The 114077-nt window shown below is 45.6% G+C and overlaps 6 protein-coding genes across 65 annotated transcripts; 3 read left to right on the top strand and 3 right to left on the bottom strand.

Moving 5' to 3' along the window:
- Positions 1 to 7338: 7338 nt before the first annotated feature.
- On the bottom strand, positions 7339 to 75125 carry CELF1 (CUGBP Elav-like family member 1). 51 transcript variants are annotated; one of them, XM_070228478.1, is made up of 16 exons: positions 74844 to 75007; positions 43649 to 43688; positions 38547 to 38698; positions 28740 to 28927; positions 26672 to 26754; positions 26249 to 26297; positions 23099 to 23230; positions 22473 to 22552; positions 21718 to 21879; positions 19180 to 19243; positions 17554 to 17682; positions 17104 to 17214; positions 16238 to 16423; positions 14217 to 14360; positions 13608 to 13774; positions 7343 to 10291 (listed from the first exon to the last, which is right to left on the bottom strand). In XM_070228478.1, the coding sequence occupies exons 3-15, from the start codon at positions 38615 to 38617 to the stop codon at positions 13647 to 13649; spliced, it is 1527 nt and encodes a 508-aa protein (XP_070084579.1). In that variant the 5' UTR covers positions 38618 to 38698; positions 43649 to 43688; positions 74844 to 75007; the 3' UTR covers positions 7343 to 10291; positions 13608 to 13646.
- A 9871-nt stretch (positions 75126 to 84996) lies between these two features.
- Positions 84997 to 92429, top strand: PTPMT1 (protein tyrosine phosphatase mitochondrial 1). Its single transcript, XM_001491245.4, has 4 exons — positions 84997 to 87101; positions 87183 to 87263; positions 90612 to 90803; positions 92085 to 92429. Exons 1-4 carry the CDS (start codon positions 86739 to 86741, stop codon positions 92241 to 92243), a joined length of 795 nt encoding a protein of 264 aa, XP_001491295.3. The 5' UTR covers positions 84997 to 86738; the 3' UTR covers positions 92244 to 92429.
- Positions 92430 to 92794: 365 nt separating this feature from the next.
- On the bottom strand, positions 92795 to 97283 carry KBTBD4 (kelch repeat and BTB domain containing 4). Of its 7 annotated transcripts, none has more exons than XM_001492428.7 (4): positions 97154 to 97283; positions 95625 to 96242; positions 94865 to 94971; positions 92795 to 94393 (listed from the first exon to the last, which is right to left on the bottom strand). In XM_001492428.7, the coding sequence occupies exons 1-4, from the start codon at positions 97170 to 97172 to the stop codon at positions 93533 to 93535; spliced, it is 1605 nt and encodes a 534-aa protein (XP_001492478.2). In that variant the 5' UTR covers positions 97173 to 97283; the 3' UTR covers positions 92795 to 93532. The 7 variants fall into 7 exon arrangements, with proteins under 7 accessions (XP_001492478.2, XP_005598163.1, XP_003362652.1 ...); XM_005598106.4 differs by having other exon boundaries at positions 95625 to 96303; positions 97154 to 97272; XM_003362604.5 differs by having other exon boundaries at positions 97057 to 97216.
- NDUFS3 (NADH:ubiquinone oxidoreductase core subunit S3) lies at positions 96853 to 102332 on the top strand. The gene is made up of 7 exons (XM_001491272.7): positions 96853 to 97383; positions 97495 to 97560; positions 99151 to 99248; positions 99460 to 99609; positions 100513 to 100638; positions 100773 to 100892; positions 102077 to 102332. Exons 1-7 carry the CDS (start codon positions 97017 to 97019, stop codon positions 102242 to 102244), a joined length of 1095 nt encoding a protein of 364 aa, XP_001491322.3. The 5' UTR covers positions 96853 to 97016; the 3' UTR covers positions 102245 to 102332.
- A 1038-nt stretch (positions 102333 to 103370) lies between these two features.
- Positions 103371 to 105987, top strand: FAM180B (family with sequence similarity 180 member B). 3 transcript variants are annotated; one of them, XM_003362605.5, is made up of 3 exons: positions 103371 to 103826; positions 104655 to 104725; positions 104936 to 105987. In XM_003362605.5, exons 1-3 carry the CDS (start codon positions 103742 to 103744, stop codon positions 105329 to 105331), a joined length of 552 nt encoding a protein of 183 aa, XP_003362653.1. In that variant the 5' UTR covers positions 103371 to 103741; the 3' UTR covers positions 105332 to 105987. The 3 variants fall into 3 exon arrangements, with proteins under 3 accessions (XP_003362653.1, XP_070085586.1, XP_023509783.1); XM_023654015.2 differs by having other exon boundaries at positions 103690 to 103826; positions 104546 to 104725; XM_070229485.1 differs by lacking the exon at positions 104655 to 104725 and having other exon boundaries at positions 103636 to 103826.
- Positions 105988 to 106436: 449 nt separating this feature from the next.
- C1QTNF4 (C1q and TNF related 4) lies at positions 106437 to 110767 on the bottom strand. Of its 2 annotated transcripts, none has more exons than XM_023654012.2 (2): positions 110412 to 110767; positions 106437 to 107554 (listed from the first exon to the last, which is right to left on the bottom strand). In XM_023654012.2, exon 2 carries the CDS (start codon positions 107547 to 107549, stop codon positions 106575 to 106577), a length of 975 nt encoding a protein of 324 aa, XP_023509780.1. In that variant the 5' UTR covers positions 107550 to 107554; positions 110412 to 110767; the 3' UTR covers positions 106437 to 106574. The 2 variants fall into 2 exon arrangements, with proteins under 2 accessions (XP_023509780.1, XP_023509781.1); XM_023654013.2 differs by lacking the exon at positions 110412 to 110767 and adding an exon at positions 110120 to 110363.
- Positions 110768 to 114077: the final 3310 nt, after the last annotated feature.

Consider the following 114077-nt stretch of genomic DNA (forward strand, 5'->3'; position numbering starts at 1 on the left):
AGCCACTGCTGGAGGCTTAGCAGCCCATCTGCCATGTCCTGCCCCTTCCTGGGGAAACTGAGCCCAGGCAGAGATGACTCCTGTTCAGTGTGAGTTAAACAGGTCCAGAGAGGGGCCATCTGGGGGGTGCATAGCCAGCGAGGGGGTCCATGCCCCAGGGTCACGGCTCAGCAGAGGTGGAGGGGGTGTAGAAGTAGGCTCGTGGGACGAGACAAGGCCACTGGACTCGCCAGGGGAAGTGCTCTTGAACCAGGACCACAGGAAGCTGGGAGAGTGGGGAGGGTGGGGGAGTCACTGGCCCAGGAGAGTCGGCTGGATCTTCCTCTCCCCTGGGCAGGTGGGTCCTGGGCTGAAGTGAACGTCCAGACGGTGAGGAAGCTGGGCCCGCAGGGAAGTGCTGAAGAGCCGGCACGCTCTCTCCCACTCAGGGGTCCAGACACCAGTCTGCCGGAGTCTTCAGCAGGAGGGAAAGGAGACGGGCAGCCCGCGTCTGCGTCCCAAGTGAGTCGGGACCACAGCCTTCTTGGGTCCCGGGAACTCACAAGATCTCAAAACTTGAAGACATTGACAGGAGAAAGCCTTCCTCTGCCCCGGAGCCAGCTCTTTGCCGGTGACGGCACACAGTCAGGGCAAGCTCATGTCACTTTAGGGCCGGGGCTACGGTCTCTTTGTACCACGAGCACCTGCACAGCCGCTGGCAAGTAAGAGGCACCCGACCGAAGGAGGTCACCTAACAGCATTTCCTCTAGTTTACAGGGAAGGACACGGAGGCACTGAGAGGTAAAGGGACCTGCCCAAGACCACACTGCCACCCAGAGACAGAGCAGGAGGGGACCCCAGGCAGTGTGACCAGGGGTCCCACTCCTAGAGGAGCAGAGGCGAGATAGTGGAGGAGAACCGGACAGATTTCAGGAATCACAGTGACCTTTACCTGGCACCCAACAAGCTCACCGGGCACGTTACCCAAGGCTCTGGCCTGGGTGGGCAGGAAACACGTGGACAAGGCAGGCTAAGGAGAGGGTGGACAGGGTCAAGCGTGCTCACCCGAGCCCAGCAATGACGGCGGACAAACGGCCCCTGAAGTGGGGAGGACAAGCCACAAAGTGAAATGGTCTTTTATGGGCCACTTAACCTCACAGGGTGGTAGGACAGTGGGGGCCCGGGGGCCTTCACCAAGGGCCTGTCATGTCAGGCACCAGCTACGAGCCTTACATCTTAGATCCTTGTTTTATAATCACAAGCAGAAAACGAAGTTTGGGTCTGAAGCAGGGGTCACAATCCGGCAGGCGAGGGTGGCAGATTTCTGAGTTGGCTGGCTCTATTTGTTATCTGGGAGATTTATACAAAAATCTGCATTTCCTGCTTCTCTTGGTGAATGGGAGCTCAGGCAACCCAGGGCTGGAGATTCTGCATGTCAACCATTCAAGTGGTTGGTGTCTGGCCCTGAGAGACCGAGAATGTCTCCTTTGCAAACAGCCCCTACTGCTCCCTATTCTCGCCTTGACACTGAAGCCAAGTGTCTCTTGTCATTTAGATTGATCTCCTCACATGCCTGGCCCCTGCAGGCCCCTGCATTGGCAGCCCCTGCTCCAGAAGCATGAAAAATATAACCAAGGGGATAGTCCCAGGCCCCCTCTGCTACCATTAGCAGGATAATTAGGAAGTCTGTCCCTCTCGACAAATTCATTTTCCTCATTTGCAAAGGGGGTAACACCTCTTGGGTAAGGTTTCTTGTGAAAACCAAATGAGACGATAAAATAACTTGCTTTGAAAACAAGACATTGACCTAACGCCCCTCTACAGGACCTCCTGAATCTGCCTTGAATTGGCACTTACTGTTTATAACAGTGAAAAAACTAGAAATAAGCTGTGTCCAATAGGAGAGTGGTTGAGAAACCATGAAATGCTACATAGCCTCTAAAACCGAAAGTTGTAGATACCGGTGTACATACGCAGATGGAAGGGTGCCCGCGACACAGTAACTGAAAAACTGCAAGCTACAGAACGTTCTGTGCATTATGGCATGCTCTCATTTTTATTAACAAAAATTATATATGTACATATTTTTGTATATAGAGAGGAAAATTCTGGAAGCATCCTCACCCCATCTGTTTAACAGTTATCAATGGGCCGTGGGATGAGGAAACGCTCCCTTTTAACTTTGAGGTACTTGGGTTGTTAGCAACTTGAAGGAGCACTTGCCAGGGGCGGCACCGGGCCAAGCGTTTGAGGCAAGATCTCCCAGCTCTGCGGGGTGGGAGCTTTCATTTCCCTTCGGCAGATGAGGAATCTGAGGCTGAGAGAACCAAGTCACTTGCCCAAGGTCACATGGTTGGTATTATAACCATTAGGAGACTCTTAAACACAGGTTTTTCCTACCACACTCTAAGCCTCTTCTCTAACTATGAATGTTTCGCGTTAAAAAAAAAACCCCAAAGAACTCAAACCCTTGAAAAAGGTCATTGTGTCATACAGCCTTCAGGCTCTGGGCACACTCCACTCTAGGGATGATGGGGTCAGTGGCATTCTCAGGGCTGGAAAGCCACAGGTAGGTTCCCCTCCCTCAGGGGCCTTCCTGACAGCCAAAGGGACTCTCCCGCAGCACAGGGCCCTGCCAAGCAGGTGCTGGCACCAGCTTCCTTGAGGGGCAGGACCCCTAGTGAGCTGCCTAGGAAATCAGTTGTTAGTAGATTTCTGTGAAGTGGCTCTAAGGGACTTGCCTTTCATTTCTATTTCAAGGCCACTGAGAGACGGCTGAGAATTTGGGTACTGGCCGGTAGCTTTGTCGTCACTGTCGCTGAGTGGATTCCAACTCCTAGTGACGCCAGGTACAGCAGCGTGGAACCCTGCCGCTCTTTTTGTGCCATCCTCTCACCTTCCAGCGCTGTATGAGACAAGGCCTCGAGGCTGTTCACAGGGTTTTTGTGGCCAATTTTTTCAGATGTGGGTGGCCAGGTCCTTTTTCCTAGTCTGTCTTAGTCTGGAAGCTCCGCTGAAGTCTGTCCACCACGGGTGACCCTGCTGGTATTTGAAATCCTGGTGGCAGAGCCTTCAGCATCACAGCAACACGCAGCCTGACAGTCTGACAACTGACGGACAGGTGTATGGTTCCCTAACGGGGAAGCAAACCTGGGCTGCAGTGCTGAGAGCGCTGGATCTTTACCACTAGACCACCAGGGGCTGGCTGCGACTGGTAGCTAGCAATCTAGAAACTAGGTGCGAAGATGTTATTCCCTTTCTTCTGGAGCAGATGGAAATATCTAAATAAAACTCTAACGTAGCTGGCGGGGGGCGGGGGGGGGGGGTACACCAGGAAGCTCTTGGACAAAAGCAATTGTCAATTCATTTGTTCATTTACTCACTCACTAAACGTTTCCTGAATACTCATCATGTGATGGCCCCTGGGGCTCCAGTGAAGAACAAGTCACACGTGGCCCCAGCCTTCACGAAGCTCCATTCTAGCAGCGGAATTTCCACCAGGGCACCCAGGGTCCACCACAGACGCTCCCAAAGGAACATGCTCTGGAGACTTTGGAGTCACGGTGACCTGGGTTAAAACCCAGCTCTCCTGCTTACAGCCACGAGACAGAGAGGAATTACACCTGCTCTGTGCCTCAGTTTCTAACTCCCTCAGCTGCCGGTTGCAGGCTGGACTAGTACAGTAGCTACAATTCATAAACGGTAGTTATTTTGTTTTCTTAAAAGTAAAGTAACTGTCTAGAACAGTCCTGACCCCCATGATTGACCACGATGACGGAAATGTTCTATGTCCTGCACTGTCCAATAGCGTCGCCACTAGCAATACGTGGCTTCATGGTGAAACTGCTGAATGACACTTTGTAATTAAATAGCCACAGTGCTTAGAGGGCAAGCATACTGGGCAATGCAGGCAGGGCTAGATTGCCAGATTCAGGTGAGGCTGATGACACAGCAGGTAGACAGGAGGAGCTGGGGCAAGTGAGGGGGCCAGGGCGCTGCAGAAGCATGGCTGGACTGCGAGGAGACAAACTCAGCAGGGCCGGGAGTGGCAGGAGCAGGTGGTACAAGGCTAGAGCTGTGCGTGGTTTTCAAACGGGGGGAGGAAAGGGGAGCGAACATACCCAGAGGGAGGCTAAATGAAAGGCAGACACAAAAGGCATATATATTGCATGATTGCATTTATATGACATGTCTGCAACAGGCAAATCTAGACAGCAGAAACAGTAGCGGTTGCCAGGGGCTGGGAATGGGGGAGACCGGGGAAGGAGAGTGACCGCTAAGGGTTACGGGCTTTCTTTCGGGGTGATGAAAATGTTCTAAAATCAGGTTGGGGTGATGGTTGCACAATGCTAAAACCCAATGACTTACCTGCTTTAAGTGGGTGAATTGTATAGTATGGGAACTATATCTCAATCAAGTAGTTTAAAAACACCAAAACCTCAGGAGGCCTCAGGTCAGTGGGACCCCCGCAGGGAGGGTGGGGATGGAGGCAGGGATGATGTCTTGTAGACTTGGCTACCGGGGTGTCTGCATGGCCCTTCCCAGTTGAAATGTGTTCAATTTCCCACTCCAAGACTCTCAGATTTAAAAAAACAGAAGCCCTCCCTACAGCTGGAGCCTTTACCAGTAAAGAGAAAGTCAATGTATGCAAAAGAAATTAAATGCCAGATGGTGAGGGCTGGACAGGACTCCTGAGAGAGAAGGAAAATGCTGGAGAAAGGCAGAAGGTGGAGGCCAAAGCCATCAAGGATCCCTCCTGGAAGGGCAATGTCATCAGACGTTAGTCTGACATTCTCAGAGGTGAAGGGACAAACCTCGTCTTTCATTTCCTTCCCAACAGCTTTTCTTCATCAGAAACTGTGATGCTCAGGTGAGCACAGGATGTAAGGTCCCAGGGAGTCAGGGAAGCTGTGTGCTGACCCAGAAAGTCGGTGCAGAGGCTGCCTCTGCGGTAAGCCAGAAACCAGGAGTGTGGCAAAAATGAGGTGCTGAGGAATCTATTCAAAAACAAAAGGTGATTGCATGTGGGTTTTTACAAAGAATACTGTTGAATTAAGACAGCTATATGATTATAAAGATGCACAAACATACATCTTTTAAAAAATAGTACTTTTGGGATATTCCTGCTTTTATAAATTTTAAAGAGAAACAATAGCCTTTAAGTATGATATTAAATTGGAAGATGCCCGAGTTGTACTTAACATTCTATTTTTACATCAAGTTCTATCTGGAACATGGAGGAGGAAGCTGGATCTCCATCCTGGCCCCATTTCCCAGTGTGAAGCACAGACCTCTCTGAGAAGGCACCCAGCGGACAGTTTACATGTATATTGATGGATACGTAGCGTAATGTGTATTTTAAAACACATCATTAGGATATCACATTTGTGATTTCACAAATATTAATGGTGAGAAGGAGATGAAGTTGAAGAAGGTGCATTTCAAGTTGATTTACAACATTCGGGGTTGATGACTGTGCAACACCGTGAACGTAATACTGCCACTGAACTGTCCATCTGAAAACGATTAAAACAGAAAATTTTATGTTAAATGTGTTTTACCACAATGACAAGAACTGAAACCAACATCAGGGAAAGGCTAGTCGTGGTGGCCCCAGATGCAGGAACAACTGTGTGGCAGGAGTGACGCTTAGGAGGCCCTCCAGTCCTCCCTGGAAGTGGCCCCTCAGAGGGCAAGCTGACCAGCTCTTCGGAGCCCTGAGTTACGAGTGCAGCCCTCTGACAGACAGGCGCTCTCAGCGGGGCAAAGCTGCAATGGCTGACCACCCGCAGGTGCCACGAGAGCTGTAGGGGCCCCAGCTTCCCTGCCCCAGAGCCTAGAGGACAGCGTGCAGTCGTGTCCCATGAGGCTGCACAGGGCGGCCGAGGCAAGCCAATCTGCTTTTACCGAGGTGTTTCTCCTCAGGTGGTTGAGAGAAGGGCTCAGGAGTCAGGCAGAGCTGGGCTGATTCTCAGTGTGCACCTCTCTCTAGCAGGCAACTCAGTCTGCTCATTTGCAAAATGGGGACGGGGACAGTAGCTCCCTCCCAGGGATGGTATAAAGACTGGAACACAGAACGTGTATCAGATGTTTCCCACAGCACTTGGATTTTGATAAACAGTCAATGAACATTAGCTAGGATAATTACTACATATTAATACAAATTTCTGATTTTTAATTAAACATTTTTAATGCATACAAATGAGGAAGGAACATCCCCAAATTTATTTGTGCTGCGAAGCCTTACTTCACAGAACGTTTCCTGGGCTGGTACTCAGTGCACCCCCCACTGAGAAATGCTACTCCAGACACATCCCACATAGAGGGGCTGTGATGAGAAGGTTGAGGCCAGGCCCACCCACAGGCCTGTGCTGGCTGCACCCTCCACACAGGCACCTGCTTCCCAAGGGCTGGCCTCCCAGAGCAGAGGGGACGGCAGCAGCAGCCAAGGAGCAGGTAAGGAGCAGACAAGCTCACACTTCGGCCAGGGGGCCTAAGCCTCCCGGCCCAGCGGCCGAGCCTGCAGCTTGCAGAGGTCTGAGGAGGCCCAGGTGTATGGCCCCACTCACCTGGGGAGTGATCTGGAATTACCGACTAGCAAACCCAGGGCATCTTAGAAACGCCCTGCTGTGACCCAGTTCTGAGGCCAGAATGAGGAGGAAAGGAGCTGAATCACTTTACGCCGGCGCGTTGCAGGCCTGGAGAGGAAGAGGCCCACGCTCTGGGGCTCCGGGCCGGTCGGCTGCCTCCCCGGGCACAGGACCTCTGCAGCCCAGGGCAGGGACTTGCACTCACAGGTCTGAGCCCATCCTGCCATGTGGCAGCCACCACTGGGAACAGAAGCAGCACAATTACAGCTGCCCAGGGGCCGGCGCGTGGCCGAGCGGGCAAGTTCGCTCACTCTGCTTCGGCGGCCCAGGGTTTCGCTGGGTCAGATCCTGGGCGAGGACATGGCACCACTCATCAAGCCATGCTGAGACAGCGTCCCACATGCCACAGCTAGAAGGACCCACAACTAAGAATATACAACTATGTGCCGGGGGGCATTGGGGAGAAAAAGGAAATAAATACAATAAAAATCTTTAAAGCTGCCCAGAAAGTCTTAAGGTGCTTCCATACGGGCAGAGGGTGCTTCCATACGGGCAGAGGTGCTGCAGAGGGTCAGAGGACGATGGGGAGGGCAGTTTCCCGGGGGAAATTGTGTTCTGAAGGAGCCTCTGCTGGGTCCAGGTGCACACCAACAGGCACATCAAATGACACCTGACCAGGGCACCCACCCCTTCTTCAGAAATGCCGCCAACCCCACCAGCCCCAAGGTCCCACCGCCCACCCCAACAATGAATAACTCTGAAGACAACATCAGTTCTTCTCAAACAGTTTAATAGCAAATAAACAAAGGAAGGTACCACACTTGGCAGATACAAAATGACTTTTTGTCCGTGTGTCTGTGCAATTAAAACAGATTTAGGTTCCCCATTGGGACAAAAGGAAAAACACACAAAAAAAGGAAGGAGATTCCTTTTAAACACATACTCCCTTGCTCCAAACTTGTAACAATTGTTTTCTTTTTTAATCCACTACACAAACTCTGTGATCAGGTCAGAAAAGCGACAAAGGCTCTTCTTGCCTTTTTTTTTTTTTAAACCATTAAAGTAAAATCCATAATTTTCTACATAGTACAACACAAGTTCACACAAAAAAGACATTTTCTTTTGCAAATCAAAACAGGAAAGAAAGAAAAGCTCAAACAAGGTAAAGGAAAAGCATTTCTACGGCTGAATCACGACTTTTGAGTTGATTGAATCCCGTTGTTGCTGCAGAACAGACTGTGCGTTTGGTCATAGTGGCAATTTTTTTTCTCTTCACATTGTGAAATCACTTTACATTGTTTTCTAGTAGAAAAGGCAAAAAACTGTACAAAACCCCTAGTGTTAAATACAACGTTTGTACCAATAAAAAACTCACACAGGTTTGTCTCCAAAATGTAAAGTTTCTTTTTTTTTTTCTTTTTAAATTATTCACAAAAAGCAGCTGGAAATCAGAAAGGCAGCTGCCGCTCCAGGGTCTCAAATCCATTAAAACCACCACAGAACAATTAAAACAATCAGAGAGAGAAAAGGAAACAACGTCCAACGTTTGGCATTTGGTTTTATCCACAGGTTTTCCCAGAGCTCCTCTTGGAATTGAAAGCAAAATGTATTGGCAAACACGGATTCTGAATACACAGGAAGGGGAGCCTCAGCGCCTTCTGCCCACAGAGGCGGCTCTGTGCAGTCAGACTGTGGCGTGCACGGCAGTCCGCTCAGGCTGGGGTTCCTGGCCTCTTCCCATCCCATCACCCCTTCCAGGAAACTAAGCAGCCTCCCACACACTGGGCCTCCACGTGGCCGCCCTTTCCTCCTAGGAAGAGTGGCCTCGGGTATAATACTAGGCAAGCTGCCGGGTCTCAGAGCAGAAACTCTGCCGGGAGCCCTTCCTTCATCACCCCAGCATGGATGATGCTAACAGTGCTTCTACCTTCCCCGCCCCCCTCCCCCAAGTCCCGCAGCTACCCCTCTCCACCCTTCCCTGGACAATCCTACTTCCCAGCTCTCCCACCCACCGGCAGCTCAGGTCTGGGTGGGGACTATCACAAACTCCTCCTCTGCAACTTCTTACCTCCACAGATCCATCCCGTGACCTCTCACCTCCTCTGGCCTCTCCCTCCACCATTCACATTCTTACTCAAGTCCCTAAGACCCTGAGGCTGATGGTGCCACAAGAGAGGAGAGCAAGTTCCCCTCAGGGAACCAAGGAACTGGCTTGCCTGGCACCCAGGGACAGTAGCTATTCGGCTCTTCACCCAATTTAAAAAAACAAATCCCGCCCTCACCTCCACCCCACTAGCTAAGCAAGAGCAGAGCTGCGGTGAAGAGCCAGTGTGGGGTGGGTGGTGCCCAGGGCTGTAAACAGTGTGAAGACTGTAGTATTGTGCTTGTCACCTAGGAAAAGCGCTGGCAGGTCTGTTGCCACTTAGTGCACAGATGGCCTCCTCCGAGGGTTCCGAGCACCCCCTTCTGGCCGAGGGATGCTCCCTAGCCCTACCGCGCTAAGCCTCCTGCCTACCCGCAGCCACCTTCTGGGGTCTATCTCTGCTCCTCGTGCCTCTCCGGGCCCGCTTCCCACCCATCTCTGAGCAGAGCAGCCAGCCTCCTGGAGGCCCCACTGAGGCCTGGAGGCCACATGAGGTGACAGTCTAAGTGCACAGGCAAACGCTCTAAGGGCAATAGAGGAGAAAGTTGCCACTTCAAAATAAAACAATACAATCTTGAAAAAAATAATCAACCCCACAACAATTTAAAACAGCTTCTTTGAAACCCTTTTAAATCGGTCAGTTTTTGCACAAACTATAGAAAACAGAGAGGTGAAGGTGATATATACGGAGGTGTGAAGAAACAGCAGGAAACATGCAAAACTTGTTTTTTCTGGGCATAATCTTAGTAAGAAAGGAAAAAATTCAAAACAAAAACACAAAAACAATACAAAAACAAAAAAAAATCAAAGCATCACATTTTGCTGTGGAGACTGTAGGAACAAGCATGGAGATGGGCGAGGGGAAGCGGCCAGAGGGAGGTGAAGTCTCCCCCGCAGGGTCGCTACAGGGAGGAACCACAAAAGACAAAGGAAAAGGGCTGGCTGGGGCCCAAGCTGCAGCCTGCGGTCAAAAAAGAAAAGGGGTTCAGGTGTTTTCCGCAGTCGAGAACTCAGAAAAACAAAAACAAGAACACATGCGGCTTCCTCAAGCCCCACAAACTGTATCAGCAAAATGTGCTCAGGAGCCTCAAAGGTTTTAGTGACATCTTTTATTTCATTGTTTACTTCAAAGTTGTCTTTAAAACTAAGCACACAGAGAAACAAAGCCTAGAAACGGACTGGCTATGTGTTCACAGAAATACAAACACCACGCGGTATGTGCTAGTAGGGCTGCTCTGAAGACAATTACAAAGAATTGGAATCACAAAATCAAGTGGTTATCTTATGAAGTTCTAGAAAAATAGATTTTTTTATATTCAAATGCAAGTTTAAATATTTCCCCTTCAGCAGTCGTTCTAGCAAAACCAATTTGGCAGCACAAAAGAAAAAAAAAGGAAAGAAAAAAGAAAAAACAAAGAAAGAACAAACATAATAAAAATACACGTCAGCATCAAAGGTCAACACAAGGTCAAAGGTGAGAGTTCAAGCATCAGAGAAGCTGAAGAGACAGGGATTTGGACGATGTACTTGACGCCACATCGACATGCTTTAGGCACAACGATGAACAAACGGCAGGAATCTAGAAAAAAAAACAAACCAGAAAGAGGGAGACCCACTGAGTTACACAGAGCAATACATCCAAACGAAGAGAGAGAACAGGAACACTCACTGTGTGCAGCCCTGAGACGAGGAGGCGGCAGGGCAGGGGCTGGGGAATGACAGGGAACTTTTGCACATGCTAACAATGGACACAGGGAAAAGTCAAAAAGGACATGGAGGACACCAAGAAAACATCCAACTGCCAGAGACAGAGGGAACCTAAGGCTTGGATTTCCCCTGAAGCGCCAGACACCTCTGAGAAGGTCTCTGGTGGAGCAGAGCCTCAGCCTCTCCCCCACTCCCTGGTCAAGACCCAGGGAGAACAGAAAGGATGCTGGGGGCGGGGGCTGTTACTTTAGGGGAGAGGGCCAGGATTTCTCCTCCATCCTACGGGGACGGTCCTTTGTTCCCAGAAATCCAAGCTCTTAGCTTCCACGCAGGCCCTGGCCACTCATGTGGGACCCAGGAGACAGTGTCTGGCTGCATTCAAGGCAAATCGATTTCATGATGAAACCCAAGTAAGAAACAAAACTACAGCAGAAAACACATTTACGTAAGTGAAACCCCCACACAACAGAAAAGGATTGCTTAAGACTTGACTGCGAGTCTCCACGCTCCAAGCTGAACCCTTTCACACCGTGAGACTCATGGGGGAGCAGCTTCTTCACAACACCATCTTTGGCCTGGGGAGAGAACTGTGCTCAAGGGCAGTGCTGCTGTGCTCACTCACCGGGCAGGGGAGAAGAGAACAGAGAGAAATGCCTGGTCTCACCAGCTGGCCGCTGTGGCAGCCCAGGGCCCTGCTGCGGCATATGCTCTTTTTAGAAAAGAGAACGCACAAGCAGGTACGAAACCTCGGGGTCTGGTATCAAAGGCGGGTTGACTGCACCTCTGCCTTTCATGTCATTCGGAAAGGGGTTTCATAAGGTCCCAGAGCCCAGGACAAATCTGTGGACAAATAATAGTGAAATGGGGAAGGAGGGAGAGAAAGGGGAGAAAGGAGTTCTGGGCTTTGGAAAACCCCATGATGGCCAAGGAGGAAGACAGAACAGAAGGCTAGCGATCCCAGCACCGGCAGCACCTGGGGAGCACAGCTCTCTCCTCTGCCAATTCACAGCATTAACTCCTTCCCCTCCGGCAGATTAGCTGGGCTGCAAACGGGCCACAGAAAGTCAGTAGTTTCAATCATACACAGCACCCTGTGTGTACAACAATCACATTCTGGATTCTACAAAATCCTGGCCTTTTCCAGAGATATAATTTAGGTAATAAATATTCTCCACCCCGGAGCTGTATAAAACTTCTATAAAAATAGAAACGACATTCTTGGTTCCAGCCGGTTGGGATTCAGAACAGCGCCTCCCCAACCTAGCATTTTTTTCTTTTTTTGTTTTCTTTTTTCTTTTTTATTTTTATTTTTTGCGTTTATTTAAAAAATCCCATCATGACCCTGGAAGCCTTTGGAACAGTTTTATCCTTGAAACACAGGACACATTTCTCCCAGTGCGCGGAATTCAAGTTTACGTGGTTCAGCTTAAGAAGTATGTTTCACGTTTCTTAGAGGACAACAGACCCAAATTATCACTATGAGAAGGGAACAGCTGTCCCAGCTTCAATGGGATAATCCAACACCACCAACTACCTGTACAACAGCAAGACGGTCAATCCCTGTCTGTCACCCAAATGGACAGCATGACAAGGAGACAGCCCCCATCCGACTTAATAGCAAACCAACCCCTTCAATCTCCTCTCTGCTGCGAGGGGTCAGGACTGATGTTTGTGAGGTTTAAGATCCCAAGGACCCAGTCCCTGGCCTTGGCTGAGAGTCACATCCTAACAGGGCTTCCTCTGCCCAGGTGCACATTCTCAACAGCATGTCCCTTCTGGCTCTCCACCCCCACAGTGTTTCTTGGAGCAGAGGCAGAGCCCAGACTGTGTGGGTCACAGGCAAGAGCTGGAGTGGGACCTGTGCAAGGCAGCAGGCAGCTCACTGTAAGCACGAGGACAAATATGAACACGGTAATACTGAGGTAAATGAACACTAAATCCATGTGGAGGCTGTAAACGTCCTGCTGTCTCCTCTGTTCCCAAGAGCAGATGGGCTGGAGTGGCTAGAAGAGGGGCCTGCCTCGGTGGGAATACCATGTCTGGGACCCCTCAACCAAGGAGGCAAGCATGGATTTCTCAATCCTTCTAAGTACCAAGTGCCAGGCACTGGCAAATGCAGCACTCTGGCTTGAAGGGAACTTCCGGTTCAGGTACACCACGAAGCAGGCTCCTGCTCCTCCAACTCGATGGCTTTTGATCACTTTGCTCAGGAGGTGCCCCCTTCAGCTACACACTATAAGCCCTTCTTAGATCTACCCTCATGAGAAAACTGTGGCCTGGGATGGAAGGGACATTCCCTGCTGTGGTCAACTACAAGGAAGGAAACCGAGCAGTGCCTTCCCTAGAGGCCTTCTTTAAAGGGACCTGTTAGAAAGGGGCCATGGTCTAATCATTCGGTGTTGAAATAAAATAAAAATGACCTCTTTGACCAGCTGCTGCTTCCTAAAAGCCACCAGCCAGGCAGTGCCAATCCAACACCAATGGCTGGCTGGGAAAGCTGGGAAAGGGTGATGTCTCCCCCTTGCTTTTTGCAAATATCAGGCTTATTTAACAGGTGCTTTATTTCCAGAGAACTATTAGCCCCTTCTTGGGAAAGAGGGGCAGAAATCCTGGACAAGAATCTGGAAAATAGGTGGCAAGAACTCAGCATTTCCAGAGACTGGAGCCGCAGAGGAGCTTCAGCCTTCAGGTCCCAGGGCTGCTGGGGTCAAGCCACTCTCACTCTTCTCCAAAGCCACCTCCACCCGTGCCGCCCCCACAGCTCCTGGACGTCAGTTCTCATCTCACCCACTCTAACATGCGAGAGATTCTGGGGGTCCGTTTTTGGTTTCACTCAGTCCTCTCTGTTGGGGTAGTTCGGGGCAAGTTCTGATTTTTTTAAATGTTTCTGCATTCCCCTCCTCCCCCAGGGTGGTTTGATGTTGGTCCTTCTCAACACACACTGGTTACAAACACAGCAAACTTTAAATAAAGAAAAAAACTCAGGATATGGCACCTAAACTCCAAAGTAAAACACTGGAAACCAAAGCACAAACTCGTCCTCTGTACGAAGCGCAACTCCCACAGAAGGCAGTAGCCGGGTCTTCAGGGCAAGCTGTGCCTGCGAGAGTGGCAGGGATCAGGGTCCAGGGCTGTCAACACACAGCCTTAGGGCTTCGAAACATTAAGGGTGCTCCTCCCTCACTTACCAGAAGACCCTCTCACTCCAGTCTCAGAGGGGAGCACGCTCAGTAGGGCTTGCTGTCATTCTTCGAACGTTTGAGCTGCACTTTAAGCCGCTTCATGCCAATCTGAAAGCCGTTCATGGACTGGATGGCAGCTTGAGCCGAAACAGGATTGTCGTAACTTACAAAACCTGTGTGTCCAAGCAGACACCTAGGTGAGCCACGTAACAAGGCAAAGAGATTCTCAGTCCTCCTTACGCAAGAGCTACCTTATGGGCTTAGCCTCAAATCCCAGTTTTTCTCAGCAGGACAAGAATTCTGGAAATTCTATCACATGAAATAAATTAAGTTCCTAACAGTATCGCTTGACATCTGCATGGTACTTTAAAGTTTTCTGGCCAAGCCATTTTCCATACGTTATTTTTACCTCTGGAACGACACCGTGGGTAGACATTGTCATTCCTACTACAGAAATGAAAATGCTGAGGCTCCCAAAGAGGTCACGTAATCTGCCCAAGGCTGACTTAAAAAATTACCCAAACTCAAACCCAGTTCTTTCTATCGGCCCCTTCTCCTCCTTTCTCAGTGGTAAAAATACTTCAATCCCCGACACCAGAAGAGAAGCCAACATACCAAAACACTTGCTCAGGTTTGTCTGCTTGTCTATAAAAACCTTGGCAGACACGACATTCCCAAAGGGCATAAACATCTGCAGCAGGTCCTGATCTCCAAACTCCTGGGGCAGGTGGTAGATGAACAGGTTGGCTCCCTCGGGACCTTCAAAATATCCATCGATTGAAATAGTATCAGTGTCAAGCACACTAACCTGCCCCACGCCCCACCCCACCAATGGTCTCTCATTTCCACCTGTGTTAAAACTGTCAGCATCCCAACAAAGAGATTCGCCAAACACAAATATAAAGCAGGGATGTGAAGGGCAATCACTGAAAGAGATTCCTTCCCTCCTATTTAGCCACGCTCCATCTCACGGAGGGATGTTAGAATTTGACCTTGTGGGAGAAGGGTGTGATGGGACAATAAATTCTGGGGAAGACCTGGGGGCTGGCCTGGTGGCACTGTGGGAAGTTCACGTGCTCCACTTTGGCAGCCCAGCTTCAGTTCCCAGGCACAGACCTATATCACCCGTCTCTCAGTGGCTACGCTGTGGCGGCAGCTCACATAAAAAACAGGAAGACTGGCAGTGGATGTTAGTTCAGGGCGAACCTTCCTCAGAAAAAAAGTAAAATAAAATGAAAATTGTGCCTGGAAACTATAGGGACAGCAAAGAGATTGGCAGTTGCCAGAGGCAGGAAGTGGGGGCAGGGAATGACTAGAAAGGGACATGAGGGAATTTCTGAAAGTGATGGAAATGCTCCACATCTCTGACGGTGGTTACATGACCGTACATGTTCACCAAAGCTCGAAGAGCTATATTCCAAAAGGGTGAATTTCACCATATGTAAACTGTGCCTCAGTAAAAAGAAATTATATTAAAAAGTGTGCTTACGATTAACACTGAGCTCAAAAAAGGAACATGCTTTCCTCTTCCAACCACTTACACTCAATTTTCTAACCAAAGAATAGTTTTATTACAATTGCAGTCTAGCCATTCTCCAGCCACCCTGGCCTCCCTGCTGTTGTCAAACACCTTACAGAACACTGCTGCCTCAGGGTCTTTGCACTTGCTGGTCCTCTGCCCCATTACTCTTCTTCCTCTAGATAAATGCATGGATTGCTTCCTTACTTCCTTCAGGTCTCTGCTGAAACGTCAACTTAGACCTTCTCTGACCATTCCATATAAAACGCTGTCCCTCTGGCATTCCCTGTCCCTCTTTCTGGGATCATTCTTCAGAGCATAATTTAGAACACCTCATGCTTTGACTGGTTTCTTGTCTGTCTCCATAGTTCCATCAGTTCCCCCACTACTACATCCTGGGGGACATAAGCGTCTGATTCAGACCAGGTGAGGATGCAACAGATGGGGACTCCTTGCTGCCACGGCAAGAGGAGACATTCATCTCTTCCCTACACTAGTGCTTAAAGCTTGCCAGCTCCTGGTTACAAAAACCCAGTCAAACATGAGCACAGAGGTGTCAGCTGGACTTTCTATTCGTACAAACCACCTTCAGGCCTCCTTCTGCCCAGAAAGCCTCTCCTGAATTGAATACCACTTATGTCAAAGCACATACTTCCCACTCCATCAACCCAAGGGCCGTAACTCTTTCTATCCCATCAGCCTTCAGTTTGTCCTTGATTAGGAAAAGCAGATCGGAAAGTGAGAAAAATGCCAAATGATGTGGCTAAAAGGGACACCGAGACGGAAGATATCCTCTGACAGATGCATAATCCATGGAGAAGACCGCCTCACAAAAGCAGAGGCCAAATGGTGTCAGACACAATAAGGTCAGTGTGCTTCGTCTAAAAACTGCAGCCCCATCCCAGGAGGGTGTACAGAGGTTCTGATCGGGGCCACATCCAGAAAACATGGCAAAAGCAGATCACTTTACAGGGTTTCTCAGTCTACCCTTGACAGCGCCAAAGAAAAGCGTTGGTCTGACCCACCTAAATGGTTCTCCTGGCCCTTGCCCTGCCTTTCAGCTATGGGGCAAAGAGAGTAGCACCCCATCCTCACTCCGCTCTCCCTTTGCACTCACCTTCCTTCTGGCTTCCAGCAGCACCAATACTCTGCTGTGTCAACAGATTCTGGTTGTACAGAGTGGGGAGTGCCGCCGCAGCATATTGCTGGATCCCAGAGTAGGCCTGCGTGAGGGCCTCCATGGTGCTCCCAGTGCCGTTGGAAAGGCCACTGCTGCCCAGGCCACCATTTAAAGCAGCCATCCCTTGGTTGGGGCAAAGAGCAGGATTAACAGATTGGAAAGAGTCAATCGATTCCAAAGACAAACTCCGAAGTTCTCCCTTTCATCTCCCTCTCAGCTTCTCCCCGAGCCCAGGAAAATCACCAGGCCTCGCTGCTAACAGGAACATTAAAAAACCGCCACCCCCAGGTGTGGCTCTCCCCATCACCTTCTTCCAACTTGCGCAAGCACTGATACCACTTATACATGGCTTGCCTCATTTCCTCTTTGGCTTTTCTGCCACTTCCTCACACAAAGCTAGAATGTGGTAAAAGAAGAGTCCTGGGATTGGGGACTAAAAGAGGTGCACGTGGTCTATGACAAGACGTGGGTAAATCCTATCATCAAAATAGCAGCTAACTTTTTATACTGTACTAAGCAAGGTGCTCAGCACTTTACCTATGTTCTCATGTAACTCCTTAAGAACCCTCAAAGTACTCTATTCCCACTTCACAGATGAGGAAATGACCTTAGAAAGGTGGGTCAAAGTTACAGCTAGTTAATGGGCAGAGGTGGCATTTAACTCAGGTCTGACTCAAAATCCCACGGTTATTTCTCACTTCACTGGGCTACCCCAATCACTCTAACAGTGCCCCTACCAGGGTTGCTTAAAATGTGCTTCCTGCACAAAGAATGGCCTGATGACATCCAGGGCTGCCCCTCACCTGCCAAAGAGCTGACATTGAGACCTGCTGTTGCTCCAGCTAATGTCTGCAGGGCTCCAAGAGAGGCGATGGGGTTCACAGAGCTGCTGCTGCTGGAGCTTGGTGAGGACCCTGCTATCAGAAATCCACGAGTTAAACTCAAGCCAACACTTGCCTTCTCACGTCAACAGGAACCAAAGCACAAGAGTGACACTACTCAAGTACTCTCCTTGTAAAGATTTTCAGTTAGTGATTCTGATAACTGTCCCTCCAGGACATGGAGTCAAATGATGGTTGCAACAAACTAAAAACTATGAGATTTCTCTTAAATCAGAAGATGGCATTTGAAGAGGTATTGTTCATAATCTGACCCCTTTGGAAATGGATGTTAACTACTCTCCAGAATGACATACCCCTCTCTTGGGATTCTGACCAAGGCACAAGGGCACACTGGCCCTGTTACAGGCTTACCTGAACTGGTGAGTACGCTGAGGGGACTGCTGGATGTAGTGAGAGCATTGGTACCACTTGGTGTGTTCTGAGCTGCGCTAGCTGCAGCAGCTAGTGCAGCCAAATTCTGTAACTGCATTGCATTTAACCCTGTAACATCCAAAGCGAGAGATCAGCCAGGAGATAAGGGTGCCTCGCATCCACTCCAGCAATGACAGCACACACGGCAGAAGGGAGGGCCTCAAGAGGAACTGTCCTGGATAAGCCTGACAAGCGTCACTACAGGGCTCCAAAGAGACTCAGATGTCACTCAGCTCATCAAGAAGCTTGACACCACTTCCTCAGAGAAGAGGCATCTAATCCAACAGCACGCCGCCCCAAGTGAGCGTTGATAAAGGGATGGGCAATTAGGAAACGAGGAAAGAGGGGTAGGTCTGTGGTCTACCATGGGGCCAGGTGTCCAAAAGAATGACAAGGCCAAAACCTGTGGCACAGAATGGGGACTGCAACCAAGCCCCCACTCATACTTTCCAGGGGATTTTCTCCTTGCAATGACATGAACAAGAAGAAAATGTAGCAGAGGTCCAGAAGGCCAAGGGAGGAACAACAGGGGAGAACACACGTGAGAACAGCAATACAAGAAAGCATAAAGAAAAAACCACCACTCGAATAGCAAGCAAATAATCATCACAAGAGAAAAAACAGGAAAAGACTTCTAAGCAGAACAGAATCTAGGCAACAAAGCTAAAAGGAGAGAAAGAAATTTGGACAGCACTGACGTGTTGCAAACCATTCACGAGATGATGGAAAGGCAGACGGGGGGGGGCAGGGGGGAGTGTTAACGAGAATAAAAAACTACAACACAGACAGACAAACAATCTAGCAACTTTCCAAAACCATAGCAAACTCTAAGTCCCTGGGACAAATGGAACCACTATCAAACGTTTTCAAACAGCAAAACGTAGTTCCCCTATGACTACCCGTCTCTCAAATGCACTTGCCTAGCCTCACTGCGCTGCGGAAGGGCAGGGGCAGACAGCCCTGCGAGTGCCCACCTCCCTACCTCTTAACTTTTCTCATGGTCACTGCTTCACGTTTGCCTGCGCAGCCCCATTTTGTTATAATCTCAGGTATCTGTCAATTAAGTTTCCCAGGTATATTAACAATAATAAAAGGTAATTCACCCAAGAAATAACACATATAATAGACAGAGGTAAACTAACTGCCTGGGTTCTAGTGGCTTCAGGGTAAGTCATTTGCACAGAAGCCATCTTAGGCTTTTCTTCACAGAGTCACTGGAAAAGTCACCTTATTGTGGAAGTAAAGAGTTCATGCAATTGTCTCCTTATCAAAATGGCCTAAGAAAGTCCGCAGGTGCTAAAAGCTCTTTTCCATCCTCTTCCTCAACAGAGACACACAGGGGTGGGAAGCAGCAGACAACCCCAGAGCAATCTGGCATCAACAACTAATAGGGCTACTTTCTAGAGGCAAGGCAGTTGGGCCTGGGATGTTGACCTTATGTCATGCTTATGTAATGAATGGAAAAAAAATTTTTTTCTGCACAAATGGTGCAAAACTCTCAGCCTGTTATCAGCTGGGTCTGTTGGCTCAGTTGCTGCTGCTCCTCCGCAGCAGTGAGACACTTACCTCCCATTGGGTGGAGGCTGCTCAGGGTGTTGAGGTTCCCAGAGGAGGCAGTCTGCTGAAGGAGCTGCAAATAAAGCTAGACATTACACCAAAAAACAGAACAAGAGTGAGAGTGAGGGCTGGTTCTGCATCTGGGATAACTCTACAGCACAGCAAAGCGAGAGTGCAGAGGCCCCCAGAGAGAAGAAAGTTGAAGACAAGAACCCAAGCCAACACAAGAGAAACAGGAAGCTTATGACAGCACAGGACAATACAACACAGCTAAGGCCCTAGCCCAGAAGACAGCTATGTTTGTTCAGTACTGAGCCAAGCTCAAGTCTGGGCAACAGAATACAGCACAGCACAAGACAAAAGGAGAGCAGGGAACTAAGCTCAACCCAAGCAGCTATGCAGGCCACTGTGATGAGTGTCTGCATGTGCATGACTGCCTTTCTGGTTCCTCTCTCTCAAGTTCTCCTTAGGCAGGTCCACACATCTTATTCTGCAGATTGTTTCCACCTGGATACCCAATTTCTACTCCACACAACTATTTTAACTACCAAATCTGACCATTTCAGGGTATTTCTTGGAGTCATCCTTTATTGGCCACAACGGACCAATGACTAGATCAGTGTCTGATGCTACACATCCAGCCAGCCCCATTTATCTCATCCCCTCCACATTGGTCTTCACTGTAGCAGATGACCAAATGATTGATGGATCAGTCCATATCAGTTTAGTGTACATTCTTCTTCAATAGCTGTCCCACAGAATAAAACAAGACGACCTGTCCACAAGCTTATGGATCTCCATGACCTTACTCTGTATCTTAGCAAACCGCAGCCTTCATCTAAACCAACCTGCTGAAAACCCTTGCTCCATTCAAACCCAAGCACTGTTCTTTAGGGCTAAGTAGTTTTCTTGTTTCTGGATCCTCTATTCAACCTGCTGCCCATTCCCATAAACATCCGGCCTGGTTCCTCTGTCCTGATGAATCCCTTTAGTCCATATGGATTTCAGGAGGTCCGCAAACCTCCAGAAGTAGAATGAAAAACGCACATACCCACAATTTTTACCAGCTTCTCAAAGGGGTCCACAACCCCACAAAGATTAAGAACCACTACTCTAGCACAAGAGATCAGGTTCAAGTCCACACATTTCAGAAAGAACTTCATAATTAACGATGATATACTATCACTTACACAGGCCATTAGCACCCACGTCTTCATTTTTGTCCTCTTAAATCTCTGGGCAATGTGTTCAGTCCCAACTGGTAGGCTGTGCATACTGTACCTGGCACTTTCATTTCCTCCCTAAATGAGAACAGCTCTTAGGGCGGGAATGACGTCTAACTGAAACAAAGAGACCGTAACTCCCCACATACACCATCATGTGCTTGCTGGATGTGACAGTGACAACAAAACGGGGAGCCTTCTCTACAAAGGGCTTCAAAACCCTCTAAGAAAGGCAAATGAATATCATGGAGATTATTTTCAAAGTATTATCATTTTGGTAGCAGACTAAAATCTCTCTGAATTTTCTGTACTTATAAGCAATGTTCTAGCACTAAGAAACAATTTAATCTGTTGAAATACACCAACCACCTAGATTTTTTGACTTTAGAGAAATACTTGCTAGGAAACTGGGATTTTTCTAAGATTTTAGAAATATGGATACCAGCAGGCATCAAAGTAGCCAAACCTCAGTACTGAGGGACAGAAATCATTGCCTTTCTTCTGTTTCTATATGGAGTAACATTTTAAAGGATGACGAGTGAAAGATTATAATTATTCCTATGTGTATAATTTTGGACTATCCATTCAAATCTAGTGGTTTCACCATTTCTTTTCCTTCACTGGTAGCTTCAAAGATGACCTGTTCTTTCCGATTCACAGATGAGTCAGTTCGAAGTGTCTTGTGCTGTCTGCAATTCTTTTAAGGGGTAAAGCAGTGATAACCCCCTGTAACATATATTACAGACCTAGTAAATCTAGATAACAAATTGGAACCTGCCCCTCTTTTGGACTATATGACTTAAACTCAACAAGAGAGATCAAATTAAAGGAAATCTATTCACGATGTGAGCTCAAATAGACACCTGTAATACTCATTTAATAATGTCCATGTTAATCTCTTGATCTCTCAGTCAGTGACAAGAAATGTTTATCGTACTCTTCGGGGAAGACTCAATGAGGATTTTAACGATGCCCTCTACATCTATTAGAAAGATATAGAGAAAGATATTTGGTAGTTCAGATTCCCTCAAGAATATTCTTGGAGTCAGGGACATGTGAGATGTTTCTAAATTTCTAAATCAGGATTTCACTTTAATTGTAGCAGAAACCTCAAGATATAATCAAAGATGTGTGACCAGGGAAACAGAGAAAGAGACAGAGAGAGACTAACATGATTTGAAGAATATCGCATTGCTTGAATTTTTATGTAAAACTTTGATATGCTAAAAGTTGTAAATGTCATTGTGTCTGCTAGCTAGGGACAGCGAAGAAGAAACAGCTGGGAGCTTGCACAGTCTGCAGAAAGCCAACCACAAAGACTCACTGCTAAATACTGGGGTCCAAGAGTATTTAGACCAGCAAGGTTTCCCCACACAGATGCTGCGCTGATTTGCTGCATCTGCTGCTGGAGCTGCTGGGCCATTCTCTTCTGTTCTTTGTCCTTCTGTGTATCAGCAAATTTCACCACCATAGGGGATGAGCAACCCTAGGAAAACACCAAAACCAAAGGATCAAATTCCTCCTTTTGGGTGAAGGAAAAATCCTTCAGAGTTAACAGGCAGAACTCATTCTAACTTCATCCACTGCCAAATGATTCTCTTCCTGACAGACAAGCGGCAAAAGACAATTTAAAAGGGTAACTACTGGGGCCAGCCTGGTGGCGCAGCGGTTAAGTGGGCATGTTCCGCTTCGGTGGCCCGGGGTTCGCCAGTCCGGATCCCAGGTGCAGACATTGCACCAATTGGCAAAAAGCCATGCTGTGGGAGGCATCCCACATATAAAGTAGAGGAAGATGGGCACGGATATTAGCTCAGGGCCAGTCTTCCTCAATAAAAAGAGGAGGATTGGCAGCAGTTAGCTCAGGGCTAATCTTCCTCAAAAAAAAAAAAAAAAAAAAAAAAGGGTAACTACTTCCCAATATGTTAATTTTAAAGAAAACATCCATTTTCAACTTTAAGATCTTGGGCCTGCTTAACTTTCAGGGCAATCAGATGCTGTATATGTTGTTGGCTTTTGATGGCCAACCGTCTTTGCGCTCTGAGGTTAAGGAAGTCCCCTTCTCACTCATCTGCTCCATACCTCCATGGTCTGTGCTTGGTGCATTGCCTTGATAGCTGTCTGTGCCATGGCTCTTGTAGTAAAAGTCACAAATGCACAACCTGGTGGGAGAAGGGCCAATAACTCATTCACTCATTTGCTTACTTATTTATCTGACAGACATTTGCTGAGCACCCACTATGTGCCAAAGACCATGCTAGTGATAGAGACATTCTTCCTACTTTAGGGGTTCACGATCTAGTAGAGGAGACAGATATGTTACAACAGGGTGATCCGGGCATTAATGGAAAACCAGGGAAGCACCGACAGGAAAGAAGGTGCTTGAGGGAGAAAGGGGAATCATATCTCTAGCTCCTCTTGAGAAGGAAGTGTTTCCATTTTGGTAGCAAGAACCTCTCCAAGCACAAAAGGAGAGAATTTTAATACATGACACAGAAGTGTAGACTGTAGACTCCTTGGGGGGTTGGGAGAATATTAAAGGGATCAACTGGTAAGAACTGAAACGGGACCTAGATATACAACACCAAGGCCACCCTCTCCATCATGACAGGACCACGTTAGGGTAGGGATCACTGGTTTCCACTGGTCCAATTAAAAGAGTCTCCCAAATTAAGACAAGTATCTTTAAAGGCTAAAGATGTACCCACCTCGGCTCAGGCCATCAGGTCCCCGTAATATCCGGCATTCTTCAATCTGTCCAAATGAAGAGAACATGACTCGGATGTCATTTTCAGTGCACTTCTTGGAAATCATACCAATAAACAGCTTCCTGTCTTCCACTGCTAAGAGAGTAAAACACAGAAGGTTTGAACATGATTACTATGAGAGGTAGTGTAGCACAGACTCTGGGTTTGAATACTGGCTCTATGCCTTTATATCATATTTCAGGGATTCTAAGATATACATTTTTTTCATAATTCACCACCTCCTCATAATCAGTGGTATCTTAAAATTATAATTGGAAGTATTCAGATGAAATATAGTGGCTTTGTGATCTTGTGAAAGTTACTTAACCATTCTATGCCTATCTACTCATCTGATTAATAGGGATAATCAGGTTTATCTCAAAGGCAGCTGTAGGTATTAAATGCAAAGTACTGAGCAACTTGCCTAGCACTCAGTAATGTGTGTTTTCACTACCAATACTAAGGAGAACGAGTTTTCACACTCAATATGACAAGACAAACAGAAGACACCTTTCAGTGAGCATAACTGTTCACTTTCCTTTTCTGATTATTCTCTTAGGACTAAGTTCACCTTTCTAACTTGTTCATTTTCTCCCCTTACTCCTGTCCCTAAGAAATATATACTGATAGAGCCAGCCCCGGTGGCCTGGTGGTTAAGTTCAGTGCACTCTGCTTCAGCGGCCTGGGTTTGGATCCTGGGGGCAGACCTACACCACTTGTCTATCAGTGGCCATGCTGTGATGCTGGCTCACATACAAAACAGAGGAAGACTGGTAACAGATGTTAGCTCGGGGTAAATCTTCCTCGGCAAAAAAAAAAAACAAAAAAAACAAAAAAAACACAAAAAACAAAGAAGAAAGAAAGAAATTATACTGATAAAACACATTTCAGTTCACTCTAAAATGTCCTTATAATGTTTCCCTAGAAACTCTATTTAACTCATTTACCATACTTATCTTAAAGAAAAAAACAAACAATTTAGATGACATTACTTAGAGCACTGGACCACTATCTTATACAATACACAAAAATTAACTCAAAATGGATTAAAGATTTGAACGTAAAACCTGAAACCATAAAACTAGAAGAAAACATAGACAGTAAGCTCCTTGTTGTGGGTCTTGGCAATCATTTTTTTGGATTTGACACCGAAAGCAAAGGCAACAAAAGCAAAAATAAACAAGTGCGACTACATCCAACTAAAAAGCTTCTGCACAGCAAAGAAAACCACCAACAACATGAGAAGGCAACTTACTGAATGGAAGAAAATATGTGTAAATCATATACTTGATAAGGAGTTAATATCCAAAATATATAAAGAACTCATACAACTCAATAGGAAAAAAAAGCAATTCGATTAAAAAATGGGCAGAGACTATGTTCATCGCAGCATTATTTACAATAGCCAAGACGTGGAACCAACCTACATGCCCAGAAACTGATGACTGGATAAAGAAGATATGGTATACATACACAATGGAATACTACTCAGGCATAAAAAAGGACAAAATTGGTCCATTCGCAGCAACATGGATGGACCTCGAGGGTATTAGGTTAAGCTAAATAAGCCAGACAGAGAAAGACGAACTCTATATGACTCCACTCATAGGTGGAAGATAACATACAGACAAGGAGAACTGATCGGTGGTTACCAGGGAAAAGGGAGGGTGGGGGGAGGGCACAAAGGGGGAAGTGGTGTACCCACAACAAGACTAACAATAATGTACAACTGAAATCTCACAAGGCTGTAATCTATCATAATCTTAATAAAAAAAAAAAAATGGGCAGAGGGATCTGAATAGACACTTTTCCAAAGAACACATACAGATGGGCAACAGGTACATGAAAAGATGCTCAACATCACCAATCATCAGGGAAATGCAAATCAAAACCACAGTAAGCTATCACCTCACACCTGTTAGGATGGCTATTACCAAAAAGACAAGAAATAACATATGTTGGTGAGGATGAGAAGGAAGAACCCTTGTGTACTGCTGGTGGAAATATATGATGCAGCCACTGTGGAAAACAATACGGAGGGTCTTCAAAAAATTAAAAACTGAACTACCGTATGATCTAGCAATTCCACTCCTGGGTATCTATCTGAAGAAGATGAAAACACTAACTTGAAAAGATATATGTACCCCTATGTTCACTGCAGCACTATTTACAACAGCCAAGACACAGAAACAACCTAAGTGTCCACTGATGGGTGAATGGATACAGAAAATGTGATTTGGGGGTTAACCCCGTGGCCGAGAAGTTAAATTTGCGCGCTCCACTTCAGCGGCCCAGGGTTTCATGGGTTTGGATCCTGGGCACGGACATAGCACCGCTCATCAGGCCATGCTGAGGTGGCATCCCACATGCCACAACCAGAAGGACCTACAACTAAAAATATACAACTGTGTACTGGGGGACTTTGGGGACAAAAAGGAAAAATAAAATCTTAAAAAAAAAAAAAAAGAAAAAATGTGGGTTACATAAAATAGAGTATATTATTCAGCCATAAAAAGAATGAAATCTTGCCAGCTGTGACAACATGGATGGACCTTGAGGGCATTATGCTAAGTGAAATAAGTCAGCCAGAGAAAGACAAATACTATATGATCTCACCTATATGTAGAATCTTAAAAAAAAAAAAAAAAAAAAAATACGAGCTCATCCATAAAGAAAACAGACTGGTGGTTGCCAGAGGCAGGAGTAGGGAGTAGGCAAAACAGGTGAAGGGGGTCAAAAGGTACAAACGTCCAGTTACAAAATAAATAAGTCACGGGAATTTAAGGTACAGCGTGGTGTTATTAACTACAGTTAAGAACACTGTTTTGCATCTTTGAAAGTGGCTAAGAAAGTAGATCTTAAAAGTTCTCATCTCAAGAAAAAAAAATTCTTTTTAACTACGTATGGTGATGGGTGTTTAGACTTACCGTGGTGAGCATTTTGCAATATATACAAACACTGAATCATTATGTTGTACATCTGGAACTAATATGTCAATTACATCTTAATAAAAGAAAAAAGATTACTTAGAGCACAACACAATCCAGATGCCACGAGAACAGCAAACTACAAAGAAACTTTATGAGGGGAGAGTTTCACATGCTTGCTTACCATTGTTCTTCTCACTGTCAGCAGGTTTCATTTGTATAGGATGATGCATCTAAAAAGGAAAACACACGAATATTATCATCATACACATTGAAAGCATTCAGAAATATAAATGAGGACTATAAAGGAAATACCAAAACTAGCGCCTCAAGAGCTCTCTCTGAATTCGCGTCTGCCTCATCATCCTTCCCCGCCAAAATGTCAAAATAGACAGAATGTGAGTCAAGAAGGCAAAATCCTCTTGGCTGAGAGACAGCTATTTTCAGCCTATCTTCTTTGAAATGTTTCCTTTACGTCTTCCTTTACGTCAATTCCCGTGGCAGTCATCTTTCCCCAAAATGGTTTTCAGTGTGTGCCTGAAATGCCTAAGTATGTCCCAGGTGTCAAAACCACCACAGTTCCACTTACTAGTAGGAGCTTTCTTACCCCTGGGAGGACCTTCATGTTGTGAAGAGCATTCTGGGCTTCTAATGCAGCTTTGCGGGTGTAAAATGTAACAAAACAGCACCCTGCAATAAACAAGATTTCATGACATCAAACGAGTCTTTTGAAAGCAGATAATTCCTACGGTGCACTCCCTCCTCCACATACATACTTAAAAGAGAAGGCTGGGCTTATTAAAGTTAGTCCCACCCCCCCCCAAAAAAGAGAGAGAGAATCTAGCAGAAAATCCCACATTATTTTCTATGCATTTTCTTTGTTATAGTCTCCCAGTTCTATTAAAATTCTTTTCGTAGCTGGTCCTATAACTTCTCTGGGAAAGATGATTTCCCTTGCAAAGGTCACAGTACCATGCCACTCAACCCACCCTACTTGGAGCACCAGGTAGCGTGCTGGGGAAGAAGTCTCAGCTACAGACAAGACAGACAGGGGCTTGCACTCTTGCAGCTTCCAGTCTACCGGAACTTTCTTCCTCAGGATAAACTACACCTTACACTGTAGCCAATTTATGCCATATGCCTCAAACATAATTATCATTTATTAAATTACAGAATGACTTACAAGCAAAACCTCTTAATATCTTTTTTTGGACTCCAGGTTCTCATCAAATATAATTAAGCTGCTGCTGCTTCTTTTTTTTTTAAAAGATTTTTTCCTTTTCCAGGGCTGGCCCTGTGGCCGAGTGGTTAAGTTCATGTGCTCAGCTACAGGCGGCCCAGTGTTTCGTTGGTTCGAATCCTGGGCGCAGACATGGCACTGCTCATCTAGCCACGCTGAGGCAGTGTCTCACATGCCACAACTAGGAGGACCCACAACGAAGAATATACAACTATGTACTAGGGGGCTTTGGGGAGAAAAAAAAAGATAAAATCTTAAAAAAAAAAAACAAAAAAGATTTTTTCCTTTTTCTCCCAAATCCCCCCAGTACATAGCTGTGTATTTTTAGTGGTGGGTCCTTCTAGTTGTGGCATGTGGGATGCCGCCTCAGCATGGACTGATCAGTGGCACCATATCCACGCCCAGGATCCGAACTGGTGAAACCCTGGGCCGCCGAAGCAGAGCACGAGAACTTAACCACTCGGCCATGGCGCCGGCCCCCTAATTAAGCTTCTAATAGCCCACGACAGTGACTGAGGAGATCTGCAGGTTCTGTGCTTGTATCTTTACTGGGCACAGGAGGTGGGACGTGAGTCTTGTAAATCTTGCGCCCATAGTCCCGGGAGATGCAATACAGATCTCTTTCAAAATCACTCTGCAATTAAGATCTTAAATTACTGCATGTTACATCGCCAGTCATCTTCAGAAACTACAATACTTCATATTTTTGGCTAACTATGCCACAAAGAGAAAAATAATTCCTCTGCTTCTAGATTAAGGTGGTTTCAAACATGACCATAAGGCTTGCTCACATTTGCAGTGTAGAACAGCTTTCACAGAAAATTACTCTGAAATTCGGCATTTGGAAAAATAAGAGTATGTCTATGTCTGTGTGTGTAGGGGCAAAGTTAATGCCTTGTCTACCATCAGTCCAATAAAACTTGCACTCTGCTGGGTATTTCTGGAAGCAGCTCAGCCTTACTGCTCCCATTCATTTTGTAGATACAACAAACAGGTCACCTAGAAACAAGTCCCCCCTTGTTGCTAAGCCATCCTGCGAGGCCTCTGTAACGCTGACAGAAATCCATGGGTACGCAGACAGTCGTTCTCCTTCAGCTCACCTTAGCCAAAACACTAAAGAAAACCCTATGTGGTTGGTTTACTTCGACTTTATTTTTGTCATTCTATTACAAAGATCAAATGAGACACTCACGTGAGTCTGTCTCTTGAATTTAGAGTTCTCATAAAGGAATGCCCAAGATCCAATTTACAAATTATCCTCATGATGTCACCTTAACTTTTTATTTTTAAGCCATTAAATCTGTTTGGGCTGGAAGACACGGCTACTGAAAAAGAACAGATTTTTTTCCCCCCGCTGTATGACCATAGGAGAATTCTGGCAATGACAGACAGCATGCACGTGACAGAAATTACATATAAAACTCAAAGCCCTTACCTTTGCTCTGAGGAGGGTTTTGGCTCCTATCCCTTAGGACATTGATTTCATAGACAGCACCATACTGTTCAAAGAGTTCCCTCAAGTCCTTCTCAGACCAGGTCCTCGGAACCTGGCCCACAAACATCTTGATAGCATCAAGATCTGGTTGGTCTGGGTGGTCCAGGGTGCCGTTCATTTTCTTTGAGCTACACAAAATAAAGTAAAACTTATATTATGTATTCATATTGCTTTCCAGAGTGAGTTTTTTCCATTAAAGATCTCAACTACTTTCTGAAAAAGTCAGAAAAAAATTCTACTTCCTTTCACTACTTCCATTCAATTTACCAGAGTTGCCTGGTCCTCGCTCACCATAGCCACCCCTCCCATTATATCCCAAACTAAAAACACCATTCAGGATATCCTGGGTTTTAACTAAGGAACAGAGTGTCACTCATTCCTTGTCTAGTATAAGAATCATCAGAAGAACTTTAGAGGTAAAGTTCCTAAAGTTAAGTTTCAATAATTTTTAAGCACAGTCACTGTTTTAATGTCCATAAAATCACAAAGGACTACTGATTACGGATTAAGATTCAGGACTCTCAATGTACAGAATGATGAGTGGAAAGTTTTCTTTCAGCAGATGTTAGAACAGAAGCACCTGATTTCCAAGGCCTAAGCTAAGAACTCACTAGAATGTTGGCCTTTGAATGTTGCTTTCTCATGTGTAATACTGTTGCTCTTGAGTAAGGTCCCCAGACCAAAATAAAGCTTTGTCTCTCAAACTTCCACAAACGATTGTTATATAAACGTAGAGAATAATGCCATCATTCTAGGGGTTTTTGTTTCTAAGTCATCCAGTTTACTGCTATTTCTCCAAGACTCTTATCAGCTGATTCCCTTACCAACTGCAATCATACCGCCCATGAATTCCTCCACTGCGATCACACCAAGCGTGTAACCATCTTACTTTAACACTTTCCTCCCTGCCCCCGCCATCGCCAAGAACCCAGGGGAAGTCCTGCACTACAGGCACAATCAAAGTCCTTCGTCTCTATCACTGTTCCAAGTTCTTCCTCTCAGCATTTATCTAAACCAGGAACAACTTAAATTCCAAATAGCTAGCCTGATTATTTTCACTCAGCGTTTGCTTAATCCAGAAATCACATCATCATATTCAAATTTGCCAAGTTCTAATATTCAATCCTAAATAGAATGCTAGTTTTGTTTAAAGGAAAAACAAGGTTTTCCACCATTGCTATCTTCTGAATAGTACTTGAAAATCTTTGAGAATGCTGAATCTATGAAAGTAGTTCAACTTTTGTTTTTTAATTCCTAAATCTCTTGCAACGAAACACCCACAGGGGCTATTCTCACATCACCTCTGCTGAATGTAGCACTAACTAAATATCAAAAGCTATAAAAAAATGGCATACAGACCAACTCTTGTTGCTATGTCTGTGATGGTTCTCCACGCTCCTCCAGGTTAACTAGTCAGTTTCATCAGGATTCTATGCTAAATTTCCCCCTTCATTATAGTATTTACCACCTTTCAGCACAATATGGTTGTATCTACCTCTTGACTAGACTGAGAGTTCTTTGAAGGCAGAAACTGTTTTCTTTCCTATTCATTCTTATAGCCACACCTGGTTTAGTGCCTGGTTCAAAGTAAGTACTCAGATGTGGGATGGGAGGAATTTCTTATTCTCAGCAATTCCCCCTATTTAAGCAACTAACCCTGATAACAAACGAATGCTGTGCACAAAGAGGGCTCACAGGGCCGGCTTGGTGGCATAGTGGTTAAGCTGGTGTGCTCTGCTTCAGCAGCCAGGGGTTCATGGGTCCGGACCCTGGGCACGGACCTACACATTGCTCATCAAGCCATGCCATGGGTGGCGTCCCACATACAAAATAAGAGGAAGACTGGTACAGATGTTGGCTCAAGGCCAATCTTCCCCATCCCCCCAAATATATATATAAATGAGGGCTCACAAATTAAAGAGCAGCTATTATCTCCAATGAATGACTGTCACAGGATCAACCTGCCTTTTTTTCTTCCTTTTAAGTGTTTTGGAATGCATTATTTTATTGGTCTTCCTTTAGTAATTTAAAACCATGTGTGACAGGGCCAGCCTGGTAGCGTAGCGGTTAAGTGCGCACGTTCTGCTTCGGCAGCCCAAGGTTCGCCGGTTCGGATCCCGGGTGCAGACATGGCACCGCTTGGCATGCCATGCTGTGATAGGCGTCCTACATATAAAGCAGAGGAAGATGGGCATGGATGTTAGCTCAGGGCCAGTCTTCCTCAGAAAAAAGAGGAGGACTGGCAGGACTAATCTTCCAAAAAAAAAAAAAACCAACAAAGGAAAAGCCATGCGTGACAAATCGTTGCAAAAATATAATGCAGTTGCTTTTAGAAGCCTAATCCCAATGTTCCAACAGAAATCATGCTATCATGATATTAAAAAAAGCCCTGTGACTAGTGAAACAATGGGTATCACTCCCAAGAACTTGCCCCCAACAACTTTAACTACTAGTTTTAATATCATCTTACTGAAACGTTGTTAATCTTTAATCATATTTCTATTCTAAGGAGGGCTAACGTAGCACTCAAAAATGGTGCTCAGAATATGTTTTAATGATAAGGAAGCTGACAGCTACTTCTGAAAAGAGGCAGGGGTTTATTGATTTGTATTACACTAGAGGCAACCGTTCTCCATTTATCGCTTCCTTCTGTATCTGTGTACAGTTTCTAAATTTTCTACATCACTGCTGAGTGCAAAACCATAAACACAGTCAATATATGTGGATTATGGTTTATCCAAAAGTTCAGCGGAGACTTGGCATTCCAGACAAATGCCCTTCCTTCCTCTATTTACTCTCCAAACCCTCCATTTCTTCATGTCCACCTACTTCATGAACCACCCTTTATCCCTGTGTATACCAATTCAGTAGCCAGAAGAATCACCCAAAGCAGTGCTATTCAAAGCGCCCAATGACCAGGGGCAATCTTCAAACTTAACCCTTCAGGAACTTTTACAGCAACTGGACCGACTAATTTTATATATGCTCAATCTAATAATAATAAAAATATACACAAAATGCAAGCTTACATCTTATTATTTTGTTTTTCTACCAAATTGTTTTTATCATACTTTACAAGTTGGGTGGTGAGGGGTGGGACGTGGTCCTTCACCAGTTTGAGAAGCACTTCCAGAGCATAAGAACTTATCAGGCCAGGCTCAAGATGCTGTGGACATCATGCAATTGAAGTTATGCACTGACTTATTCTTTCCTCCAATAAATATTGGGCACTGACTTATACAGGCTAGGTACTGTGTCAGGTGTGGTATACACTGGTGAAGAAGGAAAACATGGGGTATTTCTTCAGAGCACATGAAGACACAGAAATAAAAATGGCACTATCAGCTAGAGACAAAGAAGAGAGAAGCAATCATATATACACCCACATATACGTAATATGCAATTACAAACTTTCTCATCAACTGTTACTGCGTCTGAAGAGATGAGCAACAATGCTCTTCCATCCTCAGCCTTCCACACATACTTCCAGTATGCATACTGTCATTAGTTACAAGTAACCACTGCATAGAAATCACCTGGGGACAAGACTCCCACTGTAAAATGGCAAGGAGTCCACATCATCCAAGTATGGCATTTACTGTAAAGATCACTAAATACATTCTCAAATGTGTGCCTGACCTTCCCATTGACAGAGAGCTGCTCAGAGTCAATGATATGACAGAGGAGTTATGTATATTTATTACATCCACTCAAGAACCAAGGAAGTCAGCAGCCCCCTAGAGAAGTTATCCTGTCCCTCTCAATCCTAAGAGTCAAGTCTGTGGAAATCCTCATCTTCTGCAGAAGTACAGACCTGGGAGTAGGATGGAGAGAGGAAAGCAGGGCCTACAGTGTTGAGGGAAGGGACATGAGAAGGCCCCAAGTGTTTTAGAAAACAGGCATGGCACCGACCCACCTCTTTTTTATGTTTCTGCTTCTGGCAGCAACTGGCAAATCATTAAGAATGAGAAACTATGGAAAATCAAGATGAGAGGCTGCCTTGTCTGTCTTGATTCTCGATGGGACGCACCATAAAGAAAACAAAACAGAGAACCGATTTGGAAGAGAGACGGGGAAGGAAATCAAAGAGCTTACTTTCAAAGCATACATTTGTTCAAAAGTCTTAAACCCTCTCTTCTCTTCCCCCTAGCTTTCTCTCCCTCAAAACTTTACAGCCCCAGGCCCAGCTGAGAAGACAGAGCAGATGTTCTGTCTCCCTTCTTTCCCATCCCCAAGGCCCAGCTGACTAGACCAGGGGGTGGATCTGTGGATCTTAACCCTATAAGCTGATCCACTGGCTGACCTCTTAGAAACCTAAGACCATGACCTATGCTCAAAACAGAAAAACAGGCCTGGCCAAACAAATTCCCCTAGAGCTGCACTGAGCAAAACCAATAGCCACTAACCATATGTGGCTATTTAAATTTAATTTTAAAAACCGAGCTCTCCGGTTGTACTAGCCATATATGACTAGTGGCTACCGCATGCGACAGAAGAGATGTAGAATATTTTATCATCACAGAAAGTTCTGTTGCATAGCACTGCTCTACAGAATCTGGAACTACTTAACACAAACAGGCAGTTAGGGGTGAAGTCAGAAGTGGAAAGGTGAAAGTAGAGTTAGTATAAGCTGACAAGATGAAAGGGCAGTGGCAAGAGATAACAGCAGTCATGCTACAACATAGGTGAAACTTGAAAATATTATGCTAAGTGAAAGGAGCCAATCACAAAAGGCTACATATTGTGTGATTCCATTTATATGAATGTATGGAATAAGCAAATATGTAGAGACAGGAAGTAGCTTAGTGGTTGCCTAGAAATAGGGATTGGGGGAGGGGAGGGAATGATTGCTAATGGGTACAGGGTTTTTTTTGGGGGTGATGAAACGTTCTGGAATTAGACAGTGTTGATAGTTGCACAACTTTGTGGATATAGCAAAAATCACTGAATTATGTACTTTAAAAGGGTAAGCTTTGTGTTAAGTGAATTACAGTTCAATTGGAGAAAGAAGAGTGAGAAGACAGGCTGGAAGGGAAGTGGCAAGGCAAAGCCACGCTGCAACCAAAGTTGTAAGGCAGATGAAGAGCAGAAGCAACAGCAGCACATGCAGGGCGAGTAGAACATGTGTCCTACATCAGAGAGACGGACTTTCCAGCTCTCCCAGCTTGGAGTCCCTCACTACATGATAGTCCAGGCCGCATGCGATCTTACAGGAAAACTCTTTCATATATGTTAGCTTGAGTAGGTATCTGTTCCTTGCAGCCAAACAGGCTGGCAAATACTACCTTCACATCTGTTTAAAGATCATTTCCAGGGCCAGTCCAGTGGTGCAGCAGTGAAGTGCGCATGTTCTGCTTCGGCAGCCCGGGGTTTACCGGTTCGGATCCCAGGTGCGGACATGGCACCACTTGGCAAGCCATGCTGTTGTAGGTGTCCCACATATAAAGCAGAGGAAGATGGGCACAGATGTTAGCTCAGGGCTAGTCTTCCTCGGCAAGAAGGAGAGGATTGGCAGCAGCAGTTAGGTCAGGGCTAATCTTCCTCAAAAAAAAAGATCATTTCCAGGGGCCAGCCCCATTGCTGAATAGTCAAGCTTGCACTCTCTGCTTTGGCGACCCAGGGTGTGCCGGTTAGGATTCTGGGCGCAGACCTATGCACCACTCATCAAGCCATGCGGTGGAGGCATCCCATTTGGAGGAACTAGAAGGATCTGCAACTAGGATATACAACTGTGTACTGGGGCTTTCGGGAGGAAAAAAAAAAACGAGGAAGATTGGCAAGAGATGTTAGCTCAGGGCTAGTCTTCCTCACCAAAAAACGTCATTTCTGAAACCTTTCCTTACTCATTTTTTTTCCCTCTCCCCTTCTCATTATCTATTGACCTCCATTTGTTCATTATACAAACAGGAAAATCTCAGATACTTACCCATCCCTCCACCCCCGCAGCAGGCATAAATATTTGTTGCATCCCAATCTCCAGCTACCACCCACCCCGACCAGCTTCCTCTGGCTCACATACTGTGCTGTGGAAAAACGGGCACAGAAGGACATCAAAATAAAAAGGACCAAGAAACACTGGCCTGAGTTATTTAACAGCTGTTCTTTAGTGAGAACAAGACAGGGTGAGTCTATGCTAGAAGGAAGTAATTTTCATTTGGATTAAGGGAAATCTTCCTTTAGGTGGGGTGTTAGGTACTCAGAAAAAGCTATCAATAAAGGTTTTTGTTTTTGTTTTTTTGAGGAAGATTAGCCCTGAGCTAACATCCGCTGCCAATCCTGCTCTTTTTGCTGAGGAAGACTGGCCCTGAGCTAACATCCCTGCCCATCTTCCTGTACTTTGTATGTGGGACGCCTACCACAGCATGGCTTGCCAAGCGGTTCCATGTCTGCACCCAGGATCCGAACCAGCGAACCCCGGGCCGCTGAAGCAGAACGTGCGAACTTAACCGCTGCGCCACCAGACTGGCCCCACAATAAAGGTTTTTAAGTCACCATTCAACAAGAAAACAGCTAGCAACCTGCGTGTGAAGGTTTTCAGCCGTCTTCCCTGAGGAACGAAGATAGTGTATGGAGAGATCTTAAATCTCAGTAATTGTCTCTAATTATATATATAAAAAAAAACCTCACAGGACTTGTCACTCACTCAACCGTATTGCCCAAGCACCTACTATGTGACAGATACTACACACTATAGGGGCTATACAAGTGGACTCAGCAACACCTGCCCTGGAGGCACCAGCACTGAACAAGTGGAAGGACACACTATAATCCCCTACACATGCTTTCACAGAGGTATGCAGGTTCTGTGACAAAGTGGGAGGAGGGGAGGGAGGGCAGGAATTTACGCCAAGTGGACTAAGCAGCTGGGAGAAGTGCTACACAGCATGGAGGAAGGAAAGCCTAAGGGCCAAGAAGGAAATGCAAGGACTCAGAAGGGAGAGAAGAGTGAGGTAACATGAGAAAGGCAGAAAAAAAGACTTGAGAGGGTTAGGGGAGAGTATAAAAACATTTTAAAAGATTAGGGAAAAAAGGGATAATAGTAGGAAATCAATGGGAATAGAGAGAGAAGCTGGAGGGACCCAGCGAAGGGCTTCGATGTTATACTGGCAGGCTTGGACTGTATTCCAAGATTTTTAAACAAGGGAGTGATCAGATTTGTCTTCAGAAGACATCTGGCAATAATCTCGCGGATGAGATACAGTGAGGAAACGTGGAGACCAGGAGGCTCTTGCACAACTAGCTCCTCAGGTCAGGGCCCAGTCTCAGGCAATGCTGAGAAACTGGGGGAGCAGGGTCACTAGGCCTTGGGGATCACGTGATAAAGGGGACAAGGAAAAGGAAGAAGTTCCTGATCACTCCCGGGCTCTAGAACAGACAATCTCGGGAACTGTTTTTACACGAGGAAGCCTCCAGATGGAGGTATCCAACGGGAAGTACTTAGAACAAAGTTACAGAGCTCGGAGGACAATAGGGGATAGACATAGAGATCTGAGAATCAGAGAAGCACATCACAGCCTCCTTAAGCAATGGGAAAGCTGAGAGAAAAACGCCTGAGATAGGACTTTTGGAGAACACTCATGTACTAGGCTGCAAACACACTAAGAGGAACCAGTGGAAGCTGAAGGGTGTCAGAGTGGAATCAGGGACAACGGTCACAAGTAAGAAGAGGAACCAGGGCTCAGGCCCCCTGGCCCTTCCACAGCTCCTCCACCAATTCTCTCCAGTAAAGAAATCTGGACATAAGGTACATTGCTAGATCACATTCCCAGGCAGTATCACTTCAGAGAGGAAACCACCGATGTGAAGCCTCCTGCTAAAATCCTATCAGTGAAAAAGGCTGAGAATCCAAGAAAGAGATCACAAGCACACACCATTCTCAAGAACTTTCTTCTTCCCAACTCTGTGGTGTTTTGCAGTATGGTGCCCCTGGGGAGTGGGTCCAAGGACTTGCAATAATGAGAGAGTTGATGGGTAACTGCTCAATGACACCTGAGCCAGCCTGGTCTAGTGGGCAAAAACAAGAAGAGAATGTCATTAAACTTACATTTTAGGCCCAAAGTTGACACCAAGTGTCCTCAGACAAGTCAGTTATAGCTTCTCTAAACTGAATTTCTCATCTGTAAAATAGGGCCAATAGCCCATGCCCAATTAACTTCGCAAAGCTTTTGTCAAGATGGATGACTAAAACAAACTCAATGTACTTGGGAAAATATTATGTAATAGTCTACTCTCTGATTAGCTCTACTCAGAATGACCTGTATTCAGTCTATTCGTTCTCAACTTTAGTGTGCATGAAAAAACCCACACGGAATGTTGTTAAAATACAGATTCTTAGGTCCTATTCTAGCATAAGAATATCTGGGCATGGGCCCAGGGAATCTGCATTTATATGTTCCAGGTGACTTTCTTGCAGTGGTCCATGGTCCAGACTCCATGGGAATCTGAATTAGTCCAAACTCTTAAAAGATGAGAAAACAGGCTGAGGAAAACTTCGGTGTCCAAGGGCTGAATACTAGGCAGTGGCACAGCAGAGAGAGAAAGTGCTACAATGAAAGATAATCCGAGCCACAAAATCCTATTTCTAGGAGTTACATATCTGGTACTTGGGAAGATTTTCATTATGTACTAAGTCTTCAAGATGGCATTCATTGTGATTTCATCTGTCATCTACTCTCATAAAAAGACACATCTAAACAACCATCATTTTGGAGACTACAGAGAAGACATGGGATTCATTTGAAATGAGCAAGCCAGCTAACTTTGAGGCCCCCCCACACTATTCCACAAAGAACTGCTCAGAATCTGCTATTATCCACACCTATTACACCTAATCCCAGGGTAGACTGATTTGCACATGGAGGCCTAAACTCAAAGATCTGCACTACCGCATGTTATCTAGGGGAGTATTCTATCATCTAATATTCTTGGCTTTGAATAACCTAAGGCTCATTTACTTGAGGTTCCAAGATACTCTGAAGCCTGGATAAAGAAACTGAAATCAGGAGTTAAGATATGTGTTCTCTGGCTACAGCTCGGAACCAGGTTAGCATTTTAGCTGTGTACAATGGTGTTGTCACTTATTGAACAGTGGTACAAACTGATGGAGTTTCTCATTCTCATGTTCAAAATTTATCTGGGCAAACTACCAAGCAAGACTGATCCAGTTTTGCATTTTTGGGGGAAGGCAGGTATCTGATGTCCCCGAAATCACATACTGTTGCATTTTCAATTAGACTGGGGAAGAAAATCAAGGTCCAGAATTATAGTTTACATGTCAATACAGCATTCTGCACACACTACTGAATACACCCTAGCTACCAGGCGCCTCTGTGACAGGATCTAAAAATTCGATCACTGAATGTAAATAAATAAATAACTTACCCAAAGATGACCTGAAATTGCATACCCAACCCAAAGCAATAAAGCTACGGTTAAAACAAAATACTCTGGACTCTATCATATGGGAAAACACTACAGCTTGAAGGGATTGGAGCCAGCACTCTTGAGCTGATGTTGCTGATCATATATCAAACGCACCCTTATGTACAGAACTTAGTGATAGCTCTGAGGAAATCAGCAGTAATGGGATAAAATCAGACTATAATAGAATATAACAGCAGTGTGGACTCGGACTTCCTCACCCAATTTTTTCTTCCCTCTTTTAAGGAAAGGGATCAGTTTCATCAAATAGCAAAGAAAACAACCCAATTCTTCTGCTTATGATAAAAATTAGATGAAAATACTTACACGGGACTGGAATTCAAAGAGCAATGATCCACCATCATTTCTGGAAGGAAATCCAACTTAAACGCAGCCATCACCTCACTCTCCCCTTCAGAAGCCAATGATATTAACTTGCTGCACTTGTCTGATCCACAAATACACACAGCTTTAGCTTCCTGGGCTCCACAAAAAACACAAAGTGGAAACAGGAGCTCAGGGAAACCAGCAATAAGTGCCACAGAAACAGGCAGGACTGGGGAAGGGAAAGGGAGTACTGGATTAAAAGGGGGATGTGACCATGTGAAGGGAGGCTCAGCCCGGCACACAATGAAAGTGCTGATGCGCCAGGCTTGTTTTGTGTGATTTTCCCTGGCGAAGCAGTACTAAGTGCACTGTCAGATAAATAGTGTCAGATCCATGAAGATAGCAGTGGCTAACAGAGCAGAAGAGACACAAACTTGTTTCACATCTTCCAAACTCCTCCCTGCAAATCAGTTTGTGAGGGCCCCCAAAGCCTGAAACCACCTGAAGCAAAAAAGCTCACTTCACAGGGTCTGACAATGTTTTTGGAAAGAACTGGGTTGCTGGCCTTGGTCTGAACTTAGTTTCCATGTGCCAAAGGCAGCAGTGAGCACAGTGCTTGGGTCCAAACTAACCTCAGAATAGATGCCTAAGGAGGAGCAGTTCAGGCATCAGAAGCAGGCCAGGGGCCAGGAGCGGAAGAACTGGCCACCAGAAACGTCCTGCTCACATACTACCACTAGCACTGGACCCACCTTGCTCACTTGATGGTGTTGAGAGCAACGTGTGAGATCTAATGAAGGACTTTAAAAAGTGCTGCTTCGGTGACACATTCATTAGGTGACACAAGGCAAAAACTTCTTTACTAACAATCTTTTTTTGCCAGAAAAAAAAAGATGGAATAGTAATATTCTGCCTCTTTATAGGGTACCAAGAAATAGTCTTTTCAGCATTTGATCTTTCTAAAGAAATGAAAGACAAAGAAAAAAACAAAAGCCACCAAAGTGGTAATAATGAGACAGGACCAGGGCCCACCAGGGACAAACACTCCAACATGTCAGGAAGGACACAGGAACGCAGACGAAGTCTCTGCATCCTCTGCCCTCCTTTAAACTGTTGCTAAAATCGAGACTGAGCGCACACACGAAAAGTCTACTGTGGGTGAGCAGTAGAGATGGATATACTTAGCAGTCAAGGCAGATGTGCGCTCCTGTGCTCCATTTAGCTCCACATCCCTCCAAACAACAAATGGTGGCATTTCAATATTTAGGCAGTGACGCTAAAACTGTATCTCTGCAGGCGCCCAAATTTCACAGGCCCTCTTTCCATTTTTACCATGAGGGTTGCCTTACCTCAAAGATTTTGCTGCACTCAAGCTCAGTTCACAACACAGGGAACTTTGAAAAAAAACAAGTTATGTCCAGCCTGTAAAGAGGTAAACGAATGAACTCCTAAATGCATATAGTTACTTTTAAGAAAATAATGAAGGGCACCATGTCACAGAATAGGCCTAGATGTTGTAGTCTGTGTAACGATGGCTGGCACCTGTCTGCATTTGACTGAGGAAGGTAGAAACCATGTCTTCTGTCCAAAATCCAGACACAACCATCCAAAATTTAGAAGTATAATAGCAGCTAACTGTTCTTCTATTTTGTCAGAGACTCTGGCTCATTTCATCTACTACTTGAGAGACGGAAGTGGCAGGAGTTCTCTTCCACACTACGAAAGGAGGAAGCAAAAGCAGGCTGCAAGCGAGAGGAGGCTGTGCAACTGGCACACAGGGCACAGCTCACCGAGCCCTGACTGCCAGACAGGCAGAAGATGGTAACCTAAGCTGGGGTTGGTTAAGTTACTGGGTAGGTTTGTCCTAGTTTCTCCTATGTCCACTCGAGTTGATCACATGCCTCTTCCTACAGAAAGTTACCTGGACCAGGGAGTAAATTTGTGAGGTCAATTAACAACCAAATTAGATTTTTAGTTCAAAGATTCCTTTATAAAAGAATCAACAAGTTCAAAGGAACTCCACTGGTTATTATGTTTCTACTAAGTCACTAAAAATACACTACACCTCTAATCAGAACCACATCTGTTAATGAGAGTTTAAATGTGGGAGTCTTTACTAAGCAGCCAGGCACTGCTCAGTGTATGAAAAGATGTGTACTCCTCACAGTAAAGTTTATCAAGCTAAAGGTTGGGAAGCACTGATTTAGAGTAACATTTTAAAATCCATTTTACGGGGCTGGCCTGGTTGTGCAGCGGTTAAGTTCAGACATTCCACTTCAGCAGCCCGGGGTTCTCTGGTTCGGGTCCCGGGTGTGGACCTACACACTGCTTGGCAAGCCATGCTGTGGCAGGCATCCCACATATAAAGGAGAGGAAGATGGGCACAGATGTTACCTCAGGGCCAGCATAAAGAGGAGGATTGGCAGCAGATGGTAGCTCAGAACTAATCTTCCTCAAAAAAAGAAAAAAATAAGTAAAATTCATTTTACAACTTGTAAGGCAACATGGCTTTAAAAATCGATAAGATGGAAAGGTTATGACATGAAGGAGGGCACTTCTCTTTAGGCAGGTCACAAGAGTTATCTCAGTATAATTAAATTCAACATGCTTGTGGGAAAAGAAAACACAGAAATTAATCACAAGTCACTCAATTTTAGAAAAAGGTTACCAAGCTAAGTGACGATAAAAACAATTATGGGAATACAAAAATGCAGATATTAAGGAGAAACGAAAAAGTAGAATTAAAAGTTATTCACAGAAAACTGCCCATGACTTGTTTTTAAATTTCTTAATCAGAAAAACATTCCAGGCTTTTCCCACCAAGGAAAAGCTAATGCTTTATTGCATGAGCAATAAAGAAACGGCAGACAGGGTTCTAACTATGGGACCGCTGCAAAAGAAGGCCTTAACTTTCCCTCAGTCCCTTTTCACCACCTGTCCTCTAACTATGAATTTATATTCATGGTTTCCTGTCTTTTCCTGGTTGTCTGTCTGTCTCAGTTTTCTTTGCCTTGAATATTCTTTAATTCTTTTCTAAGGGCAACAATTCAAAGTGTGATTATGTGAGGGTAGGGGCAATCAGCCTGTTGTAACATTAAGAACCCAAATCACTAAAAGTGATCAGTAAATAAGGGAAACCCTCAAAATAGCACACCCCGCATTTAGAGTGTCAGAATGGAATAAACTGTTTAAAAACTGGATTAGAAGAGAGAAATGCTAGAAATCACAGCATTTGTTTTGTCTAAAGAGTGGAAGAGCCAAAAAAAGCATAGTGGAGCAGGAAAGCCCAGGGGGCACGTGCAAACTTCAGGCTGCCTTACCCTGACTGCTGTAATGAGGGAGCTCAATGACAGGTGAAGGGACCTTACCCTTCCACCTCAATAATCTAAATGTGCTGCAGAGGGCAAAAGTGTGAAGTCTGGCTATATGAGCATAGAGGAAGTTAGAGCCTGCTACTAATTTATATAAGAGAACTTATGTCATTAAAAATCACCATGAGGGGCTGGTCCCATGGCCGAGTGGTTAAGTTCATGCGCTCCGCTTCAGTGGCCTGGGGTTTTACCAGTTCGGATCCTGGGCATGGACATGGCACCGCTCATCAAGCCATGCTGAGGCGGCATCCCACATGCCACAACTAGAAGGACCCACAACTAAAAAATACAACTATGTACCAAGGGGCTTTTGGGAGAAGAAGGAGGAAAAAAAAGATTGGCAACAGATGTTAGCTCAGGCGCCAATCTTTAAAAGAAAAACAAAACAAAAAACACCATACGTCTATATAAGGAAAAGTGCAAAAATCCAGCGAAAAGTCATAACCTCAGACAGTTAAGCGAACTGGGTATTTTTTCCCCCAGAGCTTCTAGCAGTTAGATGATATAAGGGATGTAGAAAAGAATATCACTTGATACCACTTGAAAACAACCAATCAGAGAATAACACAAAATTTTAGCTTAAAACGTTATGGACTTGAATTTTACTTCAAAAATTGAGTACTTCTGGGGCTGGCCCAGTGGCATAGCAGTTAAGTTTGCAAACTCGGCTTCAGTGGCCCGGGGTTCACAGGTTCGGATCCTGGGCGCGGACCTAGCACCACTCATCAAGCTATGCTCTCATGACATCCCACATAAAAGAGAGGAAGATGGGCACAGATGTTAGCTCAGTGACAATTTTCCTCAAGCAAAAGGAGGAAGATTGGCAACAGATGTTAGCTCAAGGCCAATCTTCCTCACACACAAAAAAATCACTATACGATAAAAAGCACTAAGTTTAGTGATTGTTGTATGCAAACTGGTCTGCCTGTAAGATTATCATATAAGGTTACTGAGAGGATGTGACACAGGTGAAAGGAAGCAAACTACCACCTTTCCTGAAATCTAGAAAGTTTTCCATTCCTTCCTCCTATCCTTAATCACTACTATCTCCTCTCCCAATCAGTGTCAAAGATCAGACCAGCAGAAAGACCCTCTTCTGTGCTTACTGCTGTCAGCAAAAGTGTAAGCTCAGAGCCTCCCTTGGAGTTTCTGGGATGAAACCTGATCTAACAGACTGTCCTGTCAAACCGTGACCACCCTTCAAATCAAGTCTTTTTTTCAGATCTCAAACTAGTTGTGGAAGTTAAGTGTAATTCTTTATTTACACTCCAGTGCTGATTAAAAAATCAGTATGTCGAAAAAATTCTGGTTCCAGGAGAGTAATATTATCTGTGTGGAATCCACTAAGTTCTGTCCTCATCCTTGTGCTAGTTTACTTGGGATCTTCCAGCTACGAAGTGGAATGGGGAAAGAAACTGAGCTGGGTAGCTGCTGTGTGTAGACTAGTGCTCCCAACTTTCTCTCCTCCCCCATCCCCACCCCCACCCATTAGAACCTGGCAGCAGCTAGCTCAAGTGGGAGATAAGCCTGCCTTGGGAAATAGCTAAGGAGAGTTGGTTAACAGCAAGAAAGTATTTCCAGCTTCCTAGGAACGGGAAATTATATCCCACAATGTAGGAAAAAACCCATCACCTTTCTGAAGGCAATTTTTTCCTATCTGCACGTCAGGCCTCATGCAAGAAGGTTAAGGAGATGGCCAGGGAGCACACCCATCCAGCAGTGAGCCCATACCTGTAGCTTTACACCTCCCTCTCTGGACTACGTCTTCACTCTAAAAAACCAAGGAAAGAAAAATAAGTGGGCCATGCCTACACTTCTCATAATTCCAGATATGCAGCTCTTTCCAAAGAAAAGCCCCCTTTGTCACCATGGCTGAAGATATCAAAAACCAAACCAAACCAAACCTCCCTCTCCCATTGTGTTTTCTTCTTCTTCTTCTCCCCAAAGCCTCCCAGTTCACAGTGGTATATTCTAGCTGTAGGTCCCTCCGATGTGTTATGTGGGACGCCACCTCAGCATGGCTTGATGAGCGGTGCTAGGACTGCACCCAGGATCCGAAGCAGTGAAACCCTGGGCCACCAAAGTGGAGTGCGTGAACTTAACCACTTGGCAATGGGGCTGGCCTCGTCTACCATTTTTCAACTACACAATATCTTTTTTTGTTGTTGTTTTTTTTTAAGGATTGGTACCTGGGCTAACAACTGATGCCAATCTTTTTTTTTTTTCTGCTTTATCTCCCTAAACCCCACCTGTACACACTTGTGTATCCTAGTTGCAGGTCCTTCCAGTTGTGGGATGTGGGACGCTGCCTCAACGTAGCCCCATGAGCGATGCCATGTCCGCGCCCAGGATCTGAACCCTGGGCCGCTGCAGCGGAGCGCACGAACTTAACCACTCGGCCACGGAGCCGGCCCCACTACACAGTATCTTAAAGATAAATTACATTTAATATTTCAAAGCTAATTTTAAAACACCATCAACTTAAAAGATGGGGAACTAAAGTACTAAAAGGCTTAGAAGAGGTTTGCCCCAAAACGTACAACAAATAGCAAAACAATGACTAGGATTTATGAGGTTGAATTTAGTTCATCTAGGTCACCAAAACAATCATTTTTACCATCTGCTTTTGGATGGGAAACTACAATAAAGTTAAAGGCTATGAAATTCTTTCAGCAATTAAGGATGGTGTTATTAATATGGAAAGGCCACACTTTCCTCAAAGCAACCTTCCTGAATAGGTAGGTGCCAGGCATAAACCTCTTCAAATGCAACCCAGTTCCTGCCTGTGTAAATGCATCTCAGCAGCCCTAGGGCAGTGGTGAACCACTGAAACCAAAAAAAATCAAAAGACGGGGGAGTTAATTGAAGGTAAAAGCAGACAGAGGAACCACAAAACCAATTTGTTTTATTTTTAAACATTATCGAACAATCCTGCAAGTAACGATGGATTCTATAAAGCTGCCCAAATTCCTCCAAACTTCATGTACAACTCCTGCCAGCTGTACTTCTGTCTGGTCCTGATCACAGACAGAGAACTGCTGAAAGTCACCAAGGACGACGTCTACGTTGGAAAGTATAAGAAGAATTCTGAAAGACAAAGCCAGACCCAGAACTAACTATGAGACTCTACACTCTACCTACCCAACCTGAAGACAAAGATGTTTCTTGACTGGCATAAAATAGGTGCTTAAGTAGTTAATTTGACTTTTCATATGGACCTAACTGGTTTCCAATTTTGCTAATGAAGCAGCGATGCTTCCAAAGGCAAAGTCTATTCTAACAACAAAAAACTTCTAAAAGCATCTACCTGGACCTGCCTACAACATCAAAAATTATTAAGAGGAGCAGGCTGGCCTGTGGCCTAGAGATGGAGCTCGGTGCACTCCACTTTGGTGACCCAGGGTCGGTTCTCAGCACAAACCTACATCACTCGGCAGTGACCATGCTGTGGCAGCAACTCACATACAAAATGGAGGAAGATTGGCACAGACATTAACTCAGGGCGAATCTTCCTCAAGCAAAAAGAGGAAAATTGGGGGGCTGGCCTGGTGGCATAGTGGTTATGTTCATGTGTTCCACTTCAGCAGCCTGGGGTTCACCGGTTCGGATCCCAGGTGTGGACGTGTGCACCACTTATCAAGCTATGCTGTGGCAGGCATCCCACATATAAAATAGAGGAAGATGGGCACAGATGTCAGCTCAGAGAGAATCTTCCCCAGCAAAAAAAGAAAAAAAAGTTATTAAGAGGAAAGGTAGTTACATTTACTTCGTTCACACTATCTCATTCAATCTTGTATTATCATCACCACTTAAGGTGGGGACTACTCTAAGGATTTATGTGCTAAAATAATCTGCGGGAGGGATTCTAACCCCAGAACCCATGGTGTGTGCCTCTCGAGAAACATGACCATCATCTAGGAGATACAAACTTTTATTAAGACAGTGTGTCTTCAGAGGGCTCTGGAGTAGTTACTACCTTGGAAGATAGAGACAAGTTAAATCTCTACTTGTTAGTTTTATTCTGGAAGACGTAAAGGGCAAAGAAAAGACCAGGGAGTCATGTCTCCTTCCCACAATGTTGCATGGAACAGTTGAAAAACACTGCTGTCGTGTGACCCTGTGAGACCAGACTCAGACTGCACGCTAGTTGAGGAATCTCCAGGATACAGAGAGCAAAGGAAGGCCTGGGGTTGTTAAGAAGGGCCAGTGTACGAAGGGGTGAGGGACACATATCTAGGTCCCAGAGAACACGCAGCCCTACGGGAGCTGAGGAACATCCTAATTGCCCAGCCAAGAGAAAGAGAAAAATGAAGTCTTAAAACAAACCAATAAACAAAACCCACATAACCAGGATATTAATCACCCAACTCCTAAGTCACTCAAAGACTTTTTAAAGGAAAACTCAAACACAGAAAAAAAGGATCAACACTGTCTTCCTCCACATAGGCCCTTGTCACTTGAAGGAGGACAGTGGGAAGCCTAATACAAGAAGGTATTTTCTGGGGCCTGCCCGGTGGCACAGCGGTTAAGTGCGCACGTTCCGCTTCTTGGTGGCCCAGGGTTTGCCGGTTCGGATCCTGGGTGCGGACATGGCACCGCTTGGCAAAGCCATGCTGTGGTAGGCGACCCACGTATAAAGTAGAGGAAGATGGGCACGGATGTTAGCTCAGGGCCAATCTTCCTCAGAAAAAGGAGGATTGGCAGTAGTTAGCTGAGGGCTAATCTTCGTCAAAAAAAAAAAAAAAAAGGTATTTTCTTTAAAAGCTTTATCTTCCCAGTTTTGCTTTTTCGACATTCTATTGCCTAGTCTGTAAGAAAACAGAAATGCTCTGGGGAGAGAGGAAAGGTGAATGGAAACTAAAAGCTTCAGGTCTGAGTATTTTACATCTTTCATTTCTGCGGGGAACCAAACAAAACGCGTAAGCTGTGGGGAAGCCTGAGCTACGTCTGCCCTGTACTTCCCTGAAGTTCCACAGAAGGCTGCTTCTATTAACATTATCTTCATCTTTCTCAACCACCGTGTGTGTGTGTGGGGGGGGGGGGGGTGCAAAAACGTAGTTCCAAAGAGGGGTGAGAAGAGTCAAGGGGGAAAAGGAGCACCAAAAAGGTGAGTAGGGTGGGGTGGAGGGCAAGAAGAGAAAAGGATGAAGGGTAAGCTGCCTCTGAAGAAACAAGAAGTATTATCTGCTCGTGATATGTTAAAATGTGCAAAATATGACCTCTTGTAAAATTTTAAAGTTGTACTTAACAAGTCAATGGTACAGGGGACTCTAAAAGGCAAACTGCCTATCCCACAATTTCTCCGAGGGAAGATAATCAGGGACGATTTTTATATTAGGTTCTGGAGGATATCTTGGAACTTATATATGATCTTGACATGTTTCAAGAATACAAGAGCAAATGAACAGCATCACCTCTCAGGACTGACATAAAAGCTCTCAGATCTTGGAGCTGGCCCCGTGGCCAAGGGTTAAGTTCACGCTCTGCTTCGGCGGCCCAGGGTTTCACTGGTTCTGACCCTGGGTGCAGACATGGCACCGCTCATCAAACCATGCTGAGGCGGCATCCCATATGCCACAACTAGAAGGACCCACAACTAAAAATATACAACTACGTACCAGGGGGGCTTTGGGGAGAAAAAGGAAAAATAAAACTTAAAAAACAAAAACTCTCAGATCTCCTACTCGCCCTCCTTAGTGCAAGGCAAGGTAATGAACCTTTTTTATTTCTCAGGGTCTTCTGCTGGCCATTGGAGCCTGTATGTTGAATAAATGACAAAATCTCCTCCTTCCCAGAAAGACGGCCCCTGACTCACTCACCATCAGCAGCTCTCACATAGTATGCCTTGAATCACAAACTCCAGATAGAGGAGCTCCTAGCAGGCACGGTAATGCTCAACGACTTATATAAGGCCTGAACCCATGACCTTGGCCTCACTGGCAAGACTCGCTCTTAGTAACAATTGTTACTTAAGTGCCCCCAATACCCTGACAATTTTTTTAGATATAAAGCAGAGAGCTAATGAAGAACTGCACAACTATCCATATTAGAGGTTTTCAAATGTTCTTAAAAGCAGAAGGTGTTTTCTCCCTCAACATAAAGGTGAAGCTGTTCAGGCTGAAGACAGAGGAGGGCAGGGCAGGCCCCACCTGTTCGTCTCTTGCGGCCCGCAGGGTAACCCCAGGTGTCTCCTGGGAAATAGGAAAACAGGCCTGGATAATTCAAAACAATAGATAAATCACTGATTTTACATCCAGCCTTGAGATTAATAGTTTTTAAAGAATTTTTCTATCTTTAAAATCTAATAGGTTACCACAAACAAAGGAATTATAAAAGATTGTATCAATGGTAACGAATGTGTGCATCCTTGAATTGATGGAATACAGGATTTAAAATTCGTAAACCTTATCATCTGAAAGTAGGGGGAAATGTCCAGACATTTACAGAGCAGCAATAATTATAAATATTATAACAGAAATGACCTGGGAAGGTTGTGCTCTTTTTAAAAATGTCTGTTACCTTTTAGACTGCTCTCAATGCCCTCACTTTAATTTTTCTACCTCCTCAATTAAAAATTTTATCTATTTATTCATTTTTAGATAAAACCAATTTTGGTTTATTTCCTACAAGGCCCTTTTCTATGCATGCATTAAGATGCACATACACTCAAATACACACATTTATCATCAATTAAATATTGTACTGTATATACTATCACATAACCTACTTTTTTCACTTAACAATTAAAAACATTTTCTTGTGAGCACCCCATATTTAAGAACCAGAGTCAGAATTGGCCTAAAGCCTGATTTTGCCAATAGCATCCTTACCTATATGTCACAACCAATAAATATAACACCTACTTCACAAGGTCAATGTAATTACTAGATCCTCTGAAACTGCTACAAAGAAGTGGTAAAGTGACTGGGAGTGTGTGAGCTGGGCTCTTTGTTCTCCTGTTTAGTTATACGATCTTTCTATATGACTACACATGCACCTAAATAAGAGGTCATCGCACATATGAGAGGCATCCCATTTTGGAGGTACTCAGGTAAGGCAGGCAGGGAATGCAAAATACCTTTTTAAAAATCTCTTTTCCTACTTCCTCCCAAAATGCCGACATTCTCAAATCCCCATTAAGTCTTCCCTCTCTCCTCCCCATACAGCTCTGTATTTTTGGGGGGTAGGAATCTCACTCTGTCTTTAGCTCCTCCTGTTTCCTTGGCAGCACTGTCAGTACCGGGCAACAAATTGCTGGATACAGCAGTAGCAATTTACATATGGTAGCTAAGCTAATATGCAGCTTTCTCTGGGCAGAATTGCTAACTCTTCTATGTATCTTTCTAGTTTGAACCCAATGTTCCAGGCATATCAATGTTAAATATCTGCCTAGTGGCTTCCACCTTCAGAGACACAGGGAACTACGCACAGAAGTCAGAGGCAGCAAAGGTTCGTCACTGTGTGAAAGAAGTGGGGTCTCTAAAGACACAGAAGGGGCTTAGTTACAGGGACTGAGACACCGGACAAAACACCTAAATCCAAACTCGAGGGCTCAGTCGTTCTACTTTCCCATAATATGCACATATCACTTGCTCAAAGTTGGCAAGTTCTAAGACCACCAGTTCCGCCGTAGTCTCACTGCCCTGCCATAAGGCCAAATCTGGCGCGTGCAGTGAGTCACTCCTGCTCCTCTCTCCAACTGCATTTTGATTTCAGCCCACTTGTGCAGCTCATCAGGGCTGCACCATATGTTAGGACCATGTAGGCAGAATGTGACTAATTTTTTTCTAAAACACTGTCAGAGTTACTTTTAAAATTACCTTATAATCTTGATGTCTCTGAAGAGTCGTCATTTCTATAATACATAACTACCTGGAAATGACTTTATAATTATTTTTCTGAGTGCTCAAAGGAGATTCTTCAGCATTTTCACTCCCATTTTTCAGATGAGGGAACTAAAGTGAAGAGAATGAATTAAGTGGCCTAGGTTCCACAACCAGCCAGGGAGTACTTTCTGGAGTCACAGCACTCTATTGGTAAAATAAATCAGTTGTAAAACGCTTTTTTGGGGGGGTGGGGGGTGGGGGGAGACTCAAAATATTACTTTGCTGTTATTTTCTGAGGTGATTATTAAACTTTAGATGTAACAATTACTTGGAATTTACAGGCTAATGCTGACGACTAAATGGTCTCACGATATCCATGTGAGTAGTTTTAAGAGACAAGGACTGAACGAGGCATGGACCACAGATGTTTTTCTAATTGGTAAAGATCATAAATGGCTGAAACTAAATTTTGAGAGTAAAAGAGATAAATCTGACCTGCAGATTAAGCTACCATCACTAAAATCCCTAAAAATAAAAAAAAGGAGGGGCTGCTCCTGCCTACTCCAGGCAACCCACCTCTTCTCCAGCAATAATGGTTGCTAGGTTTGATAATTAAGCTTATCTCAAGAAAGTTTCTTAAAGCTTCCATTTCAGGTCAAATGTTCATTCCAGTAACTGTTTGGGGTGGTAGTCTGACTGCCACTTCATTAAGATCTTTCTGTCCACTAATAGTATTCTTCAATGGATAATATGACTTGCAAAATATAAAAAAAATCTTAAGTATCTCATCAATATGAAAAACTGCACAAACCCTTTGAATCTAGCAATTCCAGTTCTAGAAATACAGCCTTCAGACAAAGTATGCAAAGGGGCATTCAAAGAACACTGTTTATAATAGCAAAAACTGGAAACATATATGCCAATCAGTTGGGTGCTGGTGAAATAAAGTATAGCAATACAACAGAACACTCAGCAGCTACTAAAGAGAAGGAGGCAGTTCCAATGCACTATTAAGGACTTGATCAGGAGGATATCTTTATATAATAAGGAATTATGCATGGCTTGTATATAAACAGAATATCTCTGGTAGGATAAAGAAAAAACTGCTAACAAGCTTTCAGAGGTAGAATGCTGGCTAAATTGTTTACATATGGATATGTTACCTATTTTACAGGATTTTATTTTATTACTGTGTTTTGGTGAGGAAGATTGGCCTTTAGCTAACATCTGTTGCCAATTTTCCTCTATTTTGTATGTGAGATGCCACTACAGCATGATTGATGAGTGGTGCATAGGTGTGCGCCCAGGATCCAAACCTGTGAACCCCAGGATGCTGAAGCAGAGCACACAAACTTAACCACTATGCCACTGGGCACACCCCAAATACAGAAATTTTTCTTTCTTTTTTTTTGAGGAAGATTAGCCCTTAGCTAAGATCTGCTGCCAATCTTCCTCTTTTTTGCTGAGGAACACTGGCCCTGGGCTAACATCCATGCCTATCTTCCTCTACTTTTTTATATGTGGGATGCTGCCACAGCATGGCATGAGGAGCAGTGCACCTAGGAGGTCTACACCCAGGATCCAAACCGGTGAACCCTGAGCTGCCAAAGCAGAACATGCGAACTTAACCACTGCGCCACTGGGCCAGGCCCTACAGAAATATTTTTAAAGAAAATTCTTGAAACTATGAGGAACAAAGTAAAGAAAAATCCCAACTCATGCTCTATTCCAAAACAAGCACTTTGTTTTTGTATTTTTTTTCCTGCTTTGCCAGAAAGTTTTCTATGGAAACAGCCATTGTCCAGGTGAACCACATGTGAGCTGGGTAATTATATTACACCACTGGAAATTATCTGAGCAACTCAACTGATGTTCATGCAGCTTGGCCTGCAAACCTTATGGCTGGCCTATTTACAAAGTCTGGAGCTATTTTCAATCACTCAGCTGTATGTCTATGTGTACATTTTCTTCAATCAACCTTTCTTGCCAGGCAGAGTGCAACATTAGCTGGATCCCAGTAAGGAAGGCAAGGGACAGGGTGAGATAATATGTCAAAACAAGTTCTATAAATACAACTTTTGGCCTAGTATCTCAAAAAGGAATCAAAACAGCTTCAAGCTTAAATAGAAAAATTCTACCGTCCTGCAACATCTTACTTGAAGGCTCTAGGGAACAGAAGAGGCCAGGGATCTGGACTCTCGATTCTCACACCCTATCCTGTCTCCCTCTCCCTAATCTCAGAGGGAGGTTAAGATTGAATTGCAGGTATCATTCCAAGTCAGCATCTCCCCACCTCTTCCCTTATCTTACCCCCACGCTAGTGAACATATCAATATCCTTTCACTGAGCTCACTCCACCTCTTAGGCAGACATGCCCAGCACACACAACATACAGCAGCCCTTACACAGCACCTAGCATCTAACTTCTATCTCCAAAACCCTTGACCAAGCAGCCAAGAACCCTGCCTGTACCATCTGCCCCAACCTCACCCCAAACACATGGGCACTCAAGCAGGATGCTTCCATATGGTCTTGTCTCAGGAGGTTTATCCTGTTCTGTTGAAAAGCAGGAAACTTTATTCAATCTCTCTCTGTTCTTAATGTCGTCATCCTACAAAACCAGAAAAATCTTCTTTCTGTGGAGATGCTTCCTGAGATAGGTTATATGCCAGAAAGGACAAATATTACACCTTTGCTCAGTCAATCAGGGAGTACGTTTGGCATAGCCTGATTCATCCCAAAGGATGCACATTCTAAATATCACTTTAATATTGTCACTTTTTTAAAAAAGTGACTTCAATTATCATGCCTTCATCACTCTCGAATTGCGCTCCTAAAAGCGCTTCTCACATTTAAATACCCATTTATATGATCTCTGTCACCTCCTTCAAATCACTCCTTAAAAAAAAAATCCCACTGTTCCACAAAATTAAACTTGTCAGTGCTTTGATTTCATTTTTACAAAAACAAGCTTTTTATAAAATGGGAGCTCCATCAATCAAAAATGCATGTCGAGAACACGCGCTATACGCCCAGAACTAGAGAGGGCACAGAGAAGGCCCGATGCCTGTCCTCAATGAGTTTACAGTCTCGTTCAGAAGACAGAACTTACACTGGAATCAAAACGCGCAGGACAGCATACAGCCAAGGAAAACATATGCCAGGGAAAACGTGCCATCAATGTGAGAGAGACTAAAACATCTCAGGAGAGCTGATTCTTATTTTCCTGTCTAAACCAAACTTTTGCACTATTCAATTATATTGTCTAAGACAGAATAACATTTTTGCTACCTTCCACTGAAATCACTCAGCCTACCAACAATTCTCCCATCCTCATTTCTTTTGAGCAGATCTCCCTGTTATCCTGTTACACTCACAAAGATCAGAGTTAACGGAATAGGCAAAACTTGCTGGTCCTTCCTTCCCCTGCTCTCCCTGTGAAGGCATCTCCTGACGTGTAGTGCAGGGAAAAAGGGTTAAAGAAACTAAAACTAACTCTGCTTTCAGTATCTTCAGTAAACAGTCTGACACCAGCAGAGAGAAACTGGTAATGTGGGGGATGCTCCACGGACTTGCTATTTGCTCTGCAGCTCTTGATCATCAATAAATGAATTAGTTGACAGTGACCTGCAAAGCCAGTCACAGTCATTTTTATAAGAAAATTCTACAATGAAACTCAGTTAGACTCAGACGATTCATGATTCAATAATCCCAAATAATATTCTGCATGAGTTAATAAAATTAAGAGACAAATACTTACTGTAAGCCTACAATATACCCTGCACTCCGACTATGGAGTCACACCCCTTCCTAATCCCAGTTTTGCTGCTTACTAGCCAGGTAACTTTGGCCAAATTGTTTAACTTCTTTATACCTGTTCCCTCATCTGGAAAATGGTTACAGTAATCTACCTTTCATGATGTTTCTGAGAACTAAAGGATTTATATACCCAAAGCCTTTAGAACAGTGCCTGGCACACAGAAAGTGCTCAGTAAACATTCGCTATCATTATTATTCCAGGCACTAAGGTTGGTGCCTATGGTGGGAGAGGATGAGTCCCAAAAAGTTTTATTCTTTGACAAGATGATTATATCTCTTCCAAATGGAGTTCCTAAGATTATTCAGAAATACGTCCTATTAGAAGGAGGGGAAGAGGGGTGGATAAGAAAGCACTAACTGGCTGACAGAGCTTCAGCCTCCAACTGGGCCCGCCAGCGTTAAGTGTAGCCTTCATTATGACATACTGAACCACTCGTTCTAAGAGCACTTACTTATTTACAAACATTGATTTATTACCCTCACCATACCAAAAAGGATTTGTGGAAGCTTTCACAATGCATACAGGGAAAAAAAATAAACTAATAAAGTGAGACCAAGGAAATTATAATTTTTTTAAAAAGATCAAGAACAAAAGGGAAGCTGGAACAGAGATGTGCTAGCCAGTGTCCTTTACTAAGGCTGAGCTATAAAATCAAAGAGCTGCCACCGATTTTAGTCTCCCATGACAGCCCCTACAGAGGGCGTATAGTGATTTGCAGTAAAAATGGGAAAACATTAGAAGGATGGTGAAACGAGATGGGCACTAAGAGTTGCCAAGAAGGAGAAGGTGAAGCCAATTTAATGCCACACTCACAGAATTTTAGAAAGTCATTAAGTATGCAGGACCCATCCTAGGACTCAGCACCAGGTCCTAGGCCCTCAACAAACACATACACCAAAGCCAACAATGGACAAGTCACAGAACAGATTTCTAAGTGACTCAGAGCCAGAATACATCAGCAAATGGTCGCATAGGAGTCTCCAACCATACAACACAGCCATAGTAAGAAGCCACCTCAGTGAAGGTGTTTCTCCAGCACTTCAAGCCCTTTTCTCTCCTCACCAGCCAGTTACAAATATGTGCAGAGAACTGTCTCATCCCTACTCAGCTGACAAGTTCTATTCCCAACTCTGCATGCTTGTGACTCAGGAGGATGGGGGAGGGGAGTATAGGGGAGTGTAATACAAAGAAACAAACTTGAACTTAGACTTAAGTTCATCAAGAGTGAGGAATTCATTTCTAATTAGAATATCTCCTAACAAACCAACAAAGCGTCCTTTAAAAATACAGTAACAAACCCAATACTCTTTGGAAATAGCCTGAAATCAGTCTACATGTCATGTCCCCTACTATTCCTTAAATAGACATGACACCAAGAAGCATTACAAGCCTTCTGTAAGGCCAAACTCTACAAAGCACTCTGAATCAGCGCAAACAGCATGGGTTGCAAAGCCCAAAGCAACAGGGCATTTCCCACAGTTCTGTTCCCAGCCAACGCCAAGTCAAGTGGCTAACCCCTACTGCACCCTCTCCCAAAAAGAAGTGTATGAAATCATTAAAGGGGTAGAAGTGTCTCAGTCTTCTTAATAAAATCTTACATCGGGAAACGTGTGCCAGGAAAAGAACTCATTTCCAACCCTAGGACTGATCTTCGTGACCAGAAAAAACAAAGGAGAAAAAAGACTACTACTTTAATAAGATACATTTCTAAAAGAACCTAAAAACCATTTGTGACACATTTGCCAGTCTGGGATCCTATTCTTAAAACATATTTTGTTAAAATAATATAAATCTTGCCTCCTCACCCCATCCCTGAGATTCTGAAACTTTCTCTACAATTTATAATTGACAAAACAAAACAAAAAAGACAAACAGGTGACCTCTTTAACTTGAAAACCTCAGACCTCCACAGAAATGCACACAGACAGACAGATGGACCCATGTAAGAACACAGAGTGGGCCCTGGCTGCACCCCGAGCAGGCCTGAGCCTGTCTGGGGACACAGGGCAGCCACACGGCCTTGCTAGTGGGCTGCTCCTGCTGCTGCTGTACAAATAGAGAAAGTGGAAACGTGGAACAGCAGCTTCTGCAGAACAGATCCTGCTCCGTGCTCAGAGAGGGAGGAGCAGGCGCCTAAACAGCTTTACCCATACATGGCTGCTGAAACGGGACCATTAGTGAAAGCCCAATTATCTCACACACATGCATTCTGTTCGCATGCTGCAGACAAAAAACAGAAACACACAGGTTGGTACTTGAAGAAAAGTTTCAGAGATTCTATTTCAGTCAAGGAACTTCCCAATAATTTCAGTCACTCACACCAAGAATCCCTCATCTACAGGGAACAGAAAAGACAGGGTGAGAACTTCACTAGGTCAGATTCTTACCAGATCACCAGCAGCCATGAGGCTAACATCATTTAAATTATGGAATTTAACACTCAAAAAACATTATTCCCCATTTGTGTGAACAATCCTAACCTTCACTGGCCCTTTGCTGTTTTCAGAATGAAGGTCTCATTCCAACTCTCAGACTATGTTTTGAGGTCTCTTTTTTTCTAGTTGGCACAAGTTAAAATAAATTGGTATAATTTTTAAAATGTATTTCCCAGGATGCTGGCTTACATAATCAGAGGCCAAGTATTTAAGTTCCAAAAATTACTTTGTTTTAGAACAATTCATTCAAATTCACCTCAATGTGAAGAACATGAAAAGTTTAATTTCTGGCTAGAGTGAACTCTCCAAAGATAAGAAATGCAAGGTTGATTGGCTCAAATGATTCTGTACTTTAGCTCTTAATGAATCCAATGAGTACTCACTGCGCACTGTCTACGTACTTACTCAGAAGTGTAGGGACTGCAGCATAAACATAAGCCATACTATCACTGACCTCCAATACTTACAATCTAGTTCTTGGAAAAGATTAACACATGAGATAGTAAAGGCTGATAGTATATGACTACTGCTAAAGGATGAGGTACAAACTACAAATGCCATGCAAATTACGAGAGGCTGAGGACAGACAGAATTAGGTCTTCCATGGGTCCCACCTACCAGCACTCTCACTAAGGGCTCCTGCAATTATCTTAAATGTGAGGACACAAGATTTCTGAGGTCGCTCTCCATTTCTGAAATTCTTTGAGTCTACAATTTAAAAATATAAAGTAATTTAAACGTAAAATGTTTCACACTAGTATGAGATTAATACCACACTGCTTACAGAAGCAAAATTATAGTTTTTGCCCACTTTAGAGAAAATATATTCTAAAGAAAGATAAAAATGAATTCAGACCATAACTCAGCATCCACTCTAACAGCTCTCACATAACACTTCTGGGAAAACGTTCTTCCATCTCAGAAATCTCTGCCTAGCCTTTTGAGGAAATTTTACACCACCATGAAAAGAAAGGAAAAAAACACCTGCCGTAGGGAAACAAAATGGTAGGACTAGAAATGCTGATGCTGATATACTCTGAGATCCTTGATTACAAACATTGCTAAGTCATCTACTCATAAAGGAGAGCGCCAGAGAAAAGAGCACTGCCCAGCTCCATTCCATCAGGGAACTGTCTGGTGTATATCTTTACACAACTCTAAACTTATACAGCATAAATACACCGATATACTAGGTAACCTCCTAGCAACACACTTTCCCTAAAACTTAGAAGAAAATCCTTCTAATTCCTAAGATATAACCAGTCCAGCATACTTACTTACTTTAACATATTTTATCAGCAAATTAACTACCTGAAATTTTGAAATTTTCTCTTTACCCCGTATAGGCAATGCAATAATGATGAGCAAAGGATACTAAATGATGGCAAACAAGCTCTCAATCCCACTACCTAAATCTCCCAGTGCAAGACAGAGCCTTGTCCACACCATAGGATATACAGTCATGTGTCGCTTCACAACCGGGATGTGTCGTCAGGTGATTTTCTCTGTAGGAACATCAGAGTGTACCTACACAAACCTAGGTGGTATAGCCTACACCTAGGCTATATGGTACTAATCTTAACTGGACCACTCAGGTATATGTGATCTGTCATTGAGTGAAACACATCATGATGCGGCACATGACTGTACCAGACACAACAGGATTCCAGCAGAAGAGGCATTTTCATGTTCCACAAAAGACAGACATGCAACTGTTCGACATTTTATTAAAAACCTCTTACCTTTGTATAGTGGCTTATATATTTTTCTGAGCAGCCTTGTTATAGCAATTTTGATTTCCCAAACAGCAGTTTATCATGTATTAATATGTACTTTTTGGGTGAGATCACAGCTTTAATTACCTAATATGTACTTTAGTAAGATTACTTATGTGAGGGCAACCAAGTAAAAATAAAGAACACAACACAAAAGACCACAATTGTATACACGAAGGATTGAAGTATAACCTCAAAAGCAAAATGGTTATAAATACCTAAAGTATGGCCTTTGGCAACTCCTGTCTTTCCCATTTCCCATTTCCTCAAGGGAAAAATGGTACTGGACCAGATCAGGAATCCATATCTAGGGACCACAGACCTAGAGAATTCATGGATATTTCATGGATTCTGGCAAACTCCCTTATGTTGTGTGCAAAATTTTACATATACATGTAAAATGTATTTATGTACTTATTTATTTATATTTATAGGGAAATGGGTCCACAGGTTTTTAGCAGATTTTCAAAGGGGAGTCCATGATCCAAAATAGGTTTAAGAAGCCAAGAGTAAACAATAAATAGTTTGTTCCATCTCTAACATCCTGTCATCTCCTCTTGTACTTCCTGGTTCAAAAAGGGAATCTTCATAACTAAACGCAGTCAAGAACAAACAAGTCACCCTGGTCAGGAAAATATTCAAAATAATGGATTCCAATTCAAACTGAACCGGAATTGTTTTTAGATGACAGACTAACATCAAGAAGCTTTTCTAAACAAGGTTTTCAAGCAAATTTTACCACTACAGCTCATCTCAGAGGGCTACCATGAGACCAGAATTCCTTAGGTGTGCTTGGGGATACCCCACTAGATAGTTCCTCTCTTACCAAGTGCACTTTTTAAACAAGGTAAAGCTTCCAGTTTCCTACTTCTAATTCTATCCTGTGGCAAAGAAAGTAACAGGAGACAGGTACAGAGGGAAAAACTAGAGCATGGAAGACTGGAACGAAGGGGACTGATAAGAGGCAAACAAAGAAGTTAGCCATCCTGTTAGCAAGAGGTGACACATGAGAATGGCCACTCCCTATTATCTCAATTTATAAAAAGTATATTAAATAAAACAAAAAACTAGCCTTCCTCTAAGACAATAAAAGAAAAAAATGTGTCTGTTACCGAACCACTTAAGCTTAAAATTTTTAGGTTCTCATGGCAACCTAAGTCATCACACGGCACATACTGGATATAAAGCGCATATTTAGAGGCTTAACTAGTAAACTGAAAATGTGACATATGTGCAATGTGGGCGACAACATTATTCTGGGAGCTTTAACTTTAAAATCTTCCAACTTTTTTTTGCAGCCCCAAAGATGATATAATAGAGTCAACTTTGCAGAAGGTGCAAGCTCAAGGAAGAGGTACAAAGAACATAAATAGAAGCAAAGAGATCAAAGACAAGAAAATTCAGGCTATCAGAAGAAGTTTCTGAACATGGCTCTCCCCCACTGTGAATCAACCTGTAAATGGAGGCTTAAAAAACAAGACTGCTAGTGAGGACATATATCAAGATAGCATTTGGGACACACTTTAATGCAGGCCCAATCGAAAGAGGGCATGGTCACAGAGCAGACCATTTGGTAAATGTGACACTGACTGCAAGGCAGCCTGGAGAGGTTGGCGTTCTTTCTCTCTTTTCTAGGAGTTCATAGAACATGGCTGTTTAGAATTAAGAAGCAGTATCAAAGCCGAAAGGATGGCTGTGGGGCATGGGAGTTGAGAGAGGGGGACCAGACTTTAAGAAGGGGGGCAGGGGGACATGGAGACAGAGACAGCAGTCTTTTATGTCATGTCTCACCAGGGAACCAAACAAAGATGTAACATTCAGTTTTATCATCTACTAAATGACCCATGGGAGGGATACCTCCACCTGTCCGCCCACAGGAACTCCATTATAATTCATGCATTTCTTCTGAAAGCCTTGAAGATGCTATGAATGCTACGTACCTTAAAACCACATTTCCATGCCACGTCTTTTAGGGTTAAATTACTCCTACTTTTCAATAAAAAAACACGTAAACAGTTTAGGTAAGGTGCACAAACAATATCTTAATCAGGGCAGTTAAACAGATATGCCTATTTTCCTAATTCTCTCAAAGATAAGAACTTCTAGAATGAATCACTGAATTTACATTACTGATTAATAGCTAAAAATTGTACTACCATATGAAAGGGAACAGTCACAAAAATAAATTATTTCATTATTGTTACAAGACTGGGCCTCAATAAGCAAGAAAAGTACAGGAAAACAGCACAGCATTTGGACCGTGGACTGGTAGCTCAGCCCTGTCCTACCACTTGAAAGCTGGATGCCACAAATAAGTTACTATCCTCACTGAGGTTCCTGACCTCAAGGTTCCGTCTACAAAATGGTGAGGAAGCAACCATCTCTCTCTCCCTCCTTCCCCACCTCTGTCTGTCTGTCTGTCTCTTCCCCCACTGTCAATGCAAAGTCTAATTTCTAGTTTCTTTCATTACGATGTAATCTGGCAGACTTTCTTATCAAGGAAAACTCTGTACAATGAACTTTTATGCAAAAGTTCACTAGTCAAATTAAGAAGCAGAATAACAACTAAAAAATAAACGTTTTATAAATAAATATAAAAAATAAATAGCACTGTGGATGAAGCTAGGATGAGAGATTTCTTTCAGAGCCAGGCCACACCTGCTAATGACTACAATATCTGATTACCTTAATTACCTTGGCTGCACAACAAGAAGTGCTGGTGGTCATGAAATTCCAGAATATTAAAAACTCAGCCACATTTTCATTATAGCATTCTCTACTGTGTTGAAGTCAAGACAGCAAAAGCCTGCCAACAGCATTTTCACTTTAATTTTCTGGTAAGACAAAAAGAAAAATTAATATTGGAGCCAAATTCTCCATTTTTAGGTATGGTAAGTTCTTCGAGGAAAAAAAATCTCTATTATAAGAAGCTGAAAACATTTCTGTATATCTTATTAGAAAATATGCATTTGTGCTTTGCTCAAGAGGCATAAAAAATCTCAAGCTAATAATCTTACATGTCTACTATTACTACCTTTCAAGCAGTGTGGAAAGGGGAGAAGGGTAAGGAGAGTGAAGCACTTACTGACAAGGGCATGAAAGGACTGGCATACTGAGCGACAGGGCCATCCCAACAATGGATCTAAAAATCCCTTTTTTGGTATATGTAATTAATACTCACCAAAATAATCTTGGCTTTGAACTGAAAGCGCACTTTTGTGTAAATGAACCTACTCTAAACAATGACAAAAGCATTCGCACGCACACTACAAAAAATACAAAACCACTTGCCTGTTTGGCTTTTAAACTATTTTGAGGCCTCTTTTGATACTCTTTACCTCAGTCATCTCATCCATTAAATACTCTTTAAAGTACTTTAAGCTGAATACAGCATTTATCATCTCTTCCCTCCCACCTCTTAGAGGACTAGCTTGTTCTAAATAGGGCATTATCTTTTCAAAGCTCTAGGGTTTAGGTATGACATAATTCTTTTAACAAATTACTGTCTTGTCATGACTGACAAGGATGACTTAAATGGAGATAAACAGGCTAATGAAAAACACTGGGGTCTGATTTTCAATTGCTATTTTGTAAGGGGAGAAAAACAAAGCATATAGCTTTAAAATGGGAAATCCATGTAAAACTCTCTTCTCTCTGAACTCAGGCAGTGGGGCTTTTGCTAACTAGGTAAGTAACCCCCAACTGAAGGCAGAGGGAAGCGGCGAAGCCGCCTGCCCAGGCTGCTGTAGAAGGACTCCTTCACTGGGTACAAAGTTCCCCTGCGTGACCTCTAAGGTTCTTTCCTGACCTCAGAAACTTCATTTATGAAAAGTAGAGGCGTGGTAAATCCAACATGTGGGTGGAGACAGCAGAAAAGTGTGCTAGAAAATGACAAGCCTGGGCTAGAATCCTGCTTCTGCTTCTATGTGAACTTAAGTAAGGCATTTCACTTTCCTCATCTGCAAAATGAAAGGATTACAGAAGAAAAATCTCAGATTCTAACACTCTGAGCCTATGGCTTCCTCCTATGCCTGCCACTGCCACCCACCACCTTCCCACTGCTGCACCTTACCATAATTAGGCAGCTGTTTTAAGTATCTAATTAATGAAACAGAAATTAAAACCTTTAACTTTCTATTTCTGGCTCGTTGCAAATGTGCAACAGCATTTTATCAAGGAGTAGTTAATGCCACACAGTTCTTGATATACTGGCTTTTCTTTGAACCCCAGTGACAGTTACACAGTGACAAGTTGTAAGCAAGGAGGTTGTTACCATGGGGACCCACTGGGATTCCTGGGGGTGGATCTAGCAGGCTTGCTTTTTTTTTTTGGTCACAGCATTTTTTTGATGGGCTGGATCTGGCAACTCAGAAAGCCTAATCGAATTCTTCTTCGGCAAACTGCCTTCAAGAAATATTACCACGTCATATAGAATTCTGAAGAAATATTAACAACTGTTTTAGTGACTCTCTCCTGCAAAAGAAGAGTTAAACATATTCAAGTCTTAATCTTTCCCCTCCCTATTCATGAAAACAAATAAATACAAAGTCTATGAAGTTTCAGTGACCTATGTATGCTGCCATTTCTTTCCAAATCATCACATTTCATAAATTATATTATTTAGTATTTTTCCTATCAAGACTTCAAAGTTCTCCAAAGCAAGTTTCTACTCAAGAAACTTCAGCTTCCCTATAAGATTGTTAGAAATGTATCAGACACACAAAATATAATTATAATAAATAGAACTGACTATAAAATAAATCAAAGTGGACCAGAACAGAGGACCGTACGTGTAAATTCCAAGTCTGCCTCCAAAATTGCTGCGTGTGGACAAAGGGGATATATTCAGGGAGATGACTACAACTCCCAGCTAAATGTGTGCCGCCACTCAGCTCCCCCGAGACCCATTCTGTTAGAAGATACCTTAAGAAAACAGATCATTTCTAAGTCCCATCCATGGATCTGGTTTGTTCAGAGAAGTGGAGCAGTCAGAATTCAAAAGAAAACATTTTTCTAAGTTGTATGCTTCCCGGAACAGAGTGGAGTCTTTCTCTAGGTCTCACTTAGCCCAGAGCAAAGTTACACCAGTCAAATGAACATGAATAAATAAAAATAGCACTTGATTTCATAATAATACTCTAGAAGTTCAGCTATCCTAGGCCTGATCCACAATAACTTGAGAGCTAGAAGGTACCTGGAACAAAGCTCAAGAGTGTCCCTGTGCTCATAAGTCTTTGACTGACTTCAAACTAATACTTAATTATTGAAAAGATAAATGCCACTAAGATAAAATGTGTTGAAACCAAATTCACAAGCATATTAGGGGCCGGCTGGTGGTGTAGTGATTAAGTTTACGAGCTCCATTTCATTGGCCCAGGGTTCACAGGTTCAGATCTACACACCGCTCATCAAGCCATGCTATGGTGGCATACCACAGACAAAATAGAGGAAGACTGGCACAGATGTTAGCTCAAGGCCAATCTTCCTCACCTAAAAAAGAAAGAAAGAAAGAAAGAAAGAAAAAGAGTAAAACAGCAATCTCAAATTCCATAAGTCTAAAGAAAAAAACAAAATGGATCGAAGGAGACACGATATAGTCAGCTAAAAGTAAACAACAGGCATCAAGGTATTCCATAGAAATATCCTATTTGATTCTGATATATTTACTCACCTAAGCTTTCCTGGAGCAGGTCCAAAGGGTTATTTTTAAATAACTTCCCAATCGCATCACCACAATCTATAACCCAAATTAGTTTAGTAAAGAAGTCTGCGAGTATATTTTTTGCACTTGTAAATGTATCCAGAGGTTATTAGACAGAAACAGCATACAAAAACAAGAAATACATAACAAACATGGTGTCTTTCTATGATTAGTTCCCATAAACCTGAGGAGGAAATGTGAAGGAGAAGCCCAGAGCACAGTTTTGCCACATTAGCTTAATATCAGACAGTCTAAAGACAGAAAGGAGAGACTAAGGCCACAGGGCGTGAGAGGAGGCAAACTCCTGGGTGCTTTATGCATTTTTACTGCTGGTTTACAGTTTCCTTGATTTCATTTTTAAATGCATGTGTTGGCCCAGAAAAGCAGGAGAACATAGACTGCCAGCAGTATCAAATTTTCCTTTTCTTATTCTCTGGAGCTACAGAGAACAGAGCTAGAATCAGGGTTGTCCAGGAGCCTTCTCATTTTGTCCAGGCAATATACAATATGAGGTTTCAAGATCAGAGCTACACAAAAGCTTTTATAGTACAAATCTTAGCCAACTTAACGTCTTTCTATGGAAAGCTGCTTACGTTTTTTCCGAAAACCCTTTGGAGTTTTCAAGTACTGATTATCTTCAAAAAACAATGATTTGAACAAACAAGAAATTCACGGAACTTCCATTTTAAAAGTTTTTTTCCTATTACTAGTCCTTAGTATTGAACTGTCTCAAAACATACAACTAAAGTGCCATTCGATCAAACAAAGATTTATGGAGCATCACTTTGTGGAAGGGCCCCACACAAGGAAGTGCTGCGGACTGCAAGATGTCCTCTCTGCACGGCACTCGCTTCAGTGCTCCGCACACACCACAGGAAGGCATGACACGGCTTAGGTACATACTTGCAAGAATTTGGCCTCCAACATCAAAGAACGGCTTCCAGCTTTTCCCATCCTGCAAATCTATTCCTTTCTAGTTGCATACAAATCCACATTTCAAAGCTGGCTCTCGTCTCTTTTTAATTCTTGCTCATTAATATTATAGGAAATTTCTCTTTATTTCTCTGAAATAAAGTCTTTCAACTTAACAGAAACCAAATGATCACAGGAAGAAAAAAACCAAATTAGAAGCATTAAACTGTCTCTCTCAAAGCTTCCCTCACTCCCTCATTAACATTGCTCAGAGAGAAAAACACCACTGTGATGCTCCTATCACAGACCATTCATGGAGTTACTAACTGAGCCGGGACCAGACAGACTTCATCAACTGGGCACAGAGCCACTCACCATTACCCTTTGTTTAAAGTCTCAACTGCTGTTCAACCCACATTATTGTGTTCCACTCAAGTCCATCAACTTTTTTTTTAAACAATCAGTGTGTTACTTAACAAACGTGTTACTTAACTAGAAATGAAGAAAGGACTTAATCCAAATGCCTCACAAAAAATGCTTTAAAAATGACAGCTCACTTTAAGTTTCCTATCTGAAACAGCACTATTATTTTATTATCTGTCTTACATCTCTAAAAGAACTAGTTATAAGCAAATAATCATTAAAAACTTGTAAAAAACAAAATAAAACCTCAATCTTGATCTGGCAAAGCACCAGAGAAAAGCACTCTACACACCAAAAGCAACAATATAGGTGAATGTCTACACTATGGACAAAGGAGCCAAGAGCCCAAAGGAGCCAAGACCCCCACAGCCTAAGGCTGGGGGTGGGGAGGCTGTTAAGGGAAAAAGGGCAATCTTCCAAAGAGCCAGGATCCTCAGTCGACTACTGTAAAATTCAAATGAATTTTAGGCGGAGCTCTGTACTCTGTGTCTTTTTCAAAGCCCTCCTGGTTGTAATTAAGAGAAATCTCCTTCAAACTAGCTTAAGCAAAAAACGGAATTAATTGAAAGGATACTGGAGTATCTCAGGAAACCCAAAGGCAGAAAGTACAACAGGGGGATCGGCCCGGTGGCCGAGTGGTCAGGTTTGCACGCTCTGCTTCAGTGGCCCAGAGTTTCACCAATTCGAATGCTGGGCGCAGACATGGCACCGCTCATCAAACCACGCTGAGGTGGCATCCCACATGCCACAGCTGGAAGGACCCACAACTAAAAAATGCACAACTATGTACTGGGGGCTTTGGGAGAAAATAAAAAAATAAAGTCTTTAAAAAAAAAGGACAACAGGGCCACACCTGGAAAGCCTTTATGCACCCAGGCTGCTCTTCTGCAGGTGGATGTCCACCTCTCTCTCCAGAGCTGCACTTTTCATCTATGCTTCCTTCTGGATGAATCTACTCAATTCTCCCTCCCTGCAGACTAGGCCTTTGCTGCTTCCACATGCATGAGCCTGAACTTGGCTGCGCCACAGCATCTGAGTTTATATGTTTTAAGTTCTCTGAATTCAGATACACTGTTTGTTCCCTAAAGACGCGATTCTCAGTTCCAATCTCCAATTCCGAGAAGAAACTGATTTGCCCAGCTTGGGTTAGTGTCCAATCCCGGATCAATAAACTGTTACAAGAAAGATAAGTCACGGAGTATAATTAGGGTAGGGACTGTGTCTGACTCCTCAAAAAGCTTAAAATCTTGGGGCAGGCCGGTGGCACAGCAGTTAAGTGCCCACATTCCACTTCGGTGGCCTGGGATTCGCCAGTTCAGATCCCGGGTGCGGACATGGCACCACTTGGCAAATCATGCTGTGGTAGGCATCCCACATATAAAGTAGAGGAAGATGGGCACAGATGTGAGCTCAGGGCCAGTCTTCCTCAGCAAAAAGAGGAGGATTGGCAGCAGTTAGCTCAGGGCTAATCTTCCTCAAAAAAAAAAAAAAAAAAAACAAACTTGCTGAAATGAAAAATACGTATCATCAATAAAATACTAAATAATATCCTATGATAAAGTACTGGAATGAACAAGAAAAGCTTCATGATGAAGGTCAGCTGTGCACTATATGACAAACAGAAACTGAACCACGAGCTGGGAAGGGCTGAAGAACACAAAAGTGAAGCCTGCTCCTCCTGCTCTAGCCATCTAAGAAATATGGACTGAAGGAATAAATAATCGTTTACCACCTAAACAGCTTCCAGCGAGATATCCTTGTTGAAAGCCTGCTGTAAGGTTTAAAATGACTATGACCCCAAAGCAGTACTGCTTCAACGTACAGTAATAACGAGCTAGCTGATGAATCTCAGTTATACATGTGCAAGTTGCTTGTCACCACCACCCTGACTTCCTTTCACTCCCTGGACCCCCTAAGACTCTCACTCAGACAGCAGGCAGCCAACAGGATGGCACCAGTGTTGCTCACTGGTAGTATCCCACCCAACCTGGCAAGGTAAGTTAGCAGCATCATGCAGACAGAATACATGCAGGAGAGAAAGAAACACTAGCCAAGCTATGTGACGGTAGTGTGAGGGGAGGGGATCAGGGCAGAAAAGACGACTGTTTCCCACACACAAAAGCTACAAGCACAAAGAAACTGAGAAGAGCCTACAGTAAATTATCTGTACAGAACAGAAAGCAGCAAAAACTTAACAGATGTCCAAATAATTGCGTTAAAAAAGATAGTCTACTCACAATAGACTATTAGTTACCCAACATTATCACCAAAATATCACACATTCCCACAGACTCTGCAAGAGTTTGCTTCAATCTCACAGGAAACAAAAAGGTAAAAGAACAATGAGAAAGTGGTGACAGACTCTAATTTAACGATTCTTTTGCTGAAGAGTAGCAATGTTATGTAAATGAAAACTACTGACCTTTCAAAATTAAAAGCATAGCACTATAAAATTAAACAGCTTTGGAACCAAAAGACTTCATTTTGCATAATCCCCAAACTAAAGACATCTCCTAACTCGAAAATAAAGTTTTAAGGGAGTTTCAACATGGCGAAAAAGTGATATTCAGCTTCATCTTGTCAAAGCTGAACACTGCTGTAAAAAGAAGAGTTGGCCGTCCATGCAGGTCAGAAAGTTAGCGGACAGTTCTTTCTAAAGCCACACTCTGCACCTACGAACAGATCCCAAAAGGCATATTAAAATCAACTAAGTGAGACCCATCAGATGGCACCGCAGCTCTAAACTCAGAACCACTATTCCTCTCTCTGTTTGCTGCCATACTTTCTAAGTGAGGAAGAGAAACATCACAGTATTACAATCCAAAAGCTGTTCTGAAAGTGAGTCCGTTTCTTGTAAAGTGGGGGAAAGGTCAGCTGATTGAGGGTCACATCAGAACTGCACAAAGCTCTAAGAGTTAAAAAGCTTTAAATCATTCAAGATGATGAAATACATTATACTCAGTCTCCTCTAACTAACCTTTCTTATCCCTTGAGGAAAAAAGCCTAACTTTAATGTAACTTTTCATATTCACGAAATTCATGTTCTCTGTATAAAAATTTAAAAACAATGGTAAGTATGAAGAACAAAAAACCACTCATGTCCCAATGCCCAGAGAAAATGTTGGTATTTATCCTTCTAGCCTATGAGATAAAGTTTTTAGGAGAATTAAAGATTTCCTTAGCAGAAAGAATATGGTAAGTCAATATGGAGGTTTATGATGGATACAAAATATTCCTTAAAAATTTTCCAGGTCTAGAACTCAAAGAACTTTAAAATAAACAACTATATGCCCATGGCCTCCATAGAATAGCGGAGGTTAAAAAATAACTATAGAACAGTTCTCATTAATTCTGTAAGGAAACCCCTACTTTAAGGAGATTCTAACAGTCAATTTCATGACAAAGGCAAAGTTACAATTACAAAGATCTCATCAAGAAAACCGTCTTTAACAAATTACAAAGCTCAGATAAGGATTCTTGATACAAAACAGTTTATAAAGCAAATAGTTAAATCTAACTCATTCAGCTACATTATAACTCTAAATATTAGAGCCCTCCCTCCCCTCCCTCCACTCCTATTACAAATCCAATAACATACTAATCTGCATTTTTCAGTTTTCTAGGAATGTAAAAGACTCCAAACAACAGACTCTCACGTGAAGCAAAGACAGTGAAGATGAGTCTAGGAAACCATATTACCCAAGCATTCCAGAGGAAACAACGAGCTCAAAAGTTCTATGGGGAAGAATGCCCTGCGTAGCAAAACATTACAGATGCCCAAATTGGACTTTAGGACACCATCTCATACCTTAAGCATGAGCATACAACAGAAAAAGGAAAATGCAAAACAAAATACACCCCAAAGGGGAAATGAAAGGAACATTGACTGAGTAGTCACTGCCTGTCTAGGTACCGCACTGCTAGGCATTTTAACTGTGTCATTTTATTTGGCTTAACTGCATTACTGATCCATGAGTTAAGTAATACTTAACTTGCCCATTTTTACAGATGAAAAAAGGAAATAGCATTATCAACACTGTACCAGGCACTGTTCAGTGCCTAGCATAAGTTATCTCAATTAATTCTCAAATTACCATTCCATGTTGGTATCTCCATTTTAAAGATCAGAAAACAGACCCAGAAATGTTTAGGTCACTTAGTGATGGTCCCAAATTTTAAGCTCATTAGCCAGAGCTGTCACACCTATTCCTTCCAAGCTATGCTTATAAACGCCATTCAAGTCAGATCCTTCTTTCAAATCACAAGTTTCCATTTTAAGGACTCAAAAACCAAGGAATTAACTGTCAACTGTAGGAAGACTAATTCTCCTGGTTTTGCTAAAAATTTCTTGTTTGTATTTTACTTGCCCTTTGACCATTTCATCATGCCACAGTACCTCTAAGGAAGGAGTGCGCAGGTAAATACACAATTATATTAATAGCAATCAACTCTGACATTTGTTAGAAATTCCACTCAAAAAGGCTACATAGAAAGTCAATTTCTGGTTCAAACTATATTTCTGAAATACTTCAACTTCCATGATACATTCTATTTCTATTATCAAAAATAATCAAGAATCAAGGAATAGTTCTGAACAAAAGAATGGTTCATGTTTTTTGGAAAAAAAGGTATATATCTCTCCTCCCTGACACTAACATAAAGTCCCACGTGTTAAGGACTGTGAGGGCTGTAATACCTCTTTGGGACAACAGGGTTGGCTGAATAAAACTTCCAGTTCATCCCATGCCCCAAGGATTAATACCAAATGCCCTTTATTACTAGAGAGAAGGAAAATGGAGTGGGAGACTATGTCCAAAAAGGAAGAAGAGGAAAACGAGACAATCAAGCAGATCAAAAGCAGTTATGAACCTCCAAAAAAGGGAGCAGCAGCTCCTCTTAAGAAGAAAGCCTTTCATGCATGAGAATAATCTGAATAGCTTTGTTCATACTGAAACAAACTGGGAGGCCTATGATTACCTTCGAAATGCTCTTACCCTGAAAGTATCATTTATTCTAACCAGGCCATGAAATACCAGGTTTATAAACTTCTCTCTACACAATATGGAATACCTGGAGATCAGTCTACCTTCTCTAACAAAAACCACTCATATATTATAGTCAGTTATAAAGCAAAGCGGAAATTTGCCTATTCTCATTCTCCTCATGTGACACTTTTTCCATATACAAACCATGTTTTGAAAATGCTGTACCTTCAAAGATTGGAAAATATAATCAGATTAGAAATTAGAAACGATGCTATTAACTGTTATTTGGATTACTGCTATACACTTTTATGCCCACTGATATGTTGGAATTTTCAAGAGATTTGAGCATATCAGCGGACATACCTCTGTGATTGGCAATCCACATGAAAAGCATGAATTCTAATCAATTCAACATCCTTTGTGGAGTTCCAAGAAAGGGCAAGATATCAAGATGAAAAAGACATCCCTGGCCTCAAAAAAACAGAGGAATTCCGCCTCAAAAAGGAATGAAATCCTGATATATCCAACAACATGGATGAATCTTGAAAACATCATGCTAAGTGAAAGAAGACAGACACAAAAGGGCAAATATTGCATGATTCCAGTTATATCAACTATCCAGAATAGGCAAAATCACAGAGACAGAAAGTAGACTAGAGGTTATTAGTGGCTGAGAGGAGGGAGAATGGGGAGCTATTGCTTAATGGTTCGAGTTTCTGTTTCAGGTGAAGAAAACATTATGGAAATAAATAGTGGTGATGATTGCACAACACTGTGAATGTACTTAATAGTCAATGAATTATACTCTTAAAAATGGTTAAAATGACCTAAACCTAAAACTATAAAACTCCTAGAAGAAAACATAGGGCATAAGCTTCATGGCACTGGACTTGGCAGTGATTTCTTGGATAAGACACCAAAAGCACAAACAATGAAAGCAAAAACAGACAAACAGGACTACACCAAACTTGAAAACTTCTGTGTTATCAAAGGACACAATCAACAGAGTGAAAAGGCAAGGGAGAAAGTATCTCCAAATCATATATCTGATAAAGGCTTAACATTGAGAATATATAAAGAACTATATAACTCAACAAAAAAGTCTAATAAACTGATTTAAAAAATGGGCAAAGGACTCGAATAGACATTTCTGCAAATATAATATACAAATGGCCAAGCATATGAAAAGAGGTTCAACATCATTAATCAGAGAAATGCACATCAAAATCACAATGAGATAGCACCTCACACCCATTAGGATAGCTACTATTTAAATTGGAGGAAAAAAAAAGAAAATAACGAATGTTGGTGAGGATGTGGAGACTGGAACTCTTGAGCACTATTGGTGGGTCTGTAAACTGGTATAACCACTACGGAAAACAGTATGGAGGTTTCTCAAAAAATTAAAACGAGAACTACCATATAATCCAGCAATCCCATTTCTGTGTGTTATGGAAAAGAACTGAAAGAAGGTTCTCAAAGAGATATCTGCACACCCATGTTCATAGCAGCACTAATCACAATGGCCAAAAGGTAGAAACAACTCATGTCCGTCAACAGATGAACGGATAAACAAAACGTGGTAGACACACACAACAGAATATAACTCCGCCTTTAAAAACAGGAAATCCAGTCACATGCTACAACATGGATGAACCTTAAAGATATTATGGTAAGTGAAATAAGCCAGTCACAAAAAGCCAAATACTGTCTAACTCCACTTATATGAGGTATCTGAAAGTAGCCAAATTCACAGAAACAGAAGGCAGAATGGTGGTTACCAGAAGCTAGGATGGGGAGAAAAGAGGAGTTGTTGAATGTATAAAGTTTCAGATTTGCAAGATGAAAAAGTTCTGGAGATCTGTTTCCCAATAATGGGAATGCACTTAATGCTACAGAACTGCACACCCCAAAAATAGTTAAGATGGTAAACTTTATGTTGTGTTTTCACCACGTTAAAAAAATGTAAATATTAAAAAATTGGTTAAAATGGCAAATTTTCTAACATATATTTAACAATTTTTTAAATTAATAACCTAATACACCAAAAACCAATGACTAGTATAGCATGTGAATTAATCTCAATGAAGCTGTTAAAGAAAAAAAAAAGGCAGAGGAAACAGCTTAACAAATCCTATCATTCACAGGTTCAAAGAAAACAGAGCAATTTGCTGGAAGTACCCAAAGCCTTGAGCAGAGGAGTCTAGGCTCCTACTTCCTCCAACTTCTTCACCCTGGCCTTCAGGTGACAGCTCTTCTCTTTCCCTTTCCAAGGCCCCACCACCTTCTAACCTCCCACTTCCTTATTACGTCCAGCCTCACAGGAAAATTAAGTTAAAGAAGCTGCAGTGGTAGTCACAGGAAGGGACATGGAATTCAGGACTCACGCTCTACATTTAGTAGCAGAGCCCAAACCTCTTTTAAAGAAAATACCACAGTAGACACACAATAAACATTAGATCTCTGCCCTTTCTTTCCTCCTCTTCTTGCAGCCCAGCATAAATTTAAAAGGGCAACTTCTCTGCTCCCGTGCTTGGATATCCACTGGCCTACTTCATATGTGCTGGAGCTATTAAAAATATGGCACCAGGGCCGGCCGGTGGCGCAGCACGTGTTCTGCTTCTCGGTGGCCCGGGGTTTGCCAGTTAGGACCCCAGGTGCGGACATGCCACTGCTTGGCAAAAGCCATGCTGTGGTAGGCGTCCTATATATAAAGTAGAGGAAGATGGGGATGGATGTCAGTTCAGGGCCAGTCTTCCTCAGCAAAAGAGGAAGATTGGCAATAGTTAACTCAGGGCTAATCTTCCTCAAAAAAAAATAAAAGATACGGCACCATTTAAAACGTGGTCTTTAAACTGTGCCTACTATATATCATTAAATCTTAAAAACATAACAAAATAATAAACATTTCTGTAGCATATAAAAAGGATGATAAAGATCAAAGATTAACAATCACCTCTGAGTGGTGGGACTGAGGGTGAGTTTCCTCCTTTCTGGTTTATCTGTATTTTTTATAATGAATCTGTAACTTCTGTAACAAGAAAAATAAGTGGAAATCTTTAGGAAAATAAACATCCTTCTGGCTCCAGATTTCACTGTCTGCCTCCTCTACCACCAGCATTGTCACAAGTTACTACACTGAAGCTGAATTAGCACCATGTAAGACAGACACTACTCCCTCCATTTCGCAGGTGAGAACGAACTGAGGCTCAGAACGGCTGAGTGACTCGGGCCACCGTAGTATAGCTAGTAACCGACAGAGCAAGGATTACAATCCAGGCCTTTGAACGTCAAGCCTAGGGCTCTTTCCATTTCCTCACCCCTTAAAGGGCACTTTGCAATAGAGTTCATAGAATTGTTAAAAAAAAAAAAAAAAAAGTCTGTTTTGAGACTGCTTTAGGAGCACTTGGTATGTACCCTTGGGCAAGTAAGTCACTTAACCTCTGGGGGCCCTCAGTTTTCCTCACCAGAAAAGGGGCTGGAAAAGATAAGTCTATCTCCAACAGCCCCGCCTGCTAATGGGTTTTAAGTCTAGATACTGTCGTAGGAGCAGAAAGCCCCATGGGCAAGAATGAATGGTTGGAGAGAAGTTGAGACCGATGCTCTGGGCCAAGCGCCATTCTTAATGGAAACAGGTGGTGGACAGTGGAGAGGAAAGAACCACTGGGGGAACCATAAACCCTGGTTAAAGCAACAGCTGAAAGCTCCAGCTTTGCTTTACCAACAGCAATGCTTCAGTCCTGGCTAACTCAGGAGCAGAAACCACACACCGTAAGTAAAGCCAGGAGAACATAAAACCCGGCATGGGGTGGGGGGGGGGGGGGGAGCTCTAGCAAGACTTGATGCACGCCGTGGTAACGCCACGATCTTCCAAGGGGACACATTAATGTTAAAACAGAAAGAACCCTGGGTGATTCTAAGTGGAGACGCCTTCTCCCTCACAAAAGATTTAAGGAGAAACAAACTTGCATAGCACTCGGAGGGATGCCACACTGGTGGAAAAAGAGCCCACCCGACACTTGAGGAAAAGGGCAAAGAATGCAGTGAAAGCCGCTCCAATCCAGAGAATCAAAGGCGGCGAAAAGACCTTTAAAAGGTGAAGCTCCTATAAAGGACTCATCGGGTATCTGTAACCTCTTTACGCTGCAGACACTATGAAGCAGTCTCGCTACTTAAAACTGTTGGACAGCCTTTCTACTCCAGGGTAGTAACAGCACAGGATTAACTCCGCTGATGAGAAAAAAGATTCCATTTTGCTTAAACAGGCTCCGACCTAAATCTCACCACCTTCCCCTCAACTATGGGGATGAGCCTAAACCAACGAGAAGCTCCTTGGAGCCTGTGCAATCATCTCAGAGAATTAAAACAACATCCTGTCCCAAGGACCACAACCGAGAAACCACCGGCTTTCAAGGCAAAGCCAGGTCCCCTGCGAAGAGAGCTCGTCAATGTGCTCTCGGGGCGAGTTTCCAGCCCAGCTACTAGGCCACGACTGGGTGAGCACCTGATGCGGGGGGAGGGCGAGCCAAGGCCAGAGCGGATCTGGGGCGAGGGACTGGGGGCTCTCGAGGCTCCCGCGGGGAAGCGCTGCCCTCCAGAAGCGGGGGTCCTGGGCGCCCCCCGGGGTGGGCGCTGGAAACACGTGGGGCGATAGGAGCAGGGAAGGGGTGTCCGGGGAGGGCAGGCTGGGTCTGGCACGGAGCTACCCCGGGGCAGGAAACGAAGCCCTCTGAGCCCGGAGACAGAAGGCAAAGGGCGCGGGCAGAGGGGGCAAGGCCACGCGGAGGGCGGGTCTCCCCGGGCGCGGGGGCACGCGCCGGGCGAGCGCGGCGGGACCCGGAGAGCGGGGGACCCCGACACGAGGGAGGAGGTCGCGGAGCTGCCCCGGGGGCGCGGGGAATGGGGAGCGGCCGCGCCCGGAGGGCCCTGTGACCCGCGGCCGCCCGGACCGGACCCGCCCCGCGGCGCCTCCCTCCTGCCTCCCTTCCCTCCCTCGCTCCCGCCCGCCCGTCCGCCCGCGGCCCGTTATCCCGCGGCCGCCGCACTCACCAGCGGCTGCACCTGAGCCCGCCGCTGCCTCAGCTGCTGCCTGCGCCTCCGCAGCCGCCGCCGCCGCCGCCTCGCTGCTGAGGCCGAGTCCCGGGGGAGCCTCCGCGTCCCACCGCCGCCGCCGCCGCTGCCGCCAGAGCAGAACACCCCAAAATGGCGGCACTTCCGGCACCTACCACCGGCGGGGAGGGCCGAGGAGGAGGGGGAGGTGGCGAGGGGGAACGTACCACCGCGGGGCCGCCCGCAGCGCCGAGTGGAGCGGAGCGCCGCGCAGGGGCGGGCGGAGCGCGCGGCGCTGCAGCGCCCCCTCGGGCTGGGGAGTGGAGAAGCAGCCGCGCCGAAGCCCCCGGGGCGGCGGGCGGAACCCTCAGCCCAGGGAGCGGCAGGGACGCCTCTCTTTGTCTCGGCGCTCCACTGGAGGGAAGGGTGGGAAGACCTCAGTCTGCAAATCTGAAGTTCTGGGCCCTGCGGAGCGCAGCCACGGGAGTTCTGAATGACCTCGTGCTCAAGGACCTCTGCTTGGCACGGAATATGCGCATAATAAAATATTTGAGGAATGAATGAAGGAGTGAATGCGATGGTGCTTGGCTAGCGCTGGGCACATGACACACCCTCCTTTCTGCCCCAGCAGACAAGCAACAGGATCTAGGCCTTCTTCCTTCTTTGCTGAAACGCCGAATGTGGGTGCATTGCCCGCTTTCAGAGTTAAGGGAGTGCTTTCTGGTAGGACGATGCGCTGTGTGAACGCACAACCTTGCAAAAATCCCTGCAATGCTTAGGGAGCTCATAAGGGTTAAGACCTGCTTGCCCAGCCCTGCTTCTCCCAGAAAAAAAAATTTTAAACAACCCAGGTTAGGTCCCTAAAGACCTCCTTCAGAGCGACTCAGGAATCCCAGCATCCAGGTGGAATGCAAACAGTATAGTAGTTTGTTTGTTTTTTAAATAGGCCAACGTCGTTTATTGGGCAGGTTCTACACTTTGTGGGACAGTGAAATGCAGACAGAGGAAAAAAACCTAGTTCTGGGAACTTTTGGCCCCAGCAACATGCAAATAACTCATGGGTTTGCAAATGATTTCTCTGTAACATCATCTGGCTTCCCAGAGCAAATAATTCTTATACCCGCAAATACTGATTATACCCTCCCTTACCGCAGAAAAATAAGTGGACTCCCAAGCAGAAGCCTCAAGGGTTTTCCCATGTGTTGGAAGCACTTCTTTCCCCCTTGGGGGGAAAAAAAACTAACCGCAGTTTTTCTGGTCCCATATAGATCAGAACAATTAACCCCTAAATTGTACACTATCATCTTCCCTAATTGTACTGCATAGTTTATCATTTTATATACATTTATAATGTTGATATATGATCCTGTTCTTGTTAATAGTTTCATGTGTAATTTACTGAAAACATCCTATTTTTATAGATCATTATAGCTTATAGAATGTTGTCACCTACATTACCACAATTAATTTTATATTTGTCTCTCAGCTGCCATAGGTTGTGGAAACTTTTTAAACAGAGAATCTGCCTCATTCTTTTGTATGCCATAGAAGCTTCCAGATACATATGTGGCTGGCTTCCTCATCTCCTTCTGGTCTTTACTCAAATGTCACCTTCTCAGTTGGGCCTTTCCTGACCACTCTATTTAAAATTACACATACATACACTCATGCTTCCAATTCCCCTTTCCCGCTTTGTTTTTATCCAAAACACTTATCACCACCTAGCATAATGTATTTTGTACTTCATACTTTACTTATTTTATTTGTAGTCTTTCCCACCAGAAGGTAAACTCTATGAGGATAGAGATTTTGTCTGTTTTATATCCTCAGGGCCTAGAATAATGCCTAACCCATAGTAGGTCCTCAATAAATATTGTTTTTTTAATTTGACTTCCGTATATTGTGAAATGATTACCACAATAAGTTTAATTAACATCGTCTCATATAAATACAAAAAAAGAAAAAGAAAAAAGTGGTTTTTCTCCTTGTGATGAGAACTCTTAGGATCTTCTCTCTTAACAACTTGTAAATACACCACACAGCAGTCATCATGCTGTACATTACATCCCTAGTACTTGTTTATCTTAGAACTGAAAGTCTGTGCCTTGTGACCCCCTTCATCCCATCCCCCCATCAATGAATATTGTTGAATTAATGAATAGGCATGTGAGGTGCCGAGAATGAGAAAAGAGAATGAATTGCTTAGCCTTCAGAAGCTTCCTTGAGCTAAATGCAAGCAGGGAACACCCCTGTCTGGTTATTCTCTTGTCTGTCCAGTGCTTTGCACAGTGTCTGGCTCAACAGATATTTCTTGAAGGAGAACCAGAAACTTTTCCCTATTTTCTCTGCCCCTTGAATTAGGGCTCCCATGGGCAGAGAGGGACTGCCACTCCTCGCAGGGTACTAGTATCCCTTGCTTCTAGTGACCAAGGAAGGCCGCAAGCCATTAGCCCCAACTGGAAGGAAGAGCAATTATATGAAGAACATGAATGGGCTCTTATGACTTCGAAGGGCCTCAAAGCATAGATAAAATACTAAACAGTAAAAGCCTGATGTAAGATGTAAACAAGTATGAGAAGCTTCCTGTTTCATTTTTTGCTTTCCAAATTATGAAGACTTATTTTTAAACAGAGCCAATGTTAACAAGAATGCAGGGAAACACAGCCTCTCCAAGTGCTGGTGGGAGTAAAATTCGGATAGTCTGTCTGGAGAATTTGAAATTTTACATACCTTTCTAGGAACTTATCTTAAGGACATAATCATGGATAAGAGATGTACTGATGTATATGGATCATACCAGTGTTGAAACAGCATAAAATTAGATACAAAAAGAGGTTGATGAAAAAAAGTATGGTAGAGCCGGCCCTGATGGCGTAGTGGTCAATGTCTGGCCATTTCACCAATTCCGTGGCCTGGGTTCACTTCCTGGTTACAGAACCAGACCACGCATCTGTCAGTTGCCATGCTGTGGTGGTGGCTCACAGAGAATAACTAGAAGGACTTATAACTAGGATATACAACCACGCACTGGGGCTTTGGAGAGGAAAAAAAAAGAGGAAGATTGGCAACGGATGTTAGCTCTTTCCCTAAAAAAAAAGTATGGTATAATGCCACAACTAGAAGGACCTGCAACTAGGATATGCAACTATGTACCAAGGGAATTTGGGGAGAGAAAGCAGAAAGAAAAAAAAAAGATTGGCGACAGTTGTTAGCTCAGGTGCCAATCTTTAAAAAAAAAAAGTATGGTATACCTAGAACCTAGAATATTATATATAATTTTCAAATAATGATACAGAAAAATATTTAATTGTGGGAAAATGTTCATAATACATGCTTAGTGAATAAAGCAGGTAACAACTTAACAGGTACAATACGATCCCACCTTTGTTAGAGAGTGTGTTTCTTGAGAGAAAGAGAAACAAAACCAGAGAGAATATTTATTAAAATATTAATAGTGCTCTGCATCCTCACCACCACTTGGTATTATCAGTCCTTTTAATTTGAGTCATTCCGGTAGGAGTGTAGTGGTATTTTATTTTGGTTTAAATTTTTGTTTCCTTCATGGCTAATGATGTTGAGAAACTTTGCATATTTAAGGCTTATTGACCATTTGGATATTTTATGAATTACCTGCTCAAGCCTTTCTCTTTCTCTCTCTCTCTCTTTTTTTTTGCTTTGCAGGAGTTCTTTATATATTTTTGAATACAGGTTCCTTGTCAGATTATGTATATATCTTCTCCCAGTCTTTGGCTTGCCTTTACCCTCTTAGTAGTTTGATGAACAAACATTTTTAATTTTAATAAGGTCCTATTTATTGGTCCTTATTTTATGGTTGGTCATTTCTGAGTTCTATTTAGGAAATCTTTGTTTACCCAGGTCTTGAAAATTTTCTCCTTTATTGTTTTAATCTTTCACATTTAGATCTATGATCCATCTCTAATTTTTGTGTCTGGTATGAGAGAGGGGTCAAATTTCTTTTCTTTTTCTTTCATGTGGATATCCACGCGATCCATCACATTTTAAAAGACCATCTTTTCTATACCAAGATTTGAAGTTGAGCCTTTTTTTTGAACTTGTTGGTAGGAATGAAAATTGATACACCCACTTAGGAAGACTTCATATGCAGTAACGACAAACAACTAAATGGACTGATACCCTATGATGCGGCAATTCTGTTCCCAATAGAAATGAGTACTTATTTCCACCGAAAGAATGGTTTGTAGCACTTTTATTAATAATAGCCTATGGGGCCGGCCCCATGGTGCAGCAGTTAAGTTTACACGTTCCGTTTCTCAGCGGCCTGGGGTTCACTGGTTCAGATCCCCGGTGCGGACATGGCACCGCTTGGCACACCATGCTGTGGTAGGCATCCCACATATAAAGTAGAGCAAGATGGGCATGGATGTTAGCTCAGGGCCAGTCTTCCTCAGCAAAAAGAGGAGGATTGGCAGCAGATGTTAGCTCAGGGCTAATCTTCCTCAAAAAAAAAAATAATAATAATAGCCTAAACAGGAAATGGTAGATAAATTATGGAACATACTTATAATGGACTACTTGTATAGCAATGAAAAGGAACAAATTGCTACTACATGTAACAACATGGAAGAATTGCACAGACACAATATTGAGCAAAACAAGCTAGAAGAAAAACAGCATATATTGCATAATTAAGTCTGAGAACAGGCAAAAATTGTAAGAAAAGTCAGAATCAAGGTTACTTTTGTGAGGGAGAAGGGATTGACTTTTGACCAGGGGGAGCACGAGGGAGCTTTTGGGAGTATTGGAATGTTTTCTGTCTTAGTCTGGGTGCTAGTCGCAGGAGTGTCTAGATATGTAAAATTTATCAAGCTGGACACTCAGAGTTTGTGCACTGTCTGTAGCCAGGAAGAATAACAGCAAACAACCCGTTAGACAAATGGGCAAAGGAAATGAACATGAAATTCATAGGAAGAATATGAATGCCCAATTAACTTAAGATGGTCAATCTCAGCTCACAAATACTTAAAGATATTCAAATTAAAACAAGGTGGTTTTTTTTTTTTTTTTTTTTTACCGTCAGATTGGGAAATTAAATATTGAAGGTTGATAAAGTTGTGAGAAACAGGTACTCTCAATGAATACAGATATAGCCATATTGGAGGGAAATTTAATAATAGTCATTAAAGTGAAAAATATTCACATCTTGTATATAAAATTCTAGGGGCTGGCCTGGTAGTGCAGTGGTTAAGTCTGCGTGCTCTGCTTTGGCGGCCTGGGGTTTGCCAGTTCAGATCCTGGACACAGACCTACACATTGCTCATCAAGCCATGCTGTGGCAGGCATCCCACACATAAAGTAGAGGAAGATGAGCACAGATGTTAGCTCAGGGCCAATCTTCCTAAGCGAAAAAAAAAAAAAAAGGAGAGGATTGGCAGCAGATGTTAGCTCAGGGCTAATCTTCCTCAAAAATAACTAACTAAATAAATAAATAACTTTTTAGGGGCTGCTCCCATGGTCGAGTGGTTAAGTTCACGTACTCTGCTTCGGCGGCACAGGGTTTTGCCAGTTCTAATCCTGGGCACGGACATGGCACCGCTCATCAAGCCATGCTGAGGTGGCATCCCACATGCCACAATTAGAAGGACCCACGACTACAAATACGCAACTATGTACCAGGGGGCTTTGGGAGAAAAAAATCTTAAAAATAAATAAATAAAATTTTAGAAAATTCTAATTAATCTATAGTGAATTGGCGGGTGCTAGGGGTGGTGGGGTGTGGGAGGAAAGAGGTGGGGCAGGAAGGGGTTACAAAGGGGCATGAGAAAACTTTTGGGGGTGATGGATATGTTCCATTATCTTCATTGTGGTGATCGTTTCACAAGTATACACATATGTCAAAATGTATTAAAGTGTATACTTTAAATATGGATAGTTTAGTGTATGTCAATTATACTCAACAAAGCTATAAAAAATTTTCCATGACCCTCTTATAAAGATGCTCATATCCTTTAATATAGCAATTGTATTTCTAGAAATGTTTCCTTCAGAAGCACAAGTGGGCGAAGCATGTACAAGGGCATTTTCCACACCATTCTTTGATTCAGCAACTAGTATTTACTGAATGCCAACTATGTCAGGCACTGGGCTAGACAATGCGGTTATAGGCATGAATAAGACAGACAAGGTCTCTGCCCTTATGGAACTGACTATATTTGTTATTGGTAAAAAAAAACAAGCAAAAAATAGAAGCTACCTAGTTGGGTTCTCTATCCATCAATAGGGAAATAGTTGAAGAAATGATGGTACAATTACTTGTTAGCATATCGAAAGCTATTAGGAAAATATATATATAATTTTAAAATATATATATATATATATACACATGGAAAGATGCTCAAAATACATGGTTAAGTGTCAAAAACCAAGTTAAAAAATTCTCACTGTTGCTTTTAAGAAAAAGACAGATACATATATATGTGTATACATGTCAATTCTTCCTTGTTAACAACTAAGAGAAGAGATGTAGTCCCTTGTAGGAGGGAAATGTGGCGAGACTTGGGCGTAGGAAGGAATGGTGAGAGACAAAAACGTTCTGGCAGCATTTGAATCCCCGGCTCCCCTGGCGTCTGTCGTCATCTGCCCGCTTGCCCTTTCCGAGGCATGTTATATAAGTCAGTAGATCATCCTTTTGCCTAGGCTAACAAAGAGTTGAGTTTCACAGCTCGAGTGTTCATCAGTGGATGAATGGGTAAACACAACGTGGTATATACATACAATGGAATATTATTCAGCATTAAAAAGGAAGGAAGTTCTGACCCCTGCTGCAACATGAATGAAACTTGAGAACTTAATGCTAAATAAAGTCAGTCACAAAAGGACAAATACTGTATGATTCCACTTATACGAGGTACCTAGAGTGGTCAAGGTCATCGAGGTGGAAAGGAGAACGGCTTCAGGGAGGGGAGGCTGGGAAGTTGTTTGTTTAATGGGTACAGAATTTCAGTTTACAAAGGTGAAAAAAGTTCTGGAGATGCTTGACGGTGATGGTTTAACAACTATGTGAATGTACTTCATGCCAATGAACTAACGGTACACTTAAAACGGCTAAGATGGCATATTTTATAGTATGTATGTTTTACACACACAAAAAAGTTGGGCCTCACATCGCAACTGACTAATGCACATATATGAGTTAGGATAGGTTAAAACTAATATAACAATCAGACCTAAAATAATTAGCTGAGGGGCTGGCTTGTGGCTGAGTGGTTAAGTTCGCACGCTCCACTTCGGCGGCCCAGGGTTTTGTGGGTTCGGATCCTGGGTGCGGCCCAGCACCACTCATCAAGCCATGCTGAGGCGGCATCCCACATGCCACAACTAGAAGGACCCACAACTAAAATATGCAACTATGTACTGGCGGGCTTTGGGGGGAAGAAGGAGAAAAAATTTAAAAAAAATAATTAGCTGAAATAAAATGGAAGTTTAGTTCTCTCTCCCTTAACAGAATAGGGTAGATGTTCCTAGTTAGTGGGAGGACGAAGAGAGGTAGCCTGTACTCTAAATGATTATTTAGTGACCCTGATTAATGGGGACTCTGCCATCTGTAACCCGTTTCTGCTCGGATGAATCCAGCTATCCTCATCACCATTCCAGCCCACAGAAGAGAAAAAGAGTATGGAGGAGATTCATGGAGGATTATGAACCAGGTCCTCTGGTCCTCTGATGACTTCACACATCACTTCCACTTACATTCCATTGGAGATAACTGAGTCCTATGTCACCTCTAACTATAAGGAACATTGAGCATATGGCTGCTCAGATACTATAGAAGAAGTAGATAAAGAATTTTGATGGATAATTAACAGTCTCTAAAAGAAAAAAACCCCTAGGGGAATATGCCCCTAACTCTGATAGTGATTATCTCTGGAGGTAAGATTATAAGAGACCTTCACTTTTTACACTATATAATTTTGAAGTACTTGCATTTTTTACAACAAGCTTCTGTAACTTTTTTTTTTGGGGGGGGCTGAGATTAGCCCTGAACTAACTGCTACCAATCCTCCTCTTTTTGCTGAGGAAGACTGGCCCTGAGCTAACATCCGTGCCCATCTTCCTCTATTTTATATGTGGAACACCTACCATAGCATGGCTTTTGCCAAGCAGTGCCATGTCCACACCCGGCATCCGAATTGGCGAACCCTGGGCCACCGAAGCAGAACGTATGCACTTAACCGCTGAGCCACCAGGCAGGCCCCGCATCTGTTACTATTATAATCAGAAACTACAAAGTAAAACCAGAGGTGGGGGGAATAACAATAAAAGATTTGACTGCATAAAATCTTAATTGATAAAAACAGGAACGAATCTAAATTTCCACCACAGAAGACTGGGTAAATAAATGATGATATAACATGTAATAGATTATTAGAGAGCAGCAAAAATTACTGAACAATATCTACACAAAACAATGTAGTTGAATCTTTAATGAAAAAGTCATAAAAGACTGCTGTATTTACCATTTTTATTAATCATATATTCATGTGGGAGAAACCATATTATTTTTAATTTTTATTACGAAAATATCTTTTAAAAAGAAGGCAGATGGGCATAATGAATCCCCGTAGAACATTAGTCAGATTCAACAATGATTAATATTTTGCCGTATTTGTCTAATCTGTCTTTTTTTCTTGGTACAGTATTTTGAGGCAAATTCCACATGTCATTTATGTCTGCATACTTTATAGTAAGCACAAGTAAATTTATATTACATTTCCTTACATAGCAACAATGCCATGACCACACTAACAAAATTAACAATAATTCTTTAGAATTATTTCAATCCATAATCAAATGTCTCCAATTGTTTCAAAAAATGACTTTGAATAGCTGATTCATTTGAATCAGGATCCAAATGGTTTGCATGTTACTTCGGATTGTCACGCCTCTAGGACTCCTGGTCTCAGGCAGCTGCTCTCCCATTCTTTTTTTTTTCCCTGCTTTTGACTTGTTGCATAAACTGAGTCAGTTGTTTCTGTAGAATGTCCCACAGTCTGGATTTGTCTGTTGCTCCTCCATGATGACATGTAACTTATCCCTCTATCTCCTATATTTCCTGTGAATGAACGTGAGCTCTTGAGGCCTGGTTAAATTCAGATTCGACTTTTCTGAGTTTGGTGCATCACACTGCATCACATCTGGAGGCCTATCATGTCAGGCTGTCCTGTTTTTAGCAATTTGGAAATTAATCATTGTTTCCGGTGGCCTCAGCCTGATCTTTCTATGGTAAGGTTTCCTATCAGTGTTTCATCGAATGCTTTTATCCATTAATGACCGACCATTGACTGGATCAATTATTTCACTAAGGATTGCAAAACGCAGAGTTTCTAATTCTATCATTCCTTCCACATTTATTAGCTGGAATGCAAAATACTGAGTTTCTAATTTTATTATTCCTTCCAGATTTATTAATAGGAAATCTGCTGTAAAGAAGAACTTTTCCTCACCAACCTCGGATATTGGTTATCCTGAAATACAGTTCATACAGAAAAGGCAAGAGAGGGCAGAGGTCTTCGTCGATACTGTTCACTGACATGTTCCAAGTGCTGGAATATCGTCTGGACTACACAGGCCACTCAATAAATATTTTTGAATTGAATTGAAATCCATACATTGGAATACTATGTAACTCTTAAAAAAATAAATGTACACCTGTCTATACTGACATGGCATAATACTTATATTGTTGAGAGAAAAAAGCAGATTACAGAACAGTGAATACAGGATGAGTGCATTTTTATAAAATATGTATATTTTAAATGTATCAAAAATAGGATGGATTAATGGGTGAATATGTGATAAAACATACAATAAAATGTTAATTGTAGAATTTAGATGGTGGCTATATGGGTTTTTCCTGTTCAATTTATTCAGTTTTCATTTATTTTATTATGAAAATGTTCATCACAAAATGTTGGAACAATATGTGTGTAAAAATCTGTATTTCTGAAGAGTGGGTTTGGGGGTAAGGATGGAAATTTTCAGGTTATATACTTTCTATAAAGCAAAAATTGTAAATGAGCCTTTGACACAGTAATTTCACTTTTAGGAACCCATCCTAATGTAGTAATTCTAAACACTGAAAATAAGTAAATATACCAAAAAATTTTCATGCTGGAAATATTTTATAATAACGAAAATTTGGAAATATCCTGAATGTCTAATAACAGGAAAATGGTCACATTATGGTGTAGTAATTAGGTTCATTATAAATGATAAAGGCAATATAAAAATATCAAAAATGCTTATAGCACAACATTTTTTGTATCACAAATTGCGATACAAAATTTGATTGACATGATTACAATGATTTTTTAAAATGGTACACACAGACCACATAGTGTCACCGTATGACCCCATAATTCCACTCTTTGGCAGATATCCAAGAGGAATGAAAAGATATGTCCACACAAAAACGTGTATATGAATGTTCACATCAGCATTATTCAAAAGAGCCAAAAAGTGGAAACAACCAAAATTTCCATCAATTGATAAGTGGAGAAATAAAACGTGGTATATCCGCACAGTAGAATATTATTTGGCAAAAAAAGAAATACAATACTGATACATGCTACATGGATGAACCTTGAAAACATGCTAAGTAAAAGAAGTCAGACACAAAGACAATATTGTATGATTACATTTGTTTGAAATATCCAGAACAGGCAAATCCACAGAAACAGAAAGTAAATTAGTGGTTGTCTAGGGCTGGGGGGCTGGGAGGAAATAGGGAGTGACTACTAATGAGTATGGGGTTTTTTTGGAGGGGTGGATGATGAAAATGTTCTAAAATCAATCGTGGTGATGGTTGCACAACTCTGTGAACACTAAAAACCATTGAACTGTATGCTGGAAATGGGTGAATTCTATGGTATGTGAATTATATCAATAAAGCTGTTATAAACATTTTTTAAAATGGTACACATAGAAAATTGGAGGATCCCACAACTAGAAGGACCTGCAACTAAGATATACAACTATGTGGGGGGCGGGGGGCAAGGTTTGGGGAGATAAAGCAGAAACGAAAAAAATTGGAGGAAATAAATCAATGTATTTGAGGTAGTAAGGTTATGGGTGAGTAAAGTATATTCTACTTTCCTGGATTTTCCAGTTGTTCTGAGTATGTATTACTTTTATAAGGAGAAAAGAAACCTTTCTTAAGAGCACCAGATGCATGTTTCAGAGACTTAAATGCAAATAACCAGTATTACAACCATTCCTCTTACTTCCTGTAGGTTGTGGGTTTTATATTTAAACTTATAATATTTTTCTTAATGATATATTTTCACAATATATTATAGATATTATATTTATTTATTTGTCACAATAAGTATATACACTGTGGCTTGGTCAGGAGCGAGCCATGAATTCAGGCGGATGGGGCTGTGGCAAGGGCCATATAGACCCAGGTCCCCTGTTTGCCCAGGACCAGCCCCTCTCGACCAAGGTAGCCCCTCTACTTAAAAGAGCAAAGCCCCTTCCACTCTCCGCTCAGGGCTACCCCTACCAGAGTCTCTTCCTGGTCTTGTCTCTTTGATGGGGTCACATCCTCACCTGGGATCACAGGCCCCTCCCTTTGGTCGGGGGTTGAAGAGTGTCACAGGCCCACCGGCCAGGGACAGGGCCCCGCCTCCCTCGGCCTAGGTCATTTCCACACGCAGGGGTCAGAGCCCCCCTCATTTGGGGTCGCAGCCCCCTCCCTCGGGGGGGTGTCGCCGGCCACAGGCAGGGGCCACACTTGGACACGCCTTAAGTCACAGGCCTCTGACCTAAGACGCGCCCTCCCTCGGCGGGGACTCAGTTTCGCGCCCAGGAATCCCTGGTCCCTCCCCCGAGGCCGGCGGCCCCTCCTCCTGAGCCATGGTCCCCGCCGGGGGGGCCCCAGACCGTCCCGCGGCGTGCGGAGGGGCAGGGCCGCAGGTCTCGGCGTCCGCGCCGGACGCCGCCGCCACCTCGCAGCGCTCGCCGCCGTCCGGGTTCTCCTCGTGGCCGCGGGCCGCGAACTCCGGGGCGGGCAGGTCGCCGCTCCGCCAGCTCCGGGGGCGCAGGATGGCGGCCGGCGCGTTCCTGGAGGCCGGCCTGGCCCGGGTGCTCTTCTACCCGACGCTGCTGTACACCGTGTTTCTCGAGAAGATGCCGGGCCGCGCGCACCGCGACTGGTACCACCGCATCGACGCCACCGTGCTGCTGGGCGCGCTGCCGCTGCGGAGCATGACGCGCCGGGTGAGCGGGCCGGGCCTGGGAGCCGGGCGAGCGCCGGCCCGGCCCGGCGGCCCTTTCTGAGCCCCCTCTTTGCCTCGGCAGCTGGTCCAGGACGAGAACGTGCGCGGGGTGATCACCATGAACGAGGAGTATGAGACGAGGTTCCTGTGCAACTCCGCCAAGGTGAGGGGCCGGGGCTCGCCCCCGCCGCCCCGGGCTCGGCTGAACCGGAGGAGGTTGGGCGGGAGGGGGCGCAGCAGGTGACCGTGCCCTAGAGACAGGTGTCCGGGCTTGTGTGCTTCCTCAGGAGGGGGATCTGGTCCTCCAAGCTTAAATGGCTGCGGCTGGAGGTAGAAACTGATGTGAGAGGCGTTTAAAAGTAGAGTTGACAAAGTCTTGATGACTCCTTTGTGCACAAAGGTATTCTTAGTTTCGGTAACTTAAATCGGTAACCAAAATTGAAAGGCAGCTTTTCTATGGCTTGCTGATTTCATTCATTCAACACTTATTGAGCACTAAGTATGGATCAGGCACTGCTTGGGGCGTTCAAGATGAAGGCCCTATAAACTGTAAGAAAAGCTCCCCTCCCCCACTCCCCCTCCCCAGTAAATTTATCATAAAACGACCCGTTGAAAAACTGCATGGGGTTCATTTGGCTCTGATATGAGGGAATTTTTATTTATATGTTAGGGATATAGTGGAACTTATAAGCACTGTCATATAAAGTTCAGGCCTAAAACATAATTTTCATGAAATGTGAATGCTTGCTTGTGGAGCTCTCCACAATGGTTATTAGACATTGCCCTGTCTTCATATTGTCTGACATCTATTAACACTACACAGTTATCTTTCTTGTTTACTGTACTGATATAGCCTGATGAAGATGCTGTTATTTCAATCAGTAGATTTTTGGGAATCTTAAAAATATTTGCGACACATTTAAAAATTTAAAATACATTGATTCGTGATGGCACACATTTTTAAGGAGTGGATAACAGTTCTTTGGATGTCCCAAAGCACTTTGCCACAAGGCCTCAGGAAGTTACTAGGCAAAATGGTAAGTATTCCTTAGTGTGGTCAGCCCTGTGGAGTAAGAGGAGTCACAAAGCGCTTGGTCTCTGGGTGTGAGGCACTGACATTGGTCCCATGGGGCTATGTTATCCCACTAGCCTAGAGACAAGAAATCTCCAAGGCAGTGGTTCCACATTTTAATATGCCTAAGAATGATCTGGCAGTCTTGTTAAAAATAGCAGATTCCTAGGTACAAGCCCCACAGATTCTGACTCAGGAACTTTAGGGTGGAGCCTAGGAATCTCAGTATATTTAGTAAGCTCCCCTGGTGTTTCTGGTGCAATTGATACATAAGCCAGGTGCTGCAAAACTGCTGCTTTTTGTTAATTTCATGAGCAGTATAAAATATTGACCTTCATTGAGAGTCATAAAATCTCTGGTTCCAGCTAAAGAGATTAATAATAAGAGTAGCTGGAACCCATCTGAAGTCTTAAAGCAAAATGTTACCCATTCACCAGAGGCTTTTCTCTTCTTATTCTTTTCTTCTTCTTAAGTGATAGTATTGCACTAACAAAGGTAGGTGCGTTGTTTTAATTTTAAAAATGATAACTTTAGGGGCTGGCCCTGTGGCTGAGTGGTTAAGTTCGCGCACTACGCTGTGGCGGCCCAGGGATTCCCCAGTTTGGATCCTGAGTGCAGACCTAGCACTGCTCATTAAGCCATGCTGAGGCAGCGTCCCACATGCCACAACTAGAAGGACTTGTAACTAGGATATTCAACTATGTACTCGGGCTTTGGGGAGAACGAAAAAGACAAAAATAATAATAAAAAAAATAAAAACAGGGGGCCAGCCCCATGGCTGAGTGGTTTAGTTCATGCGCTCCGATGCAGGTGGCCCAGGGTTTCGTTGGTTTGAATCCTGGGCACGGACATGGCACCGCTCATTGAGCCACGCTGAGGCAGCGTCCCACATACCACAACTAGAAGGACCCACAACTAAGAATATATAACTATGTACCTGGGGGCTTTGGGGAGAAAAAGGAAAAAAAAAAACAGAAACAAAAAAAATAAAAGAATAACTTTGGGGCCTGCCCCGTGGCTGAGTGGTTAAGTTCGCACGCTTCCCTTCAGCGGTCCAGGGTTTCACTGGTTCGGATCCTGGGTGTGGACATGGCACCGCTCATCAAGCCATGCTGAGGTGGCATCCCACATGCCACAACTAGGACCCACAACTAAAAATATGCAACTATGTACCGGGGGGCTTTGGGGAGAAAAAGAAAAAATAAAATCTTTTTAAAAAAAAGGATAACTTTATTTTCTAACTCTCAAAAAAAAAAAGTGGTAAAAAAGAGGAGACCTGTGGATAGAGGAAAAGAAAGCTCTTGCAAAATATGGTAGCCCAAGCTTGCAGCTGGATCACTGCATAGGTCCCAAGATTATGCAAAAACAATTACACAACTTTTGTAGATGAATTTTAAAGATTTTATTTTTTATTTTTCCTTTTTCTCTCCAAAGCCCCCTGGTACACAGTTGTATATTTTTAGTTGTGGGTCCTTCTAGTTGTGGCATGTGGGACGCCACCTTAGCATGGCTTGATGAGCGGTGCCATGTCCGCACCCAGGATTCGAACCAGTGAAACCCTGGGCCGCCGAAGCAGAGCGCATGAACTTAACCACTCGGCCACGGGGCTGGCCCCAGATGAATTTTATACAACTAATATTTTGCAGCTAAAGATTCAAATACCAACGTGTACTTTAAGAACACTTACTTATTGGGGCTGGCCCCGTGGCCGAGTGGTTAAGTTCGCACGCTCCGCTGCAGGCGGCCCAGTGTTTCATTGGTTCGAATCCTGGGTGCGGACATGGCACTGCTCATCAGACCACGCTGAGGCAGCGTCCCACATGCCACAACTAGAAGGACCCACAACGAAATATACAACTATGTACCGGGGGGGCTTTGGGGAGAAAAATAAAATCTTTAAAAGAAAAAGAACACTTATGTTTTGTATTTTATTTTTTATTCTTTTGAGGAAGATTAGCCCTGAGCTAACATCTGCTGCCAATCCTCCTCTTTTTGCTGAGGAAGACTGGCACTGAGCTAACATCCATGCCCATCTTCCTCTACTTTCTATGTGTGACGCCTGCCACAGCGTGGCTTGATGAGCAGTGTGCAGGTCGGGACCGGGATCCCAAGCGGCGAACCCTGGGCCACTGAAGCGGAGAGTGCGAACTTAACTGCTGTGCCAGTGGGCCCGCGCCCAAGAACACTTTAAATCTCGGACATAATTCTACCTCGGCAGCACAGCTGTTTGGTGGAAGACCAACCATGTAGCTGAGCCATCTTAAAGACATTTCTTTTCTGTAAGAAGTTTCTTGTTCAGAAAACGGTAAACAGTCTATTCATGTTGTAGTAAAGCCTGAAGTGTCCTTGTTGCTTCGCTCCGTCTTGGGAGCCCATCTGCATACCACTTACATCAGGCTTTTCTCATTCTTTTTTTTATGTTGGTGGACCTGGTTCCAGGAGTGGAAGAAAGTAGGAGTTGAGCAGCTGCGGCTCAGCACAGTAGACATGACTGGAATCCCAACCTTGGTTAACCTCCGGAAAGGAGTCCAGTTTGCTCTCAAATACCAGTCGCTGGGCCAGTCCGTCTACGTGCATTGTAAGGCTGGGCGCTCCAGAAGTGCCACTATGGTGGCAGCATATCTGATTCAGGTAGGAAAGGTCTTTGGGTCCCATTCACAGCACATCTCCAGAACTTCGGCAGCTTGGTCTGCTGGCGGGCCTTGCTGGGAGGAGCCATGTCCCCAGTTTCAGGCTGCCGGGAGGTGGAAAGCGCTTGAGCTTTGCAGATAAGCTGACTTCTGGCTTTGCCGCTTGCCGGTTGTGTGGCCTTGGGCAAAAGTGGTTTCCTCTCTCTGCCATTCAGTTTCCTCAAACTAAATGTGTTATGAAGCTTGAATAAGAAAGTATGTCAGGCACTGACCTACAGGAGGCACTCAAAAAAATGGAGTTGCAAAGGATGTAAACACCAGCAAAAGGCTAGAAATACTTGTTATAAATTGCGTGTTAGGAAATCTAGTAAATAGTGCTGATCACTTACAGCTCTATACTACTCAGGTTTCTTCACGCATTTCAGGGTCAAGTTCTGGACACTGGCTTCTAGAAACAGAGGTTGCAATGGAATTTTGCCTATCAATTTGTCATGATGGGCAGATGGGATGCTTTTAAACATCTTTAGAAGCAAATACTCTCTAGTCTGTCATTCCCTGTTACACGCTCCAGCTGGACTAATTTTTGTTACCTGTCTGGCCCCTTCAGAGCATTTCCTAAGTCATGTGGATAGTTTAAGGAAAAAGGAAATGGACATAACCAGCCTGGCCTTGTTTGTGTTACCCGGACTGGTGGATATATGATTTAACAATACTAAAGCTTTGGTTATTAGGGCTCTGTTTGCTGGAAACAGGGTCTCAGGAAGATATTTTTGGCTGAGTGAGAATTGAACCAGCAGGCTAGAAATCTCCATTTTCTTGGTTCTTTTGAGTATGAAACCAATAACTATCCTTAGGACACGAAGATAACCCTCCTGTTTTTCTAGCCATGGTGACAAGTTGTATAAAAACATCCACTGTATACTCTTTCAGGAAATTCTTGTAACCAACACTTCCTCTCAGGGCATCTAGTAGGCCCAGGCAGGCTTGAATTTAGGACCTCAGCTTCATGTGTTCAGCCTTCTTTGCCCAGGGTTTGACAAAGCAAGAATTAGATACAGACTGACTTGTCCCCGGGCCTGTTGCCTGATACTGTGGAACTGGCTGGCTGAGGGGTTAAAGTGCTCCCCCATTTATCATATATGGGGCATGGCTTCTAAATCCCCCCAGATGGAGTTTTTTAAGAAATGAAATTCTGGGAGCCCTTTAGCACCTGTTGTTAGGTCAAGGACCCCTCATACCTGCTCCTTTCTTTCTCTGCTCATCTCCCAACCCTGGACTTCAGGTGCACAAGTGGAGTCCAGAGGAGGCTGTAAGAGCCATCACCAAGATCCGGTCACACATCTACATCAGACCTGGGCAGTTTGAAGTTCTCAAAGAGTTCCACAAGGAGATCACTGAAGGGGCAGCAAAGGACGCGGCTCATCACACCTCACAGACGTGAAGTACGTGGAGATGTGGATTCGAAGGAACTCAGGACAACCCTGCTTGCTACAGAATGAACAGGTTTCACAGGATCAAGGGGACTTAAGCCCCGACTTGACATAACAGAAATGTGCTAAGTAATGGATCATTTGCTCCCTTTGTCTTGTTTCATTTTCCTGAAATAACACTGTTGTACGGCTAGAAAGATTTAGTGTGACTTCTGTTCATGGAGTATGGGGATATGGGACAGGGATGAGGGTATTTTTGTGAATAGGGTCAAAGAAACTACCGTGCACTTAACATCATGCCTGATGATATTTAGCACCATAACTCAGAGACATTTAACACTACGAAAAGAGGGGAGAAATACTCAGCTCTTGTTTTTTGCCATTAGCAGAAGCCCAATTCACTGGCCCCATGAGGCTCTCCTCACTTTTGGAGCAGTGATCCTGTGTGTAGAAAAGGAAGTATGAGATTCAATCAGTATTGTGACTGACTCAGAAACAGGTGGCTATGTAATTAGTTTCCCTTAGGAAGTCACCCCTTTAGAATTCAAAACAGACACACATATCCCTTCAAAAACTTTTATTTGTATGAACAGTTCCTAGCTCTTGACTTAGCTTAGAGCTGTTAAAAGAGTAGGGAGCTTATATATTTGAGTTTGAAAAAAGTTTCTGCTATTAATCAGAAATAATCCTTTCTGCTTCTTTCTGGCTTACCCCTTGGAGTAAGCCAAAAATAAAACCAAAGTATACATTTCCTGACAGATGGATGAGAAAACAATAGACGGAACGTCCTGAATTCTAGAGCTGACTCTTGCTGGTGAAGGACACCTTCAGCTTAGTCGATTCTCCCAACTAAATCCTGAAGGAAAACTAACACCTAATTCTTTGTGGAAAAATTACCAACTAGCCACTTTGCAGGCTATAGAAAAAAAGGAAGACTGGGCATCTTTTCTTCGGTCCTGGGATCAGGGGTGCTTCTACTTAACAGTGATCAGGTAAGGAGGGGAGACTGTGCCTAAGATCTGAGAAGAGGCTTGCTCTAAGCAATCTGTAGTGGGGCACAGGATTACCAGGGGAGAGCAGGGAACAGGCTGGCCTACTCTCCATTCAAGCAGCCAGCTGAGTCTAAAAAGCCCCAAACGGAACACCCTATGGGTTCAGGGGAAGTTGAGGTGCTGCCTTGCTAACATGTGCCAAGAAATAACATAGTATTCTGAGTTGGGACCTTGGGGACTTCAAGTTTGGATGGGTAGGTGCTGGAAAAGGGGAGGACAAAAGTCAGCTGCTCGTCCCTCTCACAGTCTTAGGCCAACACAAACTGCAAATTGGTAAGCAGCACCTTAATGCCTCTGGTGACAGTTACAGCTGAAGTGGCAGGGTCAAGCTTGTAGGTGTTGGCATCCCCCTTTTTATATCGGTCCCGGAAAACATAGATGCTCCCGTTACAGCTGGCGATCTTCCAGAGGGATGGGGCAGAGCTCCAAGCCTCAGGAAGGCAAAGCCGGGTAAAGCTGTCTAGCAGGGGATTGTAGCACACCAGGGAGTCCCCTTCAGCCACGATGAACACCAGATCCTTGTGCACAGCTGCGTGCATGCGGCCTGCGAAGGGCAGCACGTAGGGCTTCACGTGGCACTTGTCTGTCTCTGTGTCAAAGCACTGGATGAGTCGGGAAGGTTTGGTAAAGAAGTCCAGGTCATTCTCCTCCCCCCCTAGTAAATAGATGATCCCGTTGAGGTTGGCACCAGCGGCCCCTGACACAGCCACCTCTAGCTGGGTTGTCTCTGTCCAAACGTTATCACCTACCCGGTAATAGATAACTGCATTGGAGAGGGTATCCTGCAGTGTCTTGCCACCCAGTGAATATATGGCATCTTTCCCGGGCACAGACACGAGGGTGTGCTGGAGCCGGTCCCGGGGCAAAGGTGCACACCACTCCCAGTCCACGGTGGCATTGTTGCACTTCCACATACGCCGTGGGATGGACCCTCCCACCACATACAAGTCTCCACCATGCTTGCAGGCTGCAGTGATCTGGTGGCACAAGCTGTTTTGGCCACTTACACTGATGGAGTCATCTTCCGCACAGTGCAAGGACACAGCCAACGAGTGGGTACGAGATGACTCTTTCCCGATCAGGTAAATGTGCACATTCTCCCCAATTTCCTATTGGCAAAATTAAAATTATAAATGATATCTATCAGTTCTAGGCTAAGGCTCAGCTGAGACACATATCCTTGAAGTCCTAGACCACACACTTGTATCTTGCTCTAACTTACTCCCCTTAGTTACTGTGTGTCATCCTGACTCTCCTCCAGTCACTTTTGTTCAGGCATTTTATGCTGGGGCAGAAAATCTGCTGGACTCATCCTTCCAGCTTTTTTAGAACTATCATGAGCTGGTGCTTCAGACAAACAGTGCTTAGGATTGTTACTGCAGGACAAAAGCAGTTCTCCCAAGGAGCTTTGCCGCTCCGAGGCTGGTGGCTTCTGGGCTCACGCACACATCCTCCTCCCCAGCTCTTAGCAACTTCAAGCCAGAGACGACTTATTCACCAGCCATCAAACAGGCCAGGCCAACTGACGGCTGGAATGCATGGATATCATAGCGTCCCAACCCTAGAGAAACCTGCCTTACCTTCAAGCTAGTCCTGAGGGACTCTGAGAAAGTCTCTCTTTCCTCTTTATTAAAATTGATCCAGGCTTCTATTGCCTCTGTTGGGTTTTGGGAACATGGAACTCCATCTGTAAGAGCCAGAGGAAAGGCATGGTCAATGGCAATCCGACACTTTGAAAGGGAAATTTAGAGCCAGGGGCTTTAAAGATGTGAACCGCTTTGTTAGACTACCACCATGTATGTATGTGTATGAGAAATTAACCTAAAATGGCCTTCTTTCTTTTAATCCAAATGGATGCCTTGATATGCTCCCATCTGCTATGGAAGCAATCTACTAGGCTGCAGACCTCACACCTGAAATATGGTTATACCTCATTTGCAGGGTCAGGATTGTTGCCTAAAGTTGGCGCATCACTTAAATAAAAGTTTTTTAGCTATCCTGACTCATCGTCAACTGACTTAGGTTACTAGTCCCATGGGTACATGTAAAGTGCAGGACCGAGAATACTTATGCACAGGAGATGAGAGTATAAATACTAATAGCTCCTCACTACCTTTTGTGTCAAGTGCTGCTGCTTTTGTTTTCCTGGCTTCTTCCTCTGTCTCTGAGAGCAGCTACACTAAATCTCCACTCAATCTCTCTCAGAAGGTATCTAAATTCCTACCAGGAATAATGGAAACTAACACCGGGAAGCCTGAGGGTTCCTTTCTCCTGAACCAGAACATTCACTGAACATCATACCCAAGTAGCTGAGTGTGAGGTGTCCCTCCGTCAACTTACCCGAGATGATATCAGTGAGTAGACGGTGGGGCAAGTGGAGAAATTCTTCTGTGCTCTGCAGCTGTGCCAGGTGGGCCTTGGCACAGTGCTTGGCAGCAGTGTAGAGCTCAGGATCACTGTGCCGATCTGCCAGCCACATCACCTGAAGGCAGTTCCCCACCTGCACTGTGCGGGCCAAAAACCGAGAACATTCCTCAAAGAGAGATGTCAGCTGATACATGTCTGACACCTCATAGATTTCCTGCAGCTCATCAGCTCGAAGTTTCACAGTCCCATGGTAGATATAATCAACCAGAAGCTGGAAAACAGACTCGCTAACATCCTGCAGCACAATCACCCGATTGTGGGCCTCCTTCAGGTTGGAAGTGAACATGGACCGGAAGAAGCAGCTCTGAGCTGAGAGGACCAGCCGGTGGAGTTGAAACTCCCGGCCTTCCACTGAGATGGTGACATCAGCAAAGAGCTCTTCCTCCAGGCACAGTTTCATGATCCCCTGAGCCACACGCCCTGAGTGTGACCGATCTTTGAAAGTGTAGTTCACAAAGTAGTTCTCATCCATAGATGCTCCAGGCTCCTCTGGTGATTCCATGGTGGCCAGCTTCTCTCTCTGCCAGCTGTCTGCAAAGCAACACCACCCTGCGTAACTTGGGGAATCCACAGCCACAGTCAATGAATCCAACTGTCCAATTCAGGGAGGGAGAAGGGAAAGGTGAGAGCAAAGTGGGTCCAGATTGGCCCTAGTCCTGGCTCTGCCAAGAACATCTCTGATACTCCTCTTTGACCAAAGCTGGGTTCATTCTCCTGCAGTGGCACCCCAGCCCTAATAAAATCAATAAAATTTCCTACTGTGGACGTTTCCCCGAGAAAACATGGAATATTCCTTTCCATGATGTAACAAAAGGTTGGTATTTAGGTCAACACATGAAAGCAAGGCGCTGGAGGAAGCCTGTGACCTTAAAAGCCTGCCAAATAAGACTTACTAACCAAACAACTACTGGGCATAAAACTAGTGAGGCTCGGGGCAGCAGAATCAGACAAAAACGCTCCCCATGTCCTGTATCCAGCCCCCCGCCCCTCCTCCCTGCCCCACGGAGTCCAGACTTTCCAGTATGAGGCTTGGCTTGGGACACGGGTCAGACCACATTTGCTCTTTTCTGAGCTTCTCCCCCGCTCGCCCTAATCACTCCCCAAGGCTCCGTCCCAGAACTCGACACAAACCAGCCGCCTCCAGCCCGGGGGACGAGGAGGGCCATTGCCCTGTGCAGTGTCTCCGCCCCACCAAGAGTCGCCTGGGAAACGGTCGCCAGGGAAACCGTTCTTCTCGCCCCCCCACCCCCCTGCCCGCCGGCCCTCGTCAAAAGCTCAGCTCAAGGAGCGGGGGAGGGGTGTGGAATGTGTAACCCAAAACCCTCGCCCCTTCCCCTCCTCTCACCCGTTCAGGATCCTCGCCTTCTCTCCAGCCTTTGCCACACCAAGCTAGGGCCACGCTCACCTCACGGTTTCCCCACCTGTCTGCTTCGCTTTCTCACCTGCGTTCTCTCCTTTCATTCCGAAGCCAGGAACCCGGAACCTCTGCTTCCGGCCCCGCGTCTGCCCGGAAGAAGATCGGATGCACCCTTCCGCTTCCGGTCCGTGCCCTTGGGGCTCCGTGTCCTGTGGGTCTTGCCTCGGCTGCCTGGTCTGCGTCCGGAGAACATGGCGGCGGCGGCGGCTAGGGGCTGGTGGCGGGGGCTCGTGGGGACCGTGGCGCTGGCCAGGGGTGAGCAGGGGGCAGCCGGCTGAGGCCTGGGGCAGCAGCAGCGGTGCGCCCAGCGCAGGGAGCCCCTGAGGCCTCACCCTGTGCTCCTGTGCCTTTTGTCTCCCCGTGCAGCGGCCAGGCGACCCTCGGTGCTGTTGCTGCCAGTGAGGACGGAAAGCGCTGCAGCTGACACGCGCCGTGAGTATGTGCGGGCCGGGCCCTTGTCGGGATTCCAGGCGGGGGATGCTTTGCTCCCTTCCTCCGATGTTTGTTCTTGCTCTGGGATGCCCTTCCCTGCGTCCTCCTGGCAAATCTCTGCCTGCCCTTGGAGACCTGACTGCGGTGATCCTCACTCTGCAGGCAGGATCGGGCCTTCCCTATGCCCTAAGTCTTTCTGTTACGTCCCTGCTTGACCCATGTCCATTTCCAAGTTCCCTTTTTCTTTGATTAAACGGTCCGCTCTTTGAAAGCAGTAAACATAACCTTTGGGCTTCAGAGCGCTGTTAGAATAGTAGCTCACGTTAATTGAGTGATTATTGTGTGCCAGGCAACTTGCTGAGCGTTTTAGTGAAGGATCTTATGTAGTCCTCCCAACAATCTTATGAGGTAGATAGCGTTATGCTCTTTGTCGATCTTAAAATAAAACAGCCAGTTCTTCTGCCAGCAAGGTTTATTTGGGAATGGCAGAGGAATTGCAATTCGGAATAGCCAGACCCTGGCTGAACCATAGGCAAGTCAAGTTGGGCAAACCAAAGGAGAGGAGCTGTATAGAGAAAAAGAAGGAAATGGGGAGGGGCTGCTTTGAAGGAAAGTCCATTGGAGGAAAGCTGAGAGTGCAGGGTGGTGACGGTTTCTCATTCACCGAGCTTGTTGCTGGGCCAGGAGAAAGTCTGCCTTCTGCGAGAATAGCAAAGTAAGCTTCTTGTCAGAGATGCCAGGTGCCCCTCTTCCTGTTTGGGGTCTGCAGACAGCAAGGAGCGGTGGTTCATAAACGTTCCCTACAGGGCTTGCTGAGTCCATTTTAAGTTGTTTCCTTTATTAATTTTCACATCTTCATACTAAAAATCAGGAAACAGTCCAGAGAAGTAGCTTGCCCAGGGTCACAGCACCAGTGAGTGACAGAGCAGGCCTGCCTGCTGTCAGAGGCAGGGAACACTTAACTGTTGGTCTGCAGTCTATGAGGTGTGGGTGCCTAGTGATTTAGGGTCGCATGAATGAGTGTATGGAGATATGTTACAGTCAACATGAGCTGACTGGGAGTCAGGAGACCTGGCATTTCCCCCCTTTCTGGGCCTTAGTTCCCTCAACTATGCAAAAAAAAAAAAAAACCCAAAAAACCGGTTTCAACCACATAATCTGTGGGGGCTCTCATAGCTTGAGAAGCTGCTATGAGCCAGGTGCTAAGGAGATGCAGAGAAGCAGACGTTCAAGAGCTCCTAGTTCAAGAGCTCAGACCCTTCAAGAGCTCCTAGTCTGGTAGAGAGCTGAGACATGCGGCTTTAGCAGAAATACAGGCATCGTGAAGCAAGAACCATGGACTAGTTTTGAGAAGAGGCAAATGGCTCAGCTGCAGTAATGAGAAGAGTCTTTTGGATTGTGTGGGTGGTATTTTCCCTACGTTTGCCTCACTTCCTATTCCCTGGAAGAGGAATCCTCCACCCCCACCTTTCTCAAGGTTCTGCAGGGATCCGTGCTGGGAGACGGCACCCTTTATAAGCTCGAGAGACTAGATGCTGGGCTGGATGCTGTCTTCTCCACTCCTTCGTTAAATATGCCTTCTCCTTCCAGCCACTGTCAGACCGCGGAATGACGTGGCCCACAAGCAGCTCTCGGCTTTTGGAGAGTATGTGGCTGAAATCCTGCCCAAGTATGTCCAACAAGTTCAGGTAAGATTCACTGCTGCTGTCTGGTCTGGGTCCAGAAAGAACCGTGTTCTCAGGGCTTGTGGGAGTGGGCAGCCTGGCGTCAAAGAAACCACAGACCCCTCCATCCCCACTTGGGCTTCTTTCTCTGCCTTAAACCAGGAGAATCCAGCTGAAGTTAGCTGCTCCCTCGGTGGCTCTTTATTCTCTCTCCCCTCCCATTCCACCTCTGCAGGTGTCCTGCTTCAATGAGCTAGAGATCTGTATCCATCCCGACGGGGTCATCCCAGTGCTGACTTTCCTCAGGGATCACAGCAACGCACAGTTCAAATCCCTGGCTGACTTGACGGCAGTGGACATCCCCACCCGGCAGAACCGTTTTGAGGTCAGTCAGGAGATTTGAGAAGGTTTGGGGAGTAAAGGACAGGGGACAGAACAGTCTTGGAGTGACAGCTCCCAATGAGAACCATAGCTTCCTTCGTTTCAATTCGGGTCAAATAATACAACACGGCAGTTAAACCAGGGCCTTAGAATCAGGCAGACCTCGCATTAGAATCCTGGCCCTGCCACTAACAGGCTGTGTGACTTCAAACATTTTATTTAATTTTTCTGAGTTTTAGCTTTCTTACCTGCAAAGTAAGTATGTAATTGTCCCTACCTCATAGGGTGGTTGTGAGGAGTAAATGAGATAGTACAGGTAGACTGCTAGCACACAATACGTTTAGGTATTGATATTTACTGATCGCATACTGTTTGCCAGATCCTGGGATTGAGAGAGAAGTAATATCCAATATCTGCCCTCCAGAAGCCTCCCACACTAGTAAGGGAGAAGGACACATGAACAGCTTACTGGGGAATATAATACTGGGGATGTTAGAGAGATGCTGACAGAGCACAGGAGGGGCACTTAGCCCAGGCTGGGAGGCTTTGAAGGAAGAGAGAATGTTTGTGCTGAATCTTAATGGAAGACCAGGAGACCAGGAATTAGCCCCCTGAGGATTGGGGCTGGGGGAGGTGAGGGTCAGGAGACATCCCAGACAAAGGGAGTAGGCTGAACAAAGACAAGCATGTGACATGCTGAGCTGCAGCGTGGCTTAGGCCTTTGTAAGTAGTTGTTAAGTATAGGAGGATCTTGCAGTTTTGAGCTTTGGGACAGAAGGCAGGTTCACAGGGTGGAACCCTAACTCACCCTGTATCCTCATCATTGATGCTCCCCCTCAGGGACTCCCACCCCAGACCCCTCAGCCTGTGGCCATCTTGGTCCTCCAGCTCCCTCGCTTCTCCCTAGATTGTTTACAACCTGCTCTCTCTGCGCTTCAACTGCCGGATCCGTGTGAAGACCTACACAGATGAGCTGACGCCCATCGAGTCCGCTGTCTCTGTGCACAAGGCCGCCAACTGGTATGAGAGGGAGGTGAGTTACGGGACGTGTGGACCGTGCCTCTGGGCCAGAGTCGTGGAGGTGACTAAAACCCCTGGATGCAGTGCAGCCCCTCAACCCAGTGTCGGCCATCATGGACTGGTCGCCTGAGGACCTCTTTTTTCCAGATCTGGGACATGTTTGGAGTTTTCTTTGCTAACCACCCTGACCTAAGAAGGATCCTGACAGACTATGGCTTCGAGGGACACCCTTTCCGGAAAGACTTCCCCCTGTCTGGCTACGTTGAGGTAGGAGCCTTGGAACTGGGGTGGCAGCCTCGGCGGGGGGGTGGGGGGGACTGGGAGGGAACTTAGGGGACCCTGGGCATGGCAGGAAATATGGTCTGTGGATTGTGGTGGTTTAGGAGCATTGACTCTGGATTCAAATCTCAGCTCCACTTTTGTAATCTAGGGCAAGTTACTTAATTTCTCCAGGACACAGTTTTCTCATCTGCAAAATGAGAACAATAATAGTACTTAACTAATAGATTTGTGCTGAGCTAAATGATGTATGTGTAAAGGCTGGTGTACTGTAAATGCCCAGTTGACGTTAAGCATTATTGTAGTGGTCATTTTAATGACCAAGGTAGCCTTGAGGACACACTTAGCATCTCCCCAAGATCTGAAAGTGGAGTATCATTTTATCCTGCCGTGGCTCTCTGAGAAGGCAGCTGACAGGGAAGACACTAAATGTTGAGCCCTTGAGAAAGGCGCGAGGCAGAACCAGTGACATGACTAGGGGACCTTGTAAAGAATCTCAGGGCTTTCCTTTACTGCCCACGTGCTGCAAGTTGGTTGTTAGCAGGAAGATGGTCTATTGTATACATAAACACGTGACTTTGTAGCAAAGTAACTTTTCGGGAATGTTGAGATAGTGGCCATCCAGCCCTTCTCTTCAGTGCCCAAGTGCTCCTGTTTTCTTAGTGTTGAGCATGGTCCTGTTGCTACCACCTGTTTGTCCTTACCTTATCCAGCTGACCCTCCAATAACAAGAAAAGCCATGCCAAATTCACTGCCTTGCATCTTGACAGTGATAATGCCAAGGCCACAGGGCCTGAACTTGAGTGCTTGCCAGTTTAGATTTACTCTTTTCAGCCACTGACTTGCTTACCAAGTCCTGGGCAGATGCTTACCACGACCTTATAAGAGCATGGGGATGAGTGAGCAAAGTCAGTTCTGCTAGAAAAGGGGCTCAAAGCTCATGATGTGGGGATGGTGGGCAGGGCAGCTTGACTGGTGGTAGCAGGGCATGAGGTGGAGGCCAGTTTGGACTGTGGTTGGGAGTGACTTGATGGGTCACACAGATGTGGATGGAGACTTATTGACAGGCTGGGACAGGAGTCAAGAAGTTACCCAGGGCTGTGGGAAAGTGGACTCCTTAGTGGCCCTAATAGGGCCTTCCTCAGTGCTGAAGTGTGCCTTTTCTTCTGCAGCTACGCTACGACGATGAGGTGAAGCGGGTGGTGGCTGAGCCGGTGGAGCTGGCCCAAGAGTTCCGCAAGTTTGACCTGAACAGCCCGTGGGAGGCTTTCCCTGCCTATCGCCAGCCCCCCGAGAGTCTCAAACTTGAAGCTGGAGACAAGAAACCTGAAACCAAGTAGCTCCAGGGAAGGCATGTGGATCCTAGAAATGTAGCGCCTTATCTATAATTGAGTGTCCATGTAAATAAAATCCTACTTAGACTCACCACTTCCTGTGTGCATATCATGGGCAGACGTGAAGCTGACTCAGGAGAGAGATGCAAGTAGGGGTTTTCCCTGCTCCCTTAGACAGACTACCAACCAGGAGTCTCTTTTCATGGGACTAAACAGTGCAGTTGCAGACTTGGTGACCTGCAGACCTGGATGTACTTCTAAGAGGGATTCTGGAGCTGAAATTGAAAGTTCTTATGGTCCATAGTGCTCAGGATGGGTGTGGCATGGTCTCTCCTGAGATCTGGAGGTGCCTCAACTGCTAGAGAAAGCCCTTCATCACAGCAGACTGTCTCGTGGCAGCTGACAGATCCAGGGGCCTGGGTGGAACCAGGGAAACACCCACCCACCCTCATCCCTCCAAACATGCACAGGGTTCCATGAGCCAACAGAAAGAGCCATAGCTCTTTTTTGTGTGTGTGTGTGTGGTGAGGAAGACTTGCCGAGTTAAGATCTGTACCAATCTTGCTCTATTTTACCTGTGGGTCGCCACCACAGCATAGCTGATGAGTGGTATAGGTCTGCACCCAGGATCTGAACCCGCAAACCTTGGGCCAGCAAGGCAGAGCGTGCCAAACTTAACTACCACACCACCGGGCTGGCCCCAACACAGCTCATTTTTGAGTCTTGAACCCTGTATCCTGCTCCCGCAACCTGACAGCCCATTGCACTTGAGCTAAGGGAATCTTCCTGGACTCTGACCTGAGCTGAGAATGTTGTAAGCAAGCAAAGGTCCCAGGGCAAGGGTAAGAGACACTCAGGAGCTGCAGATCTGTCTTCCAGGGGACAGGACTCCTTACCCAAGCTGGTTGGGGGTCTGTTCAGCTGGTGGCTGAGTGCTGGAGGTGGAAGCGCTGGCCTCTGCCTATCTGTGGGGCCGCCCAGCCAGCCCGCCCTGCATTTGGAGGGCTAGGCTTTGCAGCTGATGCTCTTGGCTGCTGAGGGGCTCCCTGGAGGCTGGGCTGGGCTGGGCTGGACTAGGCTGGACTGGGTGTCAGGGGCTGGGCTCAGCGAAGGATGTTTTGTGAGTGAGGACAGATAGTAAAGTAGCATTACTGCCTGGGCTCTTTCCTACCTCTTGGGAGGGCCAGGCTAGAGCTATTTGCTACCGAACACCTTTTTTTTATTAACTAAACATCCCACCCATCTGGGCAGGAACAGGCTGAGGGCCTGACAAGCAGGGAGCGAGGCTCCTACTGCCAACAATCAAAGATTCCACATTTCCATGGGATGGAAAGAGCCCCTGGAAGCCAAAGCCAGCCCCTCCCTGTTCAGCAGTGAACACTGACACCAAAAGCAGGGAACGCCAGAGAGCAGCCTGCAGTGAAAAGTCGGAGCTGTGTGTGGCAGGCGGACACGGCAGCAGAGAGCAGTAGGGAGAGTAAGACTCAGAGGACGTGTTGGGGCATGGCTGGGACAATGCAATTCCTGGCTTGGCTAATGGTAGCCATCTGCCTCCTCCCAGGGGTGACCACAACCCAGCACTATGCAGGTACCGGGGCTTCAGGGTGGGGTGGATGGGAGCCAAGGAAGCCTCCCAGCTGACAGCAGTCACAGTTGCTTCTATCTGAGCCTAGCAGGGCCTAGGAACTGTGGGCATGGTGGGTACCAGTGCTAGAGGCGGGTAATGGTGTGGGCCCCACCCCCAGAACCAGAAAGGTCCAGGTGAAGCAAAGGGAGACAGCCCTAGGTGCCCTCACTGCTGGCCCTGGACAGAGTTGGGCCCTGGGCTTATTCTGGATGATGTGCAAAGCAGGACCCCTTGACTCGCCCTGGGTTTGGGACAAGCATTCCAAGGGCTAGGCAGCACCCCAGGGTGGGGGATGAAGGAGCTGCAACAGACATCCTGCCTTGCCTGGCCTCTGCCTTGCACATGATCACTACTGAGGAGCAAGCAAAGGGTAGGTTCTTCCCAAAGGGGTCCTCGACCTTTTGGGAAGGGTCATTGGCACTGTTTTAGGTCACACTGTCCCCAGATGGTTGTAGGGAGGGGAAATGGGAAGTGAAGTGTCTTGTGACCCACTGGCCTGGAGCTCTTGGCCAAGGGAACTGCAGAAGTTCGAGGAGGAGTGCTGGACATTTGCCGAGGTGGTATCTGGGTGTGGGATGATGATTTTGGGATCACAAGACCTGTGCTTGGGAGGGTGAATGTCAATGTGCACGTGTGTGTAGGGGGAGGGGGCACGGGATGGCATTCCTGCTCTTTTGTAGATAGAACAATCTCTAGGCACCCCTCCCAGGCAGCTGAGGGACACTTCTAGGAGGCCGAGGTGTTCAAGGTGGAGCTTGGCAGCGGCCTGACTCCTCTCTGCTGCCCCAGGGCAGCCCATGAACAGCGCCAGCGTGGGAGGTGGCCTGCAGGAGCCAGAGGCCCCGGAAGTGATGTTTGAGGTCTTTCCTCCAGCCTGGGACATGGGGGTGGGAGTGTTCAGAGGTTCCTAAGCTCAGGGTTGGGAAGGGGGATGTCTCAAGCTGGACCTGCTGGGGGAGGAGGGGCAACCCAGCATGGGTCCTACTGCCTGCTTATGCCCCGCTGGCCCACTCTAGCTCCCTGCCCTGCCCCTAGGCCCCAGCCCACCCCTTACATTGCTCCCCTTGCAGCTGCTCTGGGCTGGGCTGGAGCTGGATGTCATGGGGCAGCTGTACATCCAGGACGAGGAACTGGCATCTACACGTCCAGGCCGCCGACTCACGTTCCTCCTGCAGCGCCACGTGCCCAGTGACGTGGAAGGTGCCAAGCAGCAGCTGCAGCAGTTCCAGAACCTGCGGAAGGGGCCTCCTCTTAGCCCTTGGGACTTTGAACATCTGCTCCTCACAGGCCTGTCCTGTGTCTACCGGCTCCACAAGGCTAGAGAGGCTGAGGAGAGGGGTCGCTGGGCCCAGGTCTTCGCCCTCCTGGCACAGGAAACACTCTGGGACCTGTGCAAGGGCTTCTGCCCCCAGGGCCAGCCCCCTTCTCTGGGGCCCTGGGCCTTGATCCTTGACCCCTTCCCCTGACCCTCCCCCAGCCAGACCCATCCTGGGCAGAGACTTCCATCTGGCACCTGCTTCATCCCACTGTGCTCAGGCCTCTGGGCGTGGCTTGTACCCTGGATCCCAGCTTACCTCTCTCCCATCTTCTTCCCTGGGCCCTGACAGGCTAAGAACCCAGACTCTGGGTCCCAGGCAGCAGGCACAGAGCTAAAGGCAGGACTTGCAGGCAGTATGTGTGTGTGTGTGTGTTGGGGTCAGAGTTGAGAAGCGTGTTTAAGAGATGCTGAAAGGGAAGCTGCCCCCAAGTAAGGCCAGGTCAGACCCTCCAACTCCCCCACGTGGCAGTCCATGAGTGGTCCTGTGGTCTCTACAGGACCTTTTAAGTGCTCAGCACCCAGTCCTAATTTAGATACTCTTTTTAAGCCCAACCAATGCTCTGGGGTCCCCGAGCCTCCAAGTTCCCCATTTGGGCTAGAAGAACAAAATGGATTTTAGTTCAATCTGTTGGAGGAGTGGAGGGAAGAAGGTGGAGGAAATGTTTTTTTGGTCCATCTCAACAGGCTCAGATGAACACCTCAGAGGAGGGAGTGAGGCTGGGAGGAGATTGAGAGAGACAAGCTGAGGCTGGCTGGCGTAGCCCTGCTCCTGTGTAGCTGTCCCATAAAATGTTCTGTTCTGGCCTCCTGGAGCCTGTGTCTTTCTGTGTCAGAGGAAGCTGTTTAACCCTTGCCCTGAGCAAATCACCCTCCCTATCCTGGGAGGGCGGGAGTCGGGCAACCAGGTGTTAACTGCTCATCCCATTCGCACGCCCTGTGGAAGAGGAACGTGCTATTTCCTTGAACCCCAAGCCCCCAGAGAGGTAGCAGGTTGTTGCTCGTTGTCACAAAAAGGAATGAGCCAGACCGTAAGAGTGACGTTGCAGGTCAATGAGGAGGAGTTAGACAGAGGGGACTGATTAGAACGGGACATGAAGGGGAGGCCCACAATGGGTTAGGAAAGTAGGGTACAAATCCCCACCTCCTGGTCCTCCCAGGGCCTGATAGAATCCTGCCCTCTGACCCCTGACCCCGACCCCGCGCCTGCAGTACTCAGCGCCTTCCCGCGCCGCCCCCAGACAAAAGCGTCGCAGTCAAGACACAGGGCAGGACCCCCGGGCACAGAGGCGCCCCGCAGGCCCACTTTATTAGCAGGGTGCAGCCGCGCCGGCGGGCGCTCGGGCCGCGGCCCTGGCTGGGCATGCACGCCCCGGCTCCTCCCGGGCCGGGGCTCAGAGCTCGGGGGGCCCGAGGCCCGGCGCGCCGGCGAGGGCGAGCTCGGGGTACACCAGGAAGCCGGAGAAGGTGATGTACTTGCCGTGGTTGCTGTAGGCGCCGTAGCCGTCGTGGTCGTGGCTCAGCAGCCAGACGGCGTCGCCGCGCTGCAGCGCCAGCATCACGCTCTGGCTCTGCATCTCGCGGCGCCGCGACGCGCCGTCGTCGTAAATCATGGCCTGCACCTCGTCCCGGTTCTTCATCAGCTTCACCGACAGCGTCTTGCGCGGCAGCTTGCCCAGCGTGAAGGAGAAGAAGTAGGCGCCCGGCAGGCGGCAGCGGAACACGCCGGCCGCCGCGTCGAAGTCGCCGCCGATGTTGACGAGCTCCGTGTCGAAGGCGAGTGGCCGGTGGCGCGGCCCGGGGCCCGCGTCCGAGCCAACCAGGCTGCGCGTGCGCGCCACCGAGAAGGCCGAGCGCGGCTCGGGGGGCGCGGGCGTGCCGCGCGCAGGCGCGTCGGCGTCGGCGTACACCAGGTAGCCGCTGAAGGTGGCGCCGGGCGCGCCGAGCGCGTACTGCGGGGCGCCGTGCAGGCGCAGCCACACCGTGTCGCCGTAGTCGAGCTGCAGCATGGCGCTCTGGCTGGCGGCGCGCTGCGCGCCGGGCCGCCGCTGCTCGTCGAAGGCCAGCGCCTGCACCTCGTCGCGGTTGCGCACGAGCATCACCGACAGGGTCTTGTGCGGCGCCTTGCCCGCCGTGAAGGAGAAGAAGTAGGCGCCGGGCACGCGGCAGCGGAACTGGCCGGTGGCCGCGTCGAAGTCGCCCCCGATGTTCACGTACACCTTGTCGAAGGTCACCGCCATCTCCGCCGTGCCCTCCAGCGGGGTGGTGCGTGCGGCCGAGAAGGCTGAGCGCAGCTCCGCTGAGCCCGGGGCCGGGCCCAGGGCCCAGCAGGCGGCCGGGCCCAGCAGGGCCAGCAGGAGCGGCAGCATGGCGCCTGGGAGGGGGGCGGCAAGGGGGGAGAGGAGAGTTGGGCAGGGCCGCCTCCAAATGCCCCGAGCCCCGGACTGGGAGATGGGTTCTCTTCACAGCCCTGCCCTTGAGCCACAATTCCGACACTGTTTCCTACACACCTGAACTAGGTCAGTGGGTCTCAGCCTTCAGCGGGCCAGCGTCACCGGGAGGGCTTGTTAAAATACATGTCGTTGGGCCTCCTCCCCAGAGTCCCCATTGATTAGGACTAGGATGAGGCCTGAGAATTTGCATTTCTAACAAGTTCCCCCTTAACGCAGATGCTGCTAGTCCAGGGATCACACTTTGGGAACCATTACATTAGGCCCATGACTCTTTTTTTTTTTTTTGGTAAGCATCGAACCAGTTTGTTAAGTGAAAGTGCGCACACCTATACCACAGACACAAGCAGAAATGCTTTGATTGAAGGGGCTGGGTTTACCCCATCCCTTTTCCCTTGGCACCCAGGGGCCCCGGGAACACAGGGAGTGGTCAGGGGGTCTCTGAGTTTCCTTCAGCCACCGGGTTGCTGCATTTTCCTGTGGCTATTCTGTGGTCCTTGGCCTGCCTCTCACTCAGGCGCTGGCTCTTTCTGATGCCCTCCATCATGGCCACTGTTTCAGCCTCCATCTGGGCAGGAAAGGAAATAGCTGCTCCCTGACCCCTTTCCTGGCCTCTGACCCCTTCAAGGGTCAGCTCCCACACTGAACCTCTGGACTCCCCAGGGGTCCTTCTTGCACTAAAGAGGCCAGAACAGTTGGGCTTGAAGGTAGCTCTCTCCCCTGCCCCTTAAATCAGAGTAAGAGAAAGTGACTCCCTCCTCTGGGCTTGGGGGCTGCTCTTTGAGGGGAAGCAGGGAGTCAGGGGCTGCTGGAGATAGAGAGGGAGGGCAACAGCCCCAGCAGGGCTTTGGCTAAACCATGAGGTCAGCAGCTTTGTTCCTCAGTTGCGGGGAAGGGGAGAGAACAGACCTGAGTTTGGGTTTTGGCTTTACCACTTATATGCTGTGAAACCTTAGGCAATTTCCTTAGCTACTCTGGGCATGGCTTCCTCTGTGTACATGGAGAGGAGACCTGCCTCTCAAGTTTACTGTGAGGATGCTCTGAGTTAACAGGTGTGAACAGGGTTTATGAATGGCATTGCTGCCCAGGTGTGCAGATGCTTCTGCCCTTGGCCTTGAGAAGAACGATCTGATCAAGTTCTTGACATAAGGGATTAGGGAACTCCTGCTTCCTGGTAGGGCATAGGCTTTAAGGCTTGAATACCCAAAGGCCCTGAAGTGCAGACAAAGCGGAAAAGAAAATGAGTTGGCAACAGCCTAGGATGGGGGCTTCTACAGGGAGTGTGTGTAGCTTTGTGTCTCTTAGAGACACTGGGGCCTGCTGGGAAGTGTTGCCAGGTGCAGCTGTGTAGACGTGACCTACACAACAAGGATGTTCACCTGGGGGAGGTGAGTCCTGGCATCTAGCCCATGTTCTGCTTGCCCAGCTGTGTGGAGCTGCCACACCTGGGGAAAAGTGTGGCTTTTTCTAATTCTCATACTAAAGACCCAAGTGCCTAGCCCAGCTGAACACTCTCTCCCTCCAGAGGCGGTACCTTTTCTAGTTCTTAGAAAGGCGCCCCATGGACTAGCCGATACCCTTGGTGAGGGTGTGGGGAGGAAGGGGGCCCGTCTGCCGTGGAGAAGGTGTACCTCAGGAGTACTGAGTGCATTCCTTTTACAGAACCCTGGACACATCTGTTCTCATAGCAAACCTGAGAGACTGGTGGGCCCTCTCCCATTGCATAGATGAGAAAGCCAAGGCCCAACAAGGGGAGCCTTTGGGCCCAAGGTCACCCATGGAGCACTAAGGCAAGCCTTCAAACAAGGTCTTTGGGCTCCAAATTCAGCGTGCCTTCCTCTCCACCACTTTTTCCTCCTAGACATAGATATTTCCAGCCAACATGTTCTCTGCCTCAGTTTCCCTTTTTGCAAAAATAGAGGAGACAAGTGGAATGACTCTTAGGATCCAGGGCGAAGGAGAAAGCAAGCAAAACCAAACAAAAACTCGAGCATTTTGCCTTCTGAGAGTATGGGGATGTCTCATCTCTTCCTCACCCACTGCATTCCTAGCAGGTCCTGCCCCAGGAGCACCCTACCCCAGCAATCCCCCTGCCCCGTTGTGCACCCTGCTAGTCTCAGAGGGTCCTCCTCTGTGTCCGTACCCAGCCTCCGTTTCACCAACCACTGCCCATTTTCTAGATCCCTAGGTCCCCATCCCTCCCGAAACCCCTCCCTGAGCAGGGCAGAGGTGGGAGGGTGTCAGGTGGGCATCAGAGTTCCAGGGAAGGAAATGGCTGTTCCTGGCTCTGTCCAAGTGGGGCTCAAAATAGTCATCTTCAAAGAGAAAAAACTGGGATAGAGAGAGCTGGGCTGACCCAGAGCCCCGGAACCGACCGGGGAGGTGCAGCGATGTCAGGCTAAGGGCATCTCAGATGCCCCCTCCCCGACAAGCCCCCTCCCCGATTCCCCCCTCCCTCAAGCCCCGCCAGAACCCCCGTCCCCACCTACCTTGAAAGCCCCTCACGCTCCCAAGAAGATAAATCCCCCTTTGACAGAAGAAGTCAATTAATCCTTTCTCATGGAAAAAAGAATCCCTCAGAAAGGGCTACCCCAAACCCTCTCTCCCCAGACCTTCCTTCATCCATCCCTCCGGAGTAAAAGCCCTGGAGCCTGTTTCATGAAAAAAAGCTCCCAGGTCCTCCTTTCAGGGAAAAAGGACCCGAAGCCCCCGCGCCATCCCCCGCCCCCGCTCCCGATAAACCAGAACCCTCAGCTCCCCCCGCCGCCGAGCCGCCCTCACCTGGCTGCGGGCGGCGGTCCGCCCGGTTCGCTCCGAGCCAGCGATCCAGCTCCGCGCTCGGGCGCCGGGGCTGCGCACTGCCCGCCCGCGCTGCGGCGGCCCGGCCTGGCGGGGGCGGCGGGGGCTCGGCCGGTCCTCCGGAGCCGAGGCGGGCACCCCGGGGTGGGCGCGGGGCAGGAGGCGCGAGGCAAAGAGGACGGCTTGAGAGCAGCGAGCTGACCGGCGGGAGGAGAGGCAGGGGAGAGGCGGGGAGGGGGAGAGGGAGGAGGGGGAGAGGGAGGGCGCGCCGAGGAGAGGAGGGGGAGCCGAGCCGCAGGGCCTAGGGGCACCAAACGCGGGAGGCCCCTGCGCAGGCTGCGCCCAGCACGGGGCCCTTCCTCGTCCGTGACCACCCCCCCCCCCCCCCCCGCCTCCCCGCCCAGAGCTTCGTCCTCTTGGTCTAGAGAGCAGGATTCATTAATCCAAGTTAGCAGATGGGGAAACTGAGGCCTGAGGCAGAGGCCAAACTGGGGATGGCCCAGGGCACCCTGCAGACCAGCCTCCTCCCTGTTTTGAGGAGACGAGACTGGAGCAAAGGCTGGACTAGCCTCTGGGCTGCAAGGACAATGGAAGGTGAGATTTTGGCTGGGACAGATGTCCAGGCTGAGTGGCATTGGGGGAGGGGGCTGAGGGAAGAGAAGGATAAATGGGTCAATGTCACCAGTAAAGGAAGGGCTTAAAGCGGCCTAATTTTTCTTCCTCACCTCCAGATCTGAAAACGCCTATAGCTGGTTAGCAAGGAAGGAGGAAGGCAAAGCCCCCAGACATCAGAGGGTCAGCCTGGGCCCCCTGGGGAGGGGGTGAGAAAGGAGGGGAGTCCTTGGGGCAGAGTTGAGTTTTGGCTGGTCATACTGCTTCTGCAGTGCCTGTAAGAAGGGAGAGGTTGAGAGGGCAACGGGAGAGCGCCAAGGACCTGTTTGCGGAGGGACACTGATGCCCTGCCTAGCTGGGGCTGGGGTAGCAGGAGCCAGCAGGACATCAGGGCTGGGTGCAGCCATCTTCCCACCTCAGCACTCACCATAGGCCCTTCCCATGGCCTCCGCTCTGGGCTTGGACCCCACTGAGCGGGGCTCTGGGACTCCCTTCCTCAGGGCTGCTGTTCTCATGACAGCTGGAGGTGTCAGCCTGCCTGGCACTAAGCAGATAACAGAGTGGATGGCTTTTGAAGAACCCCACACTCAGCTGCCAGCACTGGTGCCCTCCGTCTGCCCCTGGTTGACTCAGGAGGCCTGGTCTCTAGTCTGGACTCTGCCACACACCCTCTGTGCGGCCCCTGAGAAGCCCAGTGCCCTGTGAAACCCCTCTGGAGCGCTCCTTCTGGAACTTTCAAAATTTACGTGACCCTGGTTAACCTAATACAGGTTAGTCCTCCTACAGGTCTGCACAATGATGACTGGCCCATTAAGTTTTCGTCAGGGTGCTAGGTGAATGCTGACATGAATGAATGAATATGTGCCTTAATGGGAAGGAATGAATGGAGGCATTTCAGGCTGGGCATGGGGTGTTTGGGGGCATAGGATGGAGCACCTGTCTAGCCCTATCCGACCACGACTGTCTCCTTCACCAGCCTGAAAAGGCCTATGGGGAGTGCATGAGGCGGGGTGAGGGTGGGACGCGCCACACAGGGATGTAGCAGGAGGGCTGGGGAAGCAGGAAGCTGACCTGTGGCAGCCACAGCCCTTCTTAGGGCTTTGTCCTATTCTGGACCAGAGGGCAGGGCTGCCATCTTGAAAGTGTCTTCTGAAGGTGGGAGGGGAGGGAAGAAAGCAAGACTCCAGGCAGGACAGTTAAAGCCCAGTGGGGACCTGGCTCCGGCTGAAAGCCATTTGACACTTTCCCTGGGTCCACAAAACGTTCCACCAGAGAAGTCAGAGTGGGGCGTGGAAAACAGTGGTGGAGGCAGATGACAGTAGGGTTTGCTTCAGGGGACTGGGACAGGGTGGAGGCCACTGGGAAAGGGATATGGAGAAAGAGGATGCCATGAGTTGGCGGGTGTCTAGGGCAGGCCGGGGTGGCGAGTTAGGAGGAGGTGGCCCAGGGTTCAGAGAAAAGAGCCGTCGGCGACGTCGGCATTCCTGCCTGCTCCCACTTTGTGCAGCTACCACGACACAACAGTAATTTTAAACCTGCTCAGATCTGGATGCTTTACCTGCTTTCCTCCCCTCCTTTCTCATTTCCCCACTCCCTCCCGCTGCTTCTTGGGATCACCTCCTAAATAAACGACTTGCACTCAAGTCTTTGTCTCAAGGTCTGCTTTTGGGGGGAACCCAAACTAAGACAATGAACGATAACTGTGTCTCAAACTGTGCTAAGTGCTTTCTCACATCCATTACCTTATTTAACTTTCTTAACATCCCCTGAAGTAGGCATCATTAACTCAGTTTTATAAATGAGGAAGAAAGAGGTTAATGCAGGGGCTGGATTCAAACCTGGTCCTTTGCCACTATGCTCTGCAGCTCCCCTAATTCTCGGATCCTTTCTAGGCCATTTTTTCATCTGTAAAAGGAGGGATGAGCTCTTGAGTTTGAAGGGAGGCAGTGTACCCAGTTGATCCTGCAGTTAGGCACAGTCAACAAGATGTAAGTGGAAATTATTGGGAGAGAATGTGCTTTAAAGGGACTGACTCATCAGAGGGGCCCACTCTTTTTGCCCTCTCTCTTCTCTTCCCTCTTCCTGGAATGTATACCTGAAGGCTGGAGCCCCAGTTGCCATCTTGGTCCAGGAGACAAGGAAGTGTTCTAAGACACAGTGTTAAGTAGGTGCTCAGGAGGAAGCTGAGATGAATAAGACCTAGAGACCCTGCCCTAATGGAGCTAATCATTTAGTGGGAGTGGCTGGATGTGGATACAAAGCACCACAATAAATGGAAAGAGATCAGTGCCAGGAGAGAGCTGCAAAGGGCTATGAGAGCTAGAGACAGAGAAATTCCACCTGGGGGGATCAGGGAAGGTGTTAGAGCAGGCTACTTGTAAATAATGGTGAGGATTTGACATAGACGGAGGAGTGAGGGGATGGGATCCAGTCAAAGGTAAAAGCATGAACAAAGGCGTGGAGGTGGCCTAGACAACACAGAAGGGTTTGTGAAGGGAAGTTATGGCGGGTAAAGTGTGTGAAGCTCACATGCTGAGCTAAGGAGCTTGGTTTATCCTGCAGCAGAGGGGAGAGTGCTCAGAACTGTATTTTAAAAAGATTACTCTGGCTGCAGAGTGAAAGATGGGACCCAGAAGAAGAGTGGAGAGGCAGGGAGATGTGCGAGAAAATAGTGTCCCGATGAATCTCAACTACGCAGGGCTAGTAAGAAAGGAGAAGAAAGGGAAGAGAGAGATGACAGAGAGACTGAGAAGAGAGATTCAGAGATTGACAAAAGAGTGTGTGCACAAACTCACAATTTAATTAGCTTCCTGGTTTGCTGGTGGATAACAGGGGAATTAGCAGAGCTCAGAGTCTGGGGACCTTGCTGGGAGTGACCTTGAGGGGAAGTTAATGAGAAAGATGACAACATGCCCCGGGGAGAAATGAAAGAGGAGAAATCATTAGACAAGCAGAGATGCCGGCAGGAGAAACAGATGTCTGGGGCGAAACCCCTGCCTTCCTGGGAGATTTCACCCCTCCAGGGGAGTAGATGTT

The sequence above is a fragment of the Equus caballus genome, chromosome 12 (genome assembly GCF_041296265.1).
Source record: "Equus caballus isolate H_3958 breed thoroughbred chromosome 12, TB-T2T, whole genome shotgun sequence".
NCBI lineage: Eukaryota > Metazoa > Chordata > Mammalia > Perissodactyla > Equidae > Equus > Equus caballus.

Coding starts and splice junctions, on each gene's coding strand:
- C1QTNF4 (XM_023654012.2), bottom strand. CDS start 107,549: ATGCTGCCGCTCCTGCTGGCCCTGCTGGGCCCGGCCGCCTGCTGGGCC.
- KBTBD4 (XM_001492428.7), bottom strand. Junction 94,972..95,624: donor ACTCACTGATATCATCTCGG/GTAAGTTGACGG, acceptor TGGCTCTTACAG/ATGGAGTTCCATGTTCCCAA. Junction 94,394..94,864: donor CCCTCAGGACTAGCTTGAAG/GTAAGGCAGGTT, acceptor TTTTGCCAATAG/GAAATTGGGGAGAATGTGCA.
- FAM180B (XM_003362605.5), top strand. CDS start 103,742: ATGGCTGGGACAATGCAATTCCTGGCTTGGCTAATGGTAGCCATCTGC. Junction 103,827..104,654: donor CACAACCCAGCACTATGCAG/GTACCGGGGCTT, acceptor CTGCTGCCCCAG/GGCAGCCCATGAACAGCGCC. Junction 104,726..104,935: donor CCCCGGAAGTGATGTTTGAG/GTCTTTCCTCCA, acceptor CTCCCCTTGCAG/CTGCTCTGGGCTGGGCTGGA.
- PTPMT1 (XM_001491245.4), top strand. CDS start 86,739: ATGGTCCCCGCCGGGGGGGCCCCAGACCGTCCCGCGGCGTGCGGAGGG. Junction 87,102..87,182: donor TGCGGAGCATGACGCGCCGG/GTGAGCGGGCCG, acceptor TTGCCTCGGCAG/CTGGTCCAGGACGAGAACGT. Junction 87,264..90,611: donor TCCTGTGCAACTCCGCCAAG/GTGAGGGGCCGG, acceptor ACCTGGTTCCAG/GAGTGGAAGAAAGTAGGAGT.
- CELF1 (XM_070228467.1), bottom strand. CDS start 38,617: ATGGCTGCGTTTAAGTTGGATTTCCTTCCAGAAATGATGGTGGATCAT. Junction 17,683..19,179: donor CAGCCTCCACCCAATGGGAG/GTAAGTGTCTCA, acceptor TGGATGTTACAG/GGTTAAATGCAATGCAGTTA. Junction 17,218..17,553: donor CAGCGTACTCACCAGTTCAG/GTAAGCCTGTAA, acceptor GATTTCTGATAG/CAGGGTCCTCACCAAGCTCC.
- NDUFS3 (XM_001491272.7), top strand. CDS start 97,017: ATGTGTAACCCAAAACCCTCGCCCCTTCCCCTCCTCTCACCCGTTCAG. Junction 97,561..99,150: donor CGCTGCAGCTGACACGCGCC/GTGAGTATGTGC, acceptor TTCTCCTTCCAG/CCACTGTCAGACCGCGGAAT. Junction 100,639..100,772: donor CCAACTGGTATGAGAGGGAG/GTGAGTTACGGG, acceptor TCTTTTTTCCAG/ATCTGGGACATGTTTGGAGT.